Source organism: Chamaea fasciata, unplaced genomic scaffold (assembly GCF_029207755.1).
Source record: "Chamaea fasciata isolate MVZ Bird 193981 ecotype frontalis unplaced genomic scaffold, bChaFas1.0.hap1 SCAF_122, whole genome shotgun sequence".
In the NCBI taxonomy this organism is placed as follows: domain Eukaryota; kingdom Metazoa; phylum Chordata; class Aves; order Passeriformes; family Sylviidae; genus Chamaea; species Chamaea fasciata.
Genome location: NW_027094207.1, coordinates 1 through 137,137, shown reverse-complemented (window position 1 = coordinate 137,137; position 137,137 = coordinate 1). Strand labels below are relative to the sequence as shown.

Below are 137,137 nucleotides of genomic sequence, written 5' to 3'. Positions count from 1 at the left end.
CCTTTGTCTCAGCTGCTCGGACACTCATCAGAATCCATCTCTCTTCACAAGCATCTAGTCCGATGCCTTTTCAGGTCTTGTTCTGAGCTGTACTGACAGCCGTGCACCGCCCTGATCCATTCCGGCGGGTTAGGTCTTGTGAGAATGCAAAGACAGGTTGAGGATTCTGACCGTAGGATTCTCGGGCATCCATCTCTGCATTTCTTGGGATAAGTCATCCCGATGGCATCTTGTTCCTGCAGGGTTCTCTGAGCCTGGCCAGCTCACCTTCAGTCTCACCTCGGTCATCTCATTCCGAGTTCTCTGGACCCTCAGGGTCATTCTTCTTGCCCAGAGTTTTCTGTCCCTGTTGTGTCCCCTCGTTTGTCCTGTGCTGTGTCACGGGTGTTGGTGTGTGTTTGGCCCGGAGCTGCTCTGCCTTGATGCTCAGTCTGGGTGTAGGGGTAATAGGATAATAGTGCTGGGGGCTTGAAATTTGTGATGTGGAGTGTAGCAGGGCTGTCGAGGGTATTCCTAGATTTCCACAAGATATGTGGAGCTGTCAAGGTATCCTGCAGCACTCTGACTGTTGTTCTGACTTTCTTTCAGATGCAGGTGGATGAAATCTGTGGCAGAGCCCCCCATCCTGGGTGAGGGGGCTCCCCTGAGAAGGTCGGTCACTGTTTTGATTTGCAGGGGAGGTGTAAATGGTGGCCGTGTTACAGCTCTGTTCTTTGTCTTTATTTTTAGACCAGACCCTGCGACGCCGGCGTTGGCCTCTGAGCGCAGCTGAAGCACAGGGCCGAGGACACAGGCAAGCTTAGGAGACTGTGAGTAGCAGAATTGCTGGTTTCTGGCTGATGTGCTGCTAAGAGCACAGGGTCACGTTTAGTTCTCTTTATTGTAGCTGACGAGGAGACACCAGCCTGGTCACAGCAGGAATTTCCCCGAGGGAGAGGCAGCCTTCTTTGGGACCCGGCGTGGATGCACCTCCCCAGACATCTGAGAGATAAGTGGAGAGCTCAGAGCCGTAGAGGGCATGAAAGAAGAGTGTGGGGTCACTAGCAAGGTTTTTTGAGTCAGGTTTGAAGACAGGGATGTCTAAGCTGTGACCCCTTAGGTTTCATCCAGGGAGAGTCTCATTCTGGATCACAGTGCCGAGGTGTGCAGGGCAGAGCAGTCCTGGTGTGTGTTGTGTCTGTTGTGCACTCTGTGTCTTGGGTGTCTTGTGTGTGCTGTCTTTTCCCTTAGCCCTTCAGGGGCCTGTCAAAACCTCTGGCATCAGTCTTAGCATTTCTGATCTCTGTGCTCCTCAGCCAGGTGCCTTTGTCTCAGCTGCTCGGACACTCATCAGAATCCATCTCTCTTCACAAGCATCCAGTCCGATGCCTTTTCAGGTCTTGTTCTGAGCTGTATTGACAGCCGTGCACCGCCCTGATCCATTCGGCGGGTTAGGTCTTGTGAGAATGCAAAGACAGGTCGAGGATTCTGACCGTAGGGTTCTCGGGCATCCATCTCTGCATTTCTTGGGATAAGTCATCCCGATGGCATCTTGTTCCTGCAGGGTTCTCTGAGCCTGGCCAGCTCACCTTCCATCTTACCTCGGTCATCTCATTCCGAGTTCTCTGGACCCTCAGGGTCATTCTTCTTGCCCAGAGTTTTCTGTCCCTGTTGCGTCCCCTCGTTTGTCCTGTGCTGTGTCACGGGTGTTGGTGTGTGTTTGGCCCGGAGCTGCTCTGCCTTGATGCACAGTCTGGGTGTGGGGGTAATAGGATAATAGTGCTGGGGGCTTGAAATTTGTGATGTGGGGTGTAGTTAGACTGTAGAGGGTATTCCTAGATTGCCACAAGATGTCTGGAGCTGTCAAGGTATCCTGCAGCACTCTGACTTTTGTCCCAACTTTCTTTCAGATGCAGAGGGATGAAATCCGTGGCAGAGCCCCCCATCCTGGGTGAGGGGCTCCCCTGAGAAGATCGATCGCTATTCAAGGTGAGAGTCACATATTTCACATTTTTTGGCACTCCAGTGCAGGCCACCTGCATTTACAGCTTGAAACAGGTGAGTCCCTTGGTAACCCCTGGGCAGCAGCTGGAGCCTGCTCCGGGCTGGGCTGAGGGAGCAAACACTTGTGGCTGACACAGCTCCACACTGGGGGTACTTGGGAAAACACCTGCCTTGTCCTGGATTGTTTTTTTTTTTGAGCTTTTGACAAGGTTTTAGTCATCACCTTGGTAAAAATAAATGGTAAGGACTGAAAACATGAGAGGCTGGCAGGTTATATGCACGAAAGACAACTTTTTTTTTCTTAAATATTTGTGCAACCTATATCTTAATTTTGAGACTCTTTTTTGGTCAACTTTATTGTAAAACCCCCTTATTTTCAAGTTAGCTGCTTCAATAATGAATTTGTTTTACAAATACCCGCTAATGTCCGAAGGTTAAAGCACTAACACCAACATCCCACCTCTTTTATTTTTGCAGCAAAATTTTATCTTTACTAAACTTGAAACTTGATGTTTTTTCAGGTAGTAAGTTAAAGAAGGTGTTTATCTGCCCATCACTGATAGTCAGGGTCATGAAGAAATTGCTCTAGTGTTCTAAAATAAATGCAGATTTTTAGGCCTCTCCCATTCTCTCTGACTAGCAGCATGTGAATTGATTTTTGATCTCCTTTCTGTTGGTGTCTGTGGGTTTTAAGCTGCATGGAGAAGGTGTCTGTGGACATGGCACCCAGGGAATGGTGCTGGGAAGGGCAGGATGGAAAGGAGCTGCTCAGGAATCCAGAGCAGCAGTGGAGTGGGAGCTGGTGCTGCTGCCTCAGTCACACCCTCCTGGACAGTCTGTGCAGTGATAATATTCCTACTTTCCTTCCTGAACCTGGGGTTGGAGGAGAACATGAGTCTTGGCATTGTTGGAAAGGGGAACTCCAGGGAAAAACTGCTGTTTGTGTCCTCAGAGAGCAGTGGGAAGAGCCTGGGAGAAATCCTGGCTGGCTGAGGGATCCTTGTGTCCCCTCAGGAATAAATCCCTGCGTCTCCTCAGACCTGCTGGTTTGCAGTAGAGTTTGGGCACCTTTCGCTGCAGCTGTGGTTCTTAATAACTGGAAGTCCATGGATTGCTGGGCGATTCCCATAAGTTCTCCTATTTTGTAGGAGCTGCACGGTGAGGTCAGCATTCTGAGGGAGGCCCTGGCACAGCTGCCAAGGGCAAGGAACGTGGAGCATCCCGGGGCTTCTCCCACCCGAGTTTCTCCCGGAGCGTGCTGCGTGTCGTGCCGGATGTTTAACCCGGGTTTGGGGTGTTCTCCTGCAGTCCCAGCTCTAACTGCTGCCCCCGAGCCCCGGCCTTGCTCGGTCCCAGCACTGAACCTGGCAGGTGGGTGTGCTTTTCCAGCCCTTTAATCCCACGGGCAATCCCAGATTCCCGGAGCTCCCCGAGGCACAGCCTGGCCTCCCTCCCTGGGAGCTGCATTTCAGTCTGCCTGGACCAAGGCCATCCTGTTTGAGACTTTATTCCTGTTGCTTTTCCTCTTGCAGGTTGTGGGCAAAAAGGAGAGAGCCAGTAGGAAGTGAAGCCACTGGAAGGCCTTATCCCAGTCCAAGGTTGGATAGGAGTAACTGGACCTGTTGAATTCCCACTTCCCTTTAAATTAGAGCAGAGGAAGCAGTTTTTAAACCATCATTCCATGAACTTTCACCAACTTCATGACTCTTGCAAAAGTTTTCAATGTTAGAAATTCCTGAGCTTGTTTTCCAGGCAAGCTTGGATTTAGATGTTATTCCTTCCTTTTATTTGAAGGAATAACTCTGATTTTCTCTCTGATTTTAGTAAGGGAATATTTATTTATTCCAATTTTCCATCCTAATTGGAATTTTTGCACCTTGTAGAGCACATTTCCAAGGAAATTTACCCAATTAATGTTGGTAAATCAGGAATTGTCCAGCACCATCTCCACAAAATTCTGTGAATTCCCAAGAAAACGTTGAAGTATTTCTTTGCCATGATTCATCTCTTTGTAAAGTTCAATTTACTGCATTTTTAATTACATAAATGCCATTAAAACCTGAATCCAGGCCTAGCTGCTGTTCCTTGGACACAAGGGGCTGGTTCTTTCCTACCTTGGCACATTTGGGTGTTTGTCCAAAATGAGCTTCCCACTAAAATAGAATTTGTTTCCAAGCAAAAGTGGGAATTGTCTAGAAAACCTTCTGTTCTGGGGGGCACTGGGTTTGTTTCCCTTATTGCTGCATAATTGAGGAAAGCCATGGTGCTTTTTTAGGCAGTGGCAGGAGGTGAGAGCTGCATTTATTTAATTTTGTATTTTATTTTTTGTTATTTTTGTATTTTTATGCTCTTTTGTTGTGGTTTCTCATGTTGCGTTTTGTGGTTTTTCAAAGACTTTTTCTTCCGTTTTTTAATTTTTATATTTTTTTCTTTAGCTATTTATTTACTTGTTAAAACTACTTTTAGTTTTTTATTTTAATTTTTTGTTTAAATTTTTTTTCCACTTTTTTGTTACTTTGAAATTTTTTTCTTTTGGTATTTTAATTTTATTTATTATTTTCTATAGTTTTGGTTTATTTTTTCATGTTTTCTTTGTTCCTTTTTTTTTTCCCCATACTCTTTCTTCCCCCGGGCGCCTGGGGGTTTGGCTGTTGGCAAGAAAGATGAGAAATGACCTCCGTGCCCGCTGGACGTCGGGATGTCATAGAGAGCGCAGTTGGCAAAAGCTCTGTATTTTCTGCTCCATAAAACTCCTGAAGGGAGAAAGCTGTGACCACCGTGGTGCCCTTTTTTCCTTCCCAGCCCCGACCAGGTCTCCTCCTACCCGTGCACAGTGTTACCAGCAGCAGCCTGCTGTCCAGGCTGTCGAGGCGCATTTCAGAGGGGGCAATAAAAACAAAGTAGACGTTTTATTTTTTAACTCTCCGACCCTGCTTGTTTATTAGCAAAGAACTCCAAAACAAAGCGAACAAAAAAAGAAAACCCACAAACTAAACTCCCCCGCAACCCACCAAAAAAAAACCATAGAGAAAGAGAAAACATGCCCATATTATTTGAATAAAGATTAAAACTTTACCCCTTAGAAAACCAGGCTCATTTAATTCAAATTAATTGTGTTTCTGATGTGTTAGGTTAATGAATTCATCTAGTGTAAAATATCGTTTAAAATATAAACAAACGAATTAAAAAATAATGAAAAAGAAAAATAACAAAAAGTGTAGGATATGAAAAATAATATAAATAATAAATACACAATATATTATTACATACTACACGTTTTATAAATATATATAATATACATAATATAAACATCTATAATGTACATAATCATGATATTTCAATGAAATGTATTATTATTTATAACATTACATAATAAATAATAAATTATTTTATATATAACTTTCTATACTTAATATATATAATAAATATAATAGTATAATAAACATAATACATGATGTATAATGTACATAATATAAAAGCTGAATTGTAATGATTAATGTAAATATCAGAATCACAAAGATAAAAAATATTGAAATAGAGCCTGAACGAAAGGCTTTTTTGTTTCGGTCTGGTTGCTGGCAGGGTTCTCGCAGGTGTGCTCGGGGGTCTTTTGGGCCATTTATTCCGGAGGCTGTTCGGAAGGGCATTTCTGGGCACGTTCGTTTATGGCTCCGCTCCGCGCCGCCGCGCGGCAGTGCTGCCACCCTGTGGGCAGAGAGCGGTAGTGCAGCTTCCCCCCCGCCCGGCCCGCCTGATCTGTGCGGCAATGCTGCCACCGTGTGGGCAAACAGCGGTAGTGCAGCTGTCCCTCCCGCCCGTCCCGCCTGATCTGTGCGGCAATGCTGCCACCGTGTGGGCAAAGAGCGGTAGTGCAGCTGTCCCTCCCGCCCGTCCCGCCTGATCTGTGCGGCAATGCTGCCACCCTGTGGGCAAAGAGCGGTAGCGCAGCTGTCCCTCCCGCCCGTCCCGCCTGATCTGTGCGGCAATGCTGCCACCCTGTGGGCAAAGAGCGGTAGTGCAGCTGTCCCCCCCCGCCCGTCCCCGACGCGCGTGGCAGCCCCGCATTGTGAGCTCGGGGGCGGCGCTGCCGCCCGCCCGCCCGCAGCTCGGGGCCGAAAGGGAGGGAAAAAGGCAAGGAGCCCGGGCGCGTGGCAGCCGGCTGCCTGCGCGCGCCACCCGGACCCCGGAGCCGTCCGGGCGCGATTTTCCGCGGCGTCTGCGGGTGTGCGGACACGGGATGGGGGCGCAGCGGCGCCGCGGGCGGCAGTCCATTGAGTCAGGCGCTTGTGTGAGCGGCCGAGGGGGCATTTTAGTGGGTTCCACTACCAAGATGGCGGCGAGACGCGAGGCGCCTGACCTTCTAAAAAGGGCGGCCAAAAGGGCGGCAAAAATAAGGACCCTATAGGTGTTTATGCAGCTGCCTGCACAAAACCCCGACTACGGCGCCGCCCGGGGGCAATTTTCCGCGGCGTTTCCAGGTGTGGGGACACGGGCCGTGTGCTCAGTCGCGCCGCGTCCGCGTTCAGATTCGTTGATTTAGTCAGGCGTCTGCGTAAACACCTGGCGGAGGCCTATGCCGAGCCACAAAGAACATGGCGGCCGGGACGGAAGTGGCCTCAGGAGCAACCAAGATGGCGGCAAGGGAAAGCGGAAGTCACGCGTCGCCCCTCACAAAATGGCGCCGAAGCGCGAGGCGCCCGACCTTCCAAAAAAGGCGGCCAAAAGGGCGGGAAAAAATAAGGACCCTATAGGCATTTAGCCAGACGCCTGCACAAAAACCCCGACTACGGCGCTGCCCGGGCGCAATTTTCCGCGGCGTTTCCAGGTGTGCAGACACCGGCCATGTGCTCATCCGCGCCGCCTCCGGGTTCGGATTCGTGGATTTAGTCAGGCGTCTGTGTAAACACCTGCCGGGGGCCTTAGCGGTGCCGCAAAAAAGATGCCGGCGGGACCGGAAGTGGCCTCAGACGCAACCAAGATGGCGGCAAGGAAGGGCGGAATGCTCGTGGGGCTCATCGCGGCCGAAAATCACCGAGTGCAGCTCACACCCTGCAATGGCAAAAGCTGTTTTATTAAAACTCAGCCGAGAATTTTCCTCTTATTTCCAGGTCACAGGATATACTGAGCCTGAGAGGGATCCTAAAATCTGACTCTCAAGCAGACGGACCGTTTGAGAATCGAACTCAGCACCTTGGCATTACCCGGACTCTGCTCCAAGCAGCTGAACCAATCTCTGCATTATGGGGATGGACCTCCATAGGATGGCAACGCTTGGCCCCACTAAGGTAAGTGCAGTGCCGCCTTCTCTGCCAAAGCTGCTTCACACACCAGCCCCTGGAATGGCTCGAGGGCAGAACTGGCTGGCAGGTCACGACAGCACAAAGCTCTTCCAGTGACGCTGATTTCCTGTCCTTTCCAGGATTTACTCAACAGCTGCCGTAAAAGTACTTACACAAAGTCTCTTTCTGGGCGGAAAGGAGCAGGACAAGTCCCGAGGCTTCCCTTCTTCCACGGCCAAAGTTCTGGAGAGAGGCAGGGCCGGTCCCACCCGCACAGGGGCGTTTCCTGCAGGTGAGTGTTGCCGGGCCAAACTGATGGCAGCTGCTGAGGCCGGGGCTGCTTTTCTGGCCGGAGGCCTCGGTGCCCCCCCGTGCCGCCTGCAGTGTCCCTCGGTGTTTCCTGCAGGTGTCCCGGGTGCCCGGAGGCGCAGGGAGGAAGGAGGCCGGCAGCCCCAGCGGGGCCAGCAGCCCTGGGATGATGTGCAGGGGAGGAGCTGTGCCTGCGGGGCCCCGCCCGTGGCAGCGGCGGCCAAACGCAGGGCCCGGGGCCGGGCTCGGGGCTGGCACGGACACGGCCCCGGGGCTGCCGCGGCTCCTCGGCCAGGGGCTGCTCCCGCCGGGCACGGGGAGATGCTGCAGCCCGGACAGAGGCACCCACAGCCCAAGAGCTCCCCAGGGAACAGCTGGCATTGCCCGGGAACGGCGGCTCGGGCTGTCTGCAGAGGGGCTCAGACAGCAATTCCCACCTCCCGGAGCTCCCACACAGTTGCCAGGGATGTCCTGGCCACCCCAAATCCCCTCCCTTTCAGCCTGAGGACATCACCCATCGGCAGCATTAAAGCCAAGGTGCTCCTCCCTCACAGAAATTAAATCCAGAGCAACGGCCCTCGGAGATGCCTCAAAATCAAAGGTTTGAGTGGGATGGAGTTTCGTTTGGATGAAGTCTGGACTTTTCCAGGGAGCCAGCCGGAGTGCAGAAGTGATGGAAAGCTTTTGCAGGTGGGTCCCACTGGAGGTGTGCTGAAGGCAGGGATGGGCATCCCTTGCCTGAGGGAAAGGCACTTGCAGAGGCCACTGCTGGGGCTCGGAAAGGAGCTGAGCTCCTGCAGGGAGCTGTGTCCTCCCGAGGGCACAGGGGCTGCCTCAGCACAGGCCGGCCAGTGCCTTCTCCTGCTCTGAAACATCACCTGGAGCCCGAGCTCAGGGGGTGGCTGAATTCCAGGGAAATCTGACAGGTGACCCCCAGGGGATGAGGGTTAGAATTAACCAAATCTATGGAATAGAAACCTATCCTGTCCCCATCCTGCTGAGCTTCCTTGGAAGCTCTGCTGGTTCCTGACACATCTGGCATTCAAGCAGCAGCTCTGCGTGGGAATATCCGTGCTCCGTGAGGCACTGTGAGGTTATTGCAGCAGGAACTGAGCAGGGAATTCGGGGCCGTGGGTATAATTCATCTAAACTAGCAAAGGTGACAGTGAACCCCAAATCTGGGCATCACACAGAGAACAATCTTTGTGCTGCCCTGTCAGCTCAAGCCCCTGGGCTGGGAAGTTTTGGGAGTCAAACATATGGAATGATAAAAGTCACAGCAACTGGTGTCACCCCGAGGGACAGTCCAAGTCCCAGACAATTCCTCTGCAGTCCCCTGGGGGGGAAAACACCCTCTGTCTGCCAGGAGCCCTGACTCTGCTTCTCCTATCAGCTGTGTTGGGCTTTAAGAACTTGAAATAACTTTGAAGCCAAAGAAATCACCTTTTCCTTCTCGTTTGATTGTGTGTTTTTGTTGTTGTTTTTTTTTTTTCTTTCAGATGCTGGACTTGCTTCTGTGGATGTGTGCTGAGCTCTGGCTGCAGGGGACTGTCAGGCCTGAATGGCTGTGAGTTTGTGTTCTTCTCGCTGGGGAAGCAGAAATAATTATTAATTAGACTGCAGAAATGTTTTCAGAAACCTTTCCCCTTTCCTGCCCTTTGCTGGTGGATCTTCTCTTTCTGCCTTTGACTTTACAAAGCTGTTCCCTGATGTCAATTCCCCTGCCTGAATTCCTTGCAGCTCCTAGCTGGGAAAAACTGGGATGATGTCCTAGGGATGTTCTTAGGGGAGGACAGAGGTGAGATTTTTGCCTGTATTTTTCTAATATTTTCTAAAATTTCAGGGAGCTGCTCCTGCTCCTGCCCCTAATCCTGCTGCTGCTGCACAAGTGGAGCCTTGTCAGCGAAGACCTGCATCTGCAGGAGGCCCCGCAGGCCCTGGCTGGGAAGTGCCAAAACAAAGAAGTGATCAGTAAGTGCTGAACTGCTTCCAGGAGGGCATATTTTGTTGCAGCCGTTACAGACCAACCGTGTGGTGCTGGTGACTTTGTGTGAGTTGCTTTATTAAAGCCAATCGTTGGTAAGGGTTTTGAGCCTGCCTTGGAGAGCACTTGGAGCTCTGGGTGCCCTGGCTTTCCCCTAGGTGGCCCTGGGGGCGCCCTGGCTGTCCCCTAGGTGTCCCTGGGGGGCTCTGGCTGTCCCTGGAGTGCCCTGGCTGTCCCCTAGGTGTCCCTTGGGGTCCACGGGCTGTCCCCTAGGTGTCCCTTGGGGGGACCTGACTGTCCCTGGGATGCCCTGGCTGTCCCCTAAGTGTCCCTGGGGGTGCCCTGGCTGTCCCCTAGTTGTCCCTGGGGTGCCCTGGCTGTCTTTTAGGTGTCCCTGGGGGTGCCCTGACTGTCCCCTAGGTGTCCCTGTGGGGGCCCTGGCTGTTCTCGGGGTGCCCTGACTGTCCCCTAGATGTCCCTGGCATTCCCCAAGGAGTGCCTGCGGGTGACTTGGCTGTCCCCTAGGAGTCCCTGGGGGTGCCCTGCCTGTCCCCTAGGGGTACATTGTCTGTCCCTGGGGGGGCCCTGGCTGTCCCTGTGGGGGCCCTGGCTGTCTTCCTAGGTGTCCCTGGGGGGCCCTGGCTGTCCCCTAGGTGTCCTTGGGGTGCCTTGCTGTCCCCAAGGCGTCCCTGGGGTGCCCTGGCTGTCACCTAGGTGTCCCTGGGCGTGCCCTGGCTGTCCCTGGGGGTCCCTGGCTGTCCCATAGGTGTCCCTAGGGGTGCCTTGTCTGTCCCTGGAGTGCCCTGGGGGTACCCTGGTGTCCCTGGGAGGGCCCTGGCTGTCCCCTAAGTGTCCCTGGGGGTGCTCTGGTGTCCGTGGGGATGCCCTGGCTGTCCCCTAGCTGTCCCTGGGGGTGCCCTGGGTGTCCCTGGGGGTGCCCTAGCTGTCCCCTACGTGTCCCTGGGGGTGCCCTGGCTATCCCCTATGTGTCCCTGGGGGCGCCCTGGCTGTCCCTGGGGGTGCCCTGGCTGTCCCCTAGGTGTCCCTGGGGGTGCCCTGGCTGTCCCCTTGGTGTCCCTGGGGGTGCCCTGGCTGTCCCATATGTGTCCCTGGGGTGCCTTAGCTGTCCCCTAGGTGTCCCCGGGGATGGCCTGGCTATCCCTGGGGGTGCCCTGGCTCTCCTTGGGGTGCCCTGGCTGTCCCTGGTGTGCCCTAGCTGTCCCCTACGTGTCCCTGGGGGTGCCCTGGGTGTCCCTGGGGTGCCCCAAGGGTGCCCCGGCTGTCCCTGGGGGTGCCCAGGCTGTCCCCTAGGGGTCCCTGGGGGCACCCTGGCTGTCCCTGGGGGTGCCCAGGCTGTCCCCTATGTGTCCCTGGGGGCACCCTGGCTGTCCCTGGGGTGCCCTGGCTGTCCCCTAGGTGTCCCTGGGGGTGCCCTGGCTGTCCCCTTGGTGTCCCTGGGGGTGCCCTGGCTGTCCCATAGGTGTCCCTGGAGGTGCCCTGGCTGTCCCCTTGGTGTCCCTGGAGGTGCCCTTGCTGTCCCTTGGGGGGCCCTGGCTGTCCCTGAGGGGGCCCTGGCTGTCCCCTTGGTGTCCCTGGGGTGCCCTGGCTGTCCCTGTGGGGGCCCTGGCTGTCCCCTAGGTGTCCCTGGGGTGCCCTGGCTGTGCCTGGGGGTCCCTGGCTGTCCCCTAGGTGTCCCTGGGGGTACCCTGGCTGTCCCCTTGGTGTCCCTGTGGGTACCCTGGGTGGCCCTGGGCATGGCCTGTCTGTCCCCTAGGTGTCCCTGCCTGTCCCCTAGGTGTCCCTGGGGCGCCCTGGGGGTGCCCTTTCTGGCCCTGTGGGTGCCCTGCCTGTCCCTGGGGTGCCCTGGCTGTCCCCTCGGTGTCCCTGAGGGTGCCCTGGCTGTCCCCTAGGTGTCCCTGGGGGTCCCTGGCTGTCCCTTAGGTGTCCCTGGGGGTCCCTGGCTGTCCCTAGGGTGCCCTGCCTGTCCCCTAGGTGTCCCTTGGGGTGTCCTGACTGTCCCCTAGGTGTCCCTGGGGGTGCCCTGGGTGTCCCTGTGGGTGCCCTGGCTGTCCCCTAGCTGTCCCTGGCGGTGCCCTGGGTGTCCCTGGGGTGCCCTGGCTGTCCCTTTGGTGTCCCTGGAGGTGCCCTTGCTGTCCCTTGGGGGGCCCTGGCTGTCCCTGAGGGGGCCCTGGCTGTCTTCTAGGTGTCCCTGGGGTGCCATGGCTGTCCCCTTGGTGTCCCTGGGGTGCCCTGGCTGTCCCTGGGGTGCCCTGGCTGTCCCCTAGGTGTCCCTGGGGGTGCCCTGGCTGTCCCCTAGGTGTCCCTGCCTCGCTCGTATCCTCGACTCCGCCTCCGGCGCCATGGTGACACCCCTCCCAGTCTGGACCAGTGTGGCCACACCCCCTCCCCTGGGGCCATTAGACCCATCCCAGTACAGACCAGTAAGGCACCGTGTGCCCACCATCGACCCCCACACGCCTGCCAGTTCGTCCCAGTCCACTCCCCGTCCATCCCAGTTCTCTCTGATCACCCTCCCAGTGCTCCCAGTCCATCCCAGTCCCGCAGGTGCTGGTGCTTGTGGCTTGATCAGCTGGTGCTTGTCCGCAACGTGGAGCGGGTCAAATGAGGCCTCAGGGGGAGGGGGCGGCGGATTTTGGGGGGTCCTGGGGGTCCCGAGTTGTCCTGGAGGGGTTTGGGGGGTCTGCGGGGAGTCTCAAGGGGCTGCTGTGGGTGTTTTTGGGGGGGCTTCGGGAGGTTTGGGCGGCCCATTTGAGGCATCAAAGGAACCTGAGGAGGGTTTTGCGGGCTCCTGGAGGTCGGGGGGGCCCTGGGGGTGGTTTGGGGGGCACTGGGGGGTTCCAGCCCGTGACCCCCCCCCGTTTTTGACCCCCCCCCCCCCCCGAGCGCTTTCGGTCTCATCGACGCCCTCCTGAAGCCCAAGGGGGGGTGGGCGCTGGGCCCCCCCCGCTGCCCCCTCCCATGCCACCCCCGCGACGCCCTGCAGGTGAGGGACCCCCAAAAACCCCTCCCCGGACCCCAAATTCACCCCTGGGACCCCAAAAAAACCCCCAAAACCTCTCCCCGGACCCCAAATTCAGCCCTGAGGCCCCAAAAAACCCCCAAAAACCCCTCCCCATGAACCCCAAATCCACCCCTGGGACCCCCCAAAACCTCCCCAGGACCCCAGATCCACCCCGGGACCCCCAAATCCATCCCTTGGACCCCCAAAAACCCCAAATCCATCCCTGGGACCCCCCAAAACCTCCCTCCAAACCCCAAATTCACCCCTCGGACCTCCAGAATCCTTCCACAGGACCCCTCAGGGGTCGTTCCCCACGAAAAAGTGCGGGAAACGTGAGGGGAGAAAAAGGGCGGGAAACGTGAGGGGAGAAAAAGGGCGGGATCAAGTGGAGGGGATCAATGGAATTTTGGGGGGGGTCAGCGACGCTGAGGAAGGATCAATGGAATATTGGGGGGGCATCAATGACATTGGGGGGGTCAGTGACATTCGGGTGGGGATCAATGATGCTGTGGGGGGGTCGATATCAGCTCGGGGGGCGGCCATGGGTTTTTGGGGGGCCGCAACGCAGGCATCCGTGCTGGGTTTGGAGCGGGGGGGCCCCTTCAACCTCTGGGGGGGCCCTGGCTGTCCCCTGGCTGTACCTGGGGGTGCCCTGGCTGTCCCCTAGGTGTCCCTGGGGATGCCCTGGAGTCCCTGGGGGTGCCCTGGCTGTCCCCTAGGTGTCCCTGGGGTGCCCTGGCTTTCCCTGGGGTGCCCTGGCTGTCCCCTAGGTGTCCTTGGAGTGCCTTGCTGTCCCCAAGGCGTCCCTGGGGTGCCCTGGCTGTCCCCTAGGTGTCCCTGGGGCTGTCCTGGCTGTCCCTGGGGGTCCCTGGCTGTCCCATAGGTGTCCCTAGGGGTGCCTTGTCTGTCCCTGGGGGGGCCCTGGGGGTACCCTCGTGTCCCTGGGAGGGCCCTGGCTGTCCCCTAAGTGTCCCTGGGGGTGCTCTGGTGTCCGTGGGGATGCCCTGGCTGTCCCCTAGCTGTCCCTGGGGTGCCCTGGGTGTCCCTGGGGTGCCCTGGCTGTCCCTTAGGTGTCCCTGGGGGTGCCCCGGCTGTCCCTGGGGGTGCCCAGGCTGTCCCCTAGGGGTCCATGGGGGTACCCTGGCTGTCCCCTATGTGTCCCTGGGGGCGCCCTGGCTGTCCCTGGGGTGCCCTGGCTGTCCCCTAGATGTCCCTGGGAGTGCCCTGGCTGTCCCCTAGGTCTCCCTTGGGGTGTCCTGGCAATCCCCTAGGTGTCCCTGGCGGTGCCCTGGGTGTCCTAGGGGTGCCCTGGCTGTCCCCTAGGTCTCCCTTGGGGTGTCCTGGCTGTCCCCTAGGTGTTCCTGGGGGTGCCCTGGGTGTCCCTTGGGTGCCCTGGCAATCCCCTTGGTGTCCCTGGGGGTGCCCTGGGTGTCTTTGGGGTGCCCTGGGGGTGCCCTGGGTGTCCCTGTGGGTGCCCTGGGTGTCCCCTAGGTGTCCCTGGGGGTGCCCTGGCTGACCCTGAAGTGCCCTGGCTGTCCCCTAGGTGTCCCTGGGGGTACCCTGGCTGTCCCCTTGGTGTCCCTGTGGGTGCCCTGGGTGGCCCTGGGGCGCCCTGGGCGTGCCCTTTCTGGCCCTGTGGGTGCCCTGGGTGTCACTGGGGTGCCCTGGCTGTCCCCTCGGTGTCCCTGGGGGTGCCCTGGCTGTCCCCTAGGTGTCTCTGGGGATGACCTGGCTGTCCCTGTGGGTGCCCTGCCTGTCCCCTTGGTGTCCTTGTGGGTGCCCTGGGTGTCCCTAGGGGTGCCCTGGCGGTCCGTAGGGTGCGCTGGCTGTGCGCTAGGTGTCCCTGGGGTGCCCTGCCTGTCCCCTAGGTGTCCCTGGGGGTGCCTTGGCTCTCCCTAGGGTGCCCTGGCGGTGCCCTAGGTGTCCGTGGGGTGCCCTGGCTGTCCCCTAACGGTCCCTGGGGGTGCCCTGGCTGCCCCTGGGGTGCCCTGGCTGTCCCCTAGGTGTCCCTGGTGGTGCCCTGGCTGTCCCTGGGGATCCCTGGCTGTCCCCTAGGCGTGCCTGCGGATGACCTGGCTGTCCTCTAGGTGGTCCTGGGGGTGCCCTGCCGGTCCCCTAGGTGTCCCTGGGGTGCCCTGGCTTTCCCTGGGGTGCCCTGGCTGTCCCCTAGGTGTCCTTGGGGATGCCCTGGTGTCCCTGGGGGTGCCCTGTCTGTCCCCTAGGTGTCCCTGGGGGTGCCCTGGGTGTCCCTGTCAGGGCCCTGGCTGTCCCTTATGTGTCCCTAGGGGTACCTTGTCTGTCCCTGGGGGGGCCCTGGCTGTCCCTGTGGGGGCCCTGGCTGCCTCCTAGGTGTCCCTGGGGTGCCCTGGCTGTGCCTGGGGGTCCCTGGCTGTCCCCTAGGTGTCCCTGGGGTGCCCTGGCTGTCCCTGGGGGTCCCTGGCTGTCCCCTTGGTGTCCCTGCGGGTGCCCTGGGTGTCTTTCGGGTGCCCTGGGGGTGCCCTGGCTGTCCCTGGGGGTGCCCTGGCTGTCCCCTAGGTGTCCCTGGGGGTGCCCTGGCTGTCCCTGAAGTGCCCTGGCTGTCCCCTAGGTGTCCCTGAGGGTACCCTGGGTGTCCCCTTGGTGTCCCTGTGGGTACCCTGGGTGGCCCTGGGCATGGCCTGTCTGTCCCCTAGGTGTCCCTGCCTGTCCCCTAGGTGTCCCTGGGGCGCCCTGGGGGTGCCCTTTCTGGCCCTGTGGGTGCCCTGCCTGTCCCTGGGGTGCCCTGGCTGTCCCCTCGGTGTCCGTGAGGGTGCCCTGGCTGTCCCCTAGGTCTCTCTGGGGGTGACCTGGCTGTCCCTGGAGTGCCCTGGCTGTCCCTGTGGGTGCCCTGCCTGTCCCCTTGGTGTCCTTGGGGGTGCCCTGGGTGTCCCTAGGGGTGCCCTGGCTGTCCCTGGGGTGCCCTGGCTGTCCCCTAGGTGTCCCTGGGGTGCCGTGGCTGTCCCCTAGGTGTCCCTGGGGTTGCCTTGGCTGTCCCCTAGGTGTCCCTGGGGGTGCCCTGGCTGTCCCCTAGGTGTCCCTGGGGGTGCCCTGCCTGTCCCCGAGGTGTCCCTGGGGGTGCCCTGGCTGTCCTTGGGGTGCTCTGGCTGTCCCCTAGGTGTCCCTCGAGTGCCCTGACTGTCCCCTAGGTGTCCCTGGGGGTCCCTGGCTGTCCCCTAGTTGTCCCTGGGGGAGCCCTGGCTGTCCCTAGGGTGCCCTGCCTGTCCCCTAGGTGTCCCTTGGGGTGTCCTGGCTGTCCCCTAGGTGTCCCTGGGGGTGCCCTGGGTGTCCCTGTGGGTGCCCTGGCTGTCCCCTAGCTGTCCCTGGGGTGCCCTGGCTGTCCCTGGGGTGCCCTGGCTGTCCCTGGGGTACCCAGGCTTTCCTTTAGGTGTCCGTAGGGGTGCCCTGGCTTTCCCGTAGTTGTCCCTGGGGTGCCCTGGCTGTCCCTTTGGTGTCCCTGGAGGTGCCCTTGCTGTCCCTTGGGGGGCCCTGGCTGTCCCTGAGGGGGCCCTGGCTATCTTCTAGGTGTCCCTGGGGGGCCCTGGCTGTCCCCTTGGTGTCCCTGGGGTGCCCTGGCTGTCCCTGGGGTGCCCTGGCTGTCCCCTAGGTGTCCCTGGGGGTGCCCTGGCTGTCCCCTAGGTGTCCCTGCCTCGCTCGTATCCTCGACTCCGCCTCCGGCGCCATGGTGACACCCCTCCCAGTCTGGACCAGTGTGGCCACACCCCCTCCCCTGGGGCCATTAGACCCATCCCAGTACAGACCAGTAAGGCACCGTGTGCCCACCATCGACCCCCACACGCCTGCCAGTTCGTCCCAGTCCACTCCCCGTCCATCCCAGTTCTCTCTGATCACCCTCCCAGTGCTCCCAGTCCATCCCAGTCCCGCAGGTGCTGGTGCTTGTGGCTTGATCAGCTGGTGCCTGTCCGCAACGTGGAGCGGGTCAAATGAGGCCTCAGGGGGAGGGGGGGGCGGATTTTGGGGGTCCTGGGGGTCCCGAGTTGTCCTGGAGGGGTTTGGGGGGTCTGCGGGGAGTCTCAAGGGGCTGCTGTGGGTGTTTTTTGGGGGGCTTCGGGAGGTTTGGGCAGCCCATTTGAGGCATCAAAGGAACCTGAGGAGGGTTTTGCGGGCTCCTGGAGGTCGGGGGGGCCCTGGGGGTGGTTTGGGGGGCACTGGGGGGTTCCAGCCCGTGACCCCCCCCCGTTTTTGACCCCCCCCCCCCCCCGAGCGCTTTCGGTCTCATCGACGCCCTCCTGAAGCCCAAGGGGGGGTGGGCGCTGGGCCCCCCCCGCTGCCCCCTCCCCTGCCACCCCCGCGACGCCCTGCAGGTGAGGGACCCCCAAAAACCCCTCCCCGGACCCCAAATTCACCCCTGGGACCCCAAAAAACCCCCAAAACCTCTCCCCGGACCCCAAATTCAGCCCTGAGGCCCCAAAAAACCCCCAAAAACCCCTCCCCATGAACCCCAAATCCACCCCTGGGACCCCCCAAAACCTCCCCAGGACCCCAGATCCACCCCGGGACCCCCAAATCCATCCCTTGGACCCCCCAAAACCCCCAAATCCATCCCTGGGACCCCCCAAAACCTCCCTCCAAACCCCAAATTCACCCCTCGGACCTCCAGAATCCTTCCACAGGACCCCTCAGGGGTCGTTCCCCACGAAAAAGTGCGGGAAACGTGAGGGGAGAAAAAGGGCGGGAAACGTGAGGGGAGAAAAAGGGCGGGATCAAGTGGAGGGGAACAATGGAATTTTGGGGGGGGTCAGCGACGCTGAGGAAGGATCAATGGAATATTGGGGGGGCATCAATGACATTGGGGGGGTCAGTGACATTCGGGTGGGGATCAATGATGCTGTGGGGGGGTCGATATCAGCTCGGGGGGCGGCCATGGGTTTTTGGGGGGCCGCAACGCAGGCATCCGTGCTGGGTTTGGAGCGGGGGGGCCCCTTCAACCTCTGGGGGGGCCCTGGCTGTCCCCTGGCTGTACCTGGGGGTGCCCTGGCTGTCCCCTAGGTGTCCCTGGGGATGCCCTGGAGTCCCTGGGGGTGCCCTGGCTGTCCCTGGGGGTCCCTGGCTGTCCCCTAGGTGTCCGTGGGGTGCCCTGGCTTTCCCTGGGGTGCCCTGGCTGTCCCCTAGGTGTCCCTGGGGCTGCCCTGGCTGTCCCTGGGGGTCCCTGGCTGTCCCATAGGTGTCCCTAGGGGTGCCTTGTCTGTCCCTGGGGGGGCCCTGGGGGTACCCTGGTGTCCCTGGGAGGGCCCTGGCTGTCCCCTAAGTGTCCCTGGGGGTGCTCTGGTGTCCCTGGGGATGCCCTGGCTGTCCCCTAGCTGTCCCTGGGGTGCCCTGGATGTCCCTGGGGTGCCGTGGCTGTCCCCTAGGTGTCCCTGGGGGTGCCCTGGCTGTCCCTGGTGTGCCCTAGCTGTCCCCTACGTGTCCCTGGGGGTGCCCCGGCTGTCCCTGGGGGTGCCCAGGCTGTCCCCTAGGGGTCCATGGGGGTACCCTGGCTGTCCCCTATGTGTCCCTGGGGGCGCCCTGGCTGTCCCTGGGGGTACCCTGGCTGTCCTTGGGGTGCTCTGGCTGTCCCCTTGCTGTCCCTGGGGGGTGCCATGGCTGTCCCCTAGCTGTCCCTGGCGGTGCCCTGGGTGTCCCTGGGGTGCCCTGGCTGTCCCTTTGGTGTCCCTGGAGGTGCCCTTGCTGTCCCTGGGGTGCCCTGGCTGTCCCTGGGGTGCCCTGGCTGTCCCCTAGGTGTCCCTGGGGGTGCCCTGGCTGTCCCCTAGGTGTCCCTGCCTCGCTCGTATCCTCGACTCCGCCTCCGGCGCCATGGTGACACCCCTCCCAGTCTGGACCAGTGTGGCCACACCCCCTCCCCTGGGGCCATTAGACCCATCCCAGTACAGACCAGTAAGGCACCGTGTGCCCACCATCGACCCCCACACGCCTGCCAGTTCGTCCCAGTCCACTCCCCGTCCATCCCAGTTCTCTCTGATCACCCTCCCAGTGCTCCCAGTCCATCCCAGTCCCGCAGGTGCTGGTGCTTGTGGCTTGATCAGCTGGTGCTTGTCCGCAACGTGGAGCGGGTCAAATGAGGCCTCAGGGGGAGGGGGGGGGCGGATTTTGGGGGTCCTGGGGGTCCCGAGTTGTCCTGGAGGGGTTTGGGGGGTCTGCGGGGAGTCTCAAGGGGCTGCTGTGGGTGTTTTTGGGGGGGCTTCGGGAGGTTTGGGCGGCCCATTTGAGGCATCAAAGGAACCTGAGGAGGGTTTTGCGGGCTCCTGGAGGTCGGGGGGGCCCTGGGGGTGGTTTGGGGGGCACTGGGGGGTTCCAGCCCGTGACCCCCCCCCCGTTTTTAACCCCCCCCCCCCCCGAGCGCTTTCGGTCTCATCGACGCCCTCCTGAAGCCCAAGGGGGGGTGGGCGCTGGGCCCCCCCCGCTGCCCCCTCCCCTGCCACCCCCGCGACGCCCTGCAGGTGAGGGACCCCCAAAAACCCCTCCCCGGACCCCAAATTCACCCCTGGGACCCCAAGAAACCCCCAAAACCTCTCCCCGGACCCCAAATTCAGCCCTGAGGCCCCAAAAAACCCCCAAAAACCCCTCCCCATGAACCCCAAATCCACCCCTGGGACCCCCCAAAACCTCCCCAGGACCCCAGATCCACCCCGGGACCCCCAAATCCATCCCTTGGACCCCCAAAAACCCCCATATCCATCCCTGGGACCCCCCAAAACCTCCCTCCAAACCCCAAATTCACCCCTCGGACCTCCAGAATCCTTCCACAGGACCCCTCAGGGGTCGTTCCCCACGAAAAAGTGCGGGAAACGTGAGGGGAGAAAAAGGGCGGGAAACGTGAGGGGAGAAAAAGGGCGGGAAACGTGAGGGGAGAAAAAGGGCGGGATCAAGTGGAGGGGAACAATGGAATTTTGGGGGGGGTCAGCGACGCTGAGGAAGGATCAATGGAATATTGGGGGGGCATCAATGACATTGGGGGGGTCAGTGACATTCGGGTGGGAATCAATGATGCTGTGGGGGGGTCGATATCAGCTCGGGGGGCGGCCAAGGGTTTTTGGGGGGCCGCAACGCAGGCATCTGTGCTGGGTTTGGAGCGGGGGGGCCCCTTCAACCTCTGGGGGGGCCCTGGCTGTCCCCTGGCTGTACCTGGGGGTGCCCTGGCTGTCCCCTAGGTGTCCCTGGGGATGCCCTGGAGTCCCTGGGGGTCCCTGGCTATCCCCTAGGTGTCCCTGGGGTGCCCTGGCTTTCCCTGGGGTGCCCTGGCTGTCCCTTAGGTGTCCCTGGGGGTGCCCTGGCTGTCCCTGGTGTGCCCTAGCTGTCCCCTACGTGTCCCTGGGGGTGCCCCGGCTGTCCCTGGGGTGCCCTGGCTGTCCCCTAGGTGTCCCTGGGGTGCCGTGGCTGTCCCCTTGGTGTCCCTGGGGGTGCCCTGGCTGTCCCATAGGTGTCCCTGGGGGTGCCGTGGCTGTCCCCTTGGTGTCCCCGGGGATGCCCTGGCTATCCCTGGGGGGGCCCTGGCTGTCCCTGGTGTGCCTTAGCTGTCCCCTAGGTGTCCCTGGGGGTGCCCTGGCTGTCTCCTTGGTGTCCCTGGGGTACCCTGGCTGTCCCTTAGATGTCCCTGGCGGTGCCCTGGCTCTCCTTGGGGTGCCCTGGCTGTCCCTTATGTGTCCCTGGGGGTGCCATGGTGTCCCTGGGGTGCCTTGCTGTCCCCTAGGTGTCTTTGGGGGTGCCCTGCCTGTCCCCTAGGTGTCCCTGGGGTTGCCTTGGCTGTCCCCTAGGTGTCCCTGGGTGTGCCCTGGTGTCCTTGGGGTGCTCTGACTGTCCCCTAGGTGTCCCCGGAGTGCCCTGACTGTCCCCTAGGTATCCCTGGGGGTTCCCTGGCTGTCCCCTAGTTGTCCCTGGGGGAGCCCTGGCTGTCCCTAGGGTGCCCTGCCTGTCCGCTAGGTGTCCCTGGGAGTGCCCTGGCTGTTTCCCAGGTGTCCCTGGGGGTGCCCTGGCTGTCCTCTAGGTGTCCCTTCGGGTGTCCTGGCTGTCCCCTAGGTGTCCCTGGGGGTGCCCTGGGTGTCCCTTGGATGCCCTGGCTGTCCCCTAGGTATCCCTGGGGGTGCAATGGCAATCCCCTAGGTCTCCCTGGCGGTGCCCTGGGTGTCCTAGGGGTGCCCTGGGTGTCTTTGTGGTGCCCTGGGGGTGCCCTGGCTGTCCCTGGGGGTGCCCTGGCTGTCCCCTAGGTGTCCCTGGGGGTGCCCTGGCTGTCCCTGGGGGTGCCCTGGCTGTCCCCTCGGTTTCCCTGGGGGTGCCCTGGCTGTCCCCTAGGTGTCTCTGGGGGTGACCTGGCTGTCCCTGTGGGTGCCCTGCCTGTCTCCTTGGTGTCCTTGTGGGTGCCCTGGGTGTCCCTGGGGGTACCCTGGCTGTCTCTGGAGTGCCCTGGCTGTCCCCTAGGTGTCCCTGGGGGTGCCCTGCCTGTCCCCTAGGTGTCCCTGGGCATGCCCTGGCTGTCCTTGGTGTGCTCTGGCTATCCCCTAGGTGTCCCTGGGGGTGTCCTGGCTGTCCCTGGGGTGCTCTGGCTGTCCCCTAGCTGTCCCTGGGGGTGCCCTGGGTGTCCCTGGGGTGCCTTGGCTATCCCCTAGGTGTCCCTGGGGGTGCCCTGGCTGTCCCCTTGGTGTCCCTGGAGTACCCTGGCTGTCCCTTAGGTGCCTCTGGAGGTGCTCAGGGCGTCCCTGGGGTTCCCTGGCTTTCCCCTAGGTGTCCCTGGGAGTGCCCTGGAGGTCCCCTAGGTGTCCCTGGGGGTGCCCTGGGTGTCCCTGGCGTGCCCTGGCTGTCCCCTAGGTGTCCTTGGGGGAGCCCTGGCTGTCCCCTAGGTGTCCCTGGGGGTGCCCTGGCTGTCCCCTTGGTGTCCCTGGGGTGCCGTGGCTCTCCCTGGAGTGCCCTGGCTGTCCCCTAGCTGTCCCTGGGGGTGCCCTGCCTGTCCGCTAGGTGGCCCTGGGCATGCCCTGGCTGTCCTTGGGGTGCCCTGGCTGTCCCCTAGGTGTCCCTGGGGATGCCCTGGCTGTCCCCTAGGTGTCCCTGGGGGTGCCCTGGCTGTCCCCTTCGTGTCCCTGGGGGTGCCCTGGGTGTCCATGGGGTGCCCTAGGTGTGCCCCGGCTGTCCCTGGGGGTGCCCAGGCTGTCCCCTAGGTGTCCCTGGGTGTACCCTGGCTGTCCCCTATGTGTCCCTGGGGTGCCCTGGCTGTCCCTGGGGTGCCCTGCCTGTCCCCTAGGTGTCCCTGGGGTGCCGTGGCTGTCCCCTATGTGTCCCTGGGGGTGCCCTGGCTGTCCCCTAGGTGTCTCTGGAGGTGCCCTGGCTGTCCCCTTGGTGTCCCTGGGAGTGCCCTGGCATTCCCTGGGGTGCCCTGGCTGTCCCCTAGGTGTCCCTGGGGGTGCCCTGGCTGTCCCTGGGGTGCCCTGGCTGTCTCCTATGTGTCCCTGGGGGTGCCCTGACATTCCCTGGGGTGCCCTGGCTCTGCCTTAGGTGTCCCTGGATGTGCCCTGGCTATCCCCTTGGTGTCCCTGGGGGTGCCCTGGCTTTCCCCTAGGTGTCCCTAGGGTGCCCAGGCTGTCCCCTAGCTGTCCCTGGGGGTGCCCTGGGTGTCCCTGGGGTGCCCTGGCTGTCCCCTAGGTGTCCCTGGGGGTGCCCTGGCTGTCCCTGGTGTGCCCTGGCTGTCCCCTACGTGTCCCTGGGGTGCCCTGGGTGTCCCTGGGGTGCCCTAGGGGTGCCCCGGCTGTCCCTGGGGGTGCCCAGGCTGTCCTCTAGGTGTCCCTGGGGTTACCCTGGCTGTCCCCTATGTGTCCCTGGGGGAGCCCTGGCTGTCCCTGGGGTGCCCTGGCTGTCCCCTAGGTGTCCCTGGGGTGACGTGGCTGCCCCCTTGGTGTCCCTGGGGGTGCCCTGGCTGTCCCCTAGGTGTCCCGGGAGGTGCCCTGGCTGTCCCCTTGGTGTCCCTGGGGGTGCCCTGGCATTCCCTGGGGTGCCCTGGCTGTCCCCTAGGTGTCCCTGGGGGTGCCCTGGCTGTCCCCTAGGTGTCCCTGGGGGTGCCCTGGCTGTCCTTGGGGTGCTCTGGCTGTCCCCTTGGTGTCCCTGGGGGGTGCCATGGCTGTCCCCTAGGTGTCCCTGAGGGTGCCCTGGCTGTCCTTGGGGTGCTCTGGCTGTCCCCTAGGTGTCCCTGGGGGTGCCCTGCCTGTCCCCTAGGTGTCCCTGCCTCCCTCGTATCCTCGACTCCGCCTCCGGCGCCATGGTGACACCCCTCCCAGTCTGGACCAGTATGGCCACACCCCCTCCCCTGGGGCCATTGGACCCATCCCAGTACAGACCAGTAAGGCACCGTGTGCCCACCATGGACCCCCACACGCCTGCCAGTTCGTCCCAGTCCACTCCCCGTCCATCCCAGTTCTCTCTGATCACCCTCCCAGTGCTCCCAGTCCATCCCAGTCCCGCAGGTGCTGGTGCTTGTGGCTTGATCAGCTGGTGCCTGTCCGCAACGTGGAGCGGGTCAAACGAGGCCTCAGGGGGAGGGGGGGGGCGGATTTTGGGGGGTCCTGGGGGTCCCGAGTTGTCCTGGAGGGGTTTGGGGGGTTTTGGGGGGTCTGGGGGGAGTCCTGGGGGCTGCTTTGGGTGTTTTTGGGGGATCTTCGGGAGGTTTGGGCAGCCCATTTGAGGCATCAAAGGAACCTGAGGAGGGTTTTGCGGGCTCCTGGAGGTCGGGGGGGCCCTGGGGGTGGTTTGGGGGGCACTGGGGGGTTCCAGCCCGTGACCCCCCCCCGTTTTTGACCCCCCCCCCCCCCCGAGCGCTTTCGGTCTCATCGACGCCCTCCTGAAGCCCAAGGGGGGGTGGGCGCTGGGCCCCCCCCGCTGCCCCCTCCCCTGCCACCCCCGCGACGCCCTGCAGGTGAGGGACCCCCAAAAACCCCTCCCCAGACCCCAAATTCACCCCTGGGACCCCGAAAAACCCCCCAAACCTCTCCCCGGACCCCAAATTCACCCCTGAGGCCCCAAAAAACCCCCAAACCCCTCCCCATGAAACCCAAATCCACCCTTGGGACCCCCCAAATCCTCCCCAGGACCCCAGATCCACACCGGGACCCCCAAATCCATCCCTTGGACCCCCAAAAACCCCAAAATCCATCCCTGGGACCCCCCAAAACCTCCCTCCAAACCCCAAATTCACCCCTCGGACCTCCAGAATCCCTCCACAGGACCCCTCAGGGGTCGTTCCCCACGAAAAAGTGCGGCAAACGTGAGAGGAGAAAAAGGGCGGGAAACGTGAGGGGAGAAAAAGGGCGGGAAACGTGAGGGGAGAAAAAGGGCGGGAAACGTGAGGGGAGAAAAAGGGCGGGATCAAGTGGAGGGGATCAATGGAATTTTGGGGGGGGTCAGTGACGCTGAGGAAGGATCAATGGAATATTGGGGGGGCATCAATGACATTGGGGGGGTCAGTGACTCTCGGGTGGGGATCAATGATGCTGTGGGGGGGTCGATATCAGAGGTTATCAGAGGAAATCGCCGCCGCCGTCCTCCCGTGCCCAGAGCCCCGGCAGGACCCCAGCGCAGCTCCGGCTGCAGGCGGAGCAGGAGCGGCTCCTGCCGCCCGCAGCGATCCCGGTCCCGATCCCGACCGCAACGCCAGTTTGGGCCTCAGGCCCCGAGACCCACAGCCCGCCCGCCGGGGGGTGCCGCACCGCTCGGGAGCCGCAGCCGACACTGACAGGACCCGAACCAGAACGCCCGCTCCCATTCCCGGCCCCGCCTGGCTCCGCGCAGGGCCGCGAGCAACCTCGGCTCGGCTCGGCTCGGCTCAGCTGCGAGGGGCGGGGCGGGGTCGCGGGCGATGGTCCCGCCCCCAAGCCGGGGCGTGCTCGGGGCGGGCTCAGGGCGGAGCCGGGGCGGGCTCGGGGCGGAGCCGGGGCGGGCTCGGGGCGGAGCCGGGGCGGGCTCGGGGCGGATCCGGGGCGGATCCGGGGCGGATCCGGGGCGGGCTCGGGGCGGATCCGGGGCGGGCTCGGGGCGGGGCCGGGGCGGGCTCTGGGCGGAGCCGGGGCGGGCTCGGGGCGGAGCCGGGGTGGGCTCGGGGCGGAGCAGGGGCGGGCTCGGGGCGGAGCCGGGGCGGGCTCGGGGCGGGCTCGGGGCGGAGCAGGGGCAGAGCCGGGGTGGGCTCGGGGCGGAGCAGGGGCGGAGCCGAGGCGGGCTCGGGGCGGAGCCGGGGCGGGCTCGGGGCGGAGCAGGGGCAGAGCCGGGGCGGGCTCAGGTCGGGGCCGGGGCGGAGCCGGGGCTCTGTGAGGCGGGGCCGGAGGCAGCCGGGGCCGGGCAGTACCGGGGGCGCGGCTTCAGGGGCGCGGGGCGGGTCCCAAGTGCACGGCGCCCGGACCCCACCGGGGCGTTCCTCACCGAGCCCATAGAGCAGCAGCTACTTCCGCCACCCTTTTGAATCCCCGCGATCGGCGGGCTCGCTGAGGCATCGGCAGTGCTGATTGGACAGCGGGCCCCGGGAACCGCCCCCGCCCCCCGGCCCGCGCTGAGGGCCCGGGGCCTCCGCCCTCAGACCGGCTCCGGCTCCAACCCGGCCCGGGCTCTGCTCCGGTCCCCCCGGCCCGCCCTGAGGGCCCGGGGGCTCTGCGCCGAGACCGGCCTTGCCCCTCCCCGCCTCGCCCTGTAGTAGATTTCTGTTTGGTTTGTGGGAAGAAACAGGTGTGAGAAGTGAGATTTGTGCTGGAGAGGTGCTGCTGGGAAGAAAGGATGGAGTAAATCTGCTCCAAGGATGTGCGATGAAGAATTCAGGGTCAGAGGTGGGCAGTATTTATAAACTGTCTCCATATTTCCCTGTATCTCTGGGTGTTTGGATTGAGCCTGGGATTGTCAGCTATGTTATAAACAAGCCAACCCGGCTACTGAACTCCCAATGAACGTTTGGAAACCCTTGCACAGAAAGACAAGGTAGTAATGATTCCAAAGGAGAAAATGTAAATGAAGGGTAACGATTGCTGGGAAATTTCCTTAGGAATTGTGAACCTCACACAAACGGAATTTAGGAGGTGGAATCCCAGTTTCAGCCTTGGGCACGTGCAGGAGAAGAGGGATCCTTATTCACAGCAAGGAAAGCCCGGTGCCCCAGCGTGTCAGTGCACACAGTGCAATGTCCAGGAAATGAGCGGCAGGGACTGGCAGCAGCTGCAGGTGAGAGCTGTCACAGGCTGATTGAGGGGACAGAGCAGCCCCAGGTGAGAGCTGTCACACTGATGAGGGGACAGGTGTAAGCTGTAAAGGATAACGAGGGGGCGGGTCCTGCCAGCACTGCTTTAAGAGGGGAGCCCGAGCTCAGTTTGGCACGGAGCTGCGGGAGGAGAGGGGTTTATGCTGGGCTCCCAGGTGAGGCTCATGGAAGGATGGTGAGTTCATCTCACAGGGGTTGGGGGAGGCCTTGGGCGTGGAACATTACTTCAGGAGGTGCTGAGGGACAAACCTTTGTGCCGAGCAGCAGCAGCACAAAAGGTTGAAATAAGTTTTGGTTTGGCATGTAGTGATGGGATTGGCGTCTATGGTGTGCTAGTGTTATCTAAAGGTTTAAACTTTAATGTTTATTTTTAAAGCTTTAAGTTAATGAATTAATATAGGTTGCAAGACATGGGCGTTTTCCTTTTTATTTGGCTAGCGGGAAGTCTTTAACTTTGGGGGCGCTCTGGGTATATGTTCTGGAGTATTATTGAGGGGATTGGACGTGGGGTTGTTTTTATTATCTTCAGTAGTTTGACTGGGGGTGGTAAGAGTTGGCTTTTTTTGCTGGAATTTTTTTGGGGTTGTCTGTTTGAAAATTTATGTATTTATGCAGTTAAGTGTAGTGGTGTTTCCGGTGTAACTCTTCAGCTTATGTTATTGTTTGTGTGTTTGAGGTGGTCCACTTGTCTTACGCCCTGACCGATTGGCCAACAGATCTGCTGAGATCATACATCGATGTTTGTTTTATTTCTTGTAGCCGAATAAGAGACAGCAGCCCGGTGACAGCAGGAAATTCCCAGAGGGCGAGACGGCCTTCTGTGGCACCCGACATGGATTCTCATCCCCAGACGTCCAAGAGATAAGTGGAGGGTTCAGAGCCACAGAGGGGATGAAAGTGGGGTGCTGGGTCAGGACTTGTCAGGAGGGGTTTTTGAGTCAGGTTTGGAGATAGGGATGTCCAAGATGTGCCAATTGAGAGTACAGGTGTACCAGCCCGACCCAAACCCGAAGGAGTAGCCCTAAAGACATGCCCGTTTCCCTGAGTGCGGGTACAGGCAGGAGCCCTTATGCAGGACAATGCCAGAAGGCCTGGCTGCGAGGTGTAGGGCTCTAAAGAAGTTGGGTTTAGAAGGGGGGAGGTGTAGCCACACACACAGAGGCTGAGGTAAAGGACTCAAGGACTAGAGGACACATGGTGAAAACCAGGGGAACAGGCTAGGATACAAGTCAGAGTACAGGTGTAGCGGCCCTCACAGCACTGCTACCAGCACACTTCCCCTGAGAGCAGGTGCAGGCAGCAGCCCTAGTGCAGGAACACACCAGAAGCTCTGACCTGTGCAGACACTGTCAGGCTAGGGCCAGGCAGGAAGCGATAGTGGGGAGCAGGATCCAGCAGGGCTGGGGATAACGGGGGTTTCCCGCCCCACCCACCCTGGGATTCCCTGTCTCTCCGCAGCCGGTGGAAGTGCTCCTGATTCCCTCTCGAGGCGGCGGTTGGTAAGGCTTCGTGCCTTTTGCCACCGCAAAGAGTTCGGCTCTGTCAGCCTCTGCCCTGTCTCAGGGCCACGTTTAGGGTAGGCAGGGAACAACTGTGGATGTACCTGTCCTGCGTGCGGGACAGCTCTTGGGACCCTAACGGTGCAGAGCGTCCCCGGCTGCAAGGTCTAGGGCTCTGAAGAAGCAGGGTTCAGAAGGGGGGAGGTTACAGTGATGCACACAGAGGCTGAGGTAAAGGACTGAAGGACTAGAGAACACACAGTGAAAATCAGGGGTACAGCCTAGGATACAAGTCAGAGTACAGGTATCCCGGTCCTCACAGTGCTGCTTCCAACACTGTTTCCCTGAGAGCAGGTGCAGGCAGTAATCCTAATGGCAAGGCAATGCCAGAAGTCCTGAGAGGTGCAGGCAGTAACCCTAAGCTAGGGCCAGGCAGGAAGTGACAGTGGTGGGGCCGAGTCCACAGGGTTGAGGTTCACCGGGGATGTCCACCCTGCGTTCCTGTCCTGCTCTAACCGGGGATGCTCACAGCCCTAATGGAGGCCACGGTGGGTGGGCTCGGTGCCAGTAATGCCTCTAAGGCTTTGGCGCTGCGAGCGTCAGCCTCCGAGCTCAGCTGAAGCACACACGGGGCCCGAGGACCCGGTCCTGCTTAAGAGACGGTGAGTAGCAGAGCTGCTGGTTTTTGGCTGATGTGCAGCTAAGATTATGCTTTGATGTTTGGTTTTCTTTATTGTAGCTGACTAGGAGACAGCAGGCAAGTGACAGGAGGAATTTCCCAGAGGCATAGGCGGCCTTCTTTGGGACCCAGCGTGGATTCACCTCCCCAGACATCTGAGAGATAAGTGGAGGGCTCGGAACTAGGGAGAGGATGAAAGCGGGGTGCCAGGGCAGGGGTCAGCGGGAGGGATTTTTTGAGTCGGGTTTGGAGATGGGGATGTCCCAGATGTGACCCCTTAGGCTACAATAAGGGAAAGTCTCATTCTGGATCACAGTGCTGAGGTGTGCAGGGCAGAGCAGTCCCAGGGTGTGTTGTGTCTGTTGTGCACTTTGTGTCTTTTGGGTGTCTTGTCTTTTCCTTTAGTCTTTTCAGGCGCCTGTCAAAACCTCTGGCATCAGTCTTAGCATTTCTGATCTCTGTGCTCCTCAGCCGGGTGCCTTTGTCTCAGCTGCTCGGACACTCATCAGAATCCATCTCTCTTCACAAGCATCCAGTCCGATGCCTTTTCAGGTCTTGTTCTGAGCTGTACTGACAGCCGTGCACCGCCCTGATCCATTCCGGCGGGTTAGGTCTTGTGAGAATGCAAAGACAGGTCGAGGATTCTGACCGTAGGGTTCTCGGGCATCCATCTCTGCATTTCTTGGGATAAGTCATCCCGATGGCATCTTGTTCCTGCAGGGTTCTCTGAGCCTGGCCAGCTCACCTTCAGTCTCACCTCGGTCATCTCATTCCGAGTTCTCTGGACCCTCAGGGTCATTCTTCTTGCCCAGAGTTTTCTGTCCCTGTTGCATCCCCTTGTTTGTCCTGTGCTGTGTCACGGGTGTTGGTGTGTGTTTGGCCGGGAGCTGCTCTGCCTTGATGCTCAGTCTGGGTGTAGGGGTACGAGGGTAATAGTGCCGGGGGCTTGAAATTTGTGATGTGGGGTGTAGTTAGACTGTAGAGGGTATTCCTAGATTGCCACAAGATGTCTGGAGCTGTCAAGGTATCCTGCAGCACTCTGACTTTTGTCCGGACTTTCTTTCAGATGCAGAGGGATGAAATCTGTGGCAGAGCCCCCCAGTCTGGGTGAGGGGCTCCCCTGAGAAGGTCAGTCACTGTTTTGATTTGCAGGGGAGGTGTAAATGATGGCTGTGTTACATCTCTGTTCTTTGTCTTTATTTTTAGGTGGTAAAGCCGGATCTCAGCAGTCAAGCTGACGTGGGCGAGGTGAGCAGTGACGGGTGGACAGAAGCCGTTGCTATTGTTCAAGCCTCACTCGCTGGTGCAGCTCTAAGCCTCCGTTATTGCGTGTTTTAGGGAGTCCACTCGCAGGAGGCCGAGCTCCCCTCTCACCAACCGGACGACAGACCCGGGTCACCTCACCCGTGAGCCCTCCGGGAGCATTCCAGGAGTCTGTGATGGAGCCTTGATCTTCTCCTTGTGAAGGCCCCATCCAGGTAGTCTTGGATAACGGGCGAGGAGTTGAGGTGAGTCAGGGAGGAGAAGGAGGGATGGTCCCCTCAAGTTCCAGCGCTGCCACGTCACCTTGTCTGCTCTTTACCCAGGCAGACCCTGCGACGCCGGCGTTGGCCTCTGAGCGCAGCTGAAGCACGGGGCCGAGGACACAGGCAAGCTTAGGAGACAGTGAGTAGCAGAATTGTCGGGTTTTGGGTGATGGGCTGCCAAGATTATGCTTTGATGTTTGGTTTTCTTTATTGTAGCTGTGTAGGAGACAACAGCCCAGCAACAGCAGGAATTTCCCTGAGGGAGAGGCGGCCTTCTTTGCCACCCAGCGTGGATTCACCTCCCTAGACGTCCGAGAGATAAGTGGAGGGCTCGGAGCCAGGGAGGGCTTGAAAGCGCGGTGTGGGATCAGGGGCCACCGGAAGGGATTTTTTGAGTCATTTTTGGTGACAGGGATGTCCAAGAAGTGACCGCTTAGGCTACAGAAAGTCTCATTCTGGATCAGAGTGCCGAGGTGTGCCGGGCAGAGCAGCCCTGGTGTGTGTTGTGTCACTTGTCTGTTGTGCACTCTGTCTGTTTGGTGTCTTGTCTTTTCCTTTTGTCCTTTGAGGGGCCTATCAAAACCCCTGGCATCAGTCTTAGCATTTCTGATCTCTGTGCTCCTCAGCCAGGTGCCTTTGTCTCAGCTGCTCGGACACTCATCAGAATCCATCTCTCTTCACAAGCATCCAGTCCGATGCCTTTTCAGGTCTTGTTCTGAGCTGTACTGACAGCCGTGCACCGCCCTGATCCATTCCGGCGGGTTAGGTCTTGTGAGAATGCAAAGACAGGTCGAGGATTCTGACCGTAGGATTCTCGGGCATCCATCTCTGCATTTCTTGGGATAAGTCATCCCGATGGCATCTTGTTCCTGCAGGGTTCTCTGAGCCTGGCCAGCTCACCTTCAGTCTCACCTCGGTCATCTCATTCCGAGTTCTCTGGACCCTCAGGGTCATTCTTCTTGCCCAGAGTTTTCTGTCCCTGTTGTGTCCCCTCGTTTGTCCTGTGCTGTGTCACGGGTGTTGGTGTGTGTTTGGCCCGGAGCTGCTCTGCCTTGATGCTCAGTCTGGGTGTAGGGGTAATAGGATAATAGTGCTGGGGGCTTGAAATTTGTGATGTGGAGTGTAGCAGGGCTGTCGAGGGTATTCCTAGATTTCCACAAGATATGTGGAGCTGTCAAGGTATCCTGCAGCACTCTGACTGTTGTTCTGACTTTCTTTCAGATGCAGGTGGATGAAATCTGTGGCAGAGCCCCCCATCCTGGGTGAGGGGGCTCCCCTGAGAAGGTCGGTCACTGTTTTGATTTGCAGGGGAGGTGTAAATGGTGGCCGTGTTACAGCTCTGTTCTTTGTCTTTATTTTTAGACCAGACCCTGCGACGCCGGCGTTGGCCTCTGAGCGCAGCTGAAGCACAGGGCCGAGGACACAGGCAAGCTTAGGAGACTGTGAGTAGCAGAATTGCTGGTTTCTGGCTGATGTGCTGCTAAGAGCACAGGGTCACGTTTAGTTCTCTTTATTGTAGCTGACGAGGAGACACCAGCCTGGTCACAGCAGGAATTTCCCCGAGGGAGAGGCAGCCTTCTTTGGGACCCGGCGTGGATGCACCTCCCCAGACATCTGAGAGATAAGTGGAGAGCTCAGAGCCGTAGAGGGCATGAAAGAAGAGTGTGGGGTCACTAGCAAGGTTTTTTGAGTCAGGTTTGAAGACAGGGATGTCTAAGCTGTGACCCCTTAGGTTTCATCCAGGGAGAGTCTCATTCTGGATCACAGTGCCGAGGTGTGCAGGGCAGAGCAGTCCTGGTGTGTGTTGTGTCTGTTGTGCACTCTGTGTCTTGGGTGTCTTGTGTGTGCTGTCTTTTCCCTTAGCCCTTCAGGGGCCTGTCAAAACCTCTGGCATCAGTCTTAGCATTTCTGATCTCTGTGCTCCTCAGCCAGGTGCCTTTGTCTCAGCTGCTCGGACACTCATCAGAATCCATCTCTCTTCACAAGCATCCAGTCCGATGCCTTTTCAGGTCTTGTTCTGAGCTGTATTGACAGCCGTGCACCGCCCTGATCCATTCGGCGGGTTAGGTCTTGTGAGAATGCAAAGACAGGTCGAGGATTCTGACCGTAGGGTTCTCGGGCATCCATCTCTGCATTTCTTGGGATAAGTCATCCCGATGGCATCTTGTTCCTGCAGGGTTCTCTGAGCCTGGCCAGCTCACCTTCCATCTTACCTCGGTCATCTCATTCCGAGTTCTCTGGACCCTCAGGGTCATTCTTCTTGCCCAGAGTTTTCTGTCCCTGTTGCGTCCCCTCGTTTGTCCTGTGCTGTGTCACGGGTGTTGGTGTGTGTTTGGCCCGGAGCTGCTCTGCCTTGATGCACAGTCTGGGTGTGGGGGTAATAGGATAATAGTGCTGGGGGCTTGAAATTTGTGATGTGGGGTGTAGTTAGACTGTAGAGGGTATTCCTAGATTGCCACAAGATGTCTGGAGCTGTCAAGGTATCCTGCAGCACTCTGACTTTTGTCCGGACTTTCTTTCAGATGCAGAGGGATGAAATCCGTGGCAGAGCCCCCCATCCTGGGTGAGGGGCTCCCCTGAGAAGATCGATCGCTATTCAAGGTGAGAGTCACATATTTCACATTTTTTGGCACTCCAGTGCAGGCCACCTGCATTTACAGCTTGAAACAGGTGAGTCCCTTGGTAACCCCTGGGCAGCAGCTGGAGCCTGCTCCGGGCTGGGCTGAGGGAGCAAACACTTGTGGCTGACACAGCTCCACACTGGGGGTACTTGGGAAAACACCTGCCTTGTCCTGGATTGTTTTTTTTTTTGAGCTTTTGACAAGGTTTTAGTCATCACCTTGGTAAAAATAAATGGTAAGGACTGAAAACATGAGAGGCTGGCAGGTTATATGCACGAAAGACAACTTTTTTTTTCTTAAATATTTGTGCAACCTATATCTTAATTTTGAGACTCTTTTTTGGTCAACTTTATTGTAAAACCCCCTTATTTTCAAGTTAGCTGCTTCAATAATGAATTTGTTTTACAAATACCCGCTAATGTCCGAAGGTTAAAGCACTAACACCAACATCCCACCTCTTTTATTTTTGCAGCAAAATTTTATCTTTACTAAACTTGAAACTTGATGTTTTTTCAGGTAGTAAGTTAAAGAAGGTGTTTATCTGCCCATCACTGATAGTCAGGGTCATGAAGAAATTGCTCTAGTGTTCTAAAATAAATGCAGATTTTTAGGCCTCTCCCATTCTCTCTGACTAGCAGCATGTGAATTGATTTTTGATCTCCTTTCTGTTGGTGTCTGTGGGTTTTAAGCTGCATGGAGAAGGTGTCTGTGGACATGGCACCCAGGGAATGGTGCTGGGAAGGGCAGGATGGAAAGGAGCTGCTCAGGAATCCAGAGCAGCAGTGGAGTGGGAGCTGGTGCTGCTGCCTCAGTCACACCCTCCTGGACAGTCTGTGCAGTGATAATATTCCTACTTTCCTTCCTGAACCTGGGGTTGGAGGAGAACATGAGTCTTGGCATTGTTGGAAAGGGGAACTCCAGGGAAAAACTGCTGTTTGTGTCCTCAGAGAGCAGTGGGAAGAGCCTGGGAGAAATCCTGGCTGGCTGAGGGATCCTTGTGTCCCCTCAGGAATAAATCCCTGCGTCTCCTCAGACCTGCTGGTTTGCAGTAGAGTTTGGGCACCTTTCGCTGCAGCTGTGGTTCTTAATAACTGGAAGTCCATGGATTGCTGGGCGATTCCCATAAGTTCTCCTATTTTGTAGGAGCTGCACGGTGAGGTCAGCATTCTGAGGGAGGCCCTGGCACAGCTGCCAAGGGCAAGGAACGTGGAGCATCCCGGGGCTTCTCCCACCCGAGTTTCTCCCGGAGCGTGCTGCGTGTCGTGCCGGATGTTTAACCCGGGTTTGGGGTGTTCTCCTGCAGTCCCAGCTCTAACTGCTGCCCCCGAGCCCCGGCCTTGCTCGGTCCCAGCACTGAACCTGGCAGGTGGGTGTGCTTTTCCAGCCCTTGAATCCCACGGGCAATCCCAGATTCCCGGAGCTCCCCGAGGCACAGCCTGGCCTCCCTCCCTGGGAGCTGCATTTCAGTCTGCCTGGACCAAGGCCATCCTGTTTGAGACTTTATTCCTGTTGCTTTTCCTCTTGCAGGTTGTGGGCAAAAAGGAGAGAGCCAGTAGGAAGTGAAGCCACTGGAAGGCCTTATCCCAGTCCAAGGTTGGATAGGAGTAACTGGACCTGTTGAATTCCCACTTCCCTTTAAATTAGAGCAGAGGAAGCAGTTTTTAAATCATCATTCCATGAACTTTCACCAACTTCATGACTCTTGCAAAAGTTTTCAATGTTAGAAATTCCTGAGCTTGTTTTCCAGGCAAGCTTGGATTTAGATGTTATTCCTTCCTTTTATTTGAAGGAATAACTCTGATTTTCTCTCTGATTTTAGTAAGGGAATATTTATTTATTCCAATTTTCCATCCTAATTGGAATTTTTGCACCTTGTAGAGCACATTTCCAAGGAAATTTACCCAATTAATGTTGGTAAATCAGGAATTGTCCAGCACCATCTCCACAAAATTCTGTGAATTCCCAAGAAAACGTTGAAGTATTTCTTTGCCATGATTCATCTCTTTGTAAAGTTCAATTTACTGCATTTTTAATTACATAAATGCCATTAAAACCTGAATCCAGGCCTAGCTGCTGTTCCTTGGACACAAGGGGCTGGTTCTTTCCTACCTTGGCACATTTGGGTGTTTGTCCAAAATGAGCTTCCCACTAAAATAGAATTTGTTTCCAAGCAAAAGTGGGAATTGTCTAGAAAACCTTCTGTTCTGGGGGGCACTGGGTTTGTTTCCCTTATTGCTGCATAATTGAGGAAAGCCATGGTGCTTTTTTAGGCAGTGGCAGGAGGTGAAAGCTGCATTTATTTAATTTTGTATTTTATTTTTTGTTATTTTTGTATTTTTATGCTCTTTTGTTGTGGTTTCTCATGTTGCGTTTTGTGGTTTTTCAAAGACTTTTTCTTCCGTTTTTTAATTTTTATATTTTTTTCTTTAGCTATTTATTTACTTGTTAAAACTACTTTTAGTTTTTTATTTTAATTTTTTGTTTAAATTTTTTTTCCACTTTTTTGTTACTTTGAAATTTTTTTCTTTTGGTATTTTAATTTTATTTATTATTTTCTATAGTTTTGGTTTATTTTTTCATGTTTTCTTTGTTCCTTTTTTTTTTCCCCATACTCTTTCTTCCCCCGGGCGCCTGGGGGTTTGGCTGTTGGCAAGAAAGATGAGAAATGACCTCCGTGCCCGCTGGACGTCGGGATGTCATAGAGAGCGCAGTTGGCAAAAGCTCTGTATTTTCTGCTCCATAAAACTCCTGAAGGGAGAAAGCTGTGACCACCGTGGTGCCCTTTTTTCCTTCCCAGCCCCGACCAGGTCTCCTCCTACCCGTGCACAGTGTTACCAGCAGCAGCCTGCTGTCCAGGCTGTCGAGGCGTATTTCAGAGGGGGCAATAAAAACAAAGTAGACGTTTTATTTTGTAACTCTCCGACCCTGCTTGTTTATTAGCAAAGAACTCCAAAACAAAGCGAACAAAAAAAGAAAACCCACAAACTAAACTCCCCCGCAACCCACCAAAAAAAAACCATAGAGAAAGAGAAAACATGCCCATATTATTTGAATAAAGATTAAAACTTTACCCCTTAGAAAACCAGGCTCATTTAATTCAAATTAATTGTGTTTCTGATGTGTTAGGTTAATGAATTCATCTAGTGTAAAATATCGTTTAAAATATAAACAAACGAATTAAAAAATAATGAAAAAGAAAAATAACAAAAAGTATAGGATATGAAAAATAATATAAATAATAAATACACAATATATTATTACATACTACACGTTTTATAAATATATATAATATACATAATATAAACATCTATAATGTACATAATCATGATATTTCAATGAAATGTATTATTATTTATAACATTACATAATAAATAATAAATTATTTTATATATAACTTTCTATACTTAATATATATAATAAATATAATAGTATAATAAACATAATACATGATGTATAATGTACATAATATAAAAGCTGAATTGTAATGATTAATGTAAATATCAGAATCACAAAGATAAAAAATATTGAAATAGAGCCTGAACGAAAGGCTTTTTTGTTTCGGTCTGGTTGCTGGCGGGGCTCTCGCAGGTGTGCTCGGGGGTCTTTTGGGCCATTTATTCCGGAGGCTGTTCGGAAGGGCATTTCTGGGCACGTTCGTTTATGGCTCCGCTCCGCGCCGCCGCGCGGCAGTGCTGCCACCCTGTGGGCAGAGAGCGGTAGTGCAGCTTCCCCCCCGCCCGGCCCGCCCGATCTGTGCGGCAATGCTGCCACCGTGTGGGCAAACAGCGGTAGTGCAGCTGTCCCTCCCGCCCGTCCCGCCTGATCTGTGCGGCAATGCTGCCACCGTGTGGGCAGAGAGCGGTAGCGCAGCTGTCCCTCCCGCCCGTCCCGCCTGATCTGTGCGGCAATGCTGCCACCCTGTGGGCAAAGAGCGGTAGTGCAGCTGTCCCCCCCGCCCGTCCCCGACGCGCGTGGCAGCCCCGCATTGTGAGCTCGGGGGCGGCGCTGCCGCCCGCCCGCCCGCAGCTCGGGGCCGAAAGGGAGGGAAAAAGGCAAGGAGCCCGGGCGCGTGGCAGCCGGCTGCCTGCGCGCGCCACCCGGACCCCGGAGCCGTCCGGGCGCGATTTTCCGCGGCGTCTGCGGGTGTGCGGACACGGGATAGGGGCGCAGCGGCGCCGCGGGCGGCAGTCCATTGAGTCAGGCGCTTGTGTGAGCGGCCGAGGGGGCATTTTAGTGGGTTCCACTACCAAGATGGCGGCGAGACGCGAGGCGCCTGACCTTCTAAAAAGGGCGGCCAAAAGGGCGGCAAAAATAAGGACCCTATAGGTGTTTATGCAGCTGCCTGCACAAGACCCCGACTACGGCGCCGCCCGGGGGCAATTTTCCGCGGCGTTTCCAGGTGTGGGGACACGGGCCGTGTGCTCAGTCTCGCCGCGTTCGCGTTCAGACTCGTTGATTTAGTCAGGCGTCTGCGTAAACACCTGCCGGGGGCCTATGCCGAGCCGCAAAGAACATGGCGGCCGGGACGGAAGTGGCCTCAGGAGCAACCAAGATGGCGGCAAGGGAAAGCGGAAGTCACACGTCGCCCCTCACAAAATGGCGCCGAAGCGCGAGGCGCCCGACCTTCCAAGAAAGGCGGCCAAAAGGGCGGGAAAAAATAAGGACCCTATAGGCATTTAGCCAGACGCCTGCACAAAAACCCCGACTACGGCGCTGCCCGGGCGCAATTTTCCGCGGCGTTTCCAGGTGTGCCGACACGGGCCGTGTGCTCAGTCGCGACGCGCTTGCGTTCGGATTCGTGGATTTAGTCAGGCGTCTGTGTAAACACCTGGCGGAGGCCTATGCCGAGCCACAAAGAACATGGCGGCCGGGACGGAAGTGGCCTCAGCCGCAACCAAGATGGCGGCAAGCAAAAGCGGAAGTCACGCGTCGCCCCTCACAAAATGGCGCCGAGGCGCGAGGCGCCCGACCTTCCAAAAAGGGCGGCCAAAAGGGCGGGAAAAAATAAGGACCCTGTAGGCGTTTACGCAGATGCCTGCACAAAAACCCCGACTACAGCGCCGCCCGGGCGCAATTTTCCGCGGCGTTTCCAGGTGTGCAGACACCGGCCATGTGCTCATCCGCGCCGCCTCCGGGTTCGGATTCGTGGATTTAGTCAGGCGTCTGTGTAAACACCTGCCGGGGGCCTTAGCGGTGCCGCAAAAAAGATGCCGGCGGGACCGGAAGTGGCCTCAGACGCAACCATGATGGCGGCAAGGAAGGGCGGAATGCTCGTGGGGCTCATCGCGGCCGAAAATCACCGAGTGCAGCTCACACCCTGCAATGGCAAAAGCTGTTTTATTAAAACTCAGCCGAGAATTTTCCTCTTATTTCCAGGTCACAGGATATACTGAGCCTGAGAGGGATCCTAAAATCTGACTCTCAAGCAGACGGACCGTTTGAGAATCGAACTCAGCACCTTGGCATTACCCGGACTCTGCTCCAAGCAGCTGAACCAATCTCTGCATTATGGGGATGGACCTCCATAGGATGGCAACGCTTGGCCCCACTAAGGTAAGTGCAGTGCCGCCTTCTCTGCCAAAGCTGCTTCACACACCAGCCCCTGGAATGGCTCGAGGGCAGAACTGGCTGGCAGGTCACGACAGCACAAAGCTCTTCCAGTGACGCTGATTTCCTGTCCTTTCCAGGATTTACTCAACAGCTGCCGTAAAAGTACTTACACAAAGTCTCTTTCTGGGCGGAAAGGAGCAGGACAAGTCCCGAGGCTTCCCTTCTTCCACGGCCAAAGTTCTGGAGAGAGGCAGGGCCGGTCCCACCCGCACAGGGGCGTTTCCTGCAGGTGAGTGTTGCCGGGCCAAACTGATGGCAGCTGCTGAGGCCGGGGCTGCTTTTCTGGCCGGAGGCCTCGGTGCCCCCCCGTGCCGCCTGCAGTGTCCCTCGGTGTTTCCTGCAGGTGTCCCGGGTGCCCGGAGGCGCAGGGAGGAAGGAGGCCGGCAGCCCCAGCGGGGCCAGCAGCCCTGGGATGATGTGCAGGGGAGGAGCTGTGCCTGCGGGGCCCCGCCCGTGGCAGCGGCGGCCAAACGCAGGGCCCGGGGCCGGGCTCGGGGCTGGCACGGACACGGCCCCGGGGCTGCCGCGGCTCCTCGGCCAGGGGCTGCTCCCGCCGGGCACGGGGAGATGCTGCAGCCCGGACAGAGGCACCCACAGCCCAAGAGCTCCCCAGGGAACAGCTGGCATTGCCCGGGAACGGCGGCTCGGGCTGTCTGCAGAGGGGCTCAGACAGCAATTCCCACCTCCCGGAGCTCCCACACAGTTGCCAGGGATGTCCTGGCCACCCCAAATCCCCTCCCTTTCAGCCTGAGGACATCACCCATCGGCAGCATTAAAGCCAAGGTGCTCCTCCCTCACAGAAATTAAATCCAGAGCAACGGCCCTCGGAGATGCCTCAAAATCAAAGGTTTGAGTGGGATGGAGTTTCGTTTGGATGAAGTCTGGACTTTTCCAGGGAGCCAGCCGGAGTGCAGAAGTGATGGAAAGCTTTTGCAGGTGGGTCCCACTGGAGGTGTGCTGAAGGCAGGGATGGGCATCCCTTGCCTGAGGGAAAGGCACTTGCAGAGGCCACTGCTGGGGCTCGGAAAGGAGCTGAGCTCCTGCAGGGAGCTGTGTCCTCCCGAGGGCACAGGGGCTGCCTCAGCACAGGCCGGCCAGTGCCTTCTCCTGCTCTGAAACATCACCTGGAGCCCGAGCTCAGGGGGTGGCTGAATTCCAGGGAAATCTGACAGGTGACCCCCAGGGGATGAGGGTTAGAATTAACCAAATCTATGGAATAGAAACCTATCCTGTCCCCATCCTGCTGAGCTTCCTTGGAAGCTCTGCTGGTTCCTGACACATCTGGCATTCAAGCAGCAGCTCTGCGTGGGAATATCCATGCTCTGTGAGGCACTGTGAGGTTATTGCAGCAGGAACTGAGCAGGGAATTCGGGGCCGTGGGTATAATTCATCTAAACTAGCAAAGGTGACAGTGAACCCCAAATCTGGGCACCACACAGAGAACAATCTTTGTGCTGCCCTGTCAGCTCAAGCCCCTGGGCTGGGAAGTTTTGGGAGTCAAACATATGAAATGTTAAAAGTCACAGCAACTGGTGTCACCCCGAGGGACAGTCCAAGTCCCAGACAATTCCTCTGCAGTCCCCTGGGGGGGAAAACACCCTCTGTCTGCCAGGAGCCCTGACTCTGTTTCTCCTATCAGCTGTGTTGGGCTTTAAGAACTTGAAATAACTTTGAAGCCAAAGAAATCACCTTTGCCTTCTGGTTTGATTGTGTTTTTTTGTTGTTGTTTTTTTTTTTTCTTTCAGATGCTGGACTTGCTTCTGTGGATGTGTGCTGAGCTCTGGCTGCAGGGGACTGTCAGGCCTGAATGGCTGTGAGTTTGTGCTCTTCTCGCTGGGGAAGCAGAAATAATTATTAATTAGACTGCAGAAATGTTTTCAGAAACCTTTCCCCTTTCCTGCCCTTTGCTGGTGGATCTTCTCTTTCTGCCTTTGACTTTACAAAGCTGTTCCCTGATGTCAATTCCCCTGCCTGAATTCCTTGCAGCTCCTAGCTGGGAAAAACTGGGATGATGTCCTAGGGATGTTCTTAGGGGAGGACAGAGGTGAGATTTTTGCCTGTATTTTTCTAATATTTTCTAAAATTTCAGGGAGCTGCTCCTGCTCCTGCCCCTAATCCTGCTGCTGCTGCACAAGTGGAGCCTTGTCAGCGAAGACCTGCATCTGCAGGAGGCCCCGCAGGCCCTGGCTGGGAAGTGCCAAAACAAAGAAGTGATCAGTAAGTGCTGAACTGCTTCCAGGAGGGCATATTTTGTTGCAGCCGTTACAGACCAACCGTGTGGTGCTGGTGACTTTGTGTGAGTTGCTTTATTAAAGCCAATCGTTGGTAAGGGTTTTGAGCCTGCCTTGGAGAGCACTTGGAGCTCTGGGTGCCCTGGCTTTCCCCTAGGTGGCCCTGGGGTGCCCTGGCTGTCCCCTAGGTGTCCCTGGGGTGCTCTGGCTGTCCCTGGGGTTGCCCTGGCTGTCCCCTAGGTGTCCCTGGAGTGCCCTGGCTGTCCCCTAGGTGTCCCTTGGGGTCCACGGGCTGTCCCCTAGGTGTCCCTTGGGGGGACCTGACTGTCCCTGGGATGCCCTGGCTGTCCCCTAGGTGTCCCTTGGGGTCCACGGGCTGACCACTAGGTGTCCCTTGGGGGGACCTGACTGTCCCTGGGATGCCCTGGCTGTCCCCTAGGTGTCCCTGGGGGTGCCCTGACTGTCCCCTAGTTGTCCCTGGGGTGCCCTGGCTGTCCCCTAGGTGTCCCAGGGCTGCCCTGGCTGTCTTTTAGGTGTCCCTGGGGGTGCCCTGACTGTCCCCTAGGTGTCCCTGTGGGGGCCCTGGCTGTTCTCGGGGTGCCCTGACTGTCCCCTAGATGTCCCTGGCATTCCCCAAGGCGTGCCTGCGGGTGACCTGGCTGTCCCCTAGGTGTCCCTGGGGGTGCCCTGCCTGTCCCCTAGGGGTACCTTGTCTGTCCCTGGGGGGGCCCTGGCTGTCCCTGTGGGGGCCCTGGCTGTCTTCCTAGGTGTCCCTGGGGGGCCCTGGCTGTCCCCTAGATGTCCTTGGGGTGCCTTGCTGTCCCCAAGGCGTCCCTGGGGTGCCCTGGCTGTCCCCTAGGTGTCCCTGGGGGTGCCCTGGCTGTCCCTGGGGGTCCCTGGCTGTCCCATAGGTATCCCTAGGGGTGCCTTGTCTGTCCCTGGGGGGGCGCTGGGGGTACCCTGGTGTCCCTGGGAGGGCCCTGGCTGTCCCCTAAGTGTCCCTGGGGGTGCTCTGGTGTCCCTGGGGATGCCCTGGCTGTCCCCTAGCTGTCCCTGGGGGTGCCCTGGGTGTCCCTGGGGTGCCCTGGCTGTCCCCTAGGTGTCCCTGGGGGTGCCCTGGCTGTCCCTGGTGTGCCCTAGCTGTCCCCTACGTGTCCCTGGGGGTGCCCTGGGTGTCCCTGGGGTGCTCTAGGGGTGCCCCGGCTGTCCCTGGGGGTGCCCTGGCTGTCCCCTAGGTGTCCCTGGGGGTGCCCTGGCTGTCCCCTTGGTGTCCCTGGGGTACCCTGGCTGTCCCTTAGATGTCCCTGGGTGTGCCCTGGCTCTCCTTGGGGTGCCCTGGCTGTCCCTTATGTGTCCCTGGGGGTGCCCAGGGTGTCCCTGGGGTGCCTTGCTGTCCCCTAGGTGTCCCTGGGGGTGCCCTGCCTGCCCCTAGGTGTCCCTCGGTTGCCTTGGCTGTCCCCTAGGTGTCCCTGGGTGTGCCCTGGTGTCCCTGCGGTGCCCTGGCTGTCCCCTAGGTGTCCCTGGGGGTGCCCTGGCTGTCCCCTTGGTGTCCCTGGGGTACCCTGGCTGTCCGTTAGATGTCCCTGGGTGTGCCCTGGCTCTCCTTGGGGTGCCCTGGCTGTCCCTTATGTGTCCCTGGGGGTGCCCAGGGTGTCCCTGGGGTGCCTTGCTGTCCCCTAGGTGTCCCTGGGTGTGCCCTGGTGTCCCTGCGGTGCCCTGGCTGTCCCCTAGGTGTCCCTGGGGGTGCCCTGCCTGTCCCCGAGGTGTCCCTGGGGGTTCCCTGGCTGTCCCCTAGTTGTCCCTGGGGGAGCCCTGGCTGACCCTAGGGTGCTCTGCCTGTCCCCTAGGTGTCCCTGGGGGTGCCCTGGGTGTCCCTGTGGGTGCCCTGGCTGTCCCCTAGGTGTCCCTGGGGTCCCCTGGGTGTCCCCGGGGGTGGCCTGGCTGTTCCTGTGGTGCCCTGGCTGTCCTTTAGGTGTCCTTGGGGTGCCCTGGCTGTCCCCTAGGTGTCCCAGGGCTGCCCTGGCTGTCTCTTAGGTGTCCCTGGGGGTGCCCTGGCTGTCCCTGTGGGGGCCCTGGCTGTCCCCTAGGTGTCCCTGGGGTGCCCTGGCTGTCCCTGGGGTACCCAGGCTTTCCTTTAGGTGTCCCTAGGGGTGCCCTGGCTGTCCCGTAGTTGTCCCTGGAGGTGCCCTTGCTGTCCATTGGGGGGCCCTGGCTGTCCCTGTGGGGCCCTGGCTGTCCCCTAGGTGTCCCTGGGGGTGCCTTGTCTGTCTCTTGGGGGGCCCTGGCTGTCCCTGTGGGGGCCCTGGCTGTCTTCTAGGTGTCTCTGGGGGGCCCCGGCTGTCCCCTAGGTGTCCCAGGGCTGCCCTGGCTGTCTCATACGTGTCCCTGGGGGTGCCCTGGCTGTTCCTTAGGTGTCCCTGGAGGTGCCCTGGCTGTCCTCTTGGTGTCCCTTGGGGTGCCCTGGGTGTCCCTGGCTATCCCCTAGGTGTCCCCGGGGATGCCCTGGCTATCCCTGGGGGGGCCCTGGCTGTCCCTGGGGTGCCCTAGCTGTCCCCTAGGTGTCCCTGGGGGTGCCCTGGCTGTCCCCTTGGTGTCCCTGGGGTAACCTGGCTGTCCCTTAGATGTCCCTGGGGGTGCCCTGGCTCTCCTTGGGGTGCCCTGGCTGTCCCTTATGTGTCCCTGGGGGTGCCCAGGGTGTCCCTGGGGGTGCCCTGCCTGTTCCCTAGGTGTCCCTGGGGTTGCCTTGGCTGTCCCCTAGTTGTCCCTGGTGGTGCCCTGGCTGTCCCTGGGGATCCCTGGCTGTCCCCTAGGCGTGCCTGCGGGTGACCTGGCTGTCCCCTAGGTGTCCCTGGGGTGCCCTGGCTTTCCCTGGGGTGCCCTGGCTGTCCCCTAGGTGTCCTTGGGGATGCCCTGGTGTCCCTGGGGGTGCCCTGCCTGTCCCCTAGGTGTCCCTGGGGGTGCCCTGGGTGTCCCTGTCAGGGCCCTGGCTGTCCCTTATGTGTCCCTAGGGGTACCTTGTCTGTCCCTGGGGGGGCCCTGGCTGTCCCTGTGGGGGCTCTGGCTGTCCCCTAGGTGTCCCTGGTGTGCCCTGGCTGTCCCTGGGGTACCCAGGCTTTCCTTTAAGTGTCCCTAGGGGTGCCCTGGCTGTCCCGTAGCTGTCCCTGGGGTGCCCTGGCTGTCCCTTAGGTGTCCCTGGGGGTGCCCTGGCTGTCCCTGTGGGGGCCCTGGCTGTCCCTGTGGGGCCCTGGCTGTCCCCTAGGTGTCCCTGGGGGTGCCTTGTCTGTCTCTTGGGGGGCCCTGGCTGTCTTCTAGGTGTCCCTGGGGGGCCCTGGCTGTCCCCTAGGTGTCCCAGGGCTGCCCTGGCTGTCTCATAGGTGTCCCTGGGGGTGCCCTGGCTGTTCCTTAGGTGTCCCTGGGGGTGCCCTGGCTGTCCCTTAGGTGTCCCTGGGGGTGCCCTGGCTGTCCCTGGGGTGCCCTGGCTGTCCATTAGGTGTCCCTGGGGTGCCCTGGCTGTCCCCTAGGTGTCCCTGGGGGTGCTCTGGCTGTCCCCTAGGTGTCCCTGGGGGTGCCCTGGCTGTCCCCTAGGTGTCCCTGCCTCGCTCGTATCCTCGACTCCGCCTCCGGCGCCATGGTGACACCCCTCCCAGTCTGGACCAGTGTGGCCACACCCCCTCCCCTGGGGCCATTAGACCCATCCCAGTACAGACCAGTAAGGCACCGTGTGCCCACCATGGACCCCCACACGCCTGCCAGTTCGTCCCAGTCCACTCCCCGTCCATCCCAGTTCCGTCTGATCACCCTCCCAGTGCTCCCAGTCCATCCCAGTCCCGCAGGTGCTGGTGCTTGTGGCTTGATCAGCTGGTGCCTGTCCGCAACGTGGAGCGGGTCAACTGAGGCCTCAGGGGGAGGGGGGGGGCGGATTTTGGGGGGTCCTGAGTTGTCCTGGAGGGGTTTGGGGGGTTTTGGGGGGTCTGCGGGGAGTCTCAAGGGGCTGCTGTGGGTGTTTTTGGGGGGGCTTCGGGAGGTTTGGGCGGCCCATTTGAGGCATCAAAGGAACCTGAGGAGGGTTTTGCGGGCTCCTGGAGGTCGGGGGGGCCCTGGGGGTGGTTTGGGGGGCACTGGGGGGTTCCAGCCCGTGACCCCCCCCCGTTTTTAACCCCCCCCCCCCCGAGCTGTTTCGGTCTCATCGACGCCCTCCTGAAGCCCAAGGGGGGGTGGGCGCTGGGCCCCCCCCGCTGCCCCCTCCCCCTGCCACCCCCGCGACGCCCTGCAGGTGAGGGACCCCCAAAAACCCCTCCCCGGACCCCAAATTCACCCCTGGGACCCCAAAAAACCCCCAAAACCTCTCCCCGGACCCCAAATTCAGCCCTGAGGCCCCAAAAAACCCCCAAAAACCCCTCCCCATGAACCCCAAATCCACCCCTGGGACCCCCCAAAACCTCCCCAGGACCCCAGATCCACCCCGGGACCCCCAAATCCATCCCTTGGACCCCCAAAAACCCCCAAATCCATCCCTGGGACCCCCCAAAACCTCCCTCCAAACCCCAAATTCACCCCTCGGACCTCCAGAATCCTTCCACAGGACCCCTCAGGGGTCGTTCCCCACGAAAAAGTGCGGGAAACGTGAGGGGAGAAAAAGGGCGGGAAACGTGAGGGGAGAAAAAGGGCAGGAAACGTGAGGGGAGAAAAAGGGCGGGATCAAGTGGAGGGGATCAATGGAATTTTGGGGGGGGTCAGCGACGCTGAGGAAGGATCAATGGAATATTGGGGGGGCATCAATGACATTGGGGGGGTCAGTGACACTCGGGTGGGGATCAATGATGCTGTGGGGGGGTCGATATCAGCTCGGGGGGCGGCCATGGGTTTTTGGGGGGCCGCAACGCAGGCATCCGTGCTGGGTTTGGAGCGGGGGGGCCCCTTCAACCTCTGGGGGGGCCCTGGCTGTCCCCTGGCTGTCCCTGGGGGTCCCTGGCTGTCCCCTAGGTGTCCCTGGGGTGCCCTGGCTGTCCCCTAGGTGTCCTTGGGGTGCCCTGGCTGTCCCCTAGGTGTCCCTGGGGGTGCCCTGGCTGTCCCATAGGTGTCCCTAGGGGTGCCTTGTCTGTCCCTGGGGGGGCCCTGGGGGTACCCTGGTGTCCCTGGGAGGGCCCTGGCTGTCCCCTAAGTGTCCCTGGGGGTGCTCTGGTGTCCCTGGGGATGCCCTGGCTGTCCCCTAGCTGTCCCTGGGGGTGCCCTGGGTGTCCCTGGGGTGCCCTGGCTGTCGCCTAGGTGTCCCTGGGGGTGCCCTGGCTGTCCCTGGGGTGCTCTAGGGGTGCCCCGGCTGTCCCTGGGGGTGCCCAGGCTGTCCCCTAGGGGTCCCTGGGGGTACCCTGGCTGTCCCTGGGGTGCCCTGGCTGTCCCCTAGGTGTCCCTGGGGTGCCGTGGCTGTCCCCTTGGTGACCCTGGGGGTGACCTGCCTGTCCCCTAGGTGTCCCTGGAGGTGCCCTGGCTGTCCCCTTGGTGTCCCTGGGGGTGCCCTGGGTGTCCCTGGCTATCCCCTAGGTGTCCCCAGGGATGCCCTGGCTATCCCTGGGGGGGCCCTGGCTGTCCCTGGGGTGCCCTAGCTGTCCCCTAGGTGTCCCTGGGGGTGCCCTGGCTGTCCCCTTGGTGTCCCTGGGGTACCCTGGCTGTCCCTTAGATGTCCCTGGGGGTGCCCTGGCTCTCCTTGGGGTGCCCTGGCTGTCCCTTATGTGTCCCTGGGGGTGCCCAGGGTGTCCCTGGGGTGCCTTGCTGTCCCCTAGGTGTCCCTGGGGGTGCCCTGCCTGTTCCCTAGGTGTCCCTGGGGTTGCCTTGGCTGTCCCCTAGGTGTCCCTGGGGGTGCCCTGGCTGTCCTTGGGGTGCTCTGGCTGTCCCCTAGGTGTCCCTGGAGTGCCCTGACTGTCCCCTAGGTGTCCCTGGGGGTTCCCTGGCTGTCCCCTAGTTGTCCCTGGGGGAGCCCTGGCTGTCCCCTAGTTGTCCCTGGGGGAGCCCTGGCTGTCCCAAGGGTGCCCTGCCTGTCCCCTAGGTGTCCGTGGGAGTGCCCTGGCTGTCCCCAAGGTGTCCCTGGGGGTGCCCTGGGTGTCCCTGCGGAGTCCCTGACTGTCCCCTAGGTGTCCCAGAGGGTGCCCTGGCTGTCCCTGGGGTGCCCTGGCTGTCCCCTAACGGTCCCTGGGGGTGCCCTGGCTGCCCCTGGGGTGCCCTGTCTGTCCCCTAGTTGTCCCTGGTGGTGCCCTGGCTGTCCCTGGGGATCCCTGGCTGTCCCCTAGGCGTGCCTGCGGGTGCCCTGCCTGTCCCCTAGGTGTCCCTGGGGGTGCCCTGGCTGTTCCCTAGGTGTCCCTGGGGTGCCCTGGCTTTCCCTGGGGTGCCCTGGCTGTCCCCTAGGTGTCCTTGGGGATGCCCTGGTGTCCCTGGGGGTGCCCTGCCTGTCCCCTAGGTGTCCCTGGGGGTGCCCTGGGTGTCCCTGTCAGGGCCCTGGCTGTCCCTTATGTGTCCCTAGGGGTACCTTGTCTGTCCCTGGGGGGGCCCTGGCTGTCCCTGTGGGGGCCTTGGCTGTCCCCTAGGTGTCCCTGGGGTGCCCTGGCTGTCCATTAGGTGTCCCTGGGGGTGCCCTGGCTGTCTCCTAGGTGTCCCTGCCTCGCTCGTATCCTCGACTCCGCCTCCGGCGCCATGGTGACACCCCTCCCAGTCTGGACCAGTGTGGCCACACCCCCTCCCCTGGGGCCATTAGACCCATCCCAGTACAGACCAGTAAGGCACCGTGTGCCCACCATGGACCCCCACACGCCTGCCAGTTCGTCCCAGTCCACTCCCCGTCCATCCCAGTTCCGTCTGATCACCCTCCCAGTGCTCCCAGTCCATCCCAGTCCCGCAGGTGCTGGTGCTTGTGGCTTGATCAGCTGGTGCCTGTCCGCAACGTGGAGCGGGTCAAATGAGGCCTCAGGGGGAGGGGGGGGGCGGATTTTGGGGGGTCCTGGGGGTCCCGAGTTGTCCTGGAGGGGTTTGGGGGGTTTTGGGGGGTCTGCGGGGAGTCTCAAGGGGCTGCTGTGGGTGTTTTTGGGGGGGCTTCGGGAGGTTTGGGCGGCCCATTTGAGGCATCAAAGGAACCTGAGGAGGGTTTTGCGGGCTCCTGGAGGTCGGGGGGGCCCTGGGGGTGGTTTGGGGGGCACTGGGGGGTTCCAGCCCGTGACCCCCCCCCGTTTTTAACCCCCCCCCCCCGAGCTGTTTCGGTCTCATCGACGCCCTCCTGAAGCCCAAGGGGGGGTGGGCGCTGGGCCCCCCCCCGCTGCCCCCTCCCCCTGCCACCCCCGCGACGCCCTGCAGGTGAGGGACCCCCAAAAACCCCTCCCCGGACCCCAAATTCACCCCTGGGACCCCAAAAAACCCCCAAAACCTCTCCCCGGACCCCAAATTCAGCCCTGAGGCCCCAAAAAACCCCCAAAAACCCCTCCCCATGAACCCCAAATCCACCCCTGGGACCCCCCAAAACCTCCCCAGGACCCCAGATCCACCCCGGGACCCCCAAATCCATCCCTTGGACCCCCAAAAACCCCCAAATCCATCCCTGGGACCCCCCAAAACCTCCCTCCAAACCCCAAATTCACCCCTCGGACCTCCAGAATCCTTCCACAGGACCCCTCAGGGGTCGTTCCCCACGAAAAAGTGCGGGAAACGTGAGGGGAGAAAAAGGGCGGGAAACGTGAGGGGAGAAAAAGGGCGGGAAACGTGAGGGGAGAAAAAGGGCGGGATCAAGTGGAGGGGATCAATGGAATTTTGGGGGGGGGTCAGCGACGCTGAGGAAGGATCAATGGAATATTGGGGGGGCATCAATGACATTGGGGGGGTCAGTGACACTCGGGTGGGGATCAATGATGCTGTGGGGGGGGTCGATATCAGCTCGGGGGGCGGCCATGGGTTTTTGGGGGGCCACAACGCAGGCATCCGTGCTGGGTTTGGAGCGGGGGGGCCCCTTCAACCTCTGGGGGGGCCCTGGCTGTCCCCTGGCTGTCCCTGGGGGTCCCTGGCTGTCCCCTAGGTGTCCCTGGGGTGCCCTGGCTTTCCCTGGGGTGCCCTGGCTGTCCCCTAGGTGTCCCTGGGGGTGCCCTGGCTGTCCCATAGGTGTCCCTAGGGGTGCCTTGTCTGTCCCTGGGGGGGCCCTGGGGGTACCCTGGTGTCCCTGGGAGGGCCCTGGCTGTCCCCTAAGTGTCCCTGGGGGTGCCCTGGCTGTCCCTGGGGTGCTCTAGGGGTGCCCCGGCTGTCCCTGGGGGTGCCCAGGCTGTCCCCTAGGGGTCCCTGGGGGTACCCTGGCTGTCCCTGGGGTGCCCTGGCTGTCCCCTAGGTGTCCCTGGGGTGCCGTGGCTGTCCCCTTGGTGACCCTGGGGGTGACCTGCCTGTCCCCTAGGTGTCCCTGGAGGTGCCCTGGCTGTCCCCTTGGTGTCCCTGGGGGTGCCCTGGGTGTCCCTGGCTATCCCCTAGGTGTCCCCGGGGATGCCCTGGCTATCCCTGGGGGGGCCCTGGCTGTCCCTGGGGTGCCCTAGCTGTCCCCTAGGTGTCCCTGGGGGTGCCCTGGCTGTCCCCTTGGTGTCCCTGGGGTACCCTGGCTGTCCCTTAGATGTCCCTGGGGGTGCCCTGGCTCTCCTTGGGGTGCCCTGGCTGTCCCTTATGTGTCCCTGGGGGTGCCCAGGGTGTCCCTGGGGTGCCTTGCTGTCCCCTAGGTGTCCCTGGGGGTGCCCTGCCTGTTCCCTAGGTGTCCCTGGGGTTGCCTTGGCTGTCCCCTAGGTGTCCCTGGGTGTGCCCTGGTGTCCCTGGGGTGCCCTGGCTGTCCCCTAGGTGTCCCTGGGGGTGCCCTTCCTGTCTCCGAGGTGTCCCTGGGGGTGCCCTGGCTGTCCTTGGGGTGCTCTGGCTGTCCCCTAGGTGTCCCTGGAGTGCCCTGACTGTCCCCTAGGTGTCCCTGGGGGTTCCCTGGCTGTCCCCTAGTTGTCCCTGGGGGAGCCCTGGCTGTCCCCTAGTTGTCCCTGGGGGAGCCCTGGCTGTCCCAAGGGTGCCCTGCCTGTCCCCTAGGTGTCCCTGGGAGTGCCCTGGCTGTCCCCAAGGTGTCCCTGGGGGTGCCCTGGGTGTCCCTGCGGAGGCCCTGACTGTCCCGTAGGTGTCCCAGGGGGTGCCCTGGCTGTCCCTGGGGTGCCCTGCCTGTCCCCTAACGGTCCCTGGGGGTGCCCTGGCTGCCCCTGGGGTGCCCTGTCTGTCCCCTAGTTGTCCCTGGTGGTGCCCTGGCTGTCCCTGGGGATCCCTGGCTGTCCCCTAGGCGTGCCTGCGGGTGACCTGGCTGTCCCCTAGGTGTCCCTGGGGGTGCCCTGGCTGTTCCCTAGGTGTCCCTGGGGTGCCCTGGCTTTCCCTGGGGTGCCCTGGCTGTCCCCTAGGTGTCCTTGGGGATGCCCTGGTGTCCCTGGGGGTGCCCTGCCTGTCCCCTAGGTGTCCCTGGGGGTGCCCTGGGTGTCCCTGTCAGGGCCCTGGCTGTCCCTTATGTGTCCCTAGGGGTACCTTGTCTGTCCCTGGGGGGGCCCTGGCTGTCCCTGTGGGGGCCCTGGCTGTCCCCTAGGTGTCCCTGGTGTGCCCTGGCTGTCCCTGGGGTACCCAGGCTTTCCTTTAGGTGTCCCTAGGGGTGCCCTGGCTGTCCCATAGCTGTCCCTGGGGTGCCCTGGCTGTCCCTTAGGTGTCCCTGGAGGTGCCCTTGCTGTCCATTGGGGGGCCCTGGCTGTCCCTGTGGGGCCCTGGCTGTCCCCTAGGTGTCCCTGGGGGTGCCTTGTCTGTCTCTTGGGGGGCCCTGGCTGTCTTCTAGGTGTCCCTGGGGGGCCCTGGCTGTCCCCTAGGTGTCCCTGGGGTGCCCTGGCTGTCCCTGGGGTTCCCAGGCTTTCCTTTAGGTGTCCCAGGGCTGCCCTGGCTGTCTCATAGGTGTCCCTGGGGGTGCCCTGGCTGTTCCTTAGGTGTCCCTGGGGGTGCCCTGGCTGTCCCTTAGGTGTCCCTGGGGGTGCCCTGGCTATCTGTGGGGTGCCGTGGCTGCCTCTGGGATGCCCTTGATGTCCCCTAGGTGTCCCTGGGGTGCCCTGGGTGTCCCTGTGGGTGCCCTGGCTGTCCATTAGGTGTCCCTGGGGGTGCCCTGGCTGTCCCCTAGGTGTCCCTGCCTCGCTCGTATCCTCGACTCCGCCTCCGGCGCCATGGTGACACCCCTCCCAGTCTGGACCAGTGTGGCCACACCCCCTCCCCTGGGGCCATTAGACCCATCCCAGTACAGACCAGTAAGGCACCGTGTGCCCACCATGGACCCCCACACGCCTGCCAGTTCGTCCCAGTCCACTCCCCGTCCATCCCAGTTCCGTCTGATCACCCTCCCAGTGCTCCCAGTCCATCCCAGTCCCGCAGGTGCTGGTGCTTGTGGCTTGATCAGCTGGTGCCTGTCCGCAACGTGGAGCGGGTCAAATGAGGCCTCAGGGGGAGGGGGGGGGCGGATTTTGGGGGTCCTGGGGGTCCCGAGTTGTCCTGGAGGGGTTTGGGGGGTCTGCGGGGAGTCTCAAGGGGCTGCTGTGGGTGTTTTTGGGGGGGCTTCGGGAGGTTTGGGCGGCCCATTTGAGGCATCAAAGGAACCTGAGGAGGGTTTTGCGGGCTCCTGGAGGTCGGGGGGGCCCTGGGGGTGGTTTGGGGGGCACTGGGGGGTTCCAGCCCGTGACCCCCCCCCCGTTTTTAACCCCCCCCCCCCCGAGCTGTTTCGGTCTCATCGACGCCCTCCTGAAGCCCAAGGGGGGGTGGGCGCTGGGCCCCCCCCCGCTGCCCCCTCCCCCTGCCACCCCCGCGACGCCCTGCAGGTGAGGGACCCCCAAAAACCCCTCCCCGGACCCCAAATTCACCCCTGGGACCCCAAAAAACCCCCAAAACCTCTCCCCGGACCCCAAATTCAGCCCTGAGGCCCCAAAAAAACCCCCAAAAACCCCTCCCCATGAACCCCAAATCCACCCCTGGGACCCCCCAAAACCTCCCCAGGACCCCAGATCCACCCCGGGACCCCCAAATCCATCCCTTGGACCCCCAAAAACCCCCAAATCCATCCCTGGGACCCCCCAAAACCTCCCTCCAAACCCCAAATTCACCCCTCGGACCTCCAGAATCCTTCCACAGGACCCCTCAGGGGTCGTTCCCCACGAAAAAGTGCGGGAAACGTGAGGGGAGAAAAAGGGCGGGAAACGTGAGGGGAGAAAAAGGGCAGGAAACGTGAGGGGAGAAAAAGGGCGGGATCAAGTGGAGGGGATCAATGGAATTTTGGGGGGGGTCAGCGACGCTGAGGAAGGATCAATGGAATATTGGGGGGGCATCAATGACATTGGGGGGGTCAGTGACACTCGGGTGGGGATCAATGATGCTGTGGGGGGGTCGATATCAGCTCGGGGGGCGGCCATGGGTTTTTGGGGGGCCGCAACGCAGGCATCCGTGCTGGGTTTGGAGCGGGGGGGCCCCTTCAACCTCTGGGGGGGCCCTGGCTGTCCCCTGGCTGTCCCTGGGGGTCCCTGGCTGTCCCCTAGGTGTCCCTGGGGTGCCCTGGCTTTCCCTGGGGTGCCCTGGCTGTCCCCTAGGTGTCCCTGGGGGTGCCCTGGCTGTCCCATAGGTGTCCCTAGGGGTGCCTTGTCTGTCCCTGGGGGGGCCCTGGGGGTACCCTGGTGTCCCTGGGAGGGCCCTGGCTGTCCCCTAAGTGTCCCTGGGGGTGCCCTGGCTGTCCCTGGGGTGCTCTAGGGGTGCCCCGGCTGTCCCTGGGGGTGCCCAGGCTGTCCCCTAGGGGTCCCTGGGGGTACCCTGGCTGTCCCTGGGGTGCCCTGGCTGTCCCCTAGGTGTCCCTGGGGTGCCGTGGCTGTCCCCTTGGTGACCCTGGGGGTGACCTGCCTGTCCCCTAGGTGTCCCTGGAGGTGCCCTGGCTGTCCCCTTGGTGTCCCTGGGGGTGCCCTGGGTGTCCCTGGCTATCCCCTAGGTGTCCCCGGGGATGCCCTGGCTATCCCTGGGGGGGCCCTGGCTGTCCCTGGGGTGCCCTAGCTGTCCCCTAGGTGTCCCTGGGGGTGCCCTGGCTGTCCCCTTGGTGTCCCTGGGGTACCCTGGCTGTCCCTTAGATGTCCCTGGGGGTGCCCTGGCTCTCCTTGGGGTGCCCTGGCTGTCCCTTATGTGTCCCTGGGGGTGCCCAGGGTGTCCCTGGGGTGCCTTGCTGTCCCCTAGGTGTCCCTGGGGGTGCCCTGCCTGTTCCCTAGGTGTCCCTGGGGTTGCCTTGGCTGTCCCCTAGGTGTCCCTGGGTGTGCCCTGGTGTCCCTGGGGTGCCCTGGCTGTCCCCTAGGTGTCCCTGGGGGTGCCCTTCCTGTCCCCGAGGTGTCCCTGGGGGTGCCCTGGCTGTCCTTGGGGTGCTCTGGCTGTCCCCTAGGTGTCCCTGGAGTGCCCTGACTGTCCCCTAGGTGTCCCTGGGGGTTCCCTGGCTGTCCCCTAGTTGTCCCTGGGGGAGCCCTGGCTGTCCCCTAGTTGTCCCTGGGGGAGCCCTGGCTGTCCCAAGGGTGCCCTGCCTGTCCCCTAGGTGTCCCTGGGAGTGCCCTGGCTGTCCCCAAGGTGTCCCTGGGGGTGCCCTGGGTGTCCCTGCGGAGGCCCTGACTGTCCCGTAGGTGTCCCAGGGGGTGCCCTGGCTGTCCCTGGGGTGCCCTGCCTGTCCCCTAACGGTCCCTGGGGGTGCCCTGGCTGCCCCTGGGGTGCCCTGTCTGTCCCCTAGTTGTCCCTGGTGGTGCCCTGGCTGTCCCTGGGGATCCCTGGCTGTCCCCTAGGCGTGCCTGCGGGTGACCTGGCTGTCCCCTAGGTGTCCCTGGGGGTGCCCTGGCTGTTCCCTAGGTGTCCCTGGGGTGCCCTGGCTTTCCCTGGGGTGCCCTGGCTGTCCCCTAGGTGTCCTTGGGGATGCCCTGGTGTCCCTGGGGGTGCCCTGCCTGTCCCCTAGGTGTCCCTGGGGGTGCCCTGGGTGTCCCTGTCAGGGCCCTGGCTGTCCCTTATGTGTCCCTAGGGGTACCTTGTCTGTCCCTGGGGGGGCCCTGGCTGTCCCTGTGGGGGCCCTGGCTGTCCCCTAGGTGTCCCTGGTGTGCCCTGGCTGTCCCTGGGGTACCCAGGCTTTCCTTTAGGTGTCCCTAGGGGTGCCCTGGCTGTCCCATAGCTGTCCCTGGGGTGCCCTGGCTGTCCCTTAGGTGTCCCTGGAGGTGCCCTTGCTGTCCATTGGGGGGCCCTGGCTGTCCCTGTGGGGCCCTGGCTGTCCCCTAGGTGTCCCTGGGGGTGCCTTGTCTGTCTCTTGGGGGGCCCTGGCTGTCTTCTAGGTGTCCCTGGGGGGCCCTGGCTGTCCCCTAGGTGTCCCTGGGGTGCCCTGGCTGTCCCTGGGGTTCCCAGGCTTTCCTTTAGGTGTCCCAGGGCTGCCCTGGCTGTCTCATAGGTGTCCCTGGGGGTGCCCTGGCTGTTCCTTAGGTGTCCCTGGGGGTGCCCTGGCTGTCCCTTAGGTGTCCCTGGGGGTGCCCTGGCTATCTGTGGGGTGCCGTGGCTGCCTCTGGGGTGCCCTTGATGTCCCCTAGGTGTCCCTGGGGTGCCCTGGGTGTCCCTGTGGGTGCCCTGGCTGTCCATTAGGTGTCCCTGGGGGTGCCCTGGCTGTCCCCTAGGTGTCCCTGCCTCGCTCGTATCCTCGACTCCGCCTCCGGCGCCATGGTGACACCCCTCCCAGTCTGGACCAGTGTGGCCACACCCCCTCCCCTGGGGCCATTAGACCCATCCCAGTACAGACCAGTAAGGCACCGTGTGCCCACCATGGACCCCCACACGCCTGCCAGTTCGTCCCAGTCCACTCCCCGTCCATCCCAGTTCCGTCTGATCACCCTCCCAGTGCTCCCAGTCCATCCCAGTCCCGCAGGTGCTGGTGCTTGTGGCTTGATCAGCTGGTGCCTGTCCGCAACGTAGAGCGGGTCAAATGAGGCCTCAGGGGGGGGGGGGGGCGGATTTTGGGGGTCCTGGAGGGGTTTGGGGGGTCTGCGGGGAGTCTCAAGGGGCTGCTGTGGGTGTTTTTGGGGGGGCTTCGGGAGGTTTGGGCGGCCCATTTGAGGCATCAAAGGAACCTGAGGAGGGTTTTGCGGGCTCCTGGAGGTCGGGGGGGCCCTGGGGGTGGTTTGGGGGGCACTGGGGGGTTCCAGCCCGTGACCCCCCCCCCGTTTTTTAACCCCCCCCCCCCCGAGCTGTTTCGGTCTCATCGACACCCTCCTGAAGCCCAAGGGGGGGTGGGCGCTGGCCCCCCCCCCGCTGCCCCCTCCCCCTGCCACCCCCCGCGACGCCCTGCAGGTGAGGGACCCCCAAAAAACCCCTCCCCGGACCCCAAATTCACCCCTGGGACCCCAAAAAACCCCCAAAACCTCTCCCCGGACCCCAAATTCAGCCCTGAGGCCCCAAAAAACCCCCAAAAACCCCTCCCCATGAACCCCAAATCCACCCCTGGGACCCCCCAAAACCTCCCCAGGACCCCAGATCCACCCCGGGACCCCCAAATCCATCCCTTGGACCCCCAAAAACCCCCAAATCCATCCCTGGGACCCCCCAAAACCTCCCTCCAAACCCCAAATTCACCCCTCGGACCGCCAGAATCCTTCCACAGGACCCCTCAGGGGTCGTTCCCCACGAAAAAGTGCGGGAAACGTGAGGGGAGAAAAAGGGCAGGAAACGTGAGGGGAGAAAAAGGGCGGGATCAAGTGGAGGGGATCAATGGAATTTTGGGGGGGGTCAGCGACGCTGAGGAAGGATCAATGGAATATTGGGGGGGCATCAATGACATTGGGGGGGTCAGTGACATTCGGGTGGGGATCAATGATGCTGTGGGGGGGTCGATATCAGCTCGGGGGGCGGCCATGGGTTTTTGGGGGGCCGCAACGCAGGCATCCGTGCTGGGTTTGGAGCGGGGGGGCCCCTTCAACCTCTGGGGGGGCCCTGGCTGTCCCCTGGCTGTCCCTGGGGGTCCCTGGCTGTCCCCTAGGTGTCCCTGGGGTGCCCTGGCTTTCCCTGGGGTGCCCTGGCTGTCCCCTAGGTGTCCTTGGGGTGCCCTGGCTGTCCCCTAGGTGTCCCTGGGGGTGCCCTGGCTGTCCCATAGGTGTCCCTAGGGGTGCCTTGTCTGTCCCTGGGGGGGCCCTGGGGGTACCCTGGTGTCCCTGGGAGGGCCCTGGCTGTCCCCTAAGTGTCCCTGGGGGTGCTCTGGTGTCCCTGGGGATGCCCTGGCTGTCCCCTAGCTGTCCCTGGGGGTGCCCCGGCTGTCCCTGGGGGTGCCCAGGCTGTCGCCTAGGTGTCCCTGGGGTGCCGTGGCTGTCCCCTAGGTGTCCCCGGGGATGCCCTGGCTATCCCTGGGGGGGCCCTGGCTGTCCCCTAGGTGTCCCTGGGGGTGCCCTGGCTGTCCCCTTGGTGTCCCTGGGGTACCCTGGCTGTCCCTTAGATGTCCCTGGGTGTGCCCTGGCTCTCCTTGGGGTGCCCTGGCTGTCCCTTATGTGTCCCTGGGGGTGCCCAGGGTGTCCCTGGGGTGCCTTGCTGTCCCCTAGGTGTCCCTGGGGGTGCCCTGCCTGCCCCTAGGTGTCCCTCGGTTGCCTTGGCTGTCCCCTAGGTGTCCCTGGGTGTGCCCTGGTGTCCCTGCGGTGCCCTGGCTGTCCCCTAGGTGTCCCTGGGGGTGCCCTGCCTGTCCCCGAGGTGTCCCTGGGGGTTCCCTGGCTGTCCCCTAGTTGTCCCTGGGGGAGCCCTGGCTGACCCTAGGGTGCTCTGCCTGTCCCCTAGGTGTCCCTGGGGGTGCCCTGGGTGTCCCTGTGGGTGCCCTGGCTGTCCCCTAGGTGTCCCTGGGGTCCCCTGGGTGTCCCCGGGGGTGGCCTGGCTGTTCCTGTGGTGCCCTGGCTGTCCTTTAGGTGTCCTTGGGGTGCCCTGGCTGTCCCCTAGGTGTCCCAGGGCTGCCCTGGCTGTCTCTTAGGTGTCCCTGGGGGTGCCCTGGCTGTCCCTGTGGGGGCCCTGGCTTTCCCCTAGGTGTCCCTGGGGTGCCCTGGCTGTCCCTGGGGTACCCAGGCTTTCCTTTAGGTGTCCCTAGGGGTGCCCTGGCTGTCCCGTAGTTGTCCCTGGGGTGCCCTGGCTGTCCCTTAGGTGTCCCTGGAGGTGCCCTTGCTGTCCATTGGGGGGCCCTGGCTGTCCCTGTGGGGCCCTGGCTGTCCCCTAGGTGTCCCTGGGGGTGCCTTGTCTGTCTCTTGGGGGGCCCTGGCTGTCCCTGTGGGGGCCCTGGCTGTCTTCTAGGTGTCTCTGGGGGGCCCCGGCTGTCCCCTAGGTGTCCCAGGGCTGCCCTGGCTGTCTCATACGTGTCCCTGGGGGTGCCCTGGCTGTTCCTCAGGTGTCCCTGGGGGTGCCCTGGCTGTCCCCTAGGTGTCCCTGGGGTGCCCTGGCTGTCCCTGGGGTGCCCTGGCTGTCCATTAGGTGTCCCTGGGGGTGCCCTGGCTGTCCCCTAGGTGTCCCTGCCTCGCTCGCATCCTCGACTCCGCCTCCGGCGCCATGGTGACACCCCTCCCAGTCTGGACCAGTGTGGCCACACCCCCTCCCCTGGGGCCATTAGACCCATCCCAGTACAGACCAGTAAGGCACCGTGTGCCCACCATGTACCCCCACACGCCTGCCAGTTCGTCCCAGTCCACTCCCCGTCCATCCCAGTTCTCTCTGATCACCCTCCCAGTGCTCCCAGTCCATCCCAGTCCCGCAGGTGCTGGTGCTTGTGGCTTTATCAGCTGGTGCCTGTCTGCAACGTGGAGCGGGTCAAATGAGGCCTCAGGGGGAGGGGGGGGCGGATTTTGGGGGGTCCTGGGGGTCCCGAGTTGTCCTGGAGGGGTTTGGGGGGTCTGCGGGGAGTCTCAAGGGGCTGCTGTGGGTGTTTTTGGGGGAGCTTCGGGAGGTTTGGGCAGCCCATTTGAGGCATCAAAGGAACCTGAGGAGGGTGTTGCGGGCTCCTGGAGGTCGGGGGGGCCCTGGGGGTGGTTTGGGGGGCACTGGGGGGTTCCAGCCCGTGACCCCCCCCCCGTTTTTGACCCCCCCCCCCCCCCGAGCTGTTTTGGTCTCATCGACGCCCTCCTGAAGCCCAAGGGGGGGTGGGCGCTGGGCCCCCCCCGCTGCCCCCTCCCCTGCCACCCCCGCGACGCCCTGCAGGTGAGGGACCCCCAAAAACCCCTCCCCGGACCCCAAATTCACCCCTGGGAACCCAAAAAACCCCCAAAACCTCTCCCCGGACCCCAAATTCACCCCTGAGGCCCCAAAAAACCCCCAAACCTTTCCCCATGAACCCCAAATCCACCCCTGGGACCCCCCAAAACCTCCCCAGGACCCCAGATCCACCCCGGGACCCCCCAAATCCATCCCTTGGACCCCCAAAAACCCCCAAATCCATCCCTGGGACCCCCCAAAACCTCCCTCCAAACCCTAAATTCACCCCTCGGACCTCCAGAATCCTTCCACAGGACCCCTCAGGGGTCGTTCCCCACGAAAAAGTGCGGGAAACGTGAGGGGAGAAAAAGGGCGGGAAACGTGAGGGGAGAAAAAGGGCGGGATCAAGTGGAGGGGATCAATGGAATTTTGGGGGGGGTCAGCGACGCTGAGGAAGGATCAATGGAATATTGGGGGGGCATCAATGACATTGGGGGGGTCAGTGACACTCGGGTGGGGATCAATGATGCTGTGGGGGGGTCGATATCAGCTCGGGGGGCGGCCATGGGTTTTTGGGGGGCCGCAACGCAGGCATCCGTGCTGGGTTTGGAGCGGGGGGGCCCCTTCAACCTCTGGGGGGCCCTGGCTGTCCCCTGGCTGTACCTGGGGGTGCCCTGGCTGTCCCCTAGGTGTCCCTGGGGATGCCCTGGAGTCCCTGGGGGTGCCCTGGCTGTCCCTGGGGGTCCCTGGCTGTCCCCTAGGTGTCCCTGGGGTGCCCTGGCTTTCCCTGGGGTGCCCTGGCTGTCCCCTAGGTGTCCTTGGGGTGCCTTGCTGTCCCCAAGGCGTCCCTGGGGTGCCCTGGCTTTCCCTGGGGTGCCCTGGCTGTCCCCTAGGTGTCCTTGGGGTGCCCTGGCTGTCCCCTAGGTGTTCCTGGGTGTCCCGGGGCATGCCCAGGCTTTCCCCTAGGTGTCCCTGGGGGTTCCCTGGCTGTCCCTTAGGTGTCCCTGGGGATGCCCTGGCTGTCCCTGGGGTGCCCTTGCTGTCCCCTAGGTGTCTCTGGGAGTGCCCTGGCTGTTCCCCAGAGTTCCCTGGGGATGCCCTGGCTGTCCCCAAGTGTCCCTGAGGGTGCCCTGGCTGTCCCTGGGGCGCCCTGGCTATCCCCTAGGTGTCCCTCGGGGTGCCCTGGGTGTCTCTGGGGGTTCCCTGGCTGCCTCCTAGGTGTCCCTTGGGGTGCCCTGGGTGTCCCTGGGGGTGCCCTGGCTGTCCCTTATGTGTTTCTGGGGGTGCTCAGGCTGTCCCCTAGCTGTCCCTGGGGGTGCCCTGGCTGTCCCCTAGGTGTCCCTGGGGGGGGCCTGACTGTCCCTGGGATGCCCTGGCTATCCCCCAGGTGTGCATTGGTGTCCCCGGGCTGTCCCCTAGGTGTCCCTGAGGGTGCCCTTGCTGTCCCCCAGGTGTCCCTCGGGTGACCTGGCTGTCCCGAAGGTGTCCCTGGGCGTGCCTTGGCTGTGCCCTAGGTGTCCCTGGGAGTACCCTGGCTCTCCCCTAGGTGTCCCTGGGGGTTCCCTGGGTGTCCCTAGGGGTGCCCTGGTATCCCTGGGGGTGCCCTGGCTGTCCCTAAGGTATCCCTGAGGGTGCCCTGGGTGGCCCTCGGAGTGCCCAGGCTTTCCCCTAGGTGGCCCTGGGTGTCCCTGGGCATGCCCAGGGTATCCCCTAGGTGTCCCTGGGGGTTCCCTGGGTGTCCCCTAGGTGTCCCTAGGGGGTGCCCTGGCTGTCTCTGGGGGGCCCTTGCTGTCTCCTAGATGTCCCTGGGGGTGCCCTGGATGTCCCTGGGGGTGCCCTGGGTGTCCCCTAAGTTTCCCTGGGGGTGCCCTGGGTGTCCCTGGGGGTGCCCTCGCTGTCCTCTAGGTGTCCCTGGGGGAGCCCTGGTGTCTCTGGGGGTGGCCTGGCTGTCCCTGGCGTGGCCAGGGAGTCCCTAGGGTGCCCTGGCTATCCCCTAGGTGTCCCTGGGGGTGCCCTGGCTGTCCCTGAGGTGCCCTTGCTGTCCCCTAGGTGTCCCTGGGGTTACCTGGGTGTCCCCTATCTGTCCCTGGGGGTTTCCTTGGTGTCCGTGGGGGCGCCCTGGGGATGCTTTGGCTCTCCCTGGGGGGGCCCTGGCTGCCCCTGGTGTGGCTGTGGCTGTCCCTGGGGTTGCCCTGGCTGTACCCTACGTGTCCCTGGGGGTGCCTTCTCTGTCCTTTGGGGGTCCCTGGCTGTCCCTGTGGGGGCCCTGGCTGTCTTCTAGGTGTCCCTATGGTGCCCTGGCTGTCCCTGGGGTGCCCAGGCTGTCCTTTAGGTGTCCGTGGTGATGCCCTGGCTCTCCTCTAGGTATCCCTGGGGGTGCCCTGGCTGTCCCTGGGGAGGCCGTGGCTGTCCCCTAGGTGCCCCTGGGGGCTCCCTGGGTGTCCCTGCGGGGGCCCTGGCTGTCCCGTAGGTGTCCCTGTGGGGGCCCTGGCTGTCCCTGGGGTGCCCTGGCTGTCTCATAGGTGTCCCTGGGGGTGCCCTGGCTGTCCTCTGGGGGGCCCTGGCTGTCCCTGGGGGTGCCCTGGCTGTCCCCTAGGTGTCCCTGGGGGTGCCCTGGGTGTTTCTGGGGGTCCCCTGGCTGTCCCATAGGTGTCCCTGGGGATGCCCTGGCTGACCCCTAGGTGTCACTGGGGGTGCCATGGCTGTCCCTTAGGTGTCCCTGTGGGTGCCCTGGCTGTCCCCTAGGTGTCCCTGGGGGTGCCCTGCCTGTCCCCTAGGTGTCCCTGGGGGTGCCCTGGCTGTCCCCTAGGTGTCCCTGCCTCGCCCGGATCCTCGACTCCGCCTCTGGAGCCATGGTGACACCCCTCCCAGTCTGGACCAGTGTGGCCACACCCCCTCCCCTGGGGCCATTAGACCCATCCCAGTATAGACCAGTAAGGCACCTTGTGCCCACCATGTACCCCCACACGCCTGCCAGTTCGTCCCAGTCCACTCCCCGTCCATCCCAGTTCTTTCTGATCACCCTCCCAGTGCTCCCAGTCCATCCCAGTCCCGCAGGTGCTGGTGCTTGTGGCCTGTCCGCAACGTGGAGCGGGTCAAACGAGGCCTCAGGGGGAGGGGGGGGGCGGATTTGGAGGGGTCCAGCGGGTCCCGAGTTGTCCTGGAGGGGTTTGGGGGGTTTTGGGGGGTCTGGGGGGAGTCCTGGGGGCTGCTTTGGGTGTTTTTGGGGGATCTTCGGGAGGTTTGGGCGGCCCATTTGAGGCATCAAAGGAACCTGAGGAGGGTTTTGCGGGCTCCTGGAGGTCGGGGGGGGCCCTGGGGGTGGTTTGGGGGGCACTGGGGGGTTCCAGCCCGTGCCCCCCCCCCGTTTTTGACCCCCCCCCGAGCTGTTTCGGTCTCATCGACGCCCTCCTGAAGCCCAAGGGGGGGTGGGCGCTGGGCCCCCCCCGCTGCCCCCTCCCCCTGCCACCCCCGCGACGCCCTGCAGGTGAGGGACCCCCAAAAACCCCTCCCCAGACCCCAAATTCACCCCTGGGTCCCCAAAAACACCCCAAAACCTCTTACCGGACCCCAAATTCACCCCTGAGGCCCCAAAAAAACCCCCAAACCCCTCCCCATGAACCCCAAATCCACCCCTGGGACCCCCCAAAACCTCCCCAGGACCCCAGATCCACCCCGGGACCCCCAAATCCATCCCTTGGACCCCCAAAAACCCCCAAATCCATCCCTGGGACCCCCCAAAACCTCCCTCCAAACCCCAAATTCACCCCTCGGACCTCCAGAATCCTTCCACAGGACCCCTCAGGGGTGGTTCCCCACGAAAAAGTGCGGGAAACGTGAGGGGAGAAAAGGGCGGGAAACGTGAGGGGAGAAAAAGGGCGGGATCAAGTGGGGGGGATCAATGGAATTTTGGGGGGGGTCAGCGACGCTGAGGGAAGATCAATGGAATATTGGGGGGGCATCAATGACATTGGGGGGGGTCAGTGACACTCGGGTGGGGATCAATGATGCTGTGGGGGGGTCGATATCAGAGGTTATCAGAGGCAATCGCCGCCGCCGTCCTCCCGTGCCCAGAGCCCCGCCAGGACTCCAGCGCAGCTCCGGCTGCAGGCGGAGCAGGAGCGGCTCCTGCCGCCCGCAGCGATCCCGGTCCCGATCCCGACCGCAACGCCAGCCCGGTCCTCAGGCCCCGAGACCCACAGCCCGCCCGCCGAGGGGGGCCGCACCGCTCGGGAGCCGCAGCCGACACTGACAGGACCCGAACCAGAACGCCCGCTCCCATTCCCGGCCCCGCCTGGCTCCTCGCAGGGCCGCGAGCAACCTCGGCTCGGCTCAGCTGCGAGGGGCGGGGCGGGGCCGCGGGCGATGGTCCCGCCCCCATCCCGGGCAGCGCGGGGCGCCGGGGCGGGCTCGGGGCGGAGCCGGGGCGGGCTCGGGGCGGAGGCGGGGTGGGCTCGGGGCGGAGCCGGGGCGGAGCCGGGGCGGGCTTTGGGCGGAGCCGGGGCGGAGCCGGGGCGGGCTTTGGGCGGAGCCGGGGCGGGCTCGGGGCGGAGCCGGGGCGGGCTCGGGGCGGAGCAGGGTCGGAGCCGGGGCGGGCTCGGGACAGAGCCGGGGCGGGCTTTGGGCGGAGCCGGGGCGGAGCCGGGGCGGGCTTTGGGCGGAGCCGGGGCGGAGCCGGGGCGGGCTTTGGGCGGAGCCGGGGCGGAGCCGGGGCGGGCTCGGGGCGGAGCCGGGGCGGGCTCGGGGCGGAGCAGGGTCGGAGCCGGGGCGGGCTCGGGGCGGAGCCGGGGCGGAGCCGGGGCGGAGCCGGGGCGGGCTCGGGGCGGGCTCGGGGCGGAGCAGGGGCAGAGCCGGGGCGGGCTCGGGGCGGGGCCGGGGCGGAGCCGGGGCTCTGTGAGGCGGGCCCGGAGGCAGCCGGGGCCGGGCAGTACCGGGGGCGCGGCTTCAGGGGCGCGGGGCGGGTCCCAAGTGCACGGCGCCGGGACCCCACCGGGGCGTTCTACACCGAGCCCATAGAGCAGCAGCTACTTCCGCCACCCTTTTGAATCCCCGCGATTGGCGGGCTCGCTGAGGCATCGGCAGTGCTGATTGGACAGCAGGCCCCGGGAATCGCCCCCGCCCCCCGGCCCGCGCTGAGGGCCCGGGGCCTCCGCCCTCAGACCGGCTCCAGCTCCAACCCGGCCCGGGCTCTGCTCCGGTCCCCCCGGCCCGGCCTGAGGGCCCGGGGGCTCTGCCCCGAGACCGGCCTCGCCCCTCCCCGCCTCGCCTCGTAGTAGATTTCTGTTTGGTTTGTGGGAAGAAACAGTTGTGAGAAGTGAGATTTGTGCTGGAGAGGTGCTGCTGGGAAGAAAGGATGGAGTAAATCTGCTCCGAGGATGTGCGATGAAGAATTCAGGGTAAGGGTTGGGCAATATTTATAAACTGTCTCCATATTTCCCTGTATCTCTGGGTGTTTGGATTTAGCCTGGGATTGTCAGCTAAGTTATAAACAAGCCAACCCGGCTACTGAACTCCCAATAAACGTTTGGAACCCTTGCACAGAAAGACAAGTTAGCAACGATTCCAAAGGAAAAATTGTAAATGGAGGGTAACGATTGCGGGGGGATTTCCTTGGGGATTATGACCCTCACACATACGGAATTTAGGAGGTGGAATCCCAGTTTCAGCCTTGGGCACGTGCAGGAGAAGAGGGGTCGTTATCCCTATCAAGGAAAGCCCGGTGCCCCAGCGCGTCAGGTGCGGACAACGAATTCTCCGGGGATGAGCACAAGTCCCCTCTTCCCCTGCCCCGACACTCGGACTGGCAGCAGCTGCAGGTGAGAGCTGTCACAGGATGGTGAGGAGACAGAGCAGCCCCAGGTGTGACCGTCAGGATGAGGAGGGCAGCAGAGCCGCCACAAGTGTGAGCTGTAAAGGATAATGAGGGGCCGGTTCTAGCCGGGGGCGGTTTAATAGAGGAGCCCGAGTTCACTTTGGCATCGGGCCGTGAGGAGCTCAGCGTGGTTTCTGCGGTGGTGGGAAAGCTTCTTACAGCGCCTGCAGGAGCACGTGGATGTGGGGGGTTTCTTTGTGCCGGACAGCAGTAGCAGGTAAGCCAGCATGGGTTTGTAGGGGAGATTTTTTTTTTCTTTGCAGCTTTGTCTTACTAACTTCTCTGTGGTGCTCCCAGGAAATAAAAGGAGTTATGGAGAGAAAAGGAGTTCAAATTCAGTGAAGAAACTCTTCTTCTGTGGTTGTCAGTATTCAAACTGAAGAAAACTTTCCACCTGGATTTTTAATGAGTTGTGGTATTTCTGTGTGGTTTTTATTAAGTATTATGCTCTTGGGTGGCGTGTAGTGTTTTGTCTGATTTTTGATGTTATGTGTAATTTGGTTTTTGAGTGAGGATAACTTTGTTGGAGGGGTTGTTTGTATTTGAGGTAGAATTAATTTAAGTAGCTTTTTTTGCTAGACTTCTGATACGTGGTATTGGGGTTTTGTGTGTGATATGTAGGGATTCAAGTTGGGTAGGGCTATTTTTTCTGTTTAGTGGCTTTGAATGATTTATTGTGTAGCTTTATCTTGTTTGTAGATGGTGTATGGTGAGAGATATGGTTTCTTTTTCGTGTTAGGTTTTGTAGTTTACATGTCGGTCAGAGTATTTTTGAACTGAGTTCTGTTGAATTGTTTTTGGTGAGATACAGTGTTTTTTGAGGGTGTGTTTTCTAAGGTTTACAATAGTGTAATTGGCTGTAGTGTGAGATGTAAAGGAGGTTTTTATTTTTTTGGTGGTGGTTTTTATTATGGTGAGTGTGTAGTATTTGTTTTGATGGGTTTGGGGTAGTGTGATGTAGCTAATTTATTAGGGTTTTCTAATATTTATAATTCAATTATTGTTTATTGTATTACAGGGATTTATTTATTTAGCTTGTTTGGTTTTAGTGTGTGTTCTATAATTATGGAAAATTTGGGAGATGCTGTTTATAGTTGAATGGATCTTTTAGTTTTAGGATTGAGGGGGTTGTGGGTATATATTTTGAAGTTTTTTTGAGGGGATTGGACATGGGGGTTATTTTTATTATATTTGGTAGTTGGACTTATAGTAATAAGAGTTGGCTTTTTTTGCTGCATTATTTTTTGTTTTTTCTTTTCTAGTATTCTTGTATTTGTGTGGTCAGGGTAGTGGTGTTTCTGGTGCAGCTGTAAGCCTCCATTATTGTTTGTGTGTTTTAGGTGGTCCACTGGTATTACAGGGAGACCCCCTCACTGACCGGCCAACAGATCTGCTGAGATTGTACATCAGCATTTGGTTTTCTCTATGGTACCTGACTAAGAGACAGCAGTCTGGTGACAGCAAGGAATTCCCAGAGGTGGAGCTGGATCTCAGCAGTCAAGTTGACGTGGGCAAGGTGAGCAGTGACTGGTGGACAGAAGCAGTTGCTATTGTTCAAGTCTCACTTGCTGGTGCAACTCTAAGCATTCACTGTTCTTTTTTTTTTTTTACTTTAGGTTGTCCCCTTGCCAGATGTGCTGGCCCCAGAGGCCAGATGGGTGCAGCATTAAGGTATACTTGTGGCATGCTTCAGTCAGACTGGGGAGGTTGCTGTTTCACAGTAACTCAGCATGATTTTTTGCTTCTTTTGTTTCTTTGCAGGTGCCACTGCTGTCCCAGGCGTGCTAAGGAATAGAGAGAGCCGGTGAGTTGCCCTTTAGGCAGGGTGACCCATAGGTGAGCGATGCGCTCAGCATTTACTTTTTCCTTTTGCTGGGTCCACTCCTGTCAGCCTCTGGAGCGGAGTGAAGATCTGAGGGGGAGCTGGGGCAGCGGTGCAGAGGAGCCCTGGGGATTACTCTTCTGGAGGGGGATAGTCACATTTCCTGTTTTGTGATCCTAGGTAGTGCGAGGAGGTGCGGAGACAAAGTCTGGATACGGCAGCCCCAAAGCGGATGCTGAGAACATGTCTGAGATGCTGAGAACGTTCTGTCGAGGACGGACGTTCCACTCGTGTTCCAAAAGCTAAGTGTTGGGGCTGGTGGTCAGGAGAAGGGAAAAAACCTTTTCAGTCCCGGGAGGTGATTTAAAGTTACCTTAGAAGAGAAGGCCCTAGTGGGGTGGTCCCTTCAAAAGTAAAGGGTGAGGGTTTCTCCTCAGCTTCACCAGAGCCTTTGCTGGGCGGGGCAGTTCTGACCCATCTCCATGTTCTAGGGAGCTTCACATTATTGGCCTTCTTTTAGAGTCCACAGGGTTAGGCTGCAGCAGGGGATTCCTGGCCCAGGAGCGTCCTGATTAGGAGCAATGCCAGTTGCAAGGCGTAGGGTTAGTAGGGTTCAGCAGGGGGAGTTTACAGTGGCACACAGAGGCTGAAGGAGGGCTTGAGAGGTAAAGGACACAGTGAAAATCAGGGGTACAGGCTAGGATACAAGTCAGAGTACAGGTGTAGCGGCCCTCACAGCACTGCTACCAGCACACTTCCCCTGAGAGCAGGTGCAGGCAGCAGCCCTAGTGCAGGAACATACCAGAAGCTCTGACCTGTGCAGACACTGTCAGGCTAGGGCCAGGCAGGAAGCGATAGTGGGGAGCAGGATCCAACAGGGCTGGGGATAACGGGGGTTTCCCGCCCCACCCACCCTGGGATTCCCTGTCTCTCCGCAGCCGGTGGAAGTGCTCCTGATTCCCTCTCGAGGCGGCGGTTGGTAAGGCTTCGTGCCTTTTGCCACCGCAAAGAGTTCGGCTCTGTCAGCCTCTGCCCTGTCTCAGGGCCACGTTTCTTAGGGTAGGCAGGGAACAACTGTGGATGTACCTGTCCTGCGTGCGGGACAGCTCTTGGGACCCTAACGGTGCAGAGCGTCCCCGGCTGCAAGGTCTAGGGCTCTGAAGAAGCAGGATTCAGAAGGGGGGAGGTTACAGTGATACACACAGAGGCTGAGGTAAAGGACTCAAGGCCTAGAGAACACACAGTGAAAATCAGGGGTACGGGCTAGGATACAAGTCAGAGTACAGGTATCCCGGCCCTCACAGCACTGCTGCCAACACTGTTTCCCTGAGAGCAGGTGCAGGCAGCAATCCTAATGCAAGACAAGGCCAGAAGTCCTGAGAGGTGCAGGCAGTAACCCTAAGCTAGGGCCAGGCAGGAAGTGACAGTGGTGGGGCAGAGTCCACAGGGTTGAGGTTCACCGGGGATGTCCACCCTGCGTTCCTGTCCTGCTCTAACCGGGGATGCTCACAGCCCTAATGGAGGCCACGGTGGGTGGGCTCAGTGCCAGTAATGCCTCTAAGGCTTTGGCGCTGCGAGCGTCGGCCTCCGAGCTCAGCTGAAGCACACACGGGGCCCGAGGACCCGGTCCTGCTTAAGAGACGGTGAGTAGCAGAGCTGCTGGTTTTTGGCTGATGTGCAGCTAAGATTATGTTTTGATATTTGGTTTTCTTGATTGTAGCTGACTAGGAAACAACAGCCCCGTTACAGCAGGAATTTCCCTGAGGGAGAGGCGGCCTTCTTTGGCACCCAGCGTGGATTCACCTTCCCAGACGTCTGAGAGATAAGTGGAGGGCTCGGAACTAGGGAGGGGATGAAAGCAGGGTGCCAGGGCAGGGGTCACTGGGAGGGATTTTTTCAGTCGGGTTTGGAGCTGGGGATGTCCCAGATGTGACCCCTTAGGCTACATGAAGGGAAAGTCTCATTCTGAATCACAGGGCTGAGGTGTGCAGGGCAGAGCAGTCCCAGGGTGTGTTGTGTCTCTTGTGCACTCTGTGTCTTTTGGGTGTCTTGTCTTTTCCTTTAGTCCTTTCAGGGGTCTGTCAAAACCTCTGGCATCAGTCTTAGCATTTCTGATCTCTGTGCTCCTCAGCCAGGTGCCTTTGTCTCAGCTGCTTGGACAGTCATCAGAATCCATCTCTTCACAAGCATCCAGTCCGATGCCTTTTCAGGTCTTGTTCTGAGCTGTATTGACAGCCGTGCACCGCCCTGATCCATTCCGGTGGGTTAGGTCTTGTGAGAATGCAAAGACAGGTAGAGGATTCTGACTGTAGGATTCTCGGGCATCCATCTCTGCGTTTCTTGGGATAAGTCATCCCGATGGCATCTTGTTCCTGCAGGGTTCTCTGAGCCTGGCCAGCTCACCATCCATCTTACCTAGGTCATCTCATTCTGAGTTCTCTGGACCCTCAGGGTCATTCTTCTTGCCCAGAGTTTTCTGTCCCTGTTGTGTCCCCTCGTTTTTCCTGTGCTGTGTCATGGGTGTTGGTGTGTGTTTGGCTGGGAGCTGCTCTGCCTTGCTGCTCAGTCTGGGTGTAGAAGTAATAGGATGAGTCCCGGGGACTTGCATTTTGTGATGTGGGGATGTGGGGTGTAGTTAGACTGTCGAGGGTATTCCTAGATTTCCACAAGATGTGTGGAGCTGTCAAGGTATCCTGCAGCACTCTGACTGTTGTTCTGACTTTCTTTCAGATGCAGGTGGATGAAATCTGTGGCAGAGCCCCCCATCCTGGGTGAGGGGCTCCCCTGAGAAGGTCAGTCCCTGTTTGTGTTTGCAGGGGAGGTGTAAATGATGGCTGTGTTACAGCTCTGTTCTTTGTCTTTATTTTTAGGTGGTAAAGCCGGATCTCAGCAGTCAAGCTGACGTGGGCGAGGTGAGCAGTGATGGGTGGACAGAAGCAGTTGCTATTGTTCAAGCCTCACTTGCTGGTGCAACTCTAAGCCTCCGTTATTGTGCGTTTTAGGGAGTCCACTCGCAGGAGGCCGAGCTCCCCTCTCACCAACCGGATGACAGACCCGGGTCACCTCACCCGTGAGCCCTCCGGGAGCATTCCAGGAGTCTGTGATGGAGCCTTGATCTTCTCCTTGTGAAGGCCCCATCCAGGTAGGCTTGGATAACGGGCGAGGAGTTGAGGTGAGTCAGGGAGGAGAAGGAGGGATGGTCCCCTCAAGTTCCAGCGCTGCCACGTCACCTTGTCTGCTCTTTACCCAGGCAGACCCTGCGACGCCGGCGTTGGCCTCTGAGCGCAGCTGAAGCACGGGGCCGAGGACACAGGCAAGCTTAGGAGACAGTGAGTAGCAGAATTGCTGGTTTCTGGCTGATGTGCTGCTAAGATTATGCTTTGATGTTTGGTTTTCTTTATTGTAGCTGACTAGGAGACAACAGCCCAGCAGCAGCAGGAATTTCCCTGAGGGAGAGGCGGCCTTCTTTGGCACCCAGCGTGGATTCACCTCCCTAGACGTCCGAGAGATAAGTGGAGGGCTCGGAGCCAGGGAGGGCTTGAAAGCGGGGTGTGGGATCAGGGGCCACTGGGAGGGATTTTTTGAGTCATTTTTGGTGACAGGGATGTCCAAGATGTGACCCCTTAGGCTACATCAAGGGAAGGTCTCATTCTGGATCACAGTGCCAAGGTGTGCAGGGCAGAGCAGTCCTGGTGTGTGTTGTGTCACTTGTCTGTTGTGCTCTCTGTCCTTTGGGTGTCTTGTGTGTGCTGTCTTTTCACTTAGCCCTTTGAGGGGCCTATCAAAACCCCTGGCATCAGTCTTAGCATTTCTGATCTCTGTGCTCCTCAGCCAGGTGCCTTTGTCTCAGCTGCTCGGACACTCATCAGAATCCATCTCTCTTCACAAGCATCCAGTCCGATGCCTTTTCAGGTCTTGTTCTGAGCTGTATTGACAGCCGTGCACCGCCCTGATCCATTCCGGCGGGTTAGGTCTTGTGAGAATGCAAAGACAGGTCGAGGATTCTGACCGTAGGGTTCTCGGGCATCCATCTCTGCATTTCTTGGGATAAGTCATCCTGATGGCATCTTGTTCCTGCAGGGTTCTCTGAGCCTGGCCAGCTCACCTTCCATCTTACCTAGGTCATCTCATTCCGAGTTCTCTGGACCCTCAGGGTCATTCTTCTTGCCCAGAGTTTTCTGTCCCTGTTGTGTCCCCTCGTTTGTCCTGTGCTGTGTCACGGGTGTTGGTGTGTGTTTGGCCGGGAGCTGCTCTGCCTTGCTGCTTAGTCTGGGTGTAGGGGTACGAGGGTAATAGTGCCGGGGGCTTGAAATTTGTGATGTGGGGTGTAGTTAGACTGTAGAGGGTATTCCTAGATTGCCACAAGATGTCTGGAGCTGTCAAGGTATCCTGCAGCACTCTGACTTTTGTCCCAACTTTCTTTCAGATGCAGAGGGATGAAATCCGTGGCAGAGCCCCCAGCCTGGGTGAGGGGCTCCCCTGAGAAGATCGATCGCTATTCAAGGTGAGAGTCACAGATTTCACATTTATTGGCACTCCAGTGCAGGCCACCTGCATTTACAGCTTGAAACAGGTGAGTCCCTTGGTAAACCCCCTGGGCAGCAGCTGGAGCCTGCTCCGGGCTGGGCTGAGGGAGCAAACACTTGTGGTTGACACAGCTCCACACTGAGGGTACTTGGGAAAACACCTGCCTTGTCCTGGATTTTTTTTTTTTTTGAGCTTTTTACACGGTTTTAATCATCACCTTGGTAAAAATAAATGGTAAAGACTGAAAACATGAGAGGCTGGCAGGTTATGCTCATGAATGAGAACTTTTTTTTTAAATAACTGTGCGGCCTATATCTTAATTTTGAGACTCTCTTTTTTGGCTGACTTTACTGTAAAAAATCTAATTTTAATTTAGCTGCCTCAATAATGTTTTTATTGTACAAATATGTTCTAGCGGCAGGAGCTTAAAGTAGTAACACCAACATGCCACCTCTGGAATAAATCCCTGCGTCTCCTCAGACCTGCTGGTTTGCAGTAGAGTTTGTACACCTTTCGCTGCAGCTGTGGTTCTTAATAACTGGAAGTCCATGGATTCTGGGCGATTCCCATAAGTTCTCCTGTTTTGTAGGAGCTGCACGGTGAGGTCAGCATTCTGAGGGAGGCCCTGGCACAGCTGCCAAGGGCAAGGAACGTGGAGCATCCCGGGGCTTCTCCCACCCGAGTTTCTCCCGGAGCGTGCTGCGTGTCGTGCCGCATGTTTAACCCGGGTTTGGGGTGTTCTCCTGCAGTCCCAGCTCTAACTGCTGCCCCTGAGCCCCGGCCTTGCTCTGTCCCAGCACTGAACCTGGCAGGTGGGTGTGCTTTTCCAGCTCTTTAATCCCACGGGCAATCCCAGATTCCTGGAGCTCCCCGAGGCACAGCCTGGCCTCCCTCGCTGGGAGCTGCATTTCAGTCTGCCTGGACCAAGGACATCCTGTTTGAGACTTTATTCCTGTTGCTTTTCCTCTTGCAGGTAGTTGGCGAAAAGGAGAGAGCCAGTAGGAAGTGAAGCCACTGGAAGGCCTTATCCCAGTCCAAGGTTCCCACTTTTCTTTCTGACTCCTGGATAATTGCCTGGCCATAACTGGACAGAGACTGTCAGTTTGATTTCCTGCCTTTTCCAATAAATCCTTGCTTTCAGCTGGAGTGTATTCCTGGTGTCATCCCCCTCCTCGTCCGTGGATGTGTAAATAAAATTCCTGACTTGCCGAGTCCAATTTTGTTATTGCAGGAAGTGTGGTGCTTTTGTTCCACTGAAACTTCCCAACTCTGCTGAGAGTTTCCGATGTCAAATACAAGTAAGATTCGAGTTTCTTTGCATTGTTACTCCCACAAAACACAGATCATTCTTGGATAGGAGTAGCTGGACCTGTTGAATTTCCACTTCCCTTTAAAATTAGAGCAGAGGAAGCAGATTTAAATTTGTTCCATGAACTTCCACCAACTTGATGACTGTTCCAAAAGTTTGCAGTGTTAGAAATGCCTAAGCTTGTTTTCCAGGCAAGCTGGGATTTAGATGTTATTTCTTCCTTTTATTTGATGTTTTTTCTCTCTCTGATTCTAGTAAGAGAATATATTTTTTTTTTCCAGTTTTCCATCCTAATTGGAGTTTTTGTACATTGTAGGGCACATTTCCAAGGAAATTTACCAAATTCATGTTGGTAAAGCAGGAGCTATTCAGCACCATGCTGCCACTTTTTTCCTTTCAACCCCTTAACAGGTCTCATTCTACCCATACACAGTATTACCAGCAATAACTTGGTGTCGAGTTGTATTTCAGAGGTAGCAATAAAACAAAGTTGACATTTTATTTTGTGCCTCTCTGAACCTCTTTGTTTATTAACAAAGAACTCCAAAACAAAGCAAACAGAAAAACAAAAACCAAAACAAAAGCCCCTACAAACACTGCCCCCCAAGAAAAAACAATGACAGAGAAAACATACCAACATTATTAAATAAAAATTAAATCTTTACCCCTTAGAAAACGAGGCTAATTTAATTTTAATTCATTGTGGTTCTGATGTGTTAGGTAAATGAATTCATATAGTTTAAAAAATAAACAAGTCAACACAAATTAAATAAATACAAAAATAGAAAAATATAAGTAACAAAAATAGAAATATAAAATACAGTTTTAAGGGGTGAGAAAATCTCTAGAAAAGCTAAAGCTTTTACAGTATCCCCTAAATAGGTGGTACTCTCTTAACTGCTGCAGAGCGTTGAAACAAGCCTAGAGAAGCTTCAGTGTGCACCAAAAGCAGCTGCTGCTATAGGAAACCGGTGTTGTTTTAAGACCTCCCCCTCCCAAGTTCCTTGCACTTTGTGTTCACAGAGAAGTCACACGAGTCCTGATATATTTTTCCTTTCTTCAAGGATGATGACAACAAGAAAAGTCAACTCTTTAATTTTTGCTTATCCCTAGCAAGCAAAGCCCGGTGCCCCAGTGTGTCGGTGCAAACAGTGAAATGTCTGCAGCAAGTTCCCTCTGCCCCGCCCTCACCCTCGGGCTGGCAGCAGCTGCAGGCGTGAGCTGTTAGGATAACGAGGGGACAGAGCAGCCGCAGGCGTGAGCTGTAAAGGATAATGAGGGGCAGGTGGCTCCTGCCCGAGCTGCTTACGCGGGGAGCCTCAGCTCAGTCTAGCGTGGAGCTGCCGGAGGGAGCAGCTTCTGCGAGGCTCTCTGGAGTGTCTTACGGGATGATGGCGAGCTCGTCTTACAGAGTTTGGGGGAACCCTCGGATATGGAGTATTGCTTCAGGAGATGCCGAGGGACAAACCTTTGTGCCGGGCAGCAGGAGCAGGTGAGCCGGTGTGGATTTGTAGGGGGGACTTTTCTCCTTTTCCCTTTCAATTTTGTCTTCCCAATCCTTCCCTGGCGTCCCTAGAAAAAAAAAAAAAAGGGGTTTTGAGGACAAAAGAGTTTAAATTGAGGAAAGAAACTCCTTTTATTGTCTGTGTTCAAACTGGGGGAATCCCCCTTCACCTGGGATTTTAATAAATAGTGGTACTTCTATGCGGTGCTTTTATTACTTTATTACTTATATGGTGCTTTTATTCAATATTGCATTCTTTGGTGGTACATAGTGTTTTGTTTTATTTTTTGGTATTATTTATTGCCTGTAATTTGGTTTTTGAGCGAAGGTAACTGTATGGATGGGTTTGTTTGTATTTGAGGTAGAATTAATTTAAGTAACTTTTTTTTTTTTTTTTTTAATAGGCTTCTGATACGTGCGATTGGGGTTTTGTTTTTGTTTATTGTATGTAGGGATTCAGATTACCTAGGGCCAGCCTGGCCGGTGGAGGTTTTGTTAGATGCAATTTTAATATTTTTAAAAGTTTTTTTCTGTTTAGTTGTTTTAAGGTGGTTTTCAATAATTTTTTGTGTAGTTTTATTTTGTTTGTAGATGGTGTATGCTAAGGGATACGGTCTATTTATTTGGTGGTAGGTTTCTTAGTTTACATGTCGATCACATTGTTTTTGAACTGAGTTTTATTGTTGAAATATTTTTTTTTGGTGACATATTGTATTTTTAAAGGAAATGTTTTCTAAGGTTTACAATGGTGGAAGTGGCTGTAGGGTGAGGTATAGGGGAGGTTATTTATTTAGCGGTGGCTTTTATCATGGTGAGTATGTAGTGTTTGTTTTGGTGGGTTGAGGTAGTGGAATGTAGGTAATTTTTTGTGTTTCCTAATATTTGTAATTGGATTATTGTTTATTATAGTATAGGGGTTAATTTATTTGGCTTGTTTGATTGCAGTATATGTTTTATACTTATGGATCATTTGAAAGGTATTGTTTATAGTTACATTGATTTTTTTGGTTTTGTGTGTATTTATAAGTGGTATTTTTGTTTTGATGGTTTGAGGTTTATGGGTTTCTTGAGTTAGGAATGATTTGTTGTGGTGTTTTTAATTGAAATTTATTTGTGACTTCTTTGTTGTGTAGTTTGATTTGTTTGTTGCTGTCGGGGTTTAGGGTAAATTTGAGAGGAAACCTTTGAATGGGGTTCTTCTGGAAAGTAAACCTAAACAGTCTCTTTCTTTTAAACTGCTTTTGCAAAGAATTTCTTTGGAGAAAAGTGGGAAAACCTATTTGTTTAACAAACAAAGTGGTCACAAGCATAAAGAATGAATAATATGAAATAATAAAACTTTTTGTTATTTTGAAGCGAGATGGTAACTTCAGAAAGTCTTTGCTGTGGGCTGTAGCTGAGCTCTTTTGGTCTCTTATCAGCTGTTCTGGTGTTGATAAAATGCTCAGGTGCAGGCCCCGTGGGCTGCAGGTGCCAGCTCTCGGCGCTGCTCTGGGTTTTTCAGTCTGCAGCAGGTTTAAACAGTCCTAAGAAAAAGGAAAACAAATAGCGAGGGAACTTCTCTGCCCTAACTAGCTGAAACTAAGAGCAAAGCACATCTTTGTGCTGCAGTCTGTCTGTGCTTGAGCTGAATATATGAGAGAGGGTATTCAGAAGAGTGAAAGTCGTTTTCTTAAAACAAACTGCACCCATTTTCTTTCCTTGCTTAGCTCTCAAAATCAGTCTTAAAGGTCCAGAACAAACGACTGGGGATACAAGCGGCATAAACTCACCCTAGGGCATTCTATGTCTTATCCCCATATCATAAACTTACCAAAACAAATTGAATTCTAACTCTAGGAACACATACATTCCACACACTTATGTCTTTATAGAAGCAACATACAGCTGTATACAGACAATGGTAGCGATAGTTAATAAACAGTGATGCTTACAGATGGTTCTTACTTAACAGTTAGATTTTCTGGACGTTCACATCCGTGTTGTTTCATTTTTCTGTGCTGTTCACTATGTGCAACTCGGTTGCAGTCATTTTGCAGTCTAAGGGGAGTCAAGGTTGCAGCTACTGACAGCTTGGACCTGGGAGTAAAGTGCAGCAGTGTTCAGAATTGAAAGTGGCAGAAGCCCACTCCGGGGCACAGAGCTCTGTGCAGGAACGGTGGGTCTCTTCTGTGGGAAGCTAAACTCACCCCTCCAAGTTCCTGATGTCAGTTTGCAGGTGTTTGGCAGTCTAAGGGCAGCCAGGGTTTCAGCTTCTGGCAGCTTGGTTATGGGAGTAATGTGCACTGTTCAGAATTGTAAGTGGCAGAAGCTCACTCCGGGGCACAGACCTCTGTGCAGGAACGGGGACCCCTTTTCTGGGGAAACTAAACACACCTCCCTGGATCCGATTGTCAGTTTTAAGGAGCCATTTGGCAGTCTAAGGGGAGCCAGTCTTCCAGCTACTGACAGCGTGGATCTGGGAGTAATGTGCACTGTTCAGAATTCTAAGTGGCAGAAGCCCACTCCGGGGCACACAGCTCTGTGCAGGAACAGTGGGTCTTTTCTCTGGGAAGCTAAACACACCCCAGTAGGTTCCTGATGTCAGTTTGCAGGTGGCATTTGGCACTCCAAGGACAGTTAGGGTTCCAGCTTCTGACAGCTTGGTTCTGGGAGTAATGTGCACTGTTTAGAATTCTAAATGGCAGAAGCCCACTCCCGAACACGGAGCTCTGTGCAGGAACGGTGACTGTCTTTCGTGGGAAGCTAAACTCCCCCCATCAGGCTCCTGATGTCAGTTTATAGGACAGATTTGGCACCCCAAGGACAATAAGGGTTCCAGCTCCTAGGAGCTTGGATATGGAAAAAGTGCAGCAGTGTTCAGGATTCTAAGTGGCAGAAGCCCACTCCGGGGCACAAAGCTCTGTGCAGGAACAGTGGCTCTCTTCTGTGGGAAGCTATACTCACCGACTAAGTTCCTAATGTCAGGTTGTAGGAGACATTGGGCACTCCAAGGACAGTTAGTGTTTCAGCTTCTGGCAGCTTGGATCTGGCAGATATCCTGTGCTGGACTTATTTTTAGCAGGCAGAAGCCCACTCCCCGGCACAGAGCTATGTGCAGGAACGGTGGCTGTCTTTCGTGGGAACCTAAACTCCCCCCCATCAGGCTCCTGATGTCAGTTTATAGGATAGATTTGGCACTCGCAGGACAGTAAGGGTTCCAGCTTCTGGGAGCTTGGATCTGGCAGATATCCTGTGCTGAATTTTTTTTTAGCAGGCAGTAGCCCTCTCTGGGTCAGAGGGCTCTGTGCAGGAAGCGTTGCCCCTTTTCTGTGGGATCTGGACTCACCGCATCAGGTTCCTAATGTCAGGTTGTAGGAGACATTTGGCACTCCAAGGACAGTTAGGGTTCCAGCTTCTGACAGCTTGGTTCTGGGAGTAATGTGCACTGTTCAGAATTCTAAGTGGCAGAAGCCCACTCCCGGGCACAGAGCTCTGTGCAGGAACAGTGGCTATCTTCTGTGGGAAGCTAAACTCACCCCTCCAAGTTCCTGATGTCAGGCTGTAGGAGACATTGGGCACTCCAAGGACAATTAGGGTTCCAGCTTCTGGATGCTTGGATCTGGCAGAAGTCCTGTGCTGAACTTATTTTTATCAGTTAGCAGCCCACTCCGTGGCCGAGAGTTCTGTGCAGGAACGGTGGGTCTTTTCTGTGGAAAGCTAAACTCACCCCTCCAAGTTCCTGATGTCATTTTGCAGGGGGTGTTTGGCAGTCTAAGGGCAGCTAGGGTTTCAGCTTCATGGCAGCTTGGTTGTGGGAGTAAGTACACTGTTCAGAATTCTAAGTGGCAGAAGCCCACTCCCGGGCACAGAGCTCTGTGCAGGAACAGTGGCTCTCTTCTGTGGGAAGCTAAACTCACCCCCCGAAGTTCCTAATGTCAGGTTGTAGGAGACATTGGGCACTCCAAGGACAGTTAGGGTTCCAGTTTCTGACAGCTTAGTTCTGGGAGTAATGTGCACTGTTCAGAATTCTAAGTGGCAGAAGCCCACTCCGGGGCACAGAGCTCTGTGCAGGAACTGTGGGTCTTTTCTGTGGGAAACTAAACTCACCCCAGCAGGTTCCTGATTTCAGGCTGTAGGAGACATTTGGCACTCCAAGGACAGTATAGGTTCCAGCTTCTGGATGCATGGATCTGGCAGAAGTCCTGTGCTGAACTTATTTTTATCAGTTAGCAGCCCACTCCGTGGCCGAGAGTTCTGTGCAGGAACGGTGGGTCTTTTCTGTGGAAAGCTAAACTCACCCCTCCAAGTTCCTGATGTCAGTTTGCAGGGGGTGTTTGGCAGTCTAAGGGCAGCTAGGGTTTCAGCTTCATGGCAGCTTGGTTGTGGGAGTAAGTACACTGTTCAGAATTCTAAGTGGCAGAAGCTCACTCCCGGGCACAGAGCTCTGTGCAGGAACAGTGGCTCTCTTCTGTGGGAAGCTAAACTCACCCCCCGAAGTTCCTAATGTCAGGTCGTAGGAGACATTGGGCACTCCAAGGACAGTTGAGGTTCCAGCTTCATGGCAGCTTGGATATGGGAGAAGTGCAGCAGTGTTCAGAATTCTAAGTGGCAGAAGCCCACTCCCGGGCACAGAGCTCTGTGCAGGAACTGTGGGTCTTTTCTGCGGGAAACTAAACTCACCCCAGCAGGTTCCTGATGTCAGGCTGTAGGAGACATTTGGCACTCGCAGGACAGTTAGGGTTCCAGCTTCTGCATGCTTGGATCTGGCGAAAGTCCTGTGCTGAACTTATTTTTATCAGTTAGCAGCCCACTCCGTGGCCGAGAGTTCTGTGCAGGAACGGTGGGTCTTTTCTGTGGAAAGCTAAACTCACCCCTCCAAGTTCCTGATGTCAGTTTGCAGGTGTTTGGCAGTCTAAGGGCAGCCAGGGTTTCAGCTTCTGGCAGCTTGGTTATGGGAGTAATGTGCACTGTTCAGAATTGTAAGTGGCAGAAGCTCACTCCGGGGCACAGACCTCTGTGCAGGAACGGGGACCCCTTTTCTGGGGAAACTAAACACACCTCCCTGGATCCGATTGTCAGTTTTAAGGAGCCATTTGGCAGTCTAAGGGGAGCCAGTCTTCCAGCTACTGACAGCGTGGATCTGGGAGTAATGTGCACTGTTCAGAATTCTAAGTGGCAGAAGCCCACTCCGGGGCACACAGCTCTGTGCAGGAACAGTGGGTCTTTTCTCTGGGAAGCTAAACACACCCCAGTAGGTTCCTGATGTCAGTTTGCAGGTGGCATTTGGCACTCCAAGGACAGTTAGGGTTCCAGCTTCTGACAGCTTGGTTCTGGGAGTAATGTGCACTGTTTAGAATTCTAAATGGCAGAAGCCCACTCCCGAACACGGAGCTCTGTGCAGGAACGGTGACTGTCTTTCGTGGGAAGCTAAACTCCCCCCATCAGGCTCCTGATGTCAGTTTATAGGACAGATTTGGCACCCCAAGGACAATAAGGGTTCCAGCTCCTAGGAGCTTGGATATGGAAAAAGTGCAGCAGTGTTCAGGATTCTAAGTGGCAGAAGCCCACTCCGGGGCACAAAGCTCTGTGCAGGAACAGTGGCTCTCTTCTGTGGGAAGCTATACTCACCGACTAAGTTCCTAATGTCAGGTTGTAGGAGACATTGGGCACTCCAAGGACAGTTAGTGTTTCAGCTTCTGGCAGCTTGGATCTGGCAGATATCCTGTGCTGGACTTATTTTTAGCAGGCAGAAGCCCACTCCCCGGCACAGAGCTATGTGCAGGAACGGTGGCTGTCTTTCGTGGGAACCTAAACTCCCCCCCATCAGGCTCCTGATGTCAGTTTATAGGATAGATTTGGCACTCGCAGGACAGTAAGGGTTCCAGCTTCTGGGAGCTTGGATCTGGCAGATATCCTGTGCTGAATTTTTTTTTAGCAGGCAGTAGCCCTCTCTGGGTCAGAGGGCTCTGTGCAGGAAGCGTTGCCCCTTTTCTGTGGGATCTGGACTCACCGCATCAGGTTCCTAATGTCAGGTTGTAGGAGACATTTGGCACTCCAAGGACAGTTAGGGTTCCAGCTTCTGACAGCTTGGTTCTGGGAGTAATGTGCACTGTTCAGAATTCTAAGTGGCAGAAGCCCACTCCCGGGCACAGAGCTCTGTGCAGGAACAGTGGCTATCTTCTGTGGGAAGCTAAACTCACCCCTCCAAGTTCCTGATGTCAGGCTGTAGGAGACATTGGGCACTCCAAGGACAATTAGGGTTCCAGCTTCTGGATGCTTGGATCTGGCAGAAGTCCTGTGCTGAACTTATTTTTATCAGTTAGCAGCCCACTCCGTGGCCGAGAGTTCTGTGCAGGAACGGTGGGTCTTTTCTGTGGAAAGCTAAACTCACCCCTCCAAGTTCCTGATGTCATTTTGCAGGGGGTGTTTGGCAGTCTAAGGGCAGCTAGGGTTTCAGCTTCATGGCAGCTTGGTTGTGGGAGTAAGTACACTGTTCAGAATTCTAAGTGGCAGAAGCCCACTCCCGGGCACAGAGCTCTGTGCAGGAACAGTGGCTCTCTTCTGTGGGAAGCTAAACTCACCCCCCGAAGTTCCTAATGTCAGGTTGTAGGAGACATTGGGCACTCCAAGGACAGTTAGGGTTCCAGTTTCTGACAGCTTAGTTCTGGGAGTAATGTGCACTGTTCAGAATTCTAAGTGGCAGAAGCCCACTCCGGGGCACAGAGCTCTGTGCAGGAACTGTGGGTCTTTTCTGTGGGAAACTAAACTCACCCCAGCAGGTTCCTGATTTCAGGCTGTAGGAGACATTTGGCACTCCAAGGACAGTATAGGTTCCAGCTTCTGGATGCATGGATCTGGCAGAAGTCCTGTGCTGAACTTATTTTTATCAGTTAGCAGCCCACTCCGTGGCCGAGAGTTCTGTGCAGGAACGGTGGGTCTTTTCTGTGGAAAGCTAAACTCACCCCTCCAAGTTCCTGATGTCAGTTTGCAGGGGGTGTTTGGCAGTCTAAGGGCAGCTAGGGTTTCAGCTTCATGGCAGCTTGGTTGTGGGAGTAAGTACACTGTTCAGAATTCTAAGTGGCAGAAGCTCACTCCCGGGCACAGAGCTCTGTGCAGGAACAGTGGCTCTCTTCTGTGGGAAGCTAAACTCACCCCCCGAAGTTCCTAATGTCAGGTCGTAGGAGACATTGGGCACTCCAAGGACAGTTGAGGTTCCAGCTTCATGGCAGCTTGGATATGGGAGAAGTGCAGCAGTGTTCAGAATTCTAAGTGGCAGAAGCCCACTCCCGGGCACAGAGCTCTGTGCAGGAACTGTGGGTCTTTTCTGCGGGAAACTAAACTCACCCCAGCAGGTTCCTGATGTCAGGCTGTAGGAGACATTTGGCACTCGCAGGACAGTTAGGGTTCCAGCTTCTGCATGCTTGGATCTGGCGAAAGTCCTGTGCTGAACTTATTTTTATCAGTTAGCAGCCCACTCCGTGGCCGAGAGTTCTGTGCAGGAACGGTGGGTCTTTTCTGTGGAAAGCTAAACTCACCCCTCCAAGTTCCTGATGTCATTTTGCAGGGGGTGTTTGGCAGTCTAAGGGCAGCTAGGGTTTCAGCTTCATGGCAGCTTGGTTGTGGGAGTAAGTACACTGTTCAGAATTCTAAGTGGCAGAAGCCCACTCCCGGGCACAGAGCTCTGTGCAGGAACAGTGGCTCTCTTCTGTGGGAAGCTAAACTCACCCCCCGAAGTTCCTAATGTCAGGTTGTAGGAGACATTGGGCACTCCAAGGACAGTTAGGGTTCCAGCTTCTGACAGCTTGGTTCTGGGAGTAATGTGCACTGTTCAGAATTCTAAGTGGCAGAAGCCCACTCCAGGGCACAGAGCTCTGTGCAGGAACGGTGGGTCTCTTCTGTGGGAAGCTGAACTCACCCCCCGAAGTTCCTAATGTCAGGTTGTAGGAGACATTTGGCACTCGCAGGACAGTTAGGGTTCCAGCTTCTGGGTGCTTGGCTATGGGAGAAGTGCAGCAGTGTTCAGAATTCTAAGTGGCAGAAGCCCACTCCCGGGCACAGAGCTCTGTGCAGGAACTGTGGGTCTTTTCTGTGGGAAACTAAACTCACCCCAGCAGGTTCCTGATGTCAGGCTGTAGGAGACATTTGGCACTCGCAGGACAGTTAGGGTTCCAGCTTCTGCATGCTTGGATCTGGCGAAAGTCCTGTGCTGAACTTATTTTTATCAGTTAGCAGCCCACTCCGTGGCCGAGAGTTCTGTGCAGGAACGGTCGGTCTTTTCTGTGGAAAGCTAAACTCACCCCTCCAAGTTCCTGATGTCATTTTGCAGGGGGTGTTTGGCAGTCTAAGGGCAGCTAGGGTTTCAGCTTCATGGCAGTTTGGTTGTGGGAGTAAGTACACTGTTCAGAATTCTAAGTGGCAGAAGCCCACTCCCGGGCACAGAGCTCTGTGCAGGAACAGTGGCTCTCTTCTGTAGGAAGCTAAACTCACCCCCCGAAGTTCCTAATGTCAGGTTGTAGGAGACATTGGGCACTCCAAGGACAGTTAGGGTTCCAGTTTCTGACAGCTTAGTTCTGGGAGTAATGTGCACTCTTCAGAATTCTAAGTGGCAGAAGCCCACTCCGGGGCACAGAGCTCTTTGCAGGAACGGTGGGTCTCTTCTGTGGGAAGCTAAACTCACCCCCCGAAGTTCCTAATGTCAGGTTGTAGGAGACATTTGGCACTCGCAGGACAGTTAGGGTTCCAGCTTCTGGGTGCTTGGATATGGGAGAAGTGCAGCAGTGTTCAGAATTCTAAGTGGCAGAAGCCCACTCCCGGGCACAGAGCTCTGTGCAGGAACAGTGGCTCTCTTCTGTGGGAAGCTATACTCACCGACTAAGTTCCTAATGTCAGGTTGTAGGAGACATTGGGCACTCCAAGGACAGTTAGGGTTCCAGCTTCTGACAGCTTGGTTCTGGGAGTAATGTGCACTGTTCAGAATTCTAAGTGGCAGAAGCCCACTCCAGGGCACAGAGCTCTGTGAAGGAACGGTGGGTCTCTTCTGTGGGAAGCTAAACTCACCCCCCGAAGTTCCTAATGTCAGGTCGTTGGAGACATTTGGCACTCGCAGGACAGTTAGGGGTCCAGCTTCTGGGAGCTTGGATATGGGAGAAGTGCAGCAGTGTTCAGAATTCTAAGTGGCAGAAGCCCACTCCGGGGCACAGAGCTCTGTGCAGGAACGGTGGCTGTCTTTCTTGGGAACCTAAACTCCCCCCATCAGGCTCCTGATGTCAGTTTATAGGATAGAATTGGCACTCGCAGGATAGTAAGGGTTCCAGCTTCTGTGAGCTTGGATCTGGCAGATATCCTGTGCTGAATTTTTTTTTAGCAGGCAGTAGCCCTCTCTGGGTCAGAGGGCTCTGTGCAGGAAGCGTCGCTCCTTTTCTGTGGGAATCTGGACTCACCGCATCAGGTTCCTAATGTCAGGTTGTAGGAGACATTTGGCACTCGCAGGACAGTTAGGGTTCCAGCTTCTGGGAGCTTGGCTATGGGAGAAGTGCAGCAGTGTTCAGAATTCTAAGTGGCAGAAGCCCACTCCGGGGCACAGAGCTCTGTGCAGGAACGGTGGGTCTTTTCTGTGGGAAACTAAACTCACCCCAGCAGGTTCCTGATGTCAGGCTGTAGGAGACATTTGGCACTCCAAGGACAGTAAGGGTTCCAGCTTCTGGATGCTTGGATCTGGCAGAAGTCCTGTGCTGAACTTATTTTTATCAGTTAGCAGCCCACTCCGTGGCCGAGAGTTCTGTGCAGGAACGGTGGGTCTTTTCTGTGGAAAGCTAAACTCACCCCTCCAAGTTCCTGATGTCAGTTTGCAGGGGGTGTTTGGCAGTCTAAGGGCAGCCAGGGTTTCAGCTTCATGGCAGTTTGGTTGTGGGAGTAAGTACACTGTTCAGAATTCTAAGTGGCAGAAGCCCACTCTCGGGCACAGAGCTCTGTGCAGGAACAGTGGCTCTCTTCTGTGGGAAGCTAAACTCACCCCCCGAAGTTCCTAATGTCAGGTTGTAGGAGACATTGGGCACTCCAAGGACAGTTAGGGTTCCAGCTTCTGACAGCTTAGTTCTGGGAGTAAGTACACTGTTCAGAATTCTAAGTGGCAGAAGCCCACTCCCGGGCACAGAGCTCTGTGCAGGACCTGTGGGTCTCTTCTGTGGGAAGCTAAACTCACCCCCCGAAGTTCCTAATGTCAGGTTGTAGGAGACATTTGGCACTCGCAGGACAGTTAGGGTTCCAGCTTCTGGGTGCTTGGATATGGGAGAAGTGCAGCAGTGTTCAGAATTCTAAGTGGCAGAAGCCCACTCCCGGGCACAGAGCTCTGTGCAGGAACAGTGGCTCTCTTCTGTGGGAAGCTATACTCACCGACTAAGTTCCTAATGTCAGGTTGTAGGAGACATTGGGCACTCCAAGGACAGTTAGTGTTTCAGCTTCTGGCAGCTTGGGTCTGGCAGATATCCTGTGCTGGACTTATTTTTAGCAGGCAGAAGCCCACTCCCCGGCACAGAGCTATGTGCAGGAACGGTGGCTGTCTTTCGTGGGAACCTAAACTCCCCCCATCAGGCTCCTGATGTCAGTTTATAGGATAGATTTGGCACTCGCAGGACAGTAAGGGTTCCAGCTTCTGGGAGCTTGGATCTGGCAGATATCCTGTGCTGAATTTTTTTTTAGCAGGCAGTAGCCCTCTCTGGGTCAGAGGGCTCTGTGCAGGAAGCGTTGCCCCTTTTCTGTGGGATCTGGACTCACCGCATCAGGTTCCTAATGTCAGGTTGTAGGAGACATTTGGCACTCCAAGGACAGTTAGGGTTCCAGCTTCTGACAGCTTGGTTCTGGGAGTAATGTGCACTGTTCAGAATTCTAAGTGGCAGAAGCCCACTCCCGGGCACAGAGCTCTGTGCAGGAACAGTGGCTCTCTTCTGTGGGAAGCTAAACTCACCCCCCGAAGTTCCTAATGTCAGGTTGTAGGAGACATTGGGACCTCCAAGGACAGTTAGGGTTCCAGTTTCTGACAGCTTAGTTCTGGGAGTAATGTGCACTGTTCAGAATTCTAAGTGGCAGAAGCCCACTCCGAGGCACAGAGCTCTGTGCAGGAACTGTGGGTCTTTTCTGTGGGAAACTAAACTCACCCCAGCAGGTTCCTGATGTCAGGCTGTAGGAGACATTTGGCACTCCAAGGACAGTATAGGTTCCAGCTTCTGGATGCATGGATCTGGCAGAAGTCCTGTGCTGAACTTATTTTTATCAGTTAGCAGCCCACTCCGTGGCCGAGAGTTCTGTGCAGGAACGGTGGGTCTTTTCTGTGGAAAGCTAAACTCACCCCTCCAAGTTCCTGATGTCATTTTGCAGGGGGTGTTTGGCAGTCTAAGGGCAGCTAGGGTTTCAGCTTCATGGCAGCTTGGTTGTGGGAGTAAGTACACTGTTCAGAATTCTAAGTGGCAGAAGCCCACTCCCGGGCACAGAGCTCTGTGCAGGAACAGTGGCTCTCTTCTGTGGGAAGCTATACTCACCGACTAAGTTCCTAATGTCAGGTTGTAGGAGACATTGGGCACTCCAAGGACAGTTAGGGTTCCAGCTTCTGGGAGCTTGGATCTGGCAGATATCCTGTGCTGAATTTATTTTTAGCAGGCAGTCGCCCTCTCTTGGTCAGAGGGCTCTGTGCAGGAAGCGTTGCTCCTTTTCTGTGGGAATCTGGACTCACTGCATCAGGTTCCTAATGTCAGGTTGTAGGAGACATTTGGCACTCCAAGGACAGTTAGGTTTCCAGCTTCTTGGAGCTTGGCTATGGGAGAAGTGCAGCACTGTTCAGAATTCTAAGTGGCAGAAGCCCACTCCCGGGCACAGAGCTCTGTGCAGGAACAGTGGCTCTCTTCTGTGGGAAGCTAAACTCACCCCCCGAAGTTCCTAATGTCAGGTTGTAGGAGACATTTGGCACTCGCAGGACAGTTAGGGTTCCAGCTTCTGGGAGCTTGGCTATGGGAGAAGTGCAGCAGTGTTCAGAATTCTAAGTGGCAGAAGCCCACTCCCTGGCACAGAGCTCTGTGCAGGAACAGTGGCTCTCTTTTGTGGGAAGCTAAACTCACCCCCCGAAGTTCCTAATGTCAGGTTGTAGGAGACATTGGGCACTCCAAGGACAGTTAGGGTTCCAGCTTCTGACAGCTTAGTTCTGGGAGTAATGTGCACTGTTCAGAATTCTAAGTGGCAGAAGCCCACTCCGGGGCACAGAGCTCTGTGCAGGACCTGTGGGTCTCTTCTGTGGGAAGCTAAACTCACCCCCCGAAGTTCCTAATGTCAGGTTGTAGGAGACATTTGGCACTCGCAGGACAGTTAGGGTTCCAGCTTCTGGGTGCTTGGATATGGGAGAAGTGCAGCAGTGTTCAGAATTCTAAGTGGCAGAAGCCCACTCCCGGGCACAGAGCTCTGTGCAGGAACAGTGGCTCTCTTCTGTGGGAAGCTATACTCACCGACTAAGTTCCTAATGTCAGGTTGTAGGAGACATTGGGCACTCCAAGGACAGTTAGTGTTTCAGCTTCTGGCAGCTTGGGTCTGGCAGATATCCTGTGCTGGACTTATTTTTAGCAGGCAGAAGCCCACTCCCCGGCACAGAGCTATGTGCATGAACGGTGGCTGTCTTTCGTGGGAACCTAAACTCCCCCCATCAGGCTCCTGATGTCAGTTTATAGGATAGATTTGGCACTCGCAGGACAGTAAGGGTTCCAGCTTCTGGGAGCTTGGATCTGGCAGATATCCTGTGCTGAATTTTTTTTTAGCAGGCAGTAGCCCTCTCTGGGTCAGAGGGCTCTGTGCAGGAAGCGTTGCCCCTTTTCTGTGGGATCTGGACTCACCGCATCAGGTTCCTAATGTCAGGTTGTAGGAGACATTTGGCACTCCAAGGACAGTTAGGGTTCCAGCTTCTGACAGCTTGGTTCTGGGAGTAATGTGCACTGTTCAGAATTCTAAGTGGCAGAAGCCCACTCCCGGGCACAGAGCTCTGTGCAGGAACAGTGGCTATCTTCTGTGGGAAGCTAAACTCACCCCTCCAAGTTCCTGATGTCAGGCTGTAGGAGACATTGGGCACTCCAAGGACAATTAGGGTTCCAGCTTCTGGATGCTTGGATCTGGCAGAAGTCCTGTGCTGAACTTATTTTTATCAGTTAGCAGCCCACTCCGTGGCCGAGAGTTCTGTGCAGGAACGGTGGGTCTTTTCTGTGGAAAGCTAAACTCACCCCTCCAAGTTCCTGATGTCATTTTGCAGGGGGTGTTTGGCAGTCTAAGGGCAGCTAGGGTTTCAGCTTCATGGCAGCTGGGTTGTGGGAGTAAGTACACTGTTCAGAATTCTAAGTGGCAGAAGCCCACTCCCGGGCACAGAGCTCTGTGCAGGAACGGTGGCTCTCTTCTGTGGGAAGCTAAACTCACCCCCCGAAGGTCCTAATGTCAGGTCGTAGGAGACATTGGGACCTCCAAGGACAGTTAGGGTTCCAGTTTCTGACAGCTTAGTTCTGGGAGTAATGTGCACTGTTCAGAATTCTAAGTGGCAGAAGCCCACTCCGAGGCACAGAGCTCTGTGCAGGAACTGTGGGTCTTTTCTGTGGGAAACTAAACTCACCCCAGCAGGTTCCTGATGTCAGGCTGTAGGAGACATTTGGCACTCCAAGGACAGTATAGGTTCCAGCTTCTGGATGCATGGATCTGGCAGAAGTCCTGTGCTGAACTTATTTTTATCAGTTAGCAGCCCACTCCGTGGCCGAGAGTTCTGTGCAGGAACGGTGGGTCTTTTCTGTGGAAAGCTAAACTCACCCCTCCAAGTTCCTGATGTCAGTTTGCAGGGGGTGTTTGGCAGTCTAAGGGCAGCTAGGGTTTCAGCTTCATGGCAGCTTGGTTGTGGGAGTAAGTACACTGTTCAGAATTCTAAGTGGCAGAAGCTCACTCCCGGGCACAGAGCTCTGTGCAGGAACAGTGGCTCTCTTCTGTGGGAAGCTAAACTCACCCCCCGAAGTTCCTAATGTCAGGTCGTAGGAGACATTGGGCACTCCAAGGACAGTTAGGGTTCCAGTTTCTGACAGCTTAGTTCTGGGAGTAATGTGCACTGTTCAGAATTCTAAGTGGCAGAAGCCCACTCCCGGGCACAGAGCTCTGTGCAGGAACAGTGGCTATCTTCTGTGGGAAGCTAAACTCACCCCTCCAAGTTCCTGATGTCAGGCTGTAGGAGACATTGGGCACTCCAAGGACAATTAGGGTTCCAGCTTCTGGATGCTTGGATCTGGCAGAAGTCCTGTGCTGAACTTATTTTTATCAGTTAGCAGCCCACTCCGTGGCCGAGAGTTCTGTGCAGGAACGGTGGGTCTTTTCTGTGGAAAGCTAAACTCACCCCTCCAAGTTCCTGATGTCATTTTGCAGGGGGTGTTTGGCAGTCTAAGGGCAGCTAGGGTTTCAGCTTCATGGCAGCTGGGTTGTGGGAGTAAGTACACTGTTCAGAATTCTAAGTGGCAGAAGCCCACTCCCGGGCACAGAGCTCTGTGCAGGAACGGTGGCTCTCTTCTGTGGGAAGCTAAACTCACCCCCCGAAGTTCCTAATGTCAGGTTGTAGGAGACATTGGGCACTCCAAGGACAGTTAGGGTTCCAGCTTCTGACAGCTTAGTTCTGGGAGTAAGTACACTGTTCAGAATTCTAAGTGGCAGAAGCCCACTCCCGGGCACAGAGCTCTGTGCAGGACCTGTGGGTCTCTTCTGTGGGAAGCTAAACTCACCCCCCGAAGTTCCTAATGTCAGGTTGTAGGAGACATTTGGCACTCGCAGGACAGTTAGGGTTCCAGCTTCTGGGTGCTTGGATATGGGAGAAGTGCAGCAGTGTTCAGAATTCTAAGTGGCAGAAGCCCACTCCCGGGCACAGAGCTCTGTGCAGGAACAGTGGCTCTCTTCTGTGGGAAGCTATACTCACCGACTAAGTTCCTAATGTCAGGTTGTAGGAGACATTGGGCACTCCAAGGACAGTTAGTGTTTCAGCTTCTGGCAGCTTGGGTCTGGCAGATATCCTGTGCTGGACTTATTTTTAGCAGGCAGAAGCCCACTCCCCGGCACAGAGCTATGTGCAGGAACGGTGGCTGTCTTTCGTGGGAACCTAAACTCCCCCCATCAGGCTCCTGATGTCAGTTTATAGGATAGATTTGGCACTCGCAGGACAGTAAGGGTTCCAGCTTCTGGGAGCTTGGATCTGGCAGATATCCTGTGCTGAATTTTTTTTTAGCAGGCAGTAGCCCTCTCTGGGTCAGAGGGCTCTGTGCAGGAAGCGTTGCCCCTTTTCTGTGGGATCTGGACTCACCGCATCAGGTTCCTAATGTCAGGTTGTAGGAGACATTTGGCACTCCAAGGACAGTTAGGGTTCCAGCTTCTGACAGCTTGGTTCTGGGAGTAATGTGCACTGTTCAGAATTCTAAGTGGCAGAAGCCCACTCCCGGGCACAGAGCTCTGTGCAGGAACAGTGGCTATCTTCTGTGGGAAGCTAAACTCACCCCTCCAAGTTCCTGATGTCAGGCTGTAGGAGACATTGGGCACTCCAAGGACAATTAGGGTTCCAGCTTCTGGATGCTTGGATCTGGCAGAAGTCCTGTGCTGAACTTATTTTTATCAGTTAGCAGCCCACTCCGTGGCCGAGAGTTCTGTGCAGGAACGGTGGGTCTTTTCTGTGGAAAGCTAAACTCACCCCTCCAAGTTCCTGATGTCAGTTTGCAGGGGGTGTTTGGCAGTCTAAGGGCAGCTAGGGTTTCAGCTTCATGGCAGCTTGGTTGTGGGAGTAAGTACACTGTTCAGAATTCTAAGTGGCAGAAGCCCACTCCCGGGCACAGAGCTCTGTGCAGGAACAGTGGCTCTCTTCTGTGGGAAGCTAAACTCACCCCCCGAAGTTCCTAATGTCAGGTTGTAGGAGACATTGGGACCTCCAAGGACAGTTAGGGTTCCAGTTTCTGACAGCTTAGTTCTGGGAGTAATGTGCACTGTTCAGAATTCTAAGTGGCAGAAGCCCACTCCGAGGCACAGAGCTCTGTGCAGGAACTGTGGGTCTTTTCTGTGGGAAACTAAACTCACCCCAGCAGGTTCCTGATGTCAGGCTGTAGGAGACATTTGGCACTCCAAGGACAGTATAGGTTCCAGCTTCTGGATGCATGGATCTGGCAGAAGTCCTGTGCTGAACTTATTTTTATCAGTTAGCAGCCCACTCCGTGGCCGAGAGTTCTGTGCAGGAACGGTGGGTCTTTTCTGTGGAAAGCTAAACTCACCCCTCCAAGTTCCTGATGTCATTTTGCAGGGGGTGTTTGGCAGTCTAAGGGCAGCTAGGGTTTCAGCTTCATGGCAGCTTGGTTGTGGGAGTAAGTACACTGTTCAGAATTCTAAGTGGCAGAAGCCCACTCCCGGGCACAGAGCTCTGTGCAGGAACAGTGGCTCTCTTCTGTGGGAAGCTATACTCACCGACTAAGTTCCTAATGTCAGGTTGTAGGAGACATTGGGCACTCCAAGGACAGTTAGGGTTCCAGCTTCTGGGAGCTTGGATCTGGCAGATATCCTGTGCTGAATTTATTTTTAGCAGGCAGTCGCCCTCTCTTGGTCAGAGGGCTCTGTGCAGGAAGCGTTGCTCCTTTTCTGTGGGAATCTGGACTCACTGCATCAGGTTCCTAATGTCAGGTTGTAGGAGACATTTGGCACTCCAAGGACAGTTAGGTTTCCAGCTTCTTGGAGCTTGGCTATGGGAGAAGTGCAGCACTGTTCAGAATTCTAAGTGGCAGAAGCCCACTCCCGGGCACAGAGCTCTGTGCAGGAACAGTGGCTCTCTTCTGTGGGAAGCTAAACTCACCCCCCGAAGTTCCTAATGTCAGGTTGTAGGAGACATTTGGCACTCGCAGGACAGTTAGGGTTCCAGCTTCTGGGAGCTTGGCTATGGGAGAAGTGCAGCAGTGTTCAGAATTCTAAGTGGCAGAAGCCCACTCCCTGGCACAGAGCTCTGTGCAGGAACAGTGGCTCTCTTTTGTGGGAAGCTAAACTCACCCCCCGAAGTTCCTAATGTCAGGTTGTAGGAGACATTGGGCACTCCAAGGACAGTTAGGGTTCCAGCTTCTGACAGCTTAGTTCTGGGAGTAATGTGCACTGTTCAGAATTCTAAGTGGCAGAAGCCCACTCCGGGGCACAGAGCTCTGTGCAGGACCTGTGGGTCTCTTCTGTGGGAAGCTAAACTCACCCCCCGAAGTTCCTAATGTCAGGTTGTAGGAGACATTTGGCACTCGCAGGACAGTTAGGGTTCCAGCTTCTGGGTGCTTGGATATGGGAGAAGTGCAGCAGTGTTCAGAATTCTAAGTGGCAGAAGCCCACTCCCGGGCACAGAGCTCTGTGCAGGAACAGTGGCTCTCTTCTGTGGGAAGCTATACTCACCGACTAAGTTCCTAATGTCAGGTTGTAGGAGACATTGGGCACTCCAAGGACAGTTAGTGTTTCAGCTTCTGGCAGCTTGGGTCTGGCAGATATCCTGTGCTGGACTTATTTTTAGCAGGCAGAAGCCCACTCCCCGGCACAGAGCTATGTGCAGGAACGGTGGCTGTCTTTCGTGGGAACCTAAACTCCCCCCATCAGGCTCCTGATGTCAGTTTATAGGATAGATTTGGCACTCGCAGGACAGTAAGGGTTCCAGCTTCTGGGAGCTTGGATCTGGCAGATATCCTGTGCTGAATTTTTTTTTAGCAGGCAGTAGCCCTCTCTGGGTCAGAGGGCTCTGTGCAGGAAGCGTTGCCCCTTTTCTGTGGGATCTGGACTCACCGCATCAGGTTCCTAATGTCAGGTTGTAGGAGACATTTGGCACTCCAAGGACAGTTAGGGTTCCAGCTTCTGAATCCTTGGTTCTGGGAGTAATGTGCACTGTTCAGAATTCTAAGTGGCAGAAGCCCACTCCCGGGCACAGAGCTCTGTGCAGGAACAGTGGCTATCTTCTGTGGGAAGCTAAACTCACCCCTCCAAGTTCCTGATGTCAGGCTGTAGGAGACATTGGGCACTCCAAGGACAATTAGGGTTCCAGCTTCTGGATGCTTGGATCTGGCAGAAGTCCTGTGCTGAACTTATTTTTATCAGTTAGCAGCCCACTCCGTGGCCGAGAGTTCTGTGCAGGAACGGTGGGTCTTTTCTGTGGAAAGCTAAACTCACCCCTCCAAGTTCCTGATGTCATTTTGCAGGGGGTGTTTGGCAGTCTAAGGGCAGCTAGGGTTTCAGCTTCATGGCAGCTGGGTTGTGGGAGTAAGTACACTGTTCAGAATTCTAAGTGGCAGAAGCCCACTCCCGGGCACAGAGCTCTGTGCAGGAACGGTGGCTCTCTTCTGTGGGAAGCTAAACTCACCCCCCGAAGGTCCTAATGTCAGGTCGTAGGAGACATTGGGACCTCCAAGGACAGTTAGGGTTCCAGTTTCTGACAGCTTAGTTCTGGGAGTAATGTGCACTGTTCAGAATTCTAAGTGGCAGAAGCCCACTCCGAGGCACAGAGCTCTGTGCAGGAACTGTGGGTCTTTTCTGTGGGAAACTAAACTCACCCCAGCAGGTTCCTGATGTCAGGCTGTAGGAGACATTTGGCACTCCAAGGACAGTATAGGTTCCAGCTTCTGGATGCATGGATCTGGCAGAAGTCCTGTGCTGAACTTATTTTTATCAGTTAGCAGCCCACTCCGTGGCCGAGAGTTCTGTGCAGGAACGGTGGGTCTTTTCTGTGGAAAGCTAAACTCACCCCTCCAAGTTCCTGATGTCAGTTTGCAGGGGGTGTTTGGCAGTCTAAGGGCAGCTAGGGTTTCAGCTTCATGGCAGCTTGGTTGTGGGAGTAAGTACACTGTTCAGAATTCTAAGTGGCAGAAGCTCACTCCCGGGCACAGAGCTCTGTGCAGGAACAGTGGCTCTCTTCTGTGGGAAGCTAAACTCACCCCCCGAAGTTCCTAATGTCAGGTCGTAGGAGACATTGGGCACTCCAAGGACAGTTAGGGTTCCAGTTTCTGACAGCTTAGTTCTGGGAGTAATGTGCACTGTTCAGAATTCTAAGTGGCAGAAGCCCACTCCCGGGCACAGAGCTCTGTGCAGGAACAGTGGCTATCTTCTGTGGGAAGCTAAACTCACCCCTCCAAGTTCCTGATGTCAGGCTGTAGGAGACATTGGGCACTCCAAGGACAATTAGGGTTCCAGCTTCTGGATGCTTGGATCTGGCAGAAGTCCTGTGCTGAACTTATTTTTATCAGTTAGCAGCCCACTCCGTGGCCGAGAGTTCTGTGCAGGAACGGTGGGTCTTTTCTGTGGAAAGCTAAACTCACCCCTCCAAGTTCCTGATGTCATTTTGCAGGGGGTGTTTGGCAGTCTAAGGGCAGCTAGGGTTTCAGCTTCATGGCAGCTGGGTTGTGGGAGTAAGTACACTGTTCAGAATTCTAAGTGGCAGAAGCCCACTCCCGGGCACAGAGCTCTGTGCAGGAACGGTGGCTCTCTTCTGTGGGAAGCTAAACTCACCCCCCGAAGTTCCTAATGTCAGGTCGTAGGAGACATTTGGCACTCGCAGGACAGTTAGGGTTCCAGCTTCTGACAGCTTGGTTCTGGGAGTAATGTGCACTCTTCAGAATTCTAAGTGGCAGAAGCCCACTCCAAGGCAGAGAGCTCTGTGCAGGAACTGTGGGTCTTTTCTGTGGGAAACTAAACTCACCCCAGCAGGTTCCTGATGTCAGGCTGTAGGAGACATTTGGCACTCCAAGGACAGTAAGGGTTCCAGCTTCTGGATGCTTGGATCTGGCAGAAGTCCTGTGCTGAACTTATTTTTATCAGTTAGCAGCCCACTCCGTGGCCGAGAGTTCTGTGCAGGAACGGTGGGTCTTTTCTGTGGAAAGCTAAACTCACCCCTCCAAGTTCCTGATGTCAGTTTGCAGGGGGTGTTTGGCAGTCTAAGGGCAGCTAGGGTTTCAGCTTCATGGCAGCTTGGTTGTGGGAGTAAGTACACTGTTCAGAATTCTAAGTGGCAGAAGCCCACTCCCGGGCACAGAGCTCTGTGCAGGAACAGTGGCTCTCTTCTGTGGGAAGCTAAACTCACCCCCCGAAGTTCCTAATGTCAGGTTGTAGGAGACATTGGGACCTCCAAGGACAGTTAGGGTTCCAGTTTCTGACAGCTTAGTTCTGGGAGTAATGTGCACTGTTCAGAATTCTAAGTGGCAGAAGCCCACTCCGAGGCACAGAGCTCTGTGCAGGAACTGTGGGTCTTTTCTGTGGGAAACTAAACTCACCCCAGCAGGTTCCTGATGTCAGGCTGTAGGAGACATTTGGCACTCCAAGGACAGTATAGGTTCCAGCTTCTGGATGCATGGATCTGGCAGAAGTCCTGTGCTGAACTTATTTTTATCAGTTAGCAGCCCACTCCGTGGCCGAGAGTTCTGTGCAGGAACGGTGGGTCTTTTCTGTGGAAAGCTAAACTCACCCCTCCAAGTTCCTGATGTCAGTTTGCAGGGGGTGTTTGGCAGTCTAAGGGCAGCTAGGGTTTCAGCTTCATGGCAGCTTGGTTGTGGGAGTAAGTACACTGTTCAGAATTCTAAGTGGCAGAAGCTCACTCCCGGGCACAGAGCTCTGTGCAGGAACAGTGGCTCTCTTCTGTGGGAAGCTAAACTCACCCCCCGAAGTTCCTAATGTCAGGTCGTAGGAGACATTGGGCACTCCAAGGACAGTTGAGGTTCCAGCTTCATGGCAGCTTGGATATGGGAGAAGTGCAGCAGTGTTCAGAATTCTAAGTGGCAGAAGCCCACTCCCGGGCACAGAGCTCTGTGCAGGAACTGTGGGTCTTTTCTGCGGGAAACTAAACTCACCCCAGCAGGTTCCTGATGTCAGGCTGTAGGAGACATTTGGCACTCGCAGGACAGTTAGGGTTCCAGCTTCTGCATGCTTGGATCTGGCAGAAGTCCTGTGCTGAACTTATTTTTATCAGTTAGCAGCCCACTCCGTGGCCGAGAGTTCTGTGCAGGAACGGTGGGTCTTTTCTGTGGAAAGCTAAACTCACCCCTCCAAGTTCCTGATGTCATTTTGCAGGGGGTGTTTGGCAGTCTAAGGGCAGCTAGGGTTTCAGCTTCATGGCAGCTTGGTTGTGGGAGTAAGTACACTGTTCAGAATTCTAAGTGGCAGAAGCCCACTCCCGGGCACAGAGCTCTGTGCAGGAACAGTGGCTCTCTTCTGTGGGAAGCTATACTCACCGACTAAGTTCCTAATGTCAGGTTGTAGGAGACATTGGGCACTCCAAGGACAGTTAGGGTTCCAGCTTCTGGGAGCTTGGATCTGGCAGATATCCTGTGCTGAATTTATTTTTAGCAGGCAGTCGCCCTCTCTTGGTCAGAGGGCTCTGTGCAGGAAGCGTTGCTCCTTTTCTGTGGGAATCTGGACTCACTGCATCAGGTTCCTAATGTCAGGTTGTAGGAGACATTTGGCACTCCAAGGACAGTTAGGTTTCCAGCTTCTTGGAGCTTGGCTATGGGAGAAGTGCAGCACTGTTCAGAATTCTAAGTGGCAGAAGCCCACTCCCGGGCACAGAGCTCTGTGCAGGAACAGTGGCTCTCTTCTGTGGGAAGCTAAACTCACCCCCCGAAGTTCCTAATGTCAGGTTGTAGGAGACATTGGGCACTCCAAGGACAGTTAGGGTTCCAGCTTCTGACAGCTTAGTTCTGGGAGTAATGTGCACTGTTCAGAATTCTAAGTGGCAGAAGCCCACTCCGGGGCACAGAGCTCTGTGCAGGACCTGTGGGTCTCTTCTGTGGGAAGCTAAACTCACCCCCCGAAGTTCCTAATGTCAGGTTGTAGGAGACATTTGGCACTCGCAGGACAGTTAGGGTTCCAGCTTCTGGGTGCTTGGATATGGGAGAAGTGCAGCAGTGTTCAGAATTCTAAGTGGCAGAAGCCCACTCCCGGGCACAGAGCTCTGTGCAGGAACAGTGGCTCTCTTCTGTGGGAAGCTATACTCACCGACTAAGTTCCTAATGTCAGGTTGTAGGAGACATTGGGCACTCCAAGGACAGTTAGTGTTTCAGCTTCTGGCAGCTTGGGTCTGGCAGATATCCTGTGCTGGACTTATTTTTAGCAGGCAGAAGCCCACTCCCCGGCACAGAGCTATGTGCAGGAACGGTGGCTGTCTTTCGTGGGAACCTAAACTCCCCCCATCAGGCTCCTGATGTCAGTTTATAGGATAGATTTGGCACTCGCAGGACAGTAAGGGTTCCAGCTTCTGGGAGCTTGGATCTGGCAGATATCCTGTGCTGAATTTTTTTTTAGCAGGCAGTAGCCCTCTCTGGGTCAGAGGGCTCTGTGCAGGAAGCGTTGCCCCTTTTCTGTGGGATCTGGACTCACCGCATCAGGTTCCTAATGTCAGGTTGTAGGAGACATTTGGCACTCCAAGGACAGTTAGGGTTCCAGCTTCTGACAGCTTGGTTCTGGGAGTAATGTGCACTGTTCAGAATTCTAAGTGGCAGAAGCCCACTCCCGGGCACAGAGCTCTGTGCAGGAACAGTGGCTATCTTCTGTGGGAAGCTAAACTCACCCCTCCAAGTTCCTGATGTCAGGCTGTAGGAGACATTGGGCACTCCAAGGACAATTAGGGTTCCAGCTTCTGGATGCTTGGATCTGGCAGAAGTCCTGTGCTGAACTTATTTTTATCAGTTAGCAGCCCACTCCGTGGCCGAGAGTTCTGTGCAGGAACGGTGGGTCTTTTCTGTGGAAAGCTAAACTCACCCCTCCAAGTTCCTGATGTCATTTTGCAGGGGGTGTTTGGCAGTCTAAGGGCAGCTAGGGTTTCAGCTTCATGGCAGCTGGGTTGTGGGAGTAAGTACACTGTTCAGAATTCTAAGTGGCAGAAGCCCACTCCCGGGCACAGAGCTCTGTGCAGGAACGGTGGCTCTCTTCTGTGGGAAGCTAAACTCACCCCCCGAAGGTCCTAATGTCAGGTCGTAGGAGACATTTGGCACTCGCAGGACAGTTAGGGTTCCAGCTTCTGACAGCTTGGTTCTGGGAGTAATGTGCACTCTTCAGAATTCTAAGTGGCAGAAGCCCACTCCAAGGCAGAGAGCTCTGTGCAGGAACTGTGGGTCTTTTCTGTGGGAAACTAAACTCACCCCAGCAGGTTCCTGATGTCAGGCTGTAGGAGACATTTGGCACTCCAAGGACAGTAAGGGTTCCAGCTTCTGGATGCTTGGATCTGGCAGAAGTCCTGTGCTGAACTTATTTTTATCAGTTAGCAGCCCACTCCGTGGCCGAGAGTTCTGTGCAGGAACGGTGGGTCTTTTCTGTGGAAAGCTAAACTCACCCCTCCAAGTTCCTGATGTCAGTTTGCAGGGGGTGTTTGGCAGTCTAAGGGCAGCTAGGGTTTCAGCTTCATGGCAGCTTGGTTGTGGGAGTAAGTACACTGTTCAGAATTCTAAGTGGCAGAAGCCCACTCCCGGGCACAGAGCTCTGTGCAGGAACAGTGGCTCTCTTCTGTGGGAAGCTAAACTCACCCCCCGAAGTTCCTAATGTCAGGTTGTAGGAGACATTGGGACCTCCAAGGACAGTTAGGGTTCCAGTTTCTGACAGCTTAGTTCTGGGAGTAATGTGCACTGTTCAGAATTCTAAGTGGCAGAAGCCCACTCCGAGGCACAGAGCTCTGTGCAGGAACTGTGGGTCTTTTCTGTGGGAAACTAAACTCACCCCAGCAGGTTCCTGATGTCAGGCTGTAGGAGACATTTGGCACTCCAAGGACAGTAAGGGTTCCAGCTTCTGGATGCATGGATCTGGCAGAAGTCCTGTGCTGAACTTATTTTTATCAGTTAGCAGCCCACTCCGTGGCCGAGAGTTCTGTGCAGGAACGGTGGGTCTTTTCTGTGGAAAGCTAAACTCACCCCTCCAAGTTCCTGATGTCAGTTTGCAGGGGGTGTTTGGCAGTCTAAGGGCAGCTAGGGTTTCAGCTTCATGGCAGCTTGGTTGTGGGAGTAAGTACACTGTTCAGAATTCTAAGTGGCAGAAGCTCACTCCCGGGCACAGAGCTCTGTGCAGGAACAGTGGCTCTCTTCTGTGGGAAGCTAAACTCACGCCCCGAAGTTCCTAATGTCAGGTCGTAGGAGACATTGGGCACTCCAAGGACAGTTGAGGTTCCAGCTTCATGGCAGCTTGGATATGGGAGAAGTGCAGCAGTGTTCAGAATTCTAAGTGGCAGAAGCCCACTCCCGGGCACAGAGCTCTGTGCAGGAACTGTGGGTCTTTTCTGCGGGAAACTAAACTCACCCCAGCAGGTTCCTGATGTCAGGCTGTAGGAGACATTTGGCACTCGCAGGACAGTTAGGGTTCCAGCTTCTGGATGCTTGGATCTGGCAGAAGTCCTGTGCTGAACTTATTTTTATCAGTTAGCAGCCCACTCCGTGGCCGAGAGTTCTGTGCAGGAACGGTGGGTCTTTTCTGTGGAAAGCTAAACTCACCCCTCCAAGTTCCTGATGTCATTTTGCAGGGGGTGTTTGGCAGTCTAAGGGCAGCTAGGGTTTCAGCTTCATGGCAGCTTGGTTGTGGGAGTAAGTACACTGTTCAGAATTCTAAGTGGCAGAAGCCCACTCCCGGGCACAGAGCTCTGTGCAGGAACAGTGGCTCTCTTCTGTGGGAAGCTATACTCACCGACTAAGTTCCTAATGTCAGGTTGTAGGAGACATTGGGCACTCCAAGGACAGTTAGGGTTCCAGCTTCTGGGAGCTTGGATCTGGCAGATATCCTGTGCTGAATTTATTTTTAGCAGGCAGTCGCCCTCTCTTGGTCAGAGGGCTCTGTGCAGGAAGCGTTGCTCCTTTTCTGTGGGAATCTGGACTCACTGCATCAGGTTCCTAATGTCAGGTTGTAGGAGACATTTGGCACTCCAAGGACAGTTAGGTTTCCAGCTTCTTGGAGCTTGGCTATGGGAGAAGTGCAGCACTGTTCAGAATTCTAAGTGGCAGAAGCCCACTCCCGGGCACAGAGCTCTGTGCAGGAACAGTGGCTCTCTTCTGTGGGAAGCTAAACTCACCCCCCGAAGTTCCTAATGTCAGGTTGTAGGAGACATTTGGCACTCGCAGGACAGTTAGGGTTCCAGCTTCTGGGAGCTTGGCTATGGGAGAAGTGCAGCAGTGTTCAGAATTCTAAGTGGCAGAAGCCCACTCCCTGGCACAGAGCTCTGTGCAGGAACTGTGGGTCTTTTCTGTGGGAAACTAAACTCACCCCAGCGGGTTCCTGATGTCAGGCTGTAGGAGACATTTGGCACTCCAAGGACAGTAAGGGTTCCAGCTTCTGGATGCTTGGATCTGGCAGAAGTCCTGTGCTGAACTTATTTTTATCAGTTAGCAGCCCACTCGGTGGCCGAGAGTTCTGTGCAGGAACGGTGGCTCTCTTCTTTAGGAAGCTAAACTCACCCCTCCAAGTTCCTGATGTCAGTTTGCAGGGGGTGTTTGGCAGTCTAAGGGCAGCTAGGGTTTCAGCTTCCTGGCAGCTTGGTTGTGGGAGTAAGTACACTGTTCAGAATTCTAAGTGGCAGAAGCCCACTCCCGGGCACAGAGCTCTGTGCAGGAACGGTGGCTCTCTTCTGTGGGAAGCTATACTCACCGACTAAGTTCCTAATGTCAGGTTGTCGGAGACATTGGGCACTCCAAGGACAGTTAGGGTTCCAGCTTCTGACAGCTTAGTTCTGGGAGTAATGTGCACTGTTCAGAATTCTAAGTGGCAGAAGCCCACTCCCGGGCACAGAGCTCTGTGCAGGAACTGTGGGTCTTTCCTGTGGGAAACTAAACTCACCCCAGCGGGTTCCTGATGTCAGGCTGTAGGAGACATTTGGCACTCCAAGGACAGTAAGGGTTCCAGCTTCTGGATGCTTGGATCTGGCAGAAGTCCTGTGCTGAACTTATTTTTATCAGTTAGCAGCCCACTCCGTGGCAGAGAGTTCTGTGCAGGAACGGGGGGTCTTTTCTGTGGAAAGCTAAACTCACCCCTCCAAGTTCCTGATGTCAGTTTGCAGGGGGTGTTTGGCAGTCTAAGGGCAGCTAGGGTTTCAGCTTCATGGCAGCTTGGTTGTGGGAGTAAGTACACTGTTCAGAACTCTAAGTGGCAGAAGCCCACTCCGGGGCACAGAGCTCTGTGCAGGAACAGTGGCTCTCTTCTGTGGGAAGCTAAACTCACCCCCCGAAGTTCCTAATGTCAGGTTGTAGGAGAAATTGGGCACTCGCAGGACAGTTAGGGTTCCAGCTTCTGGGAGCTTGGCTATGGGAGAAGTGCAGTAGTGTTCAGAATTCTAAGTGGCAGAAGCCCACTCCGGGGCACAGAGCTCTGTGCAGGAACGGTGGGTCTTTTCTGTGGGAAACTAAACTCACCCCAGCAGGTTCCTGATGTCAGGCTGTAGGAGACATTTGGCACTCCAAGGACAGTAAGGGTTCCAGCTTCTAGATGCTTGGATCTGGCAGAAGTCCTGTGCTGAACTTATTTTTATCAGTTAGCAGCCCACTCCGTGGCAGAGAGTTCTGTGCAGGAACGGGGGGTCTTTTCTGTGGAAAGCTAAACTCACCCCTCCAAGTTCCTGATGTCAGTTTGCAGGGGGTGTTTGGCAGTCTAAGGGCAGCTAGGGTTTCAGCTTCATGGCAGCTTGGTTGTGGGAGTAAGTACACTGTTCAGAACTCTAAGTGGCAGAAGCCCACTCCCGGGCACAGAGCTCTGTGCAGGAACGGTGGGTCTCTTCTGTGGGAAGCTAAACTCACCCCCCGAAGTTCCTAATGTCAGGTTGTAGGAGACATTGGGCACTCCAAGGACAGTTAGGGTTCCAGCTTCATGGCAGCTTGGATATGGGAGAAGTGCAGCAGTGTTCAGAATTCTAAGTGGCAGAAGCCCACTCCCGGGCACAGAGCTCTGTGCAGGAACTGTGGGTCTTTTCTGTGGGAAACTAAACTCACCCCAGCAGGTTCCTGATGTCAGGCTGTAGGAGACATTTGGCACTCGCAGGACAGTAAGGGTTCCAGCTTCTGGATGCTTGGATCTGGTGAAAGTCCTGTGCTGAACTTATTTTTATCAGTTAGCAGCCCACTCCGTGGCCGAGGGTTCTGTGCAGGAACGGTGGGTCTTTTCTGTGGAAAGCTAAACTCACCCCTCCAAGTTCCTGATGTCAGTTTGCAGGGGGTGTTTGGCAGTCTCAGGGCAGCTAGGGTTTCAGCTTCATGGCAGCTTGGTTGTGGGAGTAAGTACACTGTTCAGAATTCTAAGTGGCAGAAGCCCACTCCCGGGCACAGAGCTCTGTGCAGGAACAGTGGCTCTCTTCTGTGGGAAGCTATACTCACCGACTAAGTTCCTAATGTCAGGTCGTAGGAGACACTGGGTACTCCAAGGACAGTTAGGGTTCCAGCTTCTGGGAGCTTGGTTCTGCGAGTAATGTGCACTGTTCAGAATTCTAAGTGGCAGAAGCCTACTCCGGGGCACAGAGCTCTGTGCAGGAACTGTGGGTCTCTTCCGTGGGAAGCTAAACTCACCCTTCGAAGTTCCTAATGTCAGGTCGTAGGAGACATTTGGCACTCGCAGGACAGTTAGGGTTCCAGCTTCTGGGAGCTTGGATATGGGAGAAGTGCGGCAGTGTTCAGAATTCTAAGTGGCAGAAGCCCACTCCCGGGCACAGAGCTCTGTGCAGGAACCGTGGGTCTTTTCTGTGGAAAGCTAAACTCACCCCTCCAAGTTCCTGATGTCAGTTTGCAGGGGGTGTTTGGTAGTCTAAGGGCAGCTAGCGTTTCAGCTTCCTGGCAGCTTGGTTGTGGGAGTAAGTACACTGTTCAGAATTGTAAGTGGCAGAAGCCCACTCCCGGGCACAGAGCTCTGTGCAGGAACAGTGGCTCTCTTCTGTGGGAAGCTATAGTCACCGACTAAGTTCCTAATGTCAGGTTGTAGGAGACATTGGGCACTCCAAGGACAGTTAGGGTTCCAGCTTCTGACAGCTTGGTTCTGGGAGTAATGTGCACTGTTCAGAATTCTAAGTGGCAGAAGCCCACTCCCTGGCACAGAGCTCTGTGCAGGAACTGTGTGTATTTTCTGTGGGAGACTAAACTCACCCCAGCAGGTTCCTGATGTCAGGCTGTAGGAGACATTTGGCACTCCAAAGACAGTAAGGGTTCCAGCTTCTGGATGCTTGGATCTGGCAGAAGTCCTGTGCTGAACTTATTTTTATCAGTTAGCAGCCCACTCCGTGGCCGAGAGTTCTGTGCAGGAACGGTGGGTCTCTTCTGTGGAAAGTTAACTCACCCCTCCAAGTTCCTGATGTCATTTTGCAGGGGGTGTTCGGCAGTCTAAGGGCAGCTAGGGTTTCAGCTTCATGGCAGCTTGGTTGTGGGAGTAAGTACACTGTTCAGAATTCTAAGTGGCAGAAGCCCACTCCCGGGCACAGAGCTCTGTGCAGGAACAGTGGCTCTCTTCTGTGGGAAGATAGACTCACCGACTAAGTTCCTAATGTCAGGTTGTAGGAGACATTGGGCACTCCAAGGACAGTTAGGGTTCCAGCTTCTGGGAGCTTGGATCTGGCAGAAGACCTGTGCTGAACTTATTTTTATCACTTAGCAGCCCACTCCGTGGCCGAGAGTTCTGTGCAGGAACGGTGGCTCTCTTCAGTGGGAAGCTATACTCACCGACTAAGTTCCTAATGTCAGGTTGTAGGAGACATTGGGCACTCCAAGGACAGTAAGGGTTCCAGCTTCTGGATGCTTGGATCTGGCAGAAGTCCTGTGCTGAACTTATTTTTATCAGTTAGCAGCCCACTCCGTGGCTGAGAGTTCTGTGCAGGAACGGGGGGTCTTTTCTGTGGAAAGCTAAACTCACCCCTCCAAGTTCCTGATGTCAGTTTGCAGGGGGTGTTTGGCAGTCTAAGGGCAGCTAGGGTTTCAGCTTCATGGCAGCTTGGTTGTGGGAGTAAGTACACTGTTCAGAATTCTAAGTGGCAGAAGCCCACTCCCGGGCACAGAGCTCTGTGCAGGAACGGTGGCTCTCTTCTGTGGGAAGCTATACTCACCGACTAAGTTCCTAATGTCAGGTTGTCGGAGACATTGGGCACTCCAAGGACAGTTAGGGTTCCAGCTTCTGACAGCTTAGTTCTGGGAGTAATGTGCACTGTTCAGAATTCTAAGTGGCAGAAGCCCACTCCCTGGCACAGAGCTCTGTGCAGGAACTGTGGGTCTTTTCTGTGGGAAACTAAACTCACCCCAGCAGGTTCCTGATGTCAGGCTGTAGGAGACATTTGGCACTCCAAGGACAGTAAGGGTTCCAGCTTCTGGATGCTTGGATCTGGCAGAAGTCCTGTGCTGAACTTATTTTTATCAGTTAGCAGCCCACTCCGTGGCAGAGAGTTCTGTGCAGGAACGGGGGGTCTTTTCTGTGGAAAGCTAAACTCACCCCTCCAAGTTCCTGATGTCAGTTTGCAGGGGGTGTTTGGCAGTCTAAGGGCAGCTAGGGTTTCAGCTTCATGGCAGCTTGGTTGTGGGAGTAAGTACACTGTTCAGAACTCTAAGTGGCAGAAGCCCACTCCGGGGCACAGAGCTCTGTGCAGGAACAGTGGCTCTCTTCTGTGGGAAGCTAAACTCACCCCCCGAAGTTCCTAATGTCAGGTTGTAGGAGAAATTGGGCACTCGCAGGACAGTTAGGGTTCCAGCTTCTGGGAGCTTGGCTATGGGAGAAGTGCAGTAGTGTTCAGAATTCTAAGTGGCAGAAGCCCACTCCGGGGCACAGAGCTCTGTGCAGGAACGGTGGGTCTTTTCTGTGGGAAACTAAACTCACCCCAGCAGGTTCCTGATGTCAGGCGGTAGGAGACATTTGGCACTCCAAGGACAGTAAGGGTTCCAGCTTCTAGATGCTTGGATCTGGCAGAAGTCCTGTGCTGAACTTATTTTTATCAGTTAGCAGCCCACTCCGTGGCAGAGAGTTCTGTGCAGGAACGGGGGGTCTTTTCTGTGGAAAGCTAAACTCACCCCTCCAAGTTCCTGATGTCAGTTTGCAGGGGGTGTTTGGCAGTCTAAGGGCAGCTAGGGTTTCAGCTTCATGGCAGCTTGGTTGTGGGAGTAAGTACACTGTTCAGAATTCTAAGTGGCAGAAGCCCACTCCCGGGCACAGAGCTCTGTGCAGGAACGGTGGGTCTCTTCTGTGGGAAGCTAAACTCACCCCCCGAAGTTCCTAATGTCAGGTTGTAGGAGACATTGGGCACTCCAAGGACAGTTAGGGTTCCAGCTTCTGGGAGCTTGGATCTGGCAGAAGACCTGTGCTGAACTTATTTTTATCACTTAGCAGCCCACTCCGTGGCCGAGAGTTCTGTGCAGGAACGGTGGCTCTCTTCAGTGGGAAGCTATACTCACCGACTAAGTTCCTAATGTCAGGTTGTAGGAGACATTGGGCACTCCAAGGACAGTAAGGGTTCCAGCTTCTGGATGCTTGGATCTGGCAGAAGTCCTGTGCTGAACTTATTTTTATCAGTTAGCAGCCCACTCCGTGGCTGAGAGTTCTGTGCAGGAACGGGGGGTCTTTTCTGTGGAAAGCTAAACTCACCCCTCCAAGTTCCTGATGTCAGTTTGCAGGGGGTGTTTGGCAGTCTAAGGGCAGCTAGGGTTTCAGCTTCATGGCAGCTTGGTTGTGGGAGTAAGTACACTGTTCAGAATTCTAAGTGGCAGAAGCCCACTCCCGGGCACAGAGCTCTGTGCAGGAACGGTGGCTCTCTTCTGTGGGAAGCTATACTCACCGACTAAGTTCCTAATGTCAGGTTGTCGGAGACATTGGGCACTCCAAGGACAGTTAGGGTTCCAGCTTCTGACAGCTTAGTTCTGGGAGTAATGTGCACTGTTCAGAATTCTAAGTGGCAGAAGCCCACTCCCTGGCACAGAGCTCTGTGCAGGAACTGTGGGTCTTTTCTGTGGGAAACTAAACTCACCCCAGCAGGTTCCTGATGTCAGGCTGTAGGAGACATTTGGCACTCCAAGGACAGTAAGGGTTCCAGCTTCTGGATGCTTGGATCTGGCAGAAGTCCTGTGCTGAACTTATTTTTATCAGTTAGCAGCCCACTCCGTGGCCGAGAGTTCTGTGCAGAAACGGTGGGTCTTTTCTGTGGAAAGCTAAACTCACCCCTCCAAGTTCCTGATGTCAGTTTGCAGGGGATGTTTGGCAGTCTAAGGGCAGCTAGGGTTTCAGCTTCATGGCAGCTTGGTTGTGGGAGTAAGTACACTGTTCAGAATTCTAAGTGGCAGAAGCCCACTCCGGGGCACAGAGCTCTGTGCAGGAACAGTGGCTCTCTTCTGTGGGAAGCTAAACTCACCCCCCGAAGTTCCTAATGTCAGGTTGTAGGAGAAATTGGGCACTCGCAGGACAGTTAGGGTTCCAGCTTCTGGGAGCTTGGCTATGGGAGAAGTGCAGCAGTGTTCAGAATTCTAAGTGGCAGAAGCCCACTCCCGGGCACAGAGCTCTGTGCAGGAACGGTGGGTCTCTTCTGTGGGAAGCTAAAGTCACCCCCCGAAGTTCCTAATGTCAGGTTGTAGGAGACATTTGGCACTCCAAGGACAGTTAGGTTTCCAGCTTCTTGGAGCTTGGCTATGGGAGAAGTGCAGCAGTGTTCAGAATTCTAAGTGGCAGAAGCCCACTCCGGGGCACAGAGCTCTGTGCAGGAACGGTGGGTCTTTTCTGTGGGAAACTAAACTCACCCCAGCAGGTTCCTGATGTCAGGCTGTAGGAGACATTTGGCACTCCAAGGACAGTTAGGGTTCCAGCTTCTGGATGCTTGGATCTGGCGAAAGTCCTGTGCTGAACTTATTTTTATCAGTTAGCAGCCCACTCCGTGGCCGAGAGTTCTGTGCAGGAACGGTGGGTCTTTTCTGTGGAATGCTAAACTCACCCCACCAAGTTCCTGATGTCAGTTTGCAGGGGGTGTTTGGCAGTCTAAGGGCAGCTAGGGTTTCAGCTTCATGGCAGCTTGGTTGTGGGAGTAAGTACACTGTTCAGAATTCTAAGTGGCAGAAGCCCACTCCCGGGCACAGAGCTCTGTGCAGGAACGGTGGCTCTCTTCTGTGGGAAGCTATACTCACCGACTAAGTTCCTAATGTCAGGTTGTAGGAGACATTGGGCACTCCAAGGACAGTTAGGGTTCCAGCTTCTGACAGCTTGGTTCTGGGAGTAATGTGCACTGTTCAGAATTCTAAGTGGCAGAAGCCTACTCAGTGGCCGAGAGTTCTGTGCAGGAATGGTGGGTCTTTTCTGTGGGAAGCTAAACTCACCCCAGCAGGTTCCTGATGTCAGGCTGTAGGAGACATTTGGCACTCCAAGGACAGTAAGGGTTCCAGCTTCTGGATGCTTGGATCTGGCAGAAGTCCTGTTCTGAACTTATTTTTATCAGTTAGCAGCCCATTTGTGGCCGAGAGTTCTGTGCGGGATCGGTGGGTCTTTTCTGTGGAAAGCTAAACTCACCCCTCCAAGTTCCTGATGTCAGTTTGCAGGGGGTGTTTGGCAGTCTAAGGGCAGCTAGGGTTTCAGCTTCATGGCAGCTTGGTTGTGGGAGTAAGTACACTGTTCAGAATTCTAAGTGGCAGAAGCCCACTCCCGGGCACAGAGCTCTGTGCAGGAACAGTGGCTCTCTTCTGTGGGAAGATAGACTCACCGACTAAGTTCCTAATGTCAGGTTGTAGGAGACATTGGGCACTCCAAGGACAGTTAGGGTTCCAGCTTCTGGGAGCTTGGATCTGGCAGAAGTCCTGTGCTGAACTTATTTTTATCACTTAGCAGCCCACTCCGTGGCCGAGAGTTCTGTGCAGGAACGGTGGCTCTCTTCTGTGGAAAGCTATACTCACCGACTAAGTTCCTAATGTCAGGTTGTAGGAGACATTGGGCACTCCAAGGACAGTTAGGGTTCCAGCTTCTGGGAGCTTGGATCTGGCAGATATCCTGTGCTGAATTTATTTTTAGCAGGCAGTCGCCCTCTCTTGGTCAGAGGGCTCTGTGCAGGAAGCGTTGCTCCTTTTCTGTGGGAATCTGGACTCACTGCATCAGGTTCCTAATGTCAGGTTGTAGGAGACATTTGGCACTCCAAGGACAGTTAGGTTTCCAGCTTCTTGGAGCTTGGCTATGGGAGAAGTGCAGCACTGTTCAGAATTCTAAGTGGCAGAAGCCCACTCCCGGGCACAGAGCTCTGTGCAGGAACAGTGGCTCTCTTCTGTGGGAAGCTAAACTCACCCCCCGAAGTTCCTAATGTCAGGTTGTAGGAGACATTTGGCACTCGCAGGACAGTTAGGGTTCCAGCTTCTGGGAGCTTGGCTATGGGAGAAGTGCAGCAGTGTTCAGAATTCTAAGTGGCAGAAGCCCACTCCCGGGCACAGAGCTCTGTGCAGGAACTGTGGGTCTTTTCTGTGGGAAACTAAACTCACCCCAGCAGGTTCCTGATGTCAGGCTGTAGGAGACATTTGGCACTCCAAGGACAGTAAGGGTTCCAGCTTCTGGATGCTTGGATCTGGCAGAAGTCCTGTGCTGAACTTATTTTTATCAGTTAGCAGCCCACTCCGTGGCCGAGAGTTCTGTGCAGGAACAGTGGGTCTTTTCTGTGGAAAGCTAAACTCACCCCTCCAAGTTCCTGATGTCAGTTTGCAGGGGGTGTTTGGCAGTCTAAGGGCAGCTAGGGTTTCAGCTTCATGGCAGCTTGGTTGTGGGAGTAAGTACACTGTTCAGAATTCTAAGTGGCAGAAGCCCACTCCCGGGCACAGAGCTCTGTGCAGGAACGGTGGCTCTCTTCTGTGGGAAGCTATACTCACCGACTAAGTTCCTAATGTCAGGTTGTAGGAGACATTGGGCACTCCAAGGACAGTTAGGGTTCCAGCTTCTGACAGCTTAGTTCTGGGAGTAATGTGCACTGTTCAGAATTCTAAGTGGCAGAAGCCCACTCCGGGGCACAGAGCTCTGTGCAGGAACGGTGGGTCTTTTCTGTGGGAAACTAAACTCACCCCAGCAGGTTCCTGATGTCAGGCTGTAGGAGACATTTGGCACTCCAAGGACAGTAAGGGTTCCAGCTTCTAGATGCTTGGATCTGGCAGAAGTCCTGTGCTGAACTTATTTTTATCAGTTAGCAGCCCACTCCGTGGCAGAGAGTTCTGTGCAGGAACGGGGGGTCTTTTCTGTGGAAAGCTAAACTCACCCCTCCAAGTTCCTGATGTCAGTTTGCAGGGGGTGTTTGGCAGTCTAAGGGCAGCTAGGGTTTCAGCTTCATGGCAGCTTGGTTGTGGGAGTAAGTACACTGTTCAGAACTCTAAGTGGCAGAAGCCCACTCCCGGGCACAGAGCTCTGTGCAGGAACGGTGGGTCTCTTCTGTGGGAAGCTAAACTCACCCCCCGAAGTTCCTAATGTCAGGTTGTAGGAGACATTGGGCACTCCAAGGACAGTTAGGGTTCCAGCTTCATGGCAGCTTGGATATGGGAGAAGTGCAGCAGTGTTCAGAATTCTAAGTGGCAGAAGCCCACTCCCGGGCACAGAGCTCTGTGCAGGAACTGTGGGTCTTTTCTGTGGGAAACTAAACTCACCCCAGCAGGTTCCTGATGTCAGGCTGTAGGAGACATTTGGCACTCGCAGGACAGTAAGGGTTCCAGCTTCTGGATGCTTGGATCTGGTGAAAGTCCTGTGCTGAACTTATTTTTATCAGTTAGCAGCCCACTCCGTGGCCGAGGGTTCTGTGCAGGAACGGTGGGTCTTTTCTGTGGAAAGCTAAACTCACCCCTCCAAGTTCCTGATGTCAGTTTGCAGGGGGTGTTTGGCAGTCTCAGGGCAGCTAGGGTTTCAGCTTCATGGCAGCTTGGTTGTGGGAGTAAGTACACTGTTCAGAATTCTAAGTGGCAGAAGCCCACTCCCGGGCACAGAGCTCTGTGCAGGAACAGTGGCTCTCTTCTGTGGGAAGCTATACTCACCGACTAAGTTCCTAATGTCAGGTCGTAGGAGACACTGGGTACTCCAAGGACAGTTAGGGTTCCAGCTTCTGGGAGCTTGGTTCTGCGAGTAATGTGCACTGTTCAGAATTCTAAGTGGCAGAAGCCTACTCCGGGGCACAGAGCTCTGTGCAGGAACTGTGGGTCTCTTCCGTGGGAAGCTAAACTCACCCCTCGAAGTTCCTAATGTCAGGTCGTAGGAGACATTTGGCACTCGCAGGACAGTTAGGGTTCCAGCTTCTGGGAGCTTGGATATGGGAGAAGTGCAGCAGTGTTCAGAATTCTAAGTGGCAGAAGCCCACTCCCGGGCACAGAGCTCTGTGCAGGAACCGTGGGTCTTTTCTGTGGAAAGCTAAACTCACCCCTCCAAGTTCCTGATGTCAGTTTGCAGGGGGTGTTTGGTAGTCTAAGGGCAGCTAGCGTTTCAGCTTCCTGGCAGCTTGGTTGTGGGAGTAAGTACACTGTTCAGAATTGTAAGTGGCAGAAGCCCACTCCCGGGCACAGAGCTCTGTGCAGGAACAGTGGCTCTCTTCTGTGGGAAGCTATAGTCACCGACTAAGTTCCTAATGTCAGGTTGTAGGAGACATTGGGCACTCCAAGGACAGTTAGGGTTCCAGCTTCTGACAGCTTGGTTCTGGGAGTAATGTGCACTGTTCAGAATTCTAAGTGGAAGAAGCCCACTCCCTGGCACAGAGCTCTGTGCAGGAACTGTGTGTATTTTCTGTGGGAGACTAAACTCACCCCAGCAGGTTCCTGATGTCAGGCTGTAGGAGACATTTGGCACTCCAAGGACAGTAAGGGTTCCAGCTTCTGGATGCTTGGATCTGGCAGAAGTCCTGTGCTGAACTTATTTTTATCAGTTAGCAGCCCACTCCGTGGCCGAGAGTTCTGTGCAGGAACGGTGGGTCTCTTCTGTGGAAAGTTAACTCACCCCTCCAAGTTCCTGATGTCATTTTGCAGGGGGTGTTCGGCAGTCTAAGGGCAGCTAGGGTTTCAGCTTCATGGCAGCTTGGTTGTGGGAGTAAGTACACTGTTCAGAATTCTAAGTGGCAGAAGCCCACTCCCGGGCACAGAGCTCTGTGCAGGAACAGTGGCTCTCTTCTGTGGGAAGATAGACTCACCGACTAAGTTCCTAATGTCAGGTTGTAGGAGACATTGGGCACTCCAAGGACAGTTAGGGTTCCAGCTTCTGGGAGCTTGGATCTGGCAGAAGACCTGTGCTGAACTTATTTTTATCACTTAGCAGCCCACTCCGTGGCCGAGAGTTCTGTGCAGGAACGGTGGCTCTCTTCAGTGGGAAGCTATACTCACCGACTAAGTTCCTAATGTCAGGTTGTAGGAGACATTGGGCACTCCAAGGACAGTAAGGGTTCCAGCTTCTGGATGCTTGGATCTGGCAGAAGTCCTGTGCTGAACTTATTTTTATCAGTTAGCAGCCCACTCCGTGGCTGAGAGTTCTGTGCAGGAATGGTGGGTCTTTTCTGTGGAAAGCTAAACTCACCCCTCCAAGTTCCTGATGTCAGTTTGCAGGGGGTGTTTGGCAGTCTAAGGGCAGCTAGGGTTTCAGCTTCATGGCAGCTTGGTTGTGGGAGTAAGTACACTGTTCAGAATTCTAAGTGGCAGAAGCCCACTCCCGGGCACAGAGCTCTGTGCAGGAACGGTGGCTCTCTTCTGTGGGAAGCTATACTCACCGACTAAGTTCCTAATGTCAGGTTGTCGGAGACATTGGGCACTCCAAGGACAGTTAGGGTTCCAGCTTCTGACAGCTTAGTTCTGGGAGTAATGTGCACTGTTCAGAATTCTAAGTGGCAGAAGCCCACTCCCTGGCACAGAGCTCTGTGCAGGAACTGTGGGTCTTTTCTGTGGGAAACTAAACTCACCCCAGCAGGTTCCTGATGTCAGGCTGTAGGAGACATTTGGCACTCCAAGGACAGTAAGGGTTCCAGCTTCTGGATGCTTGGATCTGGCAGAAGTCCTGTGCTGAACTTATTTTTATCAGTTAGCAGCCCACTCCGTGGCCGAGAGTTCTGTGCAGGAACGGTGGCTCTCTTCTTTAGGAAGCTAAACTCACCCCTCCAAGTTCCTGATGTCAGTTTGCAGGGGGTGTTTGGCAGTCTAAGGGCAGCTAGGGTTTCAGCTTCATGGCAGCTTGGTTGTGGGAGTAAGTACACTGTTCAGAATTCTAAGTGGCAGAAGCCCACTCCCGGGCACAGAGCTCTGTGCAGGAACGGTGGGTCTCTTCTGTGGGAAGCTAAAGTCACCCCCCGAAGTTCCTAATGTCAGGTTGTAGGAGACATTTGGCACTCCAAGGACAGTTAGGTTTCCAGCTTCTTGGAGCTTGGCTATGGGAGAAGTGCAGCAGTGTTCAGAATTCTAAGTGGCAGAAGCCCACTCCGGGGCACAGAGCTCTGTGCAGGAACGGTGGGTCTTTTCTGTGGGAAACTAAACTCACCCCAGCAGGTTCCTGATGTCAGGCTGTAGGAGACATTTGGCACTCCAAGGACAGTTAGGGTTCCAGCTTCTGGATGCTTGGATCTGGCGAAAGTCCTGTGCTGAACTTATTTTTATCAGTTAGCAGCCCACTCCGTGGCCGAGAGTTCTGTGCAGGAACGGTGGGTCTTTTCTGTGGAATGCTAAACTCACCCCACCAAGTTCCTGATGTCAGTTTGCAGGGGGTGTTTGGCAGTCTAAGGGCAGCTAGGGTTTCAGCTTCATGGCAGCTTGGTTGTGGGAGTAAGTACACTGTTCAGAATTCTAAGTGGCAGAAGCCCACTCCCGGGCACAGAGCTCTGTGCAGGAACGGTGGCTCTCTTCTGTGGGAAGCTATACTCACCGACTAAGTTCCTAATGTCAGGTTGTAGGAGACATTGGGCACTCCAAGGACAGTTAGGGTTCCAGCTTCTGACAGCTTGGTTCTGGGAGTAATGTGCACTGTTCAGAATTCTAAGTGGCAGAAGCCTACTCAGTGGCCGAGAGTTCTGTGCAGGAATGGTGGGTCTTTTCTGTGGGAAGCTAAACTCACCCCAGCAGGTTCCTGATGTCAGGCTGTAGGAGACATTTGGCACTCCAAGGACAGTAAGGGTTCCAGCTTCTGGATGCTTGGATCTGGCAGAAGTCCTGTTCTGAACTTATTTTTATCAGTTAGCAGCCCATTTGTGGCCGAGAGTTCTGTGCGGGATCGGTGGGTCTTTTCTGTGGAAAGCTAAACTCACCCCTCCAAGTTCCTGATGTCAGTTTGCAGGGGGTGTTTGGCAGTCTAAGGGCAGCTAGGGTTTCAGCTTCATGGCAGCTTGGTTGTGGGAGTAAGTACACTGTTCAGAATTCTAAGTGGCAGAAGCCCACTCCGGGGCACAGAGCTCTGTGCAGGAACAGTGGCTCTCTTCTGTGGGAAGCTAAACTCACCCCCCGAAGTTCCTAATGTCAGGTTGTAGGAGACATTGGGCACTCCAAGGACAGTTAGGGTTCCAGCTTCTGACAGCTTGGTTCTGGGAGTAATGTGCACTGTTCAGAATTCTAAGTGGCAGAAGCCCACTTTGGGGCACAGAGCTCTGTGCAGGAACGGTGGGTCTTTTCTGTGGGAAGCTAAACTCACCCCAGCAGGTTCCTGATGTCAGGCTGTAGGAGACATTTGGCACTCCAAGGACAGTAAGGGTTCCAGCTTCTGGATGCTTGGATCTGGCAGAAGTCCTGTGCTGAACTTATTTTTATCAGTTAGCAGCCCACTCCGTGGCCAAGAGTTCTGTGTGGGATCGGTGGGTCTTTTCTGTGGAAAGCTAAACTCACCCCTCCAAGTTCCTGATGTCAGTTTGCAGGGGGTGTTTGGCAGTCTAAGGGCAGCTAGGGTTTCAGCTTCATGGCAGCTTGGTTGTGGGAGTAAGTACACTGTTCAGAATTCTAAGTGGCAGAAGCCCACTCCCGGGCACAGAGCTCTGTCCAGGAACAGTGGCTCTCTTCTGTGGAAAGCTATACTCACCGACTAAGTTCCTAATGTCAGGTTGTAGGAGACATTGGGCACTCCAAGGACAGTTAGGGTTCCAGCTTCTGGGAGCTTGGATCTGGCAGAAGACCTGTGCTGAACTTATTTTTATCACTTAGCAGCCCACTCCGTGGCCGAGAGTTCTGTGCAGGAACGGTGGCTCTCTTCAGTGGGAAGCTATACTCACCGACTAAGTTCCTAATGTCAGGTTGTAGGAGACATTGGGCACTCCCAGGACAGTAAGGGTTTCAGCTTCTGGATGCTTGGATCTGGCAGAAGTCCTGTGCTGAACTTATTTTTATCAGTTAGCAGCCCACTCCGTGGCTGAGAGTTCTGTGCAGGAATGGTGGGTCTTTTCTGTGGAAAGCTAAACTCACCCCTCCAAGTTCCTGATGTCAGTTTGCAGGGGGTGTTTGGCAGTCTAAGGGCAGCTAGGGTTTCAGCTTCATGGCAGCTTGGTTGTGGGAGTAAGTACACTGTTCAGAATTCTAAGTGGCAGAAGCCCACTCCCGGGCACAGAGCTCTGTGCAGGAACGGTGGCTCTCTTCTGTGGGAAGCTATACTCACCGACTAAGTTCCTAATGTCAGGTTGTCGGAGACATTGGGCACTCCAAGGACAGTTAGGGTTCCAGCTTCTGACAGCTTAGTTCTGGGAGTAATGTGCACTGTTCAGAATTCTAAGTGGCAGAAGCCCACTCCCGGGCACAGAGCTCTGTGCAGGAACTGTGGGTCTTTCCTGTGGGAAACTAAACTCACCCCAGCAGGTTCCTGATGTCAGGCTGTAGGAGACATTTGGCACTCCAAGGACAGTAAGGGTTCCAGCTTCTGGATGCTTGGATCTGGCAGAAGTCCTGTGCTGAACTTATTTTTATCAGTTAGCAGCCCACTCCGTGGCCGAGAGTTCTGTGCAGAAACGGTGGGTCTTTTCTGTGGAAAGCTAAACTCACCCCTCCAAGTTCCTGATGTCAGTTTGCAGGGGATGTTTGGCAGTCTAAGGGCAGCTAGGGTTTCAGCTTCATGGCAGCTTGGTTGTGGGAGTAAGTACACTGTTCAGAATTCTAAGTGGCAGAAGCCCACTCCGGGGCACAGAGCTCTGTGCAGGAACAGTGGCTCTCTTCTGTGGGAAGCTAAACTCACCCCCCGAAGTTCCTAATGTCAGGTTGTAGGAGAAATTGGGCACTCGCAGGACAGTTAGGGTTCCAGCTTCTGGGAGCTTGGCTATGGGAGAAGTGCAGCAGTGTTCAGAATTCTAAGTGGCAGAAGCCCACTCCGGGGCACAGAGCTCTGTGCAGGAACGGTGGGTCTTTTCTGTGGGAAACTAAACTCACCCCAGCAGGTTCCTGATGTCAGGCTGTAGGAGACATTTCGCACTCCAAGGACAGTAAGGGTTCCAGCTTCTGGATGCTTGGATCTGGCAGAAGTCCTGTGCTGAACTTATTTTTATCAGTTAGCAGCCCACTCCGTGGCCGAGAGTTCTGTGCAGGAACGGGGGGTCTTTTCTGTGGAAAGCTAAACTCACCCCTCCAAGTTCCTGATGTCAGTTTGCAGGGGGTGTTTGGCAGTCTAAGGGCAGCTAGGGTTTCAGCTTCATGGCAGCTTGGTTGTGGGAGTAAGTACACTGTTCATAATTCTAAGTGGCAGAAGCCCACTCCCGGGCACAGAGCTCTGTGCAGGAACGGTGGGTCTCTTCTGTGGGAAGCTAAAGTCACCCCCCGAAGTTCCTAATGTCAGGTTGTAGGAGACATTTGGCACTCCAAGGACAGTTAGGTTTCCAGCTTCTTGGAGCTTGGCTATGGGAGAAGTGCAGCAGTGTTCAGAATTCTAAGTGGCAGAAGCCCACTCCGGGGCACAGAGCTCTGTGCAGGAACGGTGGGTCTTTTCTGTGGGAAACTAAACTCACCCCAGCAGGTTCCTGATGTCAGGCTGTAGGAGACATTTGGCACTCCAAGGACAGTTAGGGTTCCAGCTTCTGGATGCTTGGATCTGGCGAAAGTCCTGTGCTGAACTTATTTTTATCAGTTAGCAGCCCACTCCGTGGCCGAGAGTTCTGTGCAGGAACGGTGGGTCTTTTCTGTGGAATGCTAAACTCACCCCACCAAGTTCCTGATGTCAGTTTGCAGGGGGTGTTTGGCAGTCTAAGGGCAGCTAGGGTTTCAGCTTCATGGCAGCTTGGTTGTGGGAGTAAGTACACTGTTCAGAATTCTAAGTGGCAGAAGCCCACTCCCGGGCACAGAGCTCTGTGCAGGAACGGTGGCTCTCTTCTGTGGGAAGCTATACTCACCGACTAAGTTCCTAATGTCAGGTTGTAGGAGACATTGGGCACTCCAAGGACAGTTAGGGTTCCAGCTTCTGACAGCTTGGTTCTGGGAGTAATGTGCACTGTTCAGAATTCTAAGTGGCAGAAGCCTACTCAGTGGCCGAGAGTTCTGTGCAGGAATGGTGGGTCTTTTCTGTGGGAAGCTAAACTCACCCCAGCAGGTTCCTGATGTCAGGCTGTAGGAGACATTTGGCACTCCAAGGACAGTAAGGGTTCCAGCTTCTGGATGCTTGGATCTGGCAGAAGTCCTGTTCTGAACTTATTTTTATCAGTTAGCAGCCCATTTGTGGCCGAGAGTTCTGTGCGGGATCGGTGGGTCTTTTCTGTGGAAAGCTAAACTCACCCCTCCAAGTTCCTGATGTCAGTTTGCAGGGGGTGTTTGGCAGTCTAAGGGCAGCTAGGGTTTCAGCTTCATGGCAGCTTGGTTGTGGGAGTAAGTACACTGTTCAGAATTCTAAGTGGCAGAAGCCCACTCCGGGGCACAGAGCTCTGTGCAGGAACAGTGGCTCTCTTCTGTGGGAAGCTAAACTCACCCCCCGAAGTTCCTAATGTCAGGTTGTAGGAGACATTGGGCACTCCAAGGACAGTTAGGGTTCCAGCTTCTGACAGCTTGGTTCTGGGAGTAATGTGCACTGTTCAGAATTCTAAGTGGCAGAAGCCCACTTTGGGGCACAGAGCTCTGTGCAGGAACGGTGGGTCTTTTCTGTGGGAAGCTAAACTCACCCCAGCAGGTTCCTGATGTCAGGCTGTAGGAGACATTTGGCACTCCAAGGACAGTAAGGGTTCCAGCTTCTGGATGCTTGGATCTGGCAGAAGTCCTGTGCTGAACTTATTTTTATCAGTTAGCAGCCCACTCCGTGGCCGAGAGTTCTGTGTGGGATCGGTGGGTCTTTTCTGTGGAAAGCTAAACTCACCCCTCCAAGTTCCTGATGTCAGTTTGCAGGGGGTGTTTGGCAGTCTAAGGGCAGCTAGGGTTTCAGCTTCATGGCAGCTTGGTTGTGGGAGTAAGTACACTGTTCAGAATTCTAAGTGGCAGAAGCCCACTCCCGGGCACAGAGCTCTGTGCAGGAACAGTGGCTCTCTTCTGTGGAAAGCTATACTCACCGACTAAGTTCCTAATGTCAGGTTGTAGGAGACATTGGGCACTCCAAGGACAGTTAGGGTTCCAGCTTCTGGGAGCTTGGATCTGGCAGAAGACCTGTGCTGAACTTATTTTTATCACTTAGCAGCCCACTCCGTGGCCGAGAGTTCTGTGCAGGAACGGTGGCTCTCTTCAGTGGGAAGCTATACTCACCGACTAAGTTCCTAATGTCAGGTTGTAGGAGACATTGGGCACTCCCAGGACAGTAAGGGTTTCAGCTTCTGGATGCTTGGATCTGGCAGAAGTCCTGTGCTGAACTTATTTTTATCAGTTAGCAGCCCACTCCGTGGCTGAGAGTTCTGTGCAGGAATGGTGGGTGTTTTCTGTGGAAAGCTAAACTCACCCCTCCAAGTTCCTGATGTCAGTTTGCAGGGGGTGTTTGGCAGTCTAAGGGCAGCTAGGGTTTCAGCTTCATGGCAGCTTGGTTGTGGGAGTAAGTACACTGTTCAGAATTCTAAGTGGCAGAAGCCCACTCCCGGGCACAGAGCTCTGTGCAGGAACGGTGGCTCTCTTCTGTGGGAAGCTATACTCACCGACTAAGTTCCTAATGTCAGGTTGTCGGAGACATTGGGCACTCCAAGGACAGTTAGGGTTCCAGCTTCTGACAGCTTAGTTCTGGGAGTAATGTGCACTGTTCAGAATTCTAAGTGGCAGAAGCCCACTCCCTGGCACAGAGCTCTGTGCAGGAACTGTGGGTCTTTTCTGTGGGAAACTAAACTCACCCCAGCAGGTTCCTGATGTCAGGCTGTAGGAGACATTTGGCACTCCAAGGACAGTAAGGGTTCCAGCTTCTGGATGCTTGGATCTGGCAGAAGTCCTGTGCTGAACTTATTTTTATCAGTTAGCAGCCCACTCCGTGGCCGAGAGTTCTGTGCAGGAACGGTGGCTCTCTTCTTTAGGAAGCTAAACTCACCCCTCCAAGTTCCTGATGTCAGTTTGCAGGGGGTGTTTGGCAGTCTAAGGGCAGCTAGGGTTTCAGCTTCATGGCAGCTTGGTTGTGGGAGTAAGTACACTGTTCAGAATTCTAAGTGGCAGAAGCCCACTCCCGGGCACAGAGCTCTGTGCAGGAACGGTGGCTCTCTTCTGTGGGAAGCTATACTCACCGACTAAGTTCCTAATGTCAGGTTGTCGGAGACATTGGGCACTCCAAGGACAGTTAGGGTTCCAGCTTCTGACAGCTTAGTTCTGGGAGTAATGTGCACTGTTCAGAATTCTAAGTGGCAGAAGCCCACTCCCGGGCACAGAGCTCTGTGCAGGAACGGTGGCTCTCTTCTGTGGGAAGCTAAACTCACCCCCCGAAGTTCCTAATGTCAGGTTGTAGGAGAAATTGGGCACTCGCAGGACAGTTAGGGTTCCAGCTTCTGGGAGCTTGGCTATGGGAGAAGTGCAGCAGTGTTCAGAATTCTAAGTGGCAGAAGCCCACTCCGGGGCACAGAGCTCTGTGCAGGAACGGTGGGTCTTTTCTGTGGGAAACTAAACTCACCCCAGCAGGTTCCTGATGTCAGGCTGTAGGAGACATTTCGCACTCCAAGGACAGTAAGGGTTCCAGCTTCTGGATGCTTGGATCTGGCAGAAGTCCTGTGCTGAACTTATTTTTATCAGTTAGCAGCCCACTCCGTGGCCGAGAGTTCTGTGCAGGAACGGGGGGTCTTTTCTGTGGAAAGCTAAACTCACCCCTCCAAGTTCCTGATGTCAGTTTGCAGGGGGTGTTTGGCAGTCTAAGGGCAGCTAGGGTTTCAGCTTCATGGCAGCTTGGTTGTGGGAGTAAGTACACTGTTCAGAATTCTAAGTGGCAGAAGCCCACTCCGGGGCACAGAGCTCTGTGCAGGAACGGTGGGTCTCTTCTGTGGGAAGCTAAACTCACCCCCCGAAGTTCCTAATGTCAGGTTGTAGGAGACATTTGGCACTCCAAGGACAGTTAGGTTTCCAGCTTCTTGGAGCTTGGCTATGGGAGAAGTGCAGCAGTGTTCAGAATTCTAAGTGGCAGAAGCCCACTCCGGGGCACAGAGCTCTGTGCAGGAACGGTGGGTCTTTTCTGTGGGAAACTAAACTCACCCCAGCAGGTTCCTGATGTCAGGCTGTAGGAGACATTTGGCACTCCAAGGACAGTTAGGGTTCCAGCTTCTGGATGCTTGGATCTGGCGAAAGTCCTGTGCTGAACTTATTTTTATCAGTTAGCAGCCCACTCCGTGGCCGAGAGTTCTGTGCAGGAACGGTGGGTCTTTTCTGTGGAATGCTAAACTCACCCCACCAAGTTCCTGATGTCAGTTTGCAGGGGGTGTTTGGCAGTCTAAGGGCAGCTAGGGTTTCAGCTTCATGGCAGCTTGGTTGTGGGAGTAAGTACACTGTTCAGAATTCTAAGTGGCAGAAGCCCACTCCCGGGCACAGAGCTCTGTGCAGGAACGGTGGCTCTCTTCTGTGGGAAGCTATACTCACCGACTAAGTTCCTAATGTCAGGTTGTAGGAGACATTGGGCACTCCAAGGACAGTTAGGGTTCCAGCTTCTGACAGCTTGGTTCTGGGAGTAATGTGCACTGTTCAGAATTCTAAGTGGCAGAAGCCCACTCCGGGGCACAGAGCTCTGTGCAGGAACTGTGGGTCTTTTCTGTGGGAAACTAAACTCACCCCAGCAGGTTCCTGATGTCAGGCTGTAGGAGACATTTGGCACTCCAAGGACAGTAAGGGTTCCAGCTTCTGGATGCTTGGATCTGGCAGAAGTCCTGTTCTGAACTTATTTTTATCAGTTAGCAGCCCATTTGTGGCCGAGAGTTCTGTGCGGGATCGGTGGGTCTTTTCTGTGGAAAGCTAAACTCACCCCTCCAAGTTCCTGATGTCAGTTTGCAGGGGGTGTTTGGCAGTCTAAGGGCAGCTAGGGTTTCAGCTTCATGGCAGCTTGGTTGTGGGAGTAAGTACACTGTTCAGAATTCTAAGTGGCAGAAGCCCACTCCGGGGCACAGAGCTCTGTGCAGGAACAGTGGCTCTCTTCTGTGGGAAGCTAAACTCACCCCCCGAAGTTCCTAATGTCAGGTTGTAGGAGACATTGGGCACTCCAAGGACAGTTAGGGTTCCAGCTTCTGACAGCTTGGTTCTGGGAGTAATGTGCACTGTTCAGAATTCTAAGTGGCAGAAGCCCACTTTGGGGCACAGAGCTCTGTGCAGGAACGGTGGGTCTTTTCTGTGGGAAGCTAAACTCACCCCAGCAGGTTCCTGATGTCAGGCTGTAGGAGACATTTGGCACTCCAAGGACAGTAAGGGTTCCAGCTTCTGGATGCTTGGATCTGGCAGAAGTCCTGTGCTGAACTTATTTTTATCAGTTAGCAGCCCACTCCGTGGCCGAGAGTTCTGTGAGGGATCGGTGGGTCTTTTCTGTGGAAAGCTAAACTCACCCCTCCAAGTTCCTGATGTCAGTTTGCAGGGGGTGTTTGGCAGTCTAAGGGCAGCTAGGGTTTCAGCTTCATGGCAGCTTGGTTGTGGGAGTAAGTACACTGTTCAGAATTCTAAGTGGCAGAAGCCCACTCCCGGGCACAGAGCTCTGTGCAGGAACAGTGGCTCTCTTCTGTGGAAAGCTATACTCACCGACTAAGTTCCTAATGTCAGGTTGTAGGAGACATTGGGCACTCCAAGGACAGTTAGGGTTCCAGCTTCTGGGAGCTTGGATCTGGCAGATATCCTGTGCTGAATTTATTTTTAGCAGGCAGTCGCCCTCTCTTGGTCAGAGGGCTCTGTGCAGGAAGCGTTGCTCCTTTTCTGTGGGAATCTGGACTCACTGCATCAGGTTCCTAATGTCAGGTTGTAGGAGACATTTGGCACTCCAAGGACAGTTAGGTTTCCAGCTTCTGACAGCTTGGTTCTGGGAGAAGTGCAGCAGTGTTCAGAATTCTAAGTGGCAGAAGCCCACTCCGGGGCACAGAGCTCTGTGCAGGAACGGTGGGTCTTTTCTGTGGGAAACTAAACTCACCCCAGCAGGTTCCTGATGTCAGGCTGTAGGAGACATTTGGCACTCCAAGGACAGTAAGGGTTCCAGCTTCTGGATGCTTGGATCTGGCCGAAGTCCTGTGCTGAACTTATTTTTATCAGTTAGCAGCCCACTCCGTGGCAGAGAGTTCTGTGCAGGAACGGTGGGTCTTTTCTGTGGAAAGCTAAACTCACCCCTCCAAGTTCCTGATGTCAGTTTGCAGGGGATGTTTGGCAGTCTAAGGGCAGCTAGGGTTTCAGCTTCATGGCAGCTTGGTTGTGGGAGTAAGTACACTGTTCAGAATTCTAAGTGGCAGAAGCCCACTCCCGGGCACAGAGCTCTGTGCAGGAACGGTGGCTCTCTTCTGTGGGAAGCTATACTCACCGACTAAGTTCCTAATGTCAGGTTGTAGGAGACATTGGGCACTCCAAGGACAGTTAGGGTTCCAGCTTCTGACAGCTTAGTTCTGGGAGTAATGTGCACTGTTCAGAATTCTAAGTGGCAGAAGCCCACTCCCTGGCACAGAGCTCTGTGCAGGAACTGTGGGTCTTTTCTGTGGGAAACTAAACTCACCCCAGCAGGTTCCTGATGTCAGGCTGTAGGAGACATTTGGCACTCCAAGGACAGTAAGGGTTCCAGCTTCTGGATGCTTGGATCTGGCAGAAGTCCTGTGCTGAACTTATTTTTATCAGTTAGCAGCCCACTCCGTGGCCGAGAGTTCTGTGCAGGAACGGTGGGTCTTTTCTGTGGAAAGCTAAACTCACCCCTCCAAGTTCCTGATGTCAGTTTGCAGGGGGTGTTTGGCAGTCTAAGGGCAGCTAGGGTTTCAGCTTCATGGCAGCTTGGTTGTGGGAGTAAGTACACTGTTCAGAATTCTAAGTGGCAGAAGCTCACTCCGGGGCACAGAGCTCTGTGCAGGAACAGTGGCTCTCTTCTGTGGGAAGCTAAACTCACCCCCCGAAGTTCCTAATGTCAGGTCGTAGGAGACATTGGGCACTCCAAGGACAGTTGAGGTTCCAGCTTCATGGCAGCTTGGATATGGGAGAAGTGCAGCAGTGTTCAGAATTCTAAGTGGCAGAAGCCCACTCCCGGGCACAGAGCTCTGTGCAGGAACTGTGGGTCTTTTCTGCGGGAAACTAAACTCACCCCAGCAGGTTCCTGATGTCAGGCTGTAGGAGACATTTGGCACTCGCAGGACAGTTAGGGTTCCAGCTTCTGCATGCTTGGATCTGGCGAAAGTCCTGTGCTGAACTTATTTTTATCAGTTAGCAGCCCACTCCGTGGCCGAGAGTTCTGTGCTGGAACGGTGGGTCTTTTCTGTGGAAAGCTAAACTCACCCCTCCAAGTTCCTGATGTCAGTTTGCAGGGGGTGTTTGGCAGTCTCAGGGCAGCTAGGGTTTCAGCTTCATGGCAGCTTGGTTGTGGGAGTAAGTACACTGTTCATAATTCTAAGTGGCAGAAGCCCACTCCCGGGCACAGAGCTCTGTGCAGGAACAGTGGCTCTCTTCTGTGGAAAGCTATACTCACCGACTAAGTTCCTAATGTCAGGTTGTAGGAGACATTGGGCACTCCAAGGACAGTTAGGGTTCCAGCTTCTGGGAGCTTGGATCTGGCAGATATCCTGTGCTGAATTTATTTTTAGGAGGCAGTCGCCCTCTCTTGGTCAGAGGGCTCTGTGCAGGAAGCGTTGCTCCTTTTCTGTGGGAATCTGGACTCACTGCATCAGGTTCCTAATGTCAGGTTGTAGGAGACATTTGGCACTCCAAGGACAGTTAGGTTTCCAGCTTCTGACAGCTTGGTTCTGGGAGAAGTGCAGCAGTGTTCAGAATTCTAAGTGGCAGAAGCCCACTCCGGGGCACAGAGCTCTGTGCAGGAACGGTGGGTCTTTTCTGTGGGAAACTAAACTCACCCCAGCAGGTTCCTGATGTCAGGCTGTAGGAGACATTTGGCACTCCAAGGACAGTAAGGGTTCCAGCTTCTGGATGCTTGGATCTGGCAGAAGTCCTGTGCTGAACTTATTTTTATCAGTTAGCAGCCCACTCCGTGGCAGAGAGTTCTGTGCAGGAACGGTGGGTCTTTTCTGTGGAAAGCTAAACTCACCCCTCCAAGTTCCTGATGTCAGTTTGCAGGGGATGTTTGGCAGTCTAAGGGCAGCTAGGGTTTCAGCTTCATGGCAGCTTGGTTGTGGGAGTAAGTACACTGTTCAGAATTCTAAGTGGCAGAAGCCCACTCCCGGGCACAGAGCTCTGTGCAGGAACGGTGGCTCTCTTCTGTGGGAAGCTATACTCACCGACTAAGTTCCTAATGTCAGGTTGTAGGAGACATTGGGCACTCCAAGGACAGTTAGGGTTCCAGCTTCTGACAGCTTAGTTCTGGGAGTAATGTGCACTGTTCAGAATTCTAAGTGGCAGAAGCCCACTCCCTGGCACAGAGCTCTGTGCAGGAACTGTGGGTCTTTTCTGTGGGAAACTAAACTCACCCCAGCAGGTTCCTGATGTCAGGCTGTAGGATACATTTGGCACTCCAAGGACAGTAAGGGTTCCAGCTTCTGGATGCTTGGATCTGGCAGAAGTCCTGTGCTGAACTTATTTTTATCAGTTAGCAGCCCACTCCGTGGCAGAGAGTTCTGTGCAGGAACGGTGGCTCTCTTCTTTAGGAAGCTAAACTCACCCCTCCAAGTTCCTGATGTCAGTTTGCAGGGGATGTTTGGCAGTCTAAGGGCAGCTAGGGTTTCAGCTTCATGGCAGCTTGGTTGTGGGAGTAAGTACACTGTTCAGAATTCTAAGTGGCAGAAGCCCACTCCGGGGCACAGAGCTCTGTGCAGGAACAGTGGCTCTCTTCTGTGGGAAGCTATACTCACCCCCCGAAGTTCCTAATGTCAGGTTGTAGGAGACATTGGGCACTCCAAGGACAGTTAGGGTTCCAGCTTCTGACAGCTTGGTTCTGGGAGTAATGTGCACTGTTCAGAATTCTAAGTGGCAGAAGCCCACTCCGGGGCACAGAGCTCTGTGCAGGAACGGTGGGTCTTTTCTGTGGGAAACTAAACTCACCCCAGCAGGTTCCTGATGTCAGGCTGTAGGAGACATTTGGCACTCCAAGGACAGTAAGGGTTCCAGCTTCTGAATGCTTGGATCTGGCAGAAGTCCTGTGCTGAACTTATTTTTATCAGTTAGCAGCCCACTCCGTGGCCGAGAGTTCTGTGCAGGAACGGTGGGTCTTTTCTGTGGAAAGCTAAACTCACCCCTCCAAGTTCCTGATGTCAGTTTGCAGGGGATGTTTGGCAGTCTAAGGGCAGCTAGGGTTTCAGCTTCATGGCAGCTTGGTTGTGGGAGTAAGTACACTGTTCAGAATTCTAAGTGGCAGAAGCCCACTCCCGGGCACAGAGCTCTGTGCAGGAACGGTGGCTCTCTTCTGTGGGAAGCTATACTCACCGACTAAGTTCCTAATGTCAGGTTGTAGGAGACATTGGGCACTCCAAGGACAGTTAGGGTTCCAGCTTCTGACAGCTTAGTTCTGGGAGTAATGTGCACTGTTCAGAATTCTAAGTGGCAGAAGCCCACTCCGGGGCACAGAGCTCTGTGCAGGAACGGTGGGTCTTTTCTGTGGGAAACTAAACTCACCCCAGCAGGTTCCTGATGTCAGGCTGTAGGAGACATTTGGCACTCCAAGGACAGTAAGGGTTCCAGCTTCTGGATGCTTGGATCTGGCAGAAGTTTTGTGCTGAACTTACTTTTAGCAGGCCGTCGCCCACTCCGGGGCAGGGAGTTCTTTGCAGTAGTGGTGGCTCTGTTCGGTGGGAAGCTAAACTGCCCGCACCAGGTTCCTCATGTCAGGTGGTAGGAGACATTTCGCACTCGAAGGACAGTTAGGGCTCCAGATTCTGGCAGCTTGGCCATGGGAGAAGTGCAGCAGTGTCCAGAATTTTAAGTGGCAGAAGCCTACTGCTGGGCTCAGAGCTCTGTGCAGGAACGGTGTCCCCTTTTCTGGGGAAACTAAACACACCCCCCTGGTTCAGATTGTCTGTTTTAAGGAGCCATTTGGCAGTCTAAGGGGAGGCAGGCTTCCAGGTACTGACAGCGTGCATCTGGGAGTAAGTGTGGTGTTCAGAATTTTAAGAGGCAGAAGCCTAGTCCGGGGCACAGAGCTCTCTGAAGGAAAGGTGGCTGTCATTCGTGGGAAGCTAAACTCTCCCCATCAGGGTCCTGATTTCAGTTCATAGGATAGATTTGGCACTCCATGGGCAGTAAGCGTTTCAGCTTCTGGCAGCTTGGATCTGGCAGATGTCCTGTGCTGAACTTAATTTTATCAGTTTGCAGCCCACTGCAGGGCAGAGAGTTCTGTGCAGGAACGGTGGCTCTCTTCTTTAGGAAGCTAAACTCACCCCTCTACGTTCCTAATGTCAGGTTGTAGGAGACATTTGGCCCTCCAAGGACAGTTAGAGTTCCAACTTCTGAAAGCTTGGATCTGGCAGATATCCTGTGCTGAATTTATGTTTAGCAGGCAGAACCCCACTTCGGGGCCGAGAGTTCTGTGCAGAAACAGTGGCTCTCTTCTGTGGGAAACTAAACTCACCCCTCCAAGTCCTTCATTTCAGGTTGTAGGAGACATTTAGCCCTCCAAGGACAGTTAGGGTTCCAGCATCTGGCAGCTTGGATCTGGCAGATATCCTGTGCTGAACTTATTTTTAGTAGGCAGAAGCCCACTCTGGGGCTAGGAGTTCTGTTCAGCAGCTGTGGCTCTGTTCGGTGGGAAGCTAAACTGCCCGCACCAGGTTCCTCATGTCAGGTGGTAGGCGACATTTCGCACTCGAAGGACAGTTGGGGCTCCAGATTCTAGCAGCTTGGCCATGGGAGAAGTGCAGCAGTGTTCTGACTTTCAAGTGGCAGAAGCCCATTCCGGGGAACTGAGCTATTTGCAGGAACAGTGGATCTCTTTTGGGGGAAGCTGAATTCACTCCCTAAGTTCCTAATGTCAGGTTGTAGGAGACATTTGGCAGTCCAAGGACAGTAAGGGTTCCAGTTTCTGGCAGCTTGGATCTGGCAGAAGTTTCGTGCTGAACTTATTTTTAGGAGGCAGAAGCCCACTCCCGGGCAGAGGGCTCTTTGCAGGAACTGTCGCCCCTTTTCTGTGGGAGTCTAAACTGAGCCCATCAGGTTCCTGATGTCAGGTTGTAGGAGACATTTGGCACTCGCAGGATAGTAAGGGTTTCAGCTTCTGGGAGATTGGCTGTGGGAGAAATGCAGCAGTGTTCCGAATTGAAAGTGGCAGAAGCCCACTCCCGGGCACAGTGCTCTGTGCAGGAGCAGTGGATCTCTTCTGTGGGAAGCTAAACTCACCCCTCCAAGTTCCTGATGTCAATTTGCAGGAGGTGTTTGGCAGTCTAAGGGCAGCCCGGGTTTCAGCTTCATGGCGGCTTGGTTGTGGGAGTAAGTTCACTGTTCAGAATTCTAAGTGGCAGAAGCCCACTCCCGGCCCAGAGCGCTGTGCAGGAACAGTGGCTCTGTTCTGTGGGAAACTAAACTCACCCCCCGAAGTTCCTAATGTAAGGTTGTAGGAGACATTTGGCACTCCAAGGACAGTAAGCGTTTCAGCTTCTGGCAGCTTGGATCTGGCAGATATCCTATGCTGAACTTATTTTTAGCAGGCAGAAGCCCACTCCAGGGCAGAGAGTTCTGTGCAGCAACGGTGGGTCTTTTCTGTGAGAAACTAAACTCCCCCGATGAGGCTCCTGATTTCAGTTTATAGGATAGATTTGGCCCTCCAAGGACAGTAAGTGTTCCAGCATCTGGGAGCTTGGATTTGGCAGATGTCCTGTGCTGAACTTAATTTTATCAGTTCGCAGCCCCCTCTGGGGCAGAGAGTTCTGTGCAGGAAGTGTCACCCCTTTTGTGTGGGAATCTGGACTCACCCCATCAGGTTCCTGATGTCAGGTTGTTGGAGACATTTGGCCCTCCAAGGACAGTTAGGGTTCCAGCATCTGGCAGCTTGGATCTGGCAGATATCCTGTGCTGAACTTATTTTTAGTAGGCAGAAGCCTACTCTGGGGCTAGGAGTTCTGTTCAGCAGCTGTGGCTCTGTTCGGTGGGAAGCTAAACTGCCCGCACCAGGTTCCTCATGTCAGGTGGTAGGAGACATTTCGCACTCGAAGGACAGTTGGGTCTCCAGATTCTAGCAGCTTGGCCATGGGAGAAGTGCAGCAGTGTTCTGACTTTCAAGTGGCAGAAGCCCACTCCGGGGAACAGAGCTATTTGCAGGAACAGTGGATCTCTTTTGGGGGAAGCTGAATTCACTCCCTAAGTTCCTAATGTCAGGTTGTAGGAGACATTTGGCACTCCAAGGACAGTAAGGGTTCCAGTTTCTGGCAGCTTGGATCTGGCAGAAGTTTCGTGCTGAACTTATTTTTAGCAGGCAGAAGCCCACTCCGGTGCAGGGAGTTCTGTGCAGCAGCGGTGGCTCTGTTCGGTGGGAAGCTAAACTGCCCGCACCAGGTTCCTCATGTCAGGTGGTAGGAGACATTTGGCACTTGAAGGACAGTTGGGGCTCCCAATTCTAGCAGCTTGGCCATGGGACAAGTGCAGCAGTGTTCCGACTTTCAAGTTGCAGAAGCTCACTCCTTGGCTCAGAGCTCTGTGCAGGAACGTTGTCCCCTTTTCTGGGGATACTAAGCACACTCTCCTGGTTCAGATTTTCAGTTTTAAGGAGGCATTTGATCGTCTAATGGGAGCCACGGTTCCATCTACTGACAGCGTGGATCTGGGAGTAAGTGTGGTGTTCAGAATTCTAAGTGGCAGAAGCCCACTCCCGGGCACAGAGCTCTCTGAAGGAAAGGTGGCTGTCATTCGTGGGAACCTAAACTCTCCCCATCAGGCTCCTGATGTCAGTTCATAGGATAGATTTGGCACTCCAAGGACAGTAAGGGTTCCAGCTTCTGGGAGCTTGGATCTGGCAGATGTCCTGTGCTGAACTTAATTTTATCATTTAGCAGCCCACTCCGTGGCTGAGAGTTCTGTGCAGGAACGGTGGTTCTCTTCTGATGGAACATAAACTCACTCCTCGAAGTTCGTAATGTTCGGTTGTAGGAGACATTTGGCACTTGAAGGACAGTTAGGGTTCCAGCTTCTGGCAGCTTGGCTCTGGGAGAAGTGCAGCTATGTTTAGAATTGTAGATGGCATAAGTCCACTCCTGGGCATAGCGCTCTGTTCAAGATCGGTGGCCATTTTCTGTGGCAAGCTGGACTCACCCTATCACATTCCTGATTTCAGTTTTTAGGAGGTGATTGGCACTCCACGGCCAGTCTGGGATTCTGCTTCTAGTAGCATGGGTCTTGGGACAATGCTGATGCATTCAGAATTCTATTTTCCAGAAGTCTAGTTCCATGTAGAATGCCTTAGACTTGACTGGATGTTCCTTTTGTGGGAGAGTTAAGTCACCCCCTTAGGGTCCTGATGTCTGTTTTTATAGTCCGTTGGTAGTATGTACCCTCCCTGCATCCTAGTTTCGGTTTATTGGGTTTGGGTGAAATATTCTTCTATTGCTAATTTTTGGAGGGAGACTTCTCCTCTGACCCTAAAAATCCTGCCTGCCCTAGATTGAAAAAAGTAACTCCCCTAATTTGAAAGCAGTTACATGTCGTTTTTATAAGATGTCCGTCAATCTGCTTGCAACATTGCTACAACCCTCATCTTTCTCCATCTAGATTCCAAAACATTACTCTGCCTGGATTTCATATAGGTGTTCACCCGGTTTCAAAGTATTAAACATGTACGTTTCAAAGTCTCCATTGCAAAATACGGGATGGGTTCTGGAATACCAGAATCACCCAGTTTCAACATGCCAAAACCATTCTATTTCATAATGTTAGAATGTTAAGTTATAACATCTCTAAGACAATTTCTAAATATCAATTTGCAAAGTATCATTTCTTTGATGTCTTCTATGGATGGGATTCCTAATCCCCAAAACTGCCATACTGTCAAAATGGGATCTGTGTGAAATATTTTGCCCTCTGAAAAGGTTTTACCTAATGACCATTAATCTATTTTCATCATACAGCTAGATGTAGTAAAAACCAAGCAAATACTTGTAGTAGTTTTCTGCCTAGATGGATCTCAGAACTGGCATTTGCCAAACTAAGGATGGAGCAGATCTCTTCCCTGGATCATCCTGGAAAATTTGTTTAGTAGGCAAAGGGAATTTTTATAAATTACATTAATATGTTACTGTAATTTAGGGTGGACCAGCCACCGGCAGCAGGACTCCGGTTTGCTCCGGGCCGGTCAGGATTAGACATAAGTCACCTGGCAACCCCCCTGGCTCCTTAAGGGACACGTAGAAGACCTCAACAGAAACACAATTCAGTAAGGATTCCTAAGTAAATATTTCTGGTAATTGCTTACAGTCTGGGAAAAATTTCCTAAATAATTACAAACTTAGGACTTCTGGGAAGGAATTCTGGGGATAGAACTTCCATCTCGGCCACCGGCCACAAGAAGAACAGTTCTCTCCCACAGAACGGAAGCCTAGCACCCCAGCGTTTCACAGGCAGACGAAGGGTCACGCAGGGGAACGAACAATCTGCGGGACCTTTCTCGACCTCATCCCACAATGCCCCCTGTCTTCAGAGGGTTTCCTGGGCACACCCCTGTGGGGAGGTGCTAGTTCAGAGGGGCCTAGCTGTCTCTGCTTTTTAAGGGCTTGAATTTTAGGGAACACTCCCCTTTTTTCTCCTCCCTGGAGAGACTTAAACTGAAGGAAACTCCTCTTTTCCAAAAATTTTAGGAGATTAAGTTAAGGGGCACAAGCCATTTATTTTCCATGTCACAGTTTAAGCAGAGGTAACTGCCCATATGCTAATTTTAAATTGAAGGAACCCGTGCCTTTTTCAGCATTTTAAGGATTTAAAATTGGACTTCAGTTGCACTCGAACGGGTACCCCGGTAACACCTATCTCAGACGGGAGCAATCCAGGCGTATATATAAGCTTAACACCACCTGGGAGTTTATTCTTTTTCTCCTTTGTAATTAATACATTGATATCCTTACTTAGAGGTGCTAATGAGCCTTACACCATTCATAATCTTACTGTTCTTTGTCATCCTACTTAGTCACTTGTGGAATACTAATTGCAGTCACCCAGGAATAATTACCCCCGTCAACAGCAAATTACCCAAATTACTATCTTGCTATGTTACTAAAACGCTAAGTTTTATTTTTGCCCTCTAGCCTGAAGTCATTACAGCCAAAACAGAAAAATAGCATTATTACCCCAAGGAGTTTTTTTCTCTATCGAGCCCTGTACTTACCTTGCATTTGAGTCAGAGGAGCCAAACAGCTGCAGCTCCTTCGAGAGCTTTTATACCCCGTGGGAGTTGCCTCCTCCCTTTTCCCGGGCATTCTGGGAACGAGGGGCGGGCCCAATCAGGGGTATATTAACCCCAGCTTTTGCCAAGGGGCTTCATTCCCTCCTGGGAATCAGCCAGGGTAAGAGCTCTCCTCTCATTTCAGCGAAGAGGCTCTATTAGCTTATTTTTGTTAGGTGTTTTTGGGCACCTACAAATAACAGGAGCTTTGAGGACACTACAAAGAAGATGCTATCAAATACAGGGAGTATTTAAGTTCAGGGGTTTTGTTTGCACATTCAGGGGAGGAAAGGCGCTTTTGTAATTTCTGGGTTTGTTCTCATTTTCTTTTAGGAGGAGCAGTACTCCTGAAGTTATAAGTCACATCCAGCAAGATCTTCCAGATTCTTTCAGAAGATTTGTCACCTCAAAAGGGCCACTGTACACGTCAGAGGCAACGACCGAGATCCAGGCTTCCGATCGGTAAGGCGAGGACTACGTTCAGGGTACCCGGTTGAGAGTTAGCAGGTTTTGAAGGCAGCAAAATGAGGAACGACCTGCATTTGAGGGCCTCCCCCAAGGCTTTTTTGCAAGTAATAGCAGCTGCATTTATGCGTCTTATAGCACAGAAGAGCACCTAAGATACGTAAATGTGAGCACCTAAGTTTTGCTCACAGACCTGCCCTACAGTTTTGCCCCCTGCTAACTCAGGTACCGGACGTTGTAACAGCCCTAGGCTTAGATGCGGGACGAAGCCATAGACTCGAGGACCCGGGCACGCTTAGGCAAGGGCGAGCGGCCGCCCCCTCGGGATTCGGCGCACGCGCCGCTAAATTCGTGCATCGATTTTCATTTTTCTTTTTCATAGTTAAGAGGCTAATCGGCGATTGGAGGGCCTTCTGAGACAGACTTATTTCCAGTCCAACGTGGATTCACCTTACCGGTCATCTCAAAGATAAGTCAGGGGCCACGGCCTCGAGATAGGATGACAGGGGTGTCAGAAATTTATGGGTCCGGTTTAACAGCTACCAGAGGGGACAGGGGTGTCCCTTAAGGGGCCACTTAGGACAGCCGAAGGGAACGGCTATACTTCAATAGCAACTACGGGGCACGCAAGGCAGAACGGTCCCCGTCCGCATAGTGCGGTCCGGCGCGCAGCGTCGTCCATCCCCACTCAGCGATCCCGTTAGCTGTCAAGGGGAAGCATTAATTTTGATCCCAATGCTGTGGTGCAGGGCAGTCCAGTCCCGGTGCATGTCCTGTCAGTTGTCTGTTGTGCACTCTGTGTCTTTTGAGTGTCTTGTATTTCATGTCATTTTCTCTGGCTTTTCAAGGGGCCATCAAAATCCCGGCATCATTTTTAGCATCTCCGGTCCCTCAGTTCCTCGGCCAGGCGCCGATACCATCAAACCATCGACTCGGGAGCTCAGGCCAGCATGGGAATCGTATTTATTTTCAGAAGCATCCAGTTTACTGTCTTTTCAGGTCTTGTTCTGAGCTGTACTGACAGCCAAGCACCACCACGATCCATTCCGGTGGATTAGGACTTGTAAGGATGCAAAGCTAGGGAGAGGATTCTGACCGGAGCATTCTCGAGCGTCCATCTTTGAGGTTCTTGGGATAATTCATCCCCTTAGCATCTTTTTTCCTGCAGGTTTCTCTGAACCCGGTCAGCTCTCCATCCGTCTTACCTCGATCATCTCCTCCCGAGTTCTCTCGGTCCTCAGGGTCATTCCTCTCTTCGAGATTTTTTCTTTCCCTGTCGCGTCTCCTCGTTTGTTGCGTCTTGTGTCACGGGTGTGGGTGTGTATTTGGCCCAGCGCTGCTCTGCCCTGCCCTGTAGCACAGCTGGGTGTAGGGGTAATAGGACAAATTTGAAGTGCAGGGTGCATTGGCTTCTAGGTGGGATCTGTAGACTGACCAAGATGTGTGGAGCTGTCAAGTTATCCTGCAGCCCTTTGACTTTTGTCCTAACTTTCTTTCAGATGCAGACTGATTAAACCTGTGGCAGACCAGCCCCTATCGGTGGAGTCGGTTCTCCCGAGAAGGTCAGTCCGAGTCGGTCTTTGCAGGGGAGGTGTAAATGGTGGCTCTGTTACAGCCCTGACCTTTGTCTTTGTTTTTAGGAGCTAATGCAGGATATTGGCAGTCCAGAAGAAGCGGGCAAGGTGAGCATGGACCGGTGAACAGAAGCAGTTGTTATTTCTCCGGTGTCAATTTCTGGTGCATCTCTAACCATCCACTGTTGGGTTTTTTTTTTTTTTTTCAGGTGGTCTGGTTTTGAGATGTCCTCTTTGTGGATTCCAGCGGCCAGGTAGGTGTCAGCTTACGTCAGCTGCAGTTTGTCTTTGCAGGGGCAGTGTAATTGGTGCCCTTGTTACTGCCTGTTTCTTTGTCTCTATTTTTAGGAGGTAAAGCAGGATGTTGGCGGTGAAGGTGAAGCGTGCAAGGTGAGCATTGATCTGCGGACAGAACCGGTTGCTGTTGCTCAGGTCTCAGTTTCTGGTGAAAATCTAATATCTGCTGTTTGTTTTCTTATTTTTAGGTGGCCCGCTTGTGAAATGTCCCGGTCGTGGATACCAGCAGCCAAGAGGGTATGTGCTTAAGTCAGTCCCAGTTTGCCTTTGCCGGGGCAGTGTAAATGATGACTGTGTTACAGCGTTGTTTTTTGTCTTTTTTTTTAGGAGGTAAAGAGGGATATTGGCAGTCCAGGTGAAGCGGCCCAGGTGAGCATTGTCCGGTGGATGGAAGCAGCTGTTATCACTCAGGTCTCAATATCTGGTGCAACTCTAAGGTTGTATTTTTGTCTGTTTTAGGCAGTCTGCTGTCATTATGCTGAAGTCCCTTCTCCAATGAGGTGATGGACCGGGTCCCTCTCTTTGGAGCCCTTCAGAAGCATTACAGGACTGTGTGATCAAGCCTCGATTTCTCCGTTTGAAGCTGCTTTCCAGGTAGTCTTTGATAACGGCCGAGGAGTCGGGGAGGCAGGGAGGAGAGGAGGAGCGAGCGTCCTCTCAAGTATCAGCAATGTCAAATCCCTTGTCTGCTCTTAATCCAGACCTACCCCCTGACGATGCCATCACCCTCCAAGCACGGCCGAGGCAGCGGGCCCGAGCACCCGGGCGTTCTCAAGAGGCGGTGGGTAGCAGAATTGTTGGGTTTTGGGCGATGCGGTGCTAAGACCACACAGTGATGTTTGCTTTTCTTTATTGCAGCTGACTAAGAGAGAGCAACCTGGTGTTAGCAGGAATTTCCCTGAGGTAGAGGCGGCCTTCCTTTTCACCTGCCAGGATTCTGCATCTCCAGATGTCTGAGAGATAAGTGGAGGGCTCCGAGCCACGGAGGGGATGAAAGCGGGGGGCCGGGTCGGCTTTCCACCGGGCGGGGGTTTGGAGACGGGGCCATCCAAGAAGCGGCCCCTTAGGCTTCCTACAGGGAAAGTCTCCCTTTTGATCTCTCCACTGAGGTGTGCAGGGCAGAGCAGTCCCGGTGCTTGTCGTGTCCCTCGTTTGTTGCGCACTCTTTGTTTCATGTCTTTTGCCTTAGCCCTTCAAGGGGCCTACCAAAAACCCTGGTATCCCTCTTAGCCTCTCTGGACTCTCAGTTCCTCGGCCAGGTGCCAATGCCCTCGGACCATCGACTCGGGAGCTCGGGCAGGCATGGGCATCGTATCTCTGTTCAGAAGCATCCAGTCCAATGTCTTTCCAGGTCTTGTTCTGAGCTGTACTGACAGCCGAGCACCACCAGCATCCATTCCGGTGGATTAGGACTTGTAAGAATGCATAGCTAGGTAGCAGAGTGTGACCGGAGCATTCTCGAGTGTTCATCTTTGCGGTTCTTGGGATAATTCATCCCCTTAGCATCTTTTTTCCTGCAGGTTTCTCTGAGCCCGGTCAGCTCTCCTTTCAGCTTACCTCGGTCATCTGCTCCCGAGTTCTCTCGGTCCTCAGGGTCATTCCTCTCATCGAGAGTTTTCTTTCCCTGTCGCGTCCCTTTGTTTGTTGCGTCTTGTGTCACGGGTGTGGGTGTGTATTTGGCCCGGAGCTGCTCTGCCCTGCAGCACAGCTGGGTGTAGGGGTAATAGGACAAATTTGAAATGCAGGGTGCATTGGCTTCTAGGTGGGATCTGTAGATTGACCCAAGATGTGTGGAGCTGTCAAGTTATCCTGCAGCCCTTTGACTCTTGTCCTAACTTTCTTTCAGATGCAGATGGATTAACCCTGTGGCAGAGCAGCCCCTGTGGGTGTCATCGGTTCCCCCGAGAAGGTCAGTCCCTGTCGGTCTTTGCAGGGGAGGTGTAAATGGTGGCTCTGATACAGCCCTGACCTTTGTCTTTGTTTTTAGGAGCTTATGCAGGATATTGGCAGTCCAGGAGAAGCGCGCCAGGTGAGCATCGACCGGCGGACAGAAGCAGTTGTTATTGCTCCCGTCTGAATTTCTGGCTCAAGTCTAACCATCCACTGTTGATTTTTGTTTTATTTCAGGTGGTCTGCTTGTGAGGTTGTCGTGGCTCAGGCTGGCAGCGGCCAGGTGGGTGTGAGTTTAAGTCAGTCCCAGTTTGGTTTTGCTGGGGAGGTGTACATTGTGAGTATGTTACAGCCTTGTTTTTTGTTTTTATTTTTAGGAGGTAAAGCGGGAGCTTGGCAGTCCAGGACCAGCTGCCTAGGTGAGCATTGACTGGTGGATGGAAGTGGCTGTAATCGCTCAGGTCTCAATTTCTGGTGCACCTCTAAGCTTCTATTATTGTGTTTTAGGTGGTCCACTCTTCTTCTGCTGAAGTACCCTCTGCCATGAGATCATGAACTTGGGCACCTTTTTTTGTGAGCCCTTCAGAAGCATTACAGGACTGTGTGATCAAGCCTCAATTTCTCTGTTTGAAGCTGCTTTCCAGGTAGGCTTTGATAACAGCTGAGGAGTTGGGGAGGCAGGGAGGAGAGAGGGTCCTGTCAAGTTTCAGCAATGTCAAATCCCTTGTCTGCTCTTAATCCAGACCTACCCCAGGACGATGGCATGACTCTCCAAGCACGGCTGAGGCAGCGGGCTTGAGGGCCTGGGTGTTCTCAAGAGATGGTGAGTAGCAGAATTGTTGGGGTTTGGGCGCTGTGCTGCTAAGATCACACAGTGATGTTTGCTTTTCTTTATTGCAGCTGACTAAGAGAGAGCAGCCTGGTGTTACCAGGAATTTCCCTGAGGGAGAGCCAGCCTTCCTTTTCACCTGCCTGGACTCTGCATCTTCAGATGTCTGAGAGATAAGTGGAGGGCTCCGAGCCACGGAGGGGACGAAAGTGGGGGGCCGGGTCGGCTTTCAACCGGGAGTGGTTTTTCAGTTGGGTTTGGAGCTGGGGTTGTCCAGGAAGCGGCCCCTTAGGCTTCCTACAGGGAAAGTCTCCCTTTTGATCTCACCACTGAGGTGTGCAGGGCAGAGCAGTCCCGGTGCTTGTCGTGTCCCTCGTTTGTTGCGCACTCTTTGTTTCATGTCTTTTGCCTTAGCCCTTCAAGGGGCCTACCAAAAACCCTGGCATCCCTCTTAGCCTCTTAGGACTCTCAGTTCCTCGGCCAGGTGCCGATGCCCTCGGACCATCGACTCGGGAGCTCGGGCAGGCATGGGCATCGTATCTCTCTTCAGAAGCATCCAGTCCAGTGTCTTTCCAGGTCTTGTTCTGAGCTGTACTGACAGCCGAGCACCACCAGCATCCATTCCGGTGGATTAGGACTTGTAAGAATGCAAAGCTAGGTAGCAGAGTGTGACCGGAGCATTCTCGAGCGTCCATCTTTGCGGTTCTTGGGATAATTCATCCCCTTAGCATCTTTTTTCCTGCAGGTTTCTCTGAGCCCGGTCAGCTCTCCTTTCAGCTTACCTCGGTCATCTGCTCCCGAGTTCTCTCGGTCCTCAGGGTCATTCCTCTCATCGAGAGTTTTCTTTCCCTGTCGCGTCCCTTTGTTTGTTGCGTCTTGTGTCACGGGTGTGGGTGTGTATTTGGCCCGGAGCTGCTCTGCCCTGCAGCACAGCTGGGTGTAGGGGTAATAGGACAAATTTGAAATGCAGGGTGCATTGGCTTCTAGGTGGGATCTGTAGATTGACCCAAGATGTGTGGAGCTGTCAAGTTATCCTGCAGCCCTTTGACTCTTGTCCTAACTTTCTTTCAGATGCAGATGGATTAACCCTGTGGCAGAGCAGCCCCTGTGGGTGTCATCGGTTCCCCCGAGAAGGTCAGTCCCTGTCGGTCTTTGCAGGGGAGGTGTAAATGGTGGCTCTGATACAGCCCTGACCTTTGTCTTTGTTTTTAGGAGCTTATGCAGGATATTGGCAGTCCAGGAGAAGCGCGCCAGGTGAGCATCGACCGGCGGACAGAAGCAGTTGTTATTGCTCCCGTCTGAATTTCTGGCTCAAGTCTAACCATCCACTGTTGATTTTTGTTTTATTTCAGGTGGTCTGCTTGTGAGGTTGTCGTGGCTCAGGCTGGCAGCGGCCAGGTGGGTGTGAGTTTAAGTCAGTCCCAGTTTGGTTTTGCCAGGGGGATGTACATTGTGACTCTGCTACAGCCTTGTTTTTTGTTTTTATTTTTAGGAGGTAAAGCGGGAGCTTGGCAGTCCAGGATCAGCTGCCTAGGTGAGCATTGACTGGTGGATGGAAGCTGCTGTCATTGCTCAGGTCTCAATTTCTGGTGTAACTCTAACATCCACTGTTTAATTTACTTTCATTTTAGGTGGTCCACTTGCAAGATTTCCTGGTCCTGGATGCCAGTGACTTGGTGGGTATCAGCTTGAGCTTTATGTGTTACTGAGTTCTGTTAGATTGTGGTGATTGTGTTTTCTCAGTGACTCAGCCTGCTGTTTTCTTTGTGTCTTTGCAGGTGCTGCTACTGTCCTACACATGCCAAGGATTAGGGGCAAGCGGGTAAGTTGGCTTTTAGGCATTAGGGGTGATCCATAGGCATGGGGTGTGTAGCAGCATGCTAAATGTGTACCTTTTCCTTTTGCAGGTACCCTCTGGGTAGACTGTGGAGCCAAATCAGTATCTGAGGTGAGTTGGGGCAGAGGTGCTTGGAAAGCCTGGGGATTAGTTTCCTGTCACACAATTTTCACAGTTTGTACTTTGTTGTCTTAGGTATTGAGAGGAGGTGCAGAGCCTAAGTTTGGATACGGCAGCGCCGAAGTCCTCGGAGGATGGATTTTGTCCGCTCGTCTTCCAAAAGATAAGTGTTGGGGCTTGTGTTTGGGTGCAGGGGAAAAAACTTTGGAAGTGGGAGGCAATTTCACATTAGCTTAGAAGAGAGGGCCCTAGTGGGATGGGTCCCTCTGAAGTAATGGGAGAGGGTTTCCACTCGGTCTCGCCGGAGCATTTGCCGGGCAGGGCAGTTCAGCATTCTAGCGTGTTTTGCGTCGTCAGCAGTCTTTGAGTCTCGGCGGCCTAGCGGACGTTTTCACCCGACGAGGTTGCCTTTCATCCGGAGGCATCGCCACGGTCACCTGGCAGTCATCGCTTTCTTCACTCGGCTTCCCGAGCTTCTGGAGCGTCCTCTTAACAGCTTAGGCACTTAGTCTAGTGAGCAGTTTTGTTTGTATTGACTTGGAACTGACTATGTTTGTCTTGGAAGTGACTATGTTTGTTTTGTATTGCAAGTGACTATGTTTGTTTTGTATTGCCAGTGACTATGTTTGTATTGCATTGCCAGTGACTCTGTATTGTATTGCATTGCCAGTGACTCTGTTTGTATTGTATTGCCAGTGACTCTGTTTGTATTGTATTGCCAGTGACTCTGTTTGTATTGTATTGCCTGTGACTCTGTTTGTATTGTATTGCCTGTGACTCTGTTTGTATTGTATTGCCTGTGACTCTGTTTGTATTGTATTGCCTGTGACTCTGTTTGTATTGTATTGCCTGTGACTCTGTTTGTATTGTATTGCCTGTGACTCTGTTTGTATTGTATTGCAAGTGACTATGTTTGTATTGTATTGCCTGTGACTCTGTATTGTATTGCATTGCCAGTGACTCTGTATTGTATTGCATTGCCAGTGACTCTGTATTGTATTGCATTGCCAGTGACTCTGTATTGTCTTGCATGTGACTGTGTTTGTATTGTATTGCATGTGACTCTGTTTGTATTGCATGTGACTCTGTTTGTATTGTATTGCAAGTGACTCTGTTTGTATTGTATTGCCAGTGACTCTGTATTGTATTGCAAGTGACTGTGTTTGTATTGTATTGCAAGTGACTGTGTTTGTATTGTATTGCAAGTGACTGTGTTTGTATTGTATTGCAAGTGACTGTGTTTGTATTGTATTGCAAGTGACTGTGTTTGTATTGTATTGCAAGTGACTGTGTTTGTATTGTATTGCCAGTGACTCTGTATTGTATTGTATTGCCAGTGACTCTGTATTGTATTGTATTGCCAGTGACTCTGTATTGTATTGTATTGCCAGTGACTCTGTATTGTATTGTATTGCCAGTGACTCTGTATTGTATTGTATTGCCAGTGACTCTGTTTGTATTGCAAGTGACTCTGTTTGCATTGCACTGCCAGTGACTCTGTTTGCGTTGCAAGTGACTGTTTGTATTGCACTCTAAGTCACTGTGCTTGTATTGCACTCAAAGTCACTGTGCTTGTATTGTATTGAAAGTGACTGTGTTTGTATTGCACTCTAAGTCATGATGTTGCTGTATCCTACTGTATGACTTATGCTTGAGCTGCCCTGCCCTGGCACAGTCACAGTTAGGTAGAAGAGTTGTAGGGCTTTGCAGTTCATCTTTTTTCTGTGGAGTTTTGGGTAGAGAAGGTATGGGCCCTGAGGGGGGATGATGCCTAGCTGTCAGGTAACCACTTGTTGACCACCTGTCATTGTCTTGCAGGTCTCCGGGCAGGATTAGTCTCTCTGTGGTTGCTGATGCTACGGAGTCTCCTGGAATCTACTGGGTAAGCTGAAGAGTGACTGTGTATGTCTGAGAGTTGTCTGTCTGCTTGGGTTTGCCTGTGCGAGTGTGTGTGCTGACTGGTTCTAACCTTGTGTGTGTGACTTTTGCCTTCCAGGTTTTTCAACACATTTTAAACTTAGAATAAAAAATCCCCAGCCGGGGGGGTTTTTTTTTTTTTTCCCCCCGGCTGGGTTTTTTTTTCCTCGGTCCCGGCCGGTCTGCGAGGCGACGTTCATCGCCAAAGTTTGGGTGCCGACGGCCTAGGGACCGGGG

The 137,137-nt window shown here is 55.6% G+C and overlaps 5 long non-coding RNA genes across 5 annotated transcripts; all 5 read left to right on the top strand.

Annotated features, from left to right (window-relative positions):
• The first annotated feature begins 1,365 nt into the window (after positions 1-1,365).
• Positions 1,366-4,893, top strand: LOC136304566 (uncharacterized). Its single transcript, XR_010724661.1, has 4 exons — positions 1,366-1,968; positions 3,132-3,354; positions 3,516-3,581; positions 4,647-4,893. It is a non-coding gene; the product is annotated as an uncharacterized lncRNA (long non-coding RNA).
• Positions 4,894-31,525: 26,632 nt separating this feature from the next.
• LOC136304565 (uncharacterized) lies at positions 31,526-35,125 on the top strand. The gene is made up of 4 exons (XR_010724660.1): positions 31,526-32,128; positions 33,292-33,514; positions 33,676-33,741; positions 34,807-35,125. It is a non-coding gene; the product is annotated as an uncharacterized lncRNA (long non-coding RNA).
• Positions 35,126-72,000: 36,875 nt separating this feature from the next.
• LOC136304562 (uncharacterized) lies at positions 72,001-129,552 on the top strand. Its single transcript, XR_010724657.1, has 3 exons — positions 72,001-72,252; positions 128,305-128,433; positions 128,819-129,552. It is a non-coding gene; the product is annotated as an uncharacterized lncRNA (long non-coding RNA).
• A 693-nt stretch (positions 129,553-130,245) lies between these two features.
• On the top strand, positions 130,246-131,217 carry LOC136304564 (uncharacterized). Its single transcript, XR_010724659.1, has 7 exons — positions 130,246-130,264; positions 130,359-130,400; positions 130,496-130,544; positions 130,635-130,676; positions 130,767-130,901; positions 131,009-131,088; positions 131,166-131,217. It is a non-coding gene; the product is annotated as an uncharacterized lncRNA (long non-coding RNA).
• A 566-nt stretch (positions 131,218-131,783) lies between these two features.
• On the top strand, positions 131,784-135,734 carry LOC136304563 (uncharacterized). The gene is made up of 13 exons (XR_010724658.1): positions 131,784-132,216; positions 132,295-132,336; positions 132,435-132,480; positions 132,575-132,616; positions 132,705-132,841; positions 132,941-133,020; positions 133,098-134,160; positions 134,239-134,280; positions 134,379-134,560; positions 134,658-134,702; positions 134,805-134,848; positions 134,934-134,974; positions 135,059-135,734. It is a non-coding gene; the product is annotated as an uncharacterized lncRNA (long non-coding RNA).
• Positions 135,735-137,137: the final 1,403 nt, after the last annotated feature.